Genomic DNA, 138608 nt, shown 5'->3' with positions numbered 1-138608 from the left:
AAAGAGAGATAGATTGAAAAACGGCCCTTTTCAGGGCCACCACAGTGTTCGGAAGTTGAAAAGTGCGAAAGAGTCTGTGTTGCTGGTTTTTCTTTTCCTTTTTAGTCTACTTGGCCTTTTAGTTTTGTTTGGAGTTTTTTTTGACGTGGTGTGCGGTGCGGTTGGGAGGGAAGGAAGCGTGCCCTTGCGTTGTGTGAGCTCCTTCCTTCCTTCCTTCCTTCCCCTCCCTCTTTGCTTGTATGCTTCTTGTCGGTGGATGGGCTGTGTGTTGCGGCGCGGCTGAGCGCCGAGGGGTTATTTTTGAGGTGTGTTGTTGTGCGCCACGTGTGCTGGTTAATGGTCGCGAGACTGTGCGTGCGTGGAGTTGAGTGGAGGAGGTGGCCAAGTACGTGTGTACAAGATGGCGGCGCCTGTGTGTGTAAGAAGGAAAAAAAAACCGTACACAGAGAGAGAGAGAGAGAGAGAGAGAGAGAGAGAGAGAGAGAGAAAAGTGGTGCGACGAACGACTGGAATTCTGCTTTGGACGTAGGTTTGTGTGGTGGCCCTGAAAAGGGCCGATTGTGTTTTGTTTTTTGAGCCGAGGCGGCAAATGGCGCGCTGCGTGCCAAGGGAGCACGCGGCGGTTGCCGATTGCGCTGTCTCTCTTTTAGGCCTTCTTCTCGGTCTTCTTTGGCAGCAGGACGGCCTGGATGTTGGGCAGGACACCTCCCTGTGCGATGGTGACGCCCGACAAGAGCTTGTTGAGCTCCTCGTCGTTGCGTATGGCGAGCTGCAGGTGGCGCGGGATGATGCGCGTCTTCTTGTTGTCGCGGGCCGCGTTTCCGGCCAGCTCGAGCACCTCAGCCGCGAGGTACTCCATGACGGCGGCGAGGTAGACGGGCGCCCCGGCGCCGACGCGCTCGGCGTAGTTTCCCTTGCGCAGGAGGCGGTGGATTCTGCCGACCGGGAACTGGAGCCCAGCCCTGCTTGAGCGGGACTTTGACTTGCCCTTGACTTTGCCTCCCTTTCCGCGTCCGGACATGGCGATGGGCTAGTTTGGAAAGAAGCGAGAAAGAAAAAGCACAACGCCCCAAACGGTGCGAGCCGCAGCGAGTCGAGCAGCGGAGTGCGTGCCGGCGCCGGCGGGGTGGGGGTCCTTTATGGGCTCGGGTGCGGCGGCCGGTTGCGCGCGCGCCCCATTGGTCGGCGGCCGCAGCAGGGCGAGCTGGTAAAGGTGCGGCGGCGGCGTGCGGCGGGTGCCACTGTGTGGGGAGACGCTGACTGGAGCGGAGCGCCTGACTGACTGACTGACTGCGCGTGCCTGCCTGCCTGCCTGCCTGCCTGCCTGCCTGCCTTGTTCGTGATGCCGCCCAAGACTAGCGGGAAAGCCGCCAAGAAGGCTGGCAAGGCGCAGAAGAACATTTCGAAGGGCGACAAGAAGAAGAAGCGCAAGAGGAAGGAGAGCTATGCCATCTACATCTACAAGGTGCTGAAGCAGGTGCACCCTGACACGGGCATCTCTTCGAAGGCGATGAGCATCATGAACAGCTTCGTGAACGACATTTTCGAGCGCATTGCGGCCGAGGCTTCTCGCCTGGCGCACTACAACAAGCGCTCGACCATCACGTCCCGCGAGATCCAGACCGCTGTGCGGCTCTTGCTGCCTGGCGAGCTGGCCAAGCACGCGGTGAGCGAGGGCACGAAGGCGGTGACCAAGTACACGAGCTCCAAGTAAGGAGGTGGCTCTTGGAAATAGGAGGCTCGTCCGCGGCGCGGCGAAGAAAAGAAAAAACGGCCCTTTTCAGGGCCACCAAAATGCCTTTGCGGGAAGGGCGGAATTGTTGTTGTTGTTGTTGTTGTTGTTGTGAGCGGGTGGACGGGCGGCACAGCTGTAGCTGTAGCTTGTGGTGTGGTGTGGTGCGGCGCCGGCGCCTTTGGTTTTGGTGTGACGTTGGGATACGCACTTTAGGCCACAGCCGGGTCGTGGGCGTGGGTGTTTCGAGACGTGTTGGTGTTAGGGGGGCGGATCGCTGGAGTTGGCTTGTTTGATATATATATTTTTTTTTTTTTTTTTGTCCCCTTTGTATGGTATGGCCGGAGGTGTGGAACGGAAAGCAAACCGCGATTGTCGGATGTCACACCGTTGGTGGCGAGGGTGAGAAACACGTTGCCGCCTACAGCTGCTTCTACGCCGAGCGGGTGGGTTAAGTTAGTAGTTGGTTGGTTGGGCGACGTAAAAGTGGAGCGTGGAGGTGTGTGTGAACGTGAGGAGACACGCATTGCATTGTATTTGTACGCGCGAGGTGAGTTAGGAGACCACGCGCCACGACGTACGGTGCCCTCTTTCGACCTGACGTCTGACGTCTGGAGGCGGTGTCGTCATTCTGGATGTACGTGTATTTTCCGCTCAGTTGAGTGAGGTGACGCGAGACGACGGCGTCGGTGGTGTTTTTGTTTTGTTGTTGGCGCCCCGGGGATGAAGAGGGGCACCCGACGGTAACGAGAGGTTGCACTTTGTGATCGGTCGAATGTCCGGGGAGCGAGGAATAGGGTGGGGGGTTGAAAAGAAACGCCAGTGTAGGGCAACGGGACGGTGAACGTTCCCGTGGTGTCGGAGGTGTGCAGTGGGGGGGAGGAAAAAAAAAAAGCGCGTAACGGCGCGGCTGCCGTGGTGGAAACGTTCTCTCCAACTGTGGTGGTGTCCCCTGTGTGTTTTGTTGTTCTCTATATCGTGTGTCCCCTCGCACAAGACGCTCTCTGGGCGGGTTTGATTCATTCATTTTTGCATAGTCACGTAGCGTAGAATGGAATGCGCAAGAGTTGAGTGAGACTGGCGACGGTATATGGTCTGAGCAGCGTCAGCTGCACTGCACTCCCCGGAAAAGAATCTTGGATGCCGTGCTAACTGAAATTTGGTGGACGGGGTTCTCAAGGCTGTTTTGCTATTTTCTTGTTTGTTTGTCTCTAGTTAAGATGGTGAAATGACGTCGAAGAAGCAGTATTGCAAATACTGTTATGGAAATGCCCTAGTTTGATGAAAGGAAATGTGTGTTGAATATACAGGATGGTAAAGACCAAGTGCGTTGAAAGAAACGTTGTGAAGGAACGAACGTTCCCTGAATTGGTTTCTTTTTGTTCCCGAGTTGTGTACAATGGACGACGGTTGTGCCATATCGCAGCATTGCATCATCCCCAGGTTTGATTTCAATTGAGCGATAAAAAAAGGAAAAAGAGAAGAACAAGAACACTATCGAAATGGTCTATGGTGTGTGACCCACAATTGTTGTCTTTAAATCACTTACCCAACCATGTCGTAAAAATATTTTTTTTTTTTTTTTTTTTTTTTTTTTTTTTTTTTACAGTGGCTGCCGAATGACCTAGATGTAACAGAGAGAGAGAGAAACACATGGCGTGTCAGATGTTTGTTTTCTTTTCCCCCCCCCCCCCCCCCTCTCGTCAAGTGGCAAATGCGAACACCGTCAGCTGTAATTGACGATCGACACTAGTATGGCGCGAAAAGGGGGTGCGACCTGTGCAGTTGTGGGTGAAACTTTGGGTGATGGGCTGTCATGCGGCATCGCGTGCGTTCATTACCCCTCGGCGGCGGCGGCGGCGGCGGCGGCGGCGCCGCAGCTCCGTCCAGCTCGCGCTCTCGGAAACAACCCTCTCGTAATGCCGCGTCTCCTCCGTCACTGCAATTTTCAAAGGGAAACCTGTGTGGCCGGTGGGGGTGTGTCAACCGTTGGCCCTCAAGCTCCGCCGACAAAAAGTGTTGAGTGTATCCAGTGTGAGAGAGGTTGACGCTTTTCGTGGTGTGTGTGTGTGTGTGTGTGTGTGTGTGTGTGGCAATGTTTTGAAAAGTTTGCAACGTACGTTAAGAAGTGTTGACGCTGAAACTTGCGGGCTGTGTGGCCCTGGTGGTTGGCTGGCTGGAGACGCGGGCGTGTCCAGTCGGTCGGTTGTTGTGGCTGAAAGGTACGTATACGGTTCCGCCGTCCCGTCGGAACTGCGTCTGTCTGGAAGGTATGACGTGACGTGCAGTTTTTATTAGGTCAGCCCTTGTTGTGTATTGTTCCATTTGTTGCTCACTCGTCACCCGTATTTGGTGTGGCGATGTATGTGGACGTACTGCTGGATCAGTGTCAGGGTTTCCGTGGGAGGTGTTGGTTGGGTTGGATTTGCCTGACACGGCTGAGTCCGCAATTGGCCTGCCGTTCGTTGATGCGATATGTGGGTTCTGAGGAAGAATGTGTACGAGATAGTTGCCCCTGCCCTGCCCTTTCTTTCGCGTTCGTGTGTGCCCCCCTTGTTGTGTAGTGTGGGTTGAACATGGTTCTTTACCGAGTGGGGGGGAATGGGATGGACGGATCCGTTGCTGTTGCTGTCACCGTCAAGACAACGCACGCACGCACGCACGCACCCCTGTCCTACGAGAAGGTGTGTCAACCGGGGTTTCGGTAGTCGTGTGTGTAGGGGACGGGGAGAAGCAAAGTGGAGAGTGCGGCACGGGCAGAGAGTGGAATTGGGGCGCGTTGATGTTGGGAAACATGCCCCAAGGGTTGCGGGATGATGTGGCGGTGAGAGCGGGGGGCGGGGGAGAAAAGAAAAGCGAAAAAGAACTAAGGAAGAGGAGGAGGCGTGCGTGTGCGCAGTGGCGGGGCCCCAAAGACCTGTCGTGTGGTGTCGGCCGAACGCGAGCGCGAACGCGAACGCGAACGCGTGTGCGGGGCAGCGTCGGCACGGAGAAGCGAGGAGGAGAGAGAGAGAGAGAGCTGGTCTGATGGGTATTTTTTACCCCCTGTACTCGAAGGACCGGATCTGTCCTTGATCCCTGCCTTCTGTCTGATTATGTTGGGTAACAAAATGATGGGATGATAGGGTCTCTTGGGTGTGTGTAGATGTTTGTTTGTTTGAGTGAGTGTTATGGTGTTTGTATTTTATTTTTGTTTATCATGGTATGTTGTAGTTTGTGGTGTTTTGTCGTGATGGGAAATGTCGTTCTTGGGTCGGGTGGATTTTGGTCCCAGATTTCTGATGAGTGGGTGGTTCGAATCCGTGGTTTGGTGGAAAAAAAACAAAAAAAAAAAAAAAAAAAAACTTTATGGATTTTTCTTTGGATGATTTCCGGGATTTTGATTGAGTATGTTATGGTTTGTGTATATGTCTCGGTTTGTCTGGTACCGGCCGGCATCAGCAGTAATTCTGAAGTATTTGTTCTGCACCCTTTTTTACTCTTGTTATGTTTGGTGTCTGCGGCCATTGACGAGATTTTTCAGAGCCGTAAGTGATGGCTGGTTCCTATGACGGTTTTGAAGATTTTCTTTTTGGCGCGCATATTTATTCTGTTTCCTTTGATGATTGGGTACAGTCTGAATATTGCTGCTGCAGCCTTGTTACAAACGTGTGTAACATGGTCTCTAAATGTCAACCTCTTGTCCAGCTTGATGCCTAGATACTTTATTGTGCCTGACCATGGAAGATTGTTATTTCTGAGGCGTATATGCAGGTTAGGAGGTATTCTTTTTGAATGTGAATCGTATTGTATTGCTTGGGTTTTCTCCGCGTTTATTGTTTTTTTGGTTAGCCCATTTCTGGATGGATTGTAGGTGTTGCTCTATTTTTGTGACTCTATATTGCAGGTTAGAACTGCTGCGGTAGACTGCAGTGTCGTCTGCAAATAGTGACAAGTGTCCTCCCAGCTGTTTGTTTGTGTATATTGAGTAGAGAATGGGCCCCAGCACTGAGCCTTGCGGGACTCCAGCCTCTATGGATCTAGTGTTACTTGCCGCTCCTGGTACATGGACATAGAATGCTCTGTTGCGGAGAAAAGAAGCAATAATGTGGATGGGGCAGTTGTACTGGTGGAGCTTGTAGATAAGGCGTTATCCGAATGCTTTTCCAATGTCAAGCAGGACTGCTCCAGTACTGTGTCTAATGTTTCTGGCCTGACATATGTGCTCGACTAGTCTGGTCACCTGGTGGGTGGTGCTGTGTTCTTCGCGGAATCGGAATTGTTGTGGGATGATTATGTTGTTATCCTTTAAGAATTGAATTTCTTCAGTTCAGTTTGAATGAGCTTTCCGAGAACCTTTCCAAGGAAGTTGGCCTATAGTTTTGCGGAAATAATAAGTCCTTGTTTGGCTTTGGTAATGTGATGACTCGGGCCTGTTTCCAAGTAGTTTAGTCTGAAGCAAGCATTATATATTGATGTTAGATAGATAATTGATAGTTGCTGGAGGTAGGTGATGTAGTAGTTGCGGTTTGATGGAATCTGGGCCTGATGCCTTCTTAGGATGTGTGTATGTTTGTGATGTGATAAGATACGGGGTTTCTGCGTTTATTGGATTGTGAAAGATGTTCTGATCGGGGCACTTAGGATGCGGTTTTACCCTTCTGAGTACCATTTCCTGGTGGTCATCAGTTTCGTCATCTACCGCTTCTGGTGCTTGGAATTGCCTTTCTAGTGAATCCGCCAGTGCTTCAGCTCGGTCTGTGGGGTCGTTCCTTCCCCATGTAGATGTAGATGTTTCGTGTCTAGTTTACGAGTTTTAAGAAATTTCCAGAATTTTTCCTGGTCCCTTCCTGCTTCTCGTAACGTTTCCTCCCACGCCTCGCTACGGTGGTTTTCGGAGCTCTCTTTTTGATCCTCCCGGCCAATTGCTCTGATTTTCGTCGGTCGGCTGGGTCCCTGTAGTTTTGCCATCTCTTTCTGGCGCGCGCGGGCTGCGGTTGGCGCCTTTGGTGGCAACGGCCGGGGCAAGCAGCGGTGTGTGGTGTGGTGCGGGGCGGGCAGGGGCAGTGGTGGTTGACGGATGGCCTGGGGGCCGAAAAACGGGCCGGCCGGCGGACGGATGTTGAGAGAGGCGGCGCGCACGCGTCTCGCGCGGACACAGGCGCCACAGCGTTGATGATTGGAAGGAGGTGCGGTGCGGGGATGGGCCCAGGAAAAAAGACGGTCGTGGCCCCTGTCTTGGGTGCGTGTCGACGTCAGCACCGTCGGTGTGGTGTGGTGTGGTGTGGTGTGGTGTGGTGTGGTGTGGTGTGGTGTGGGCAGGGAGGGGGGAAAAGCGGGCTGCGGGCTGCGGGCTGCGGGCTGCGGGCTGCGGAGGGAATGGTGGTGGGGAGTAGGCACACATGTGGGCGGGCGCAAAATCGGCCGGTGCCCGTAAACCGCGGCGGGATATTGGGTGGAAAAGAGGGAAATTGTAGAAAGGAAAACAAGCGGAGGGGGCGAATGTGGTGGGGTGGGGGGACGGGCGGGGGCGAGGCGACAGCTTGCTTTTTCTTTTTCATTTTATTTTATTTTGTTGTAGTGTTTTTGTTTTTTTTTGTTTTTTTGCGTGTGTGTGGCCTTGGAGAGGCTGGTCTTGTCTGGCTTACGCTTTGGGTGCGTGTGTTGGTACTTTTTCGTTTTTTCTTGTTCTGCAGAGCAGGGGCGGGGCGGTGGGAACGGCTGGCTGGCTGTGCCCAGAGGAGGAGGAGACGCTGGCGGCGGGCCCGGCTCCTGGGGCTGCTGTTGCATGCGCTGTGCAAAGAAAGGAAGAGTGGGTTTGTTTGGCTGGTGAAGTGCATTATTTAAGTGTGGGCTTGCCGGCCTGGCTCCGATGCGCAGGTAGATAGATGCCGGCGGCGACCGCAGGCAGGCGCGTTGTGTGTACAGAGGGACGAGCCATGTGTTTTGCAAGCAGGACGTGGCGTGCCGAGTGGAGAGGAGGCGGCGGCTCGGCTCGGTTCGGCCCGGTCCGGCGGTGCCGCGCTGTTGTCGCGGACGTGAGCGCCCCCTGGCGGGCGGGTGGTTGGCGGCGGCGTGGTGGACGCGTGTGGCAGTTGTGTGCACGGGTTGCTTGGGCGAGTGAGCAGTGGCTGGCGGTGTTGGCGCGTCGTCGGGGAGGTATGTGTTGCGGCCGCGTCTGCTGCGCGCTGCGTCGTTGTGTCGACTGTGTGTGGGCGTGGGCACGTGTGCTCTGGCGAGGGCGTCGTAAAAAAGTGGGTCGCGGTGTGCGTGCGTAGCCCGTGATGATGTATTGTGCGTCGCGTCGTTGTGTGCGAAACGGATGCCGAGAGGTGTGTGGTGAGTGCGAAGCGCGAATGTGCGGCGTTTGGCGGTTTCGGTGTGTTTTCTGTTTTTGCGGCGTGAGAGTGGGGCTGGCTGGCTGGCTGGCTGGCTGGCTGTTTGTTGTTGGTGTTGCCTTGTGTGTGTAGGTTGATGGCGCGACGCGGAGGGGACGCCGTTTGCTGCGTGCCTTGCCTCGCGTGTGTTGGCGCGCCGTGCATGTGTTTGGGTCGTGGGGGCGGTGTTTTTGTTTGTATTTGGATTTTCATTTTTTGGCGTGTTGTGTCGTGTATGGCAAGGGCGAGAGGAGTAGTGCGGTAGTGTCGTTGCGGCACGGGCGTCTGGTGGGGCTGTGCGTCGTGGCGGGGAAGGTGTGTAGGTTGCGGCGATGCGGCGAGCCCAGCCCGTCGTTTGACGGTGTGCCGGGTGAGTTGCGCTGCGAATCGAGTGTGGCGGGAAGGGAGCTGCGTGGCGCCTGCGTCCGTTGGCAGCAGGGGCTGTGCCTTTTGAGAGTTTGTTTGATTTCGGGACGACGACGACGACGACGACTGGTTGGTTGGTGGGTGGGGTGGCGTGCACGTTTGTCGTACTGGGCGAGTCGATTGCCTGCCGGCTGGCGAAAGGTGCGCCGCCGCCCGTCTCTCGCGCTCTGTGTTGTTTTTTTTTTTTTTCTGTGTGTGTCGGCTGCGTTTTTGTTTGCGGTGCGCGCGAAGACGGTGGTGCCGAAAGTGTGCCGGCGTGGCGTTGCGACCGCGACGAGCCGCGGGCGCGCCATTTGGCTGGTGTTGCGTGAAGAGCGGCTGTGTACGGGTAGTGGCTGTAGCCGTACGTGTACGTGCACGTGCATCCGGCCCGGCCGCCAGCCCAGCCCAGCCCAGCCCAGCCCAGCCCAGCCGAGTCGGGTGAGCGGAGGCCGACACGTGGTGGTGCTGTGCTCTCTCGGCTCGGGGGGGTTTGTGTGTGTGTGTGTGTGTGTGCGTGCGTGCGTGTGTGTCTCGTTCGCTCTCCGGAATCTGCTCGTTCTGCTGATCCCCGCCTGTCGGCGTCGTTTATTTTTACTTATTTATTTTTTACCTGTTGTTTGTTTTTCGACGTCGTCTTGCAGTTTTGTCCTTTGCGGCGTGCCGACGACCCGCCGCGCGACCTTATGAAACCCCAAAGCGTGGCGTGGCGTGGCGTGGCGTGGCCGAGCCGCAGCAGCTAAGGGGGTGCGGCCGCCTCGACGCCTTAACCTCCTAAACTTCTTTAAGCCGTTAACGCAGCCACCTAAACTAACGTAACCTAACGTAAGCCCTTAGGCCAACCCCCAAGTCGCCTTAACCTAACGTACGTGACCGCAACCTTAGCTTAACGCCTACGTTAAGACGTGACGTCACGTCAACGCTTAACCTAACCCTGACGCCTTCTTAGCCTAACCTGACGTAACCTAAGGTAAGGTAACCGTTGAAAGAAAGAAACCACCTTTGTTTTGACGTTGAGGCGTGTAAGGTCGGCTGTGAGGGCAGATTCGGTGTGTCTGTAGTTGGGGCTGGCTGGTAATTTATTTTGTTTGTTTGTTTATCGTTGTCTTGTTTTCGCCTGTGGCGGGGGGGTTGGCGCTCCGTCGGCCGGTGCCATGTTGCGCAGGCGGCGATCGTAAAAAAGTAGAAAAAAAAAAAGAAAAAAGAAAAAAAAAATGTGTTGGAAGGGCTGTGGGTGTTGGCGGGCGAGGCGAGAGGAGGAGGACGGCCCGCGGCCGTGGCCCGACGGCTGCGGGCCGATCGGGAAAACGGCGGAAGGCGATGGGGCGGCGGAGGTGCGTTTGTGCACGGCCGTCATCGCCGCACGACTCGGCTCGTGTGGCTGTGGCGCCGGCCGCGGTGGCCGGGCTGCCGCGGCGACGGTGTGGGAGTTTTGACGAAGGTTTGGCCATTGTGGCGGGTCGTCGGCTGGGGCTGTGGGGGCGGCATTTGGGCGGGGGCGGCGATTCTCGGCGGGCCGACCCAGGCTGTGGCGCGCGGTGGCTGCAGTTTGGCCGTGGTTTGCGGCGCCGCCGCGGCGACTGGTTGGCGACCGTGGTGTCGGTGTGTGTAGCCCCATCCTCGGTGGTTTGAATGGCGCGGGTGGTTGCGGCGCAGGTTGGGGGCTGCTCCGCGCAGGCTGTCGGACGTTGGGCGGTAGCAAGCGCGGGAGGCGCGGCGCGGCGGCGCGGCGGCGCGCCGAGTGGCGGCCGCTCTCTCGGCCGTCCGCGCCCGCCCGCGACACTGGCTGGGCCAGGCGCGTGCGGGACGCAAACGACGCCCGAAGAAGCATCAGGAGCAGCAGTGCTTCAAGTGCCAGAAGTTGGGGCACATCGCGAAAGCCTGCAGGGGCACGGTAGCGTGCCTGAAGTGTGCTGAGGCGCACGACACACGTGCGTGCACCAAGCCACGTGGCGCGGCTGCCAAGTGCGCGAACTGCGGCGGCACGCACGCCGCAAACGCGCGCAGCTGCGCCTACCTAAAGGACTGCAGAGGCAAGAAGGCTGCTCAACAGGTAGAAGCGGCCCCCGGTAACAGGACGGCCGTCCCGCCCCCCCGCCCCGGCGGGGACGGTGGGCCGTGGCGAACTGAAGCCGAGACAGACAACGCACTGGCGTCTTTCCGTGCTGCCATCGCGGCCGAGAGGGCCGCCACGAAGGAGGAGCTCGTGGCAGTACACCGCCAGCTGCAACAGCTGCGCGAGGAGCTGCGAGTCCTGAAGAAGATGTCTGCACCCACCGCCGTTTCCACAGCGAGACGTCCGGCGGGGGTGGACGCGTCCACCCAAACGGAGCCCGCCGCGCCGCCTGCCAACGTGCCGGACTTCGCGGCGTCTCCTATGGACGTGGAGTCGCCTGCTCTCCCTCCTGACGGGGAGGACAAGATGCTGGCGCAGGACGAAGGGGCGCACAACGAGACTCCTCCAACTCCCGCGGCAACGACAGCATGCTTACCGCTTCCCATGGAGCAAAGTGTGCAACCTGTGCTGCGGAAGATCGCTGCGTCCCTTCGAGACGGGTCCTACCCGCACATGGACAACCCCTACCCCTTCACACCTCCCGATAGGCCGAAACCTTCCCTTCCCCACCAGCCATACGGACCAGTGAGGCAAAACCAGGTCCTCAGGAGGCTGGTATCAAAGAAGGACCTATATGTCATCAACAAGTACCCCGTCTTCACGCCCTCTGACTGGGAACACATTTTTGTGGTCTCAGGCGGGGGCGCGGAGACGGAGTCTTCGGCGGGTCGCGAATCACCACCGCGAGACCCGACTGAGGCCGAGGAAACAATCCCACGATCACCTTTACTCTCTCCGGAAATAATAACATTCCTGAGACAACAACCACCCATCAATTTCGATTTACGAGCCTAAACCACTCGTAACCCCATAGGATGCAATGCATCCGAGAGGACGGTTCATCAAGATAGGACTCTCCGTTTTCAGAAAACCATTTTATCAGCAGGAATAGCGCTAGATCGCTTATACTGCCAACACTCGAGCATAGGACTGCTCGATAGTTATAGCGAGCGAGCGAGCGTGCGCGGCTATTCTCTGCTGCGCGCCCCTCGCTGTTGTGCGTCGTCGAAGGAGAGAAGGAAGCGAAAGCAAGGGGAAAAAAGAAAAGAGAACAGGCAAAAGATGGCAGACCAGGCGGCTACGAACGAGACTGCCGCGGCACCCGCCGCCACCGGCACTACGAAGAAGGCCAAGTCTGCGTCGTCTGCGAAGAAGCCGCGCGCCAAGCCTGCGCACCCGCGCACCTCTGAGATGGTGACGGCCGCCATCAAGAGTCTGAAGGAGCGCGGCGGGTCGTCGCTGCAGGCGATCAAGAAGTACATTGCCGCGCACTACAAGCTGGACGCGGAGAAGCTGGCGCCCTTTATCAAGAAGTACCTCAAGTCGGCCGTCGTGGCTGGCGAGCTGGTGCAGACGAAGGGGAAGGGCGCGTCGGGCTCTTTCAAGCTTGCCGGCGCCGGCGGCGGGGCGGCCGAGGGCGGCAAGGCTCGTGGTGGCGGCGGTGGTGCGAAGAAGAAGCGCGCCGCTCCGGCCAGCAAGGAGAAGAAGGGGGCCCGTGCGGCCGGCGCAAAGAAGGCTGGCGGCGTGAAGGCGGCGACCGGTCGGAAGGCGGGCGCCGCCAAGAAGGCGTCTGCGGCGTCGGCCGCTCCCGCGGGTGCGAAGAAGGCGGCTGCGGCCAAGCCGGCCAAGGCCAAGTCGCCGTCGAAGGCGAAGAAGGCCGCCAAGGTTCCGACGAAGAAGCCGAAGGCGCCGCGCCCGAAGAAGGCGACGGCGACGCCGTCTAAGGCGAAGGCTTCGCCCAAGAAGAAGAAGTAAAAAGGGCAGGGAAGGGTTGGCGGTTGACACCGTCGCCTGGAGGCCGGCGCGCAACCAGAGGCTGTCGCGCGGTCCCGGACAAAAACAAAAACGGCCCTTCTCAGGGCCATCAAAGCACGTCGGGAAGGTGTTGATTGTCGTGTCGTGTCGTGGTCGGTCGGTTGCCTTGTTGTCTGTCTGTCTGTCTTGCTTGCTGGCGTTTGTTTGTTTCATGTGTGGATGGTGGTTGGATTGTGGGGTCGTTGGCGGGCGTGGGCGGCGGCGCCGCGGTTGGTGTTACACAAAGTGTATTTTACTTTTATTATTTTTTACCTATTTATTTTGCGCCGCGTTTGTTTGTTTGTTTGTCTTGGTGGTGGTTTTGGAATAGTCTTTTTTGCTTTGCTTTGCTTTCCGGGCGTCACGTTTTGTGCCGTGGCCTGTGTGGGTGGCGCTATTGACGCTTGCGACTTGGTTCGGCCGGTGCGGTGCTTTTTTCTTTTTTTTGGAAACGGCGGCGCCGGGCCGGGCCGGGGGTGGGACGACTGGACTGGAGAGTGAGTGGGGAACTAGTCGTTGCGACCGACAAAGTTTTGCTCGCGACGGAGAGACGTTAGTGGCCCTGAAAAGGGCCGTTTTGTTTGTTTGGCGGTGTGCGGGTTTAGGCGCGCTCGCCGCGGATGCGGCGCGCGAGCTGGATGTCCTTGGGCATGATGGTGACTCGCTTGGCGTGGATTGCGCACAGGTTGGTGTCTTCGAAGAGGCCGACGAGGTAGGCCTCGCTGGCCTCCTGCAGGGCCATGACTGCGGAGCTCTGGAAGCGCAGGTCGGTCTTGAAGTCCTGGGCGATCTCGCGCACTAGGCGCTGGAATGGCAGCTTGCGGATGAGCAGCTCTGTGCTCTTCTGGTAGCGCCTGATTTCTCGCAGGGCGACGGTGCCCGGCCTGTAGCGGTGGGGCTTCTTGACGCCGCCGGTGGCGGGCGCGCTCTTCCTCGCCGCCTTGGTGGCGAGCTGTTTGCGCGGCGCCTTTCCGCCGGTGGACTTGCGGGCCGTTTGCTTTGTCCGGGCCATGGCTACTGCGGATGCGGATGCGGCGTGGAGGATATGCGTGCGCGACGGCGTCCGGTGCTGCCTTGACAACGGGCCCGCGCGCCCCGGGTGCTGCGCTTATATGCCCTCGGTGCGCGGTGGTGGGGGGAGGGGAGGGCGGGCCGCGGGGCCCCAGAGTCTATATAGGGGGGCGGCGCGCGCGCTGGGCGCCACAACCGTAGCCGACTCGCTAGCGCCGGGTGAGGAGCTTGCCTTGCTTTCTGTTTTTTATATTATTGTGGTTGAGACGCTTGAAGAAGAAGAATGACAGGCCGCGGCAAGGGAGGAAAGGGGCTCGGCAAGGGTGGCGCCAAGCGGCACCGCAAGGTGTTGCGCGACAACATCCAGGGCATCACGAAGCCCGCGATCCGCCGCCTGGCGCGCAGGGGCGGCGTGAAGCGCATCTCTGGTCTGATCTACGAGGAGACGCGCGGAGTGCTGAAGGTGTTCCTGGAGAACGTGATCCGCGACGCGGTGACGTACACTGAGCACGCCAAGCGCAAGACTGTGACGGCCATGGACGTGGTGTACGCCCTGAAGAGGCAGGGGCGCACCCTGTACGGTTTCGGCGGTTAGGCGGTGTGAGACCGAAGGAAGGAAAGAGAGATAGATTGAAAAACGGCCCTTTTCAGGGCCACCACAGTGTTCGGAAGTTGAAAAGTGCGAAAGAGTCTGTGTTGCTGGTTTTTCTTTTCCTTTTTAGTCTACTTGGCCTTTTAGTTTTGTTTGGAGTTTTTTTTGACGTGGTGTGCGGTGCGGTTGGGAGGGAAGGAAGCGTGCCCTTGCGTTGTGTGAGCTCCTTCCTTCCTTCCTTCCTTCCCCTCCCTCTTTGCTTGTATGCTTCTTGTCGGTGGATGGGCTGTGTGTTGCGGCGCGGCTGAGCGCCGAGGGGTTATTTTTGAGGTGTGTTGTTGTGCGCCACGTGTGCTGGTTAATGGTCGCGAGACTGTGCGTGCGTGGAGTTGAGTGGAGGAGGTGGCCAAGTACGTGTGTACAAGATGGCGGCGCCTGTGTGTGTAAGAAGGAAAAAAAAACCGTACACAGAGAGAGAGAGAGAGAGAGAGAGAGAGAGAGAGAGAGAGAGAAAAGTGGTGCGACGAACGACTGGAATTCTGCTTTGGACGTAGGTTTGTGTGGTGGCCCTGAAAAGGGCCGATTGTGTTTTGTTTTTTGAGCCGAGGCGGCAAATGGCGCGCTGCGTGCCAAGGGAGCACGCGGCGGTTGCCGATTGCGCTGTCTCTCTTTTAGGCCTTCTTCTCGGTCTTCTTTGGCAGCAGGACGGCCTGGATGTTGGGCAGGACACCTCCCTGTGCGATGGTGACGCCCGACAAGAGCTTGTTGAGCTCCTCGTCGTTGCGTATGGCGAGCTGCAGGTGGCGCGGGATGATGCGCGTCTTCTTGTTGTCGCGGGCCGCGTTTCCGGCCAGCTCGAGCACCTCAGCCGCGAGGTACTCCATGACGGCGGCGAGGTAGACGGGCGCCCCGGCGCCGACGCGCTCGGCGTAGTTTCCCTTGCGCAGGAGGCGGTGGATTCTGCCGACCGGGAACTGGAGCCCAGCCCTGCTTGAGCGGGACTTTGACTTGCCCTTGACTTTGCCTCCCTTTCCGCGTCCGGACATGGCGATGGGCTAGTTTGGAAAGAAGCGAGAAAGAAAAAGCACAACGCCCCAAACGGTGCGAGCCGCAGCGAGTCGAGCAGCGGAGTGCGTGCCGGCGCCGGCGGGGTGGGGGTCCTTTATGGGCTCGGGTGCGGCGGCCGGTTGCGCGCGCGCCCCATTGGTCGGCGGCCGCAGCAGGGCGAGCTGGTAAAGGTGCGGCGGCGGCGTGCGGCGGGTGCCACTGTGTGGGGAGACGCTGACTGGAGCGGAGCGCCTGACTGACTGACTGACTGCGCGTGCCTGCCTGCCTGCCTGCCTGCCTGCCTGTTTGTTCGTGATGCCGCCCAAGACTAGCGGGAAAGCCGCCAAGAAGGCTGGCAAGGCGCAGAAGAACATTTCGAAGGGCGACAAGAAGAAGAAGCGCAAGAGGAAGGAGAGCTATGCCATCTACATCTACAAGGTGCTGAAGCAGGTGCACCCTGACACGGGCATCTCTTCGAAGGCGATGAGCATCATGAACAGCTTCGTGAACGACATTTTCGAGCGCATTGCGGCCGAGGCTTCTCGCCTGGCGCACTACAACAAGCGCTCGACCATCACGTCCCGCGAGATCCAGACCGCTGTGCGGCTCTTGCTGCCTGGCGAGCTGGCCAAGCACGCGGTGAGCGAGGGCACGAAGGCGGTGACCAAGTACACGAGCTCCAAGTAAGGAGGTGGCTCTTGGAAATAGGAGGCTCGTCCGCGGCGCGGCGAAGAAAAGAAAAAACGGCCCTTTTCAGGGCCACCAAAATGCCTTTGCGGGAAGGGCGGAATTGTTGTTGTTGTTGTTGTTGTTGTTGTGAGCGGGTGGACGGGCGGCACAGCTGTAGCTGTAGCTTGTGGTGTGGTGTGGTGCGGCGCCGGCGCCTTTGGTTTTGGTGTGACGTTGGGATACGCACTTTAGGCCACAGCCGGGTCGTGGGCGTGGGTGTTTCGAGACGTGTTGGTGTTAGGGGGGCGGATCGCTGGAGTTGGCTTGTTTGATATATATATTTTTTTTTTTTTTTTGTCCCCTTTGTATGGTATGGCCGGAGGTGTGGAACGGAAAGCAAACCGCGATTGTCGGATGTCACACCGTTGGTGGCGAGGGTGAGAAACACGTTGCCGCCTACAGCTGCTTCTACGCCGAGCGGGTGGGTTAAGTTAGTAGTTGGTTGGTTGGGCGACGTAAAAGTGGAGCGTGGAGGTGTGTGTGAACGTGAGGAGACACGCATTGCATTGTATTTGTACGCGCGAGGTGAGTTAGGAGACCACGCGCCACGACGTACGGTGCCCTCTTTCGACCTGACGTCTGACGTCTGGAGGCGGTGTCGTCATTCTGGATGTACGTGTATTTTCCGCTCAGTTGAGTGAGGTGACGCGAGACGACGGCGTCGGTGGTGTTTTTGTTTTGTTGTTGGCGCCCCGGGGATGAAGAGGGGCACCCGACGGTAACGAGAGGTTGCACTTTGTGATCGGTCGAATGTCCGGGGAGCGAGGAATAGGGTGGGGGGTTGAAAAGAAACGCCAGTGTAGGGCAACGGGACGGTGAACGTTCCCGTGGTGTCGGAGGTGTGCAGTGGGGGGGAGGAAAAAAAAAAAGCGCGTAACGGCGCGGCTGCCGTGGTGGAAACGTTCTCTCCAACTGTGGTGGTGTCCCCTGTGTGTTTTGTTGTTCTCTATATCGTGTGTCCCCTCGCACAAGACGCTCTCTGGGCGGGTTTGATTCATTCATTTTTGCATAGTCACGTAGCGTAGAATGGAATGCGCAAGAGTTGAGTGAGACTGGCGACGGTATATGGTCTGAGCAGCGTCAGCTGCACTGCACTCCCCGGAAAAGAATCTTGGATGCCGTGCTAACTGAAATTTGGTGGACGGGGTTCTCAAGGCTGTTTTGCTATTTTCTTGTTTGTTTGTCTCTAGTTAAGATGGTGAAATGACGTCGAAGAAGCAGTATTGCAAATACTGTTATGGAAATGCCCTAGTTTGATGAAAGGAAATGTGTGTTGAATATACAGGATGGTAAAGACCAAGTGCGTTGAAAGAAACGTTGTGAAGGAACGAACGTTCCCTGAATTGGTTTCTTTTTGTTCCCGAGTTGTGTACAATGGACGACGGTTGTGCCATATCGCAGCATTGCATCATCCCCAGGTTTGATTTCAATTGAGCGATAAAAAAAGGAAAAAGAGAAGAACAAGAACACTATCGAAATGGTCTATGGTGTGTGACCCACAATTGTTGTCTTTAAATCACTTACCCAACCATGTCGTAAAAATATTTTTTTTTTTTTTTTTTTTTTTTTTTTTTTTTTTTTTTACAGTGGCTGCCGAATGACCTAGATGTAACAGAGAGAGAGAGAAACACATGGCGTGTCAGATGTTTGTTTTCTTTTCCCCCCCCCCCCCCCCTCTCGTCAAGTGGCAAATGCGAACACCGTCAGCTGTAATTGACGATCGACACTAGTATGGCGCGAAAAGGGGGTGCGACCTGTGCAGTTGTGGGTGAAACTTTGGGTGATGGGCTGTCATGCGGCATCGCGTGCGTTCATTACCCCTCGGCGGCGGCGGCGGCGGCGGCGGCGGCGCCGCAGCTCCGTCCAGCTCGCGCTCTCGGAAACAACCCTCTCGTAATGCCGCGTCTCCTCCGTCACTGCAATTTTCAAAGGGAAACCTGTGTGGCCGGTGGGGGTGTGTCAACCGTTGGCCCTCAAGCTCCGCCGACAAAAAGTGTTGAGTGTATCCAGTGTGAGAGAGGTTGACGCTTTTCGTGGTGTGTGTGTGTGTGTGTGTGTGTGTGTGTGTGGCAATGTTTTGAAAAGTTTGCAACGTACGTTAAGAAGTGTTGACGCTGAAACTTGCGGGCTGTGTGGCCCTGGTGGTTGGCTGGCTGGAGACGCGGGCGTGTCCAGTCGGTCGGTTGTTGTGGCTGAAAGGTACGTATACGGTTCCGCCGTCCCGTCGGAACTGCGTCTGTCTGGAAGGTATGACGTGACGTGCAGTTTTTATTAGGTCAGCCCTTGTTGTGTATTGTTCCATTTGTTGCTCACTCGTCACCCGTATTTGGTGTGGCGATGTATGTGGACGTACTGCTGGATCAGTGTCAGGGTTTCCGTGGGAGGTGTTGGTTGGGTTGGATTTGCCTGACACGGCTGAGTCCGCAATTGGCCTGCCGTTCGTTGATGCGATATGTGGGTTCTGAGGAAGAATGTGTACGAGATAGTTGCCCCTGCCCTGCCCTTTCTTTCGCGTTCGTGTGTGCCCCCCTTGTTGTGTAGTGTGGGTTGAACATGGTTCTTTACCGAGTGGGGGGGAATGGGATGGACGGATCCGTTGCTGTTGCTGTCACCGTCAAGACAACGCACGCACGCACGCACGCACCCCTGTCCTACGAGAAGGTGTGTCAACCGGGGTTTCGGTAGTCGTGTGTGTAGGGGACGGGGAGAAGCAAAGTGGAGAGTGCGGCACGGGCAGAGAGTGGAATTGGGGCGCGTTGATGTTGGGAAACATGCCCCAAGGGTTGCGGGATGATGTGGCGGTGAGAGCGGGGGGCGGGGGAGAAAAGAAAAGCGAAAAAGAACTAAGGAAGAGGAGGAGGCGTGCGTGTGCGCAGTGGCGGGGCCCCAAAGACCTGTCGTGTGGTGTCGGCCGAACGCGAGCGCGAACGCGAACGCGAACGCGTGTGCGGGGCAGCGTCGGCACGGAGAAGCGAGGAGGAGAGAGAGAGAGAGAGCTGGTCTGATGGGTATTTTTTACCCCCTGTACTCGAAGGACCGGATCTGTCCTTGATCCCTGCCTTCTGTCTGATTATGTTGGGTAACAAAATGATGGGATGATAGGGTCTCTTGGGTGTGTGTAGATGTTTGTTTGTTTGAGTGAGTGTTATGGTGTTTGTATTTTATTTTTGTTTATCATGGTATGTTGTAGTTTGTGGTGTTTTGTCGTGATGGGAAATGTCGTTCTTGGGTCGGGTGGATTTTGGTCCCAGATTTCTGATGAGTGGGTGGTTCGAATCCGTGGTTTGGTGGAAAAAAAACAAAAAAAAAAAAAAAAAAAAACTTTATGGATTTTTCTTTGGATGATTTCCGGGATTTTGATTGAGTATGTTATGGTTTGTGTATATGTCTCGGTTTGTCTGGTACCGGCCGGCATCAGCAGTAATTCTGAAGTATTTGTTCTGCACCCTTTTTTACTCTTGTTATGTTTGGTGTCTGCGGCCATTGACGAGATTTTTCAGAGCCGTAAGTGATGGCTGGTTCCTATGACGGTTTTGAAGATTTTCTTTTTGGCGCGCATATTTATTCTGTTTCCTTTGATGATTGGGTACAGTCTGAATATTGCTGCTGCAGCCTTGTTACAAACGTGTGTAACATGGTCTCTAAATGTCAACCTCTTGTCCAGCTTGATGCCTAGATACTTTATTGTGCCTGACCATGGAAGATTGTTATTTCTGAGGCGTATATGCAGGTTAGGAGGTATTCTTTTTGAATGTGAATCGTATTGTATTGCTTGGGTTTTCTCCGCGTTTATTGTTTTTTTGGTTAGCCCATTTCTGGATGGATTGTAGGTGTTGCTCTATTTTTGTGACTCTATATTGCAGGTTAGAACTGCTGCGGTAGACTGCAGTGTCGTCTGCAAATAGTGACAAGTGTCCTCCCAGCTGTTTGTTTGTGTATATTGAGTAGAGAATGGGCCCCAGCACTGAGCCTTGCGGGACTCCAGCCTCTATGGATCTAGTGTTACTTGCCGCTCCTGGTACATGGACATAGAATGCTCTGTTGCGGAGAAAAGAAGCAATAATGTGGATGGGGCAGTTGTACTGGTGGAGCTTGTAGATAAGGCGTTATCCGAATGCTTTTCCAATGTCAAGCAGGACTGCTCCAGTACTGTGTCTAATGTTTCTGGCCTGACATATGTGCTCGACTAGTCTGGTCACCTGGTGGGTGGTGCTGTGTTCTTCGCGGAATCGGAATTGTTGTGGGATGATTATGTTGTTATCCTTTAAGAATTGAATTTCTTCAGTTCAGTTTGAATGAGCTTTCCGAGAACCTTTCCAAGGAAGTTGGCCTATAGTTTTGCGGAAATAATAAGTCCTTGTTTGGCTTTGGTAATGTGATGACTCGGGCCTGTTTCCAAGTAGTTTAGTCTGAAGCAAGCATTATATATTGATGTTAGATAGATAATTGATAGTTGCTGGAGGTAGGTGATGTAGTAGTTGCGGTTTGATGGAATCTGGGCCTGATGCCTTCTTAGGATGTGTGTATGTTTGTGATGTGATAAGATACGGGGTTTCTGCGTTTATTGGATTGTGAAAGATGTTCTGATCGGGGCACTTAGGATGCGGTTTTACCCTTCTGAGTACCATTTCCTGGTGGTCATCAGTTTCGTCATCTACCGCTTCTGGTGCTTGGAATTGCCTTTCTAGTGAATCCGCCAGTGCTTCAGCTCGGTCTGTGGGGTCGTTCCTTCCCCATGTAGATGTAGATGTTTCGTGTCTAGTTTACGAGTTTTAAGAAATTTCCAGAATTTTTCCTGGTCCCTTCCTGCTTCTCGTAACGTTTCCTCCCACGCCTCGCTACGGTGGTTTTCGGAGCTCTCTTTTTGATCCTCCCGGCCAATTGCTCTGATTTTCGTCGGTCGGCTGGGTCCCTGTAGTTTTGCCATCTCTTTCTGGCGCGCGCGGGCTGCGGTTGGCGCCTTTGGTGGCAACGGCCGGGGCAAGCAGCGGTGTGTGGTGTGGTGCGGGGCGGGCAGGGGCAGTGGTGGTTGACGGATGGCCTGGGGGCCGAAAAACGGGCCGGCCGGCGGACGGATGTTGAGAGAGGCGGCGCGCACGCGTCTCGCGCGGACACAGGCGCCACAGCGTTGATGATTGGAAGGAGGTGCGGTGCGGGGATGGGCCCAGGAAAAAAGACGGTCGTGGCCCCTGTCTTGGGTGCGTGTCGACGTCAGCACCGTCGGTGTGGTGTGGTGTGGTGTGGTGTGGTGTGGTGTGGTGTGGTGTGGTGTGGGCAGGGAGGGGGGAAAAGCGGGCTGCGGGCTGCGGGCTGCGGGCTGCGGGCTGCGGAGGGAATGGTGGTGGGGAGTAGGCACACATGTGGGCGGGCGCAAAATCGGCCGGTGCCCGTAAACCGCGGCGGGATATTGGGTGGAAAAGAGGGAAATTGTAGAAAGGAAAACAAGCGGAGGGGGCGAATGTGGTGGGGTGGGGGGACGGGCGGGGGCGAGGCGACAGCTTGCTTTTTCTTTTTCATTTTATTTTATTTTGTTGTAGTGTTTTTGTTTTTTTTTGTTTTTTTGCGTGTGTGTGGCCTTGGAGAGGCTGGTCTTGTCTGGCTTACGCTTTGGGTGCGTGTGTTGGTACTTTTTCGTTTTTTCTTGTTCTGCAGAGCAGGGGCGGGGCGGTGGGAACGGCTGGCTGGCTGTGCCCAGAGGAGGAGGAGACGCTGGCGGCGGGCCCGGCTCCTGGGGCTGCTGTTGCATGCGCTGTGCAAAGAAAGGAAGAGTGGGTTTGTTTGGCTGGTGAAGTGCATTATTTAAGTGTGGGCTTGCCGGCCTGGCTCCGATGCGCAGGTAGATAGATGCCGGCGGCGACCGCAGGCAGGCGCGTTGTGTGTACAGAGGGACGAGCCATGTGTTTTGCAAGCAGGACGTGGCGTGCCGAGTGGAGAGGAGGCGGCGGCTCGGCTCGGTTCGGCCCGGTCCGGCGGTGCCGCGCTGTTGTCGCGGACGTGAGCGCCCCCTGGCGGGCGGGTGGTTGGCGGCGGCGTGGTGGACGCGTGTGGCAGTTGTGTGCACGGGTTGCTTGGGCGAGTGAGCAGTGGCTGGCGGTGTTGGCGCGTCGTCGGGGAGGTATGTGTTGCGGCCGCGTCTGCTGCGCGCTGCGTCGTTGTGTCGACTGTGTGTGGGCGTGGGCACGTGTGCTCTGGCGAGGGCGTCGTAAAAAAGTGGGTCGCGGTGTGCGTGCGTAGCCCGTGATGATGTATTGTGCGTCGCGTCGTTGTGTGCGAAACGGATGCCGAGAGGTGTGTGGTGAGTGCGAAGCGCGAATGTGCGGCGTTTGGCGGTTTCGGTGTGTTTTCTGTTTTTGCGGCGTGAGAGTGGGGCTGGCTGGCTGGCTGGCTGGCTGGCTGTTTGTTGTTGGTGTTGCCTTGTGTGTGTAGGTTGATGGCGCGACGCGGAGGGGACGCCGTTTGCTGCGTGCCTTGCCTCGCGTGTGTTGGCGCGCCGTGCATGTGTTTGGGTCGTGGGGGCGGTGTTTTTGTTTGTATTTGGATTTTCATTTTTTGGCGTGTTGTGTCGTGTATGGCAAGGGCGAGAGGAGTAGTGCGGTAGTGTCGTTGCGGCACGGGCGTCTGGTGGGGCTGTGCGTCGTGGCGGGGAAGGTGTGTAGGTTGCGGCGATGCGGCGAGCCCAGCCCGTCGTTTGACGGTGTGCCGGGTGAGTTGCGCTGCGAATCGAGTGTGGCGGGAAGGGAGCTGCGTGGCGCCTGCGTCCGTTGGCAGCAGGGGCTGTGCCTTTTGAGAGTTTGTTTGATTTCGGGACGACGACGACGACGACGACTGGTTGGTTGGTGGGTGGGGTGGCGTGCACGTTTGTCGTACTGGGCGAGTCGATTGCCTGCCGGCTGGCGAAAGGTGCGCCGCCGCCCGTCTCTCGCGCTCTGTGTTGTTTTTTTTTTTTTTCTGTGTGTGTCGGCTGCGTTTTTGTTTGCGGTGCGCGCGAAGACGGTGGTGCCGAAAGTGTGCCGGCGTGGCGTTGCGACCGCGACGAGCCGCGGGCGCGCCATTTGGCTGGTGTTGCGTGAAGAGCGGCTGTGTACGGGTAGTGGCTGTAGCCGTACGTGTACGTGCACGTGCATCCGGCCCGGCCGCCAGCCCAGCCCAGCCCAGCCCAGCCCAGCCCAGCCGAGTCGGGTGAGCGGAGGCCGACACGTGGTGGTGCTGTGCTCTCTCGGCTCGGGGGGGTTTGTGTGTGTGTGTGTGTGTGTGCGTGCGTGCGTGTGTGTCTCGTTCGCTCTCCGGAATCTGCTCGTTCTGCTGATCCCCGCCTGTCGGCGTCGTTTATTTTTACTTATTTATTTTTTACCTGTTGTTTGTTTTTCGACGTCGTCTTGCAGTTTTGTCCTTTGCGGCGTGCCGACGACCCGCCGCGCGACCTTATGAAACCCCAAAGCGTGGCGTGGCGTGGCGTGGCGTGGCCGAGCCGCAGCAGCTAAGGGGGTGCGGCCGCCTCGACGCCTTAACCTCCTAAACTTCTTTAAGCCGTTAACGCAGCCACCTAAACTAACGTAACCTAACGTAAGCCCTTAGGCCAACCCCCAAGTCGCCTTAACCTAACGTACGTGACCGCAACCTTAGCTTAACGCCTACGTTAAGACGTGACGTCACGTCAACGCTTAACCTAACCCTGACGCCTTCTTAGCCTAACCTGACGTAACCTAAGGTAAGGTAACCGTTGAAAGAAAGAAACCACCTTTGTTTTGACGTTGAGGCGTGTAAGGTCGGCTGTGAGGGCAGATTCGGTGTGTCTGTAGTTGGGGCTGGCTGGTAATTTATTTTGTTTGTTTGTTTATCGTTGTCTTGTTTTCGCCTGTGGCGGGGGGGTTGGCGCTCCGTCGGCCGGTGCCATGTTGCGCAGGCGGCGATCGTAAAAAAGTAGAAAAAAAAAAAGAAAAAAGAAAAAAAAAATGTGTTGGAAGGGCTGTGGGTGTTGGCGGGCGAGGCGAGAGGAGGAGGACGGCCCGCGGCCGTGGCCCGACGGCTGCGGGCCGATCGGGAAAACGGCGGAAGGCGATGGGGCGGCGGAGGTGCGTTTGTGCACGGCCGTCATCGCCGCACGACTCGGCTCGTGTGGCTGTGGCGCCGGCCGCGGTGGCCGGGCTGCCGCGGCGACGGTGTGGGAGTTTTGACGAAGGTTTGGCCATTGTGGCGGGTCGTCGGCTGGGGCTGTGGGGGCGGCATTTGGGCGGGGGCGGCGATTCTCGGCGGGCCGACCCAGGCTGTGGCGCGCGGTGGCTGCAGTTTGGCCGTGGTTTGCGGCGCCGCCGCGGCGACTGGTTGGCGACCGTGGTGTCGGTGTGTGTAGCCCCATCCTCGGTGGTTTGAATGGCGCGGGTGGTTGCGGCGCAGGTTGGGGGCTGCTCCGCGCAGGCTGTCGGACGTTGGGCGGTAGCAAGCGCGGGAGGCGCGGCGCGGCGGCGCGGCGGCGCGCCGAGTGGCGGCCGCTCTCTCGGCCGTCCGCGCCCGCCCGCGACACTGGCTGGGCCAGGCGCGTGCGCGGCTATTCTCTGCTGCGCGCCCCTCGCTGTTGTGCGTCGTCGAAGGAGAGAAGGAAGCGAAAGCAAGGGGAAAAAAGAAAAGAGAACAGGCAAAAGATGGCAGACCAGGCGGCTACGAACGAGACTGCCGCGGCACCCGCCGCCACCGGCACTACGAAGAAGGCCAAGTCTGCGTCGTCTGCGAAGAAGCCGCGCGCCAAGCCTGCGCACCCGCGCACCTCTGAGATGGTGACGGCCGCCATCAAGAGTCTGAAGGAGCGCGGCGGGTCGTCGCTGCAGGCGATCAAGAAGTACATTGCCGCGCACTACAAGCTGGACGCGGAGAAGCTGGCGCCCTTTATCAAGAAGTACCTCAAGTCGGCCGTCGTGGCTGGCGAGCTGGTGCAGACGAAGGGGAAGGGCGCGTCGGGCTCTTTCAAGCTTGCCGGCGCCGGCGGCGGGGCGGCCGAGGGCGGCAAGGCTCGTGGTGGCGGCGGTGGTGCGAAGAAGAAGCGCGCCGCTCCGGCCAGCAAGGAGAAGAAGGGGGCCCGTGCGGCCGGCGCAAAGAAGGCTGGCGGCGTGAAGGCGGCGACCGGTCGGAAGGCGGGCGCCGCCAAGAAGGCGTCTGCGGCGTCGGCCGCTCCCGCGGGTGCGAAGAAGGCGGCTGCGGCCAAGCCGGCCAAGGCCAAGTCGCCGTCGAAGGCGAAGAAGGCCGCCAAGGTTCCGACGAAGAAGCCGAAGGCGCCGCGCCCGAAGAAGGCGACGGCGACGCCGTCTAAGGCGAAGGCTTCGCCCAAGAAGAAGAAGTAAAAAGGGCAGGGAAGGGTTGGCGGTTGACACCGTCGCCTGGAGGCCGGCGCGCAACCAGAGGCTGTCGCGCGGTCCCGGACAAAAACAAAAACGGCCCTTCTCAGGGCCATCAAAGCACGTCGGGAAGGTGTTGATTGTCGTGTCGTGTCGTGGTCGGTCGGTTGCCTTGTTGTCTGTCTGTCTGTCTTGCTTGCTGGCGTTTGTTTGTTTCATGTGTGGATGGTGGTTGGATTGTGGGGTCGTTGGCGGGCGTGGGCGGCGGCGCCGCGGTTGGTGTTACACAAAGTGTATTTTACTTTTATTATTTTTTACCTATTTATTTTGCGCCGCGTTTGTTTGTTTGTTTGTCTTGGTGGTGGTTTTGGAATAGTCTTTTTTGCTTTGCTTTGCTTTCCGGGCGTCACGTTTTGTGCCGTGGCCTGTGTGGGTGGCGCTATTGACGCTTGCGACTTGGTTCGGCCGGTGCGGTGCTTTTTTCTTTTTTTTGGAAACGGCGGCGCCGGGCCGGGCCGGGGGTGGGACGACTGGACTGGAGAGTGAGTGGGGAACTAGTCGTTGCGACCGACAAAGTTTTGCTCGCGACGGAGAGACGTTAGTGGCCCTGAAAAGGGCCGTTTTGTTTGTTTGGCGGTGTGCGGGTTTAGGCGCGCTCGCCGCGGATGCGGCGCGCGAGCTGGATGTCCTTGGGCATGATGGTGACTCGCTTGGCGTGGATTGCGCACAGGTTGGTGTCTTCGAAGAGGCCGACGAGGTAGGCCTCGCTGGCCTCCTGCAGGGCCATGACTGCGGAGCTCTGGAAGCGCAGGTCGGTCTTGAAGTCCTGGGCGATCTCGCGCACTAGGCGCTGGAATGGCAGCTTGCGGATGAGCAGCTCTGTGCTCTTCTGGTAGCGCCTGATTTCTCGCAGGGCGACGGTGCCCGGCCTGTAGCGGTGGGGCTTCTTGACGCCGCCGGTGGCGGGCGCGCTCTTCCTCGCCGCCTTGGTGGCGAGCTGTTTGCGCGGCGCCTTTCCGCCGGTGGACTTGCGGGCCGTTTGCTTTGTCCGGGCCATGGCTACTGCGGATGCGGATGCGGCGTGGAGGATATGCGTGCGCGACGGCGTCCGGTGCTGCCTTGACAACGGGCCCGCGCGCCCCGGGTGCTGCGCTTATATGCCCTCGGTGCGCGGTGGTGGGGGGAGGGGAGGGCGGGCCGCGGGGCCCCAGAGTCTATATAGGGGGGCGGCGCGCGCGCTGGGCGCTCAGGGACACACCGAGACGGGACGCCGTGGAGAGAGGACCTGCTAGCGGAGCGCAGCCAGCCTTCCCCGCCTTCCCCTCCACGCCGCGCAGCGCCGACGCGGGCCAGCCAGCCTGCCCCGCCACCCCCTCCACGCCCCTCCGCGCCGACACCGGCGGAGTACAGCGCAGCGCCTGCAGTCGCCGGGCAGCAGCCGTGGCGTGCGGACCTCGCCCAGCGCGCCGTCACCCGCCACACAACGCAGCAGCGAGACAGGAGCAGCACAGCGCACCGACCGCAGTTGACGGTCAGCGACCGTAGCGCGCGGCCAGCACTGGCCCAGCAGCCCATCAAAGCAAAGCAACGACGCGGCCGACACAGAGTGGAGCGGGCCACTACCTCCGATCGGGGGAGACAGACAGAGCGCTGATTCCTCTCACAACTTTTCGACACGGCGGTGGCACACAGGGATAAGCAAAGTTGTCAAATCACAAAAAAAGCTATGTCGTGTTTACCCACATTGCGCCACTGCCGTCAGCACCCCTCACCAGGAGGTGCTCTACCATAACTTGTCGACCGAGCAGACGCCGCCGAGTAAGCACTCGCCACACTCCGGGATCATCACTGAGTTCTGCCTCAGTCACAGCACCAAACAGTGTCGCATCCCCCCCACAGCAGCTAGGGAAGTTTCCGCACCAGGGCCCGGTTGCCCGCCCCCTCGAGCAGAATTGAGCTGAGGCGGCTGGCACCCGTCTCCCGCGCGCGAGGAGACACTTTAGGAGACCCTCTCACCCGTGGAGATCCTCGATCCCACACGGATCACAGGAGGTGCCAACGAAGCGGGTGAAGGTCCACCACAATCGAGTGCGACCACACACACACACCTGAATACCAATCCTTCACCACCAGTATGCCGAAATATCAATCCCGGCAGACCAAGGAAGGTAACGACCCCCCGGCCAGGAACATGGACAGTCCAGCAAACGCAACCACGACCTGCCCAACACCGTCCACATCATCCGAAACCCGTAGGCTATCCCTCACCCTTGACCTTGATCCCTCCCTCCAGTTTGAAACCGACACCACACATGAAGTGCATCGCCCAGAAGAAGAAGAGGAAGGTTGGCAGGTTGTTCAACGGAAGAAAAAGTTCATCCGAAAGCACACCTCCCTTGAGAACATTTCCCAGAATCCATCGTCCCCTCCCAACATAAACACAAATCGGGAAGACCCCAGGCTGCGACGAAACAGCCTCCCTAACCCCCCCTCCTCTCCTATTGCCCTCCGCCCCTACCACCTCCTCAACACAGCACAATCCCCCACCCACTCATCCAACCAGGAACCCACCGACTCCCCAGCTCCCTCCACCTACTTCCTAAAGAACCTACCTGAAAACTCGACAAACAAATCGTTATCCTTCACCCTCAGGGAACACCTTCCTTCATTCCGTAACTTTAATGGTTCGCTCAACGTCTTCAGAGATGGCAGAACAGCCAAACTAATATCCTACAAAGACGTTGACCCGAACCAACTACAGCAAGAGTTGAGGAAGCTGCTCCTCTCCAGGGTGACAGTGGAGAGGAAAAGCCCCAGGGTGACTCCAGCCCCCCCTCACCAACCCAAACCCCCAACAGTCAGCGTAGTCATTAAGGACGTCGGCTTTGATGTTCTCCCTGAGGAAGTCAAGGCCGAACTCCAACGTCAAGGAATCCTAATACTGAATGCCTGGAGAATCAAATCGCGGAAAACAGGCAACTACGGCCCCATGATCAGGGTCATCTCAAACAATCAAAGAGATGTGGACTTCATGCTAGAACATGGAGTTCACATATTTTTGTCACACCATAGGGTGGAACCATCCAACCCCCCCAACCCTCTCCCCATACAATGCCAAAGATGCCAGCAGTTCAGTCATAGAACAGAACACTGCACTTCACCACCCAAATGCAGCCGCTGTGGCAAGAACCATCCCCTCTCAGCCTGTGAGCTGGACCCCTCCGTTCCCCCCACCTGCGCCAACTGCGGTGGCCCTCATTCCTCTCGCTCCTTCAAATGCAAGTCCCGCCCCCAGCAAGCAAAGAACGACAGCCTCCAAGCCCCCCTTCACCTTGCCGACACCCCGTCCACCCAAGGTCAACCCCTCTTTATCGACGACTTCCTCAAAGTCATTACTTTCTCACTTGCCTCCCTCTTCCAGGGCAGACGTAACGAGATCATACATACCCTTCGACAGGTGGCCCAAAAATTTTTCCTAAAAGATATAAAATATAACCAAACTGGAAATAGCGTCACAACGACAGTCACAAAAACACCATACGCACATATTCTGAGGACATAGAACACAGAAGACCGCACCCACCCCCCCCCCCCCACTCACCCTCGTCATGGCAGCACACCCCATCAGTAGACCCACCAACCTCCTATTTGTTAACATAGAAGGCCTCCACTCCCGCAAGGCCCTCCTTACTGACTGTCTAGACAGAAACAACATAGACATCCTTGGACTAACAGAGACCTGGACCCGACCTAACGCCAACATGAGACTAAATCGCGACTATGACTGCTTCACCAAGCACCGACCTGACGGCAGGGGCGGAGTTGCCATATATACAAAAACAGCCCTGGCCACACAAGAAGTTCCACTACCACCTCAATTCCAACATTTAGAAGCAGTAATGATATCCATTCCCCGCCCCAGACGCAGACCCCTCATAATAGCTTGCCTATACATCCCACCAAACACGGCACTCCCCAGACCCTTCCTCCGCTACCTTACAACATTCAAAGAATACTTCCTACTAACTGACCTTAACGCAAGACATGAACTACTTGGAGACACCACTCACAATCGCAACGGAACCGACCTACTTGACTTCCTTACCACAGAAAATATGACACGCATCCCAATCAATACATTCACCTTTATAGGCCACAACGGCAGCTCCCTACCTGATCACATCCTACACAGCCCCTCCCTCTCCGACACCATCACACATTACTCAGTAGGTGACACCCTAACCAGCCCCCACCTTCCCATCCTTTTCAGTACCTCTGCCATCAATCCCCCCCCTCAAGCTCCTACGACCCGTACAATAAAGCTCTACAACAAAGCCGACTGGACAAAATACAGTGAAACCATCAACAACAACCTACTTGCCCCGCTAACCATCACGGACACGGACGACCTTAACCGCATCAACGACAAAATAGTGGACACACTCAAGACAGCCATTGACCTAGCCATACCCACCAAAACCATCCCCTTCTTCAAACCTCACCTACCTCCCGAAATCCTCAGACTTATCCGTGAAAAAAGAAAACTCTACCGCGAGATCAACAGAGACAGAAACCCCGACCTTAAAACACTCTGGAACAGACTAAACAATGAAATAAAACGACTCACCTCCGAACACAGACAAAAACAATGGGACGAAACCTGCTCCAAACTTGACTACAGACAAGGACGGAAATTTTGGAACAAATTCAAGACTCTCACCGGACAAAACACAGACAGGACCTACAAACTAGACAAAGACAACTCCCCTACAACCGACCCACAACTCATAGCAGAGGCCTTCAAAACTGTACTAGAAGACTCCCACAGATTCCCTCAGGATCCCCTCTTCAACGAAACCTTCAAACAAACAGTCGCTACAGAACTCCCTCTACTACTTGTCTCCCCCACGGCTCCGACCGAGGAAGACACAAAACTGCACAGGGAAATCACAGAAATAGAAGTGGAAAATGCCATCTTCTCGGGCAGGAATTCAGCCCCTGGCGAGAATGGCATACAGCGCCTACACCTCCGCAACTGCCCCCTCAACACAATCATCCCTCTTCTCACCCTCCTCTTCAACTTCTGCCTCACCCACAACACCATCCCCACAGCATGGAAATCCTCCAAAGTCATCATGATCCCCAAACCTGGTAAACCTAAATCCGATCCTAAATCCTACCGCCCCATATCCCTTCTTGACGTCCTGCGCAAGACCTTCGAAAGAATCATCACAGACAGACTTACTTACTACACCGACAAACTTCAACTCATCCCACACCTCCAATCCGGCTTCCGCAAACTCCACTCAACCAATGACCCTCTCCTACGACTCACCTCTGACATCACTAGACACCAAAATATTGGGCAATGCACGCTCGCTGTCTTCCTCGACATCGAGCGTGCATTTGACAAAATTTGGCATGACGGACTACTATACAAACTGTTAAAAACTGGTTTCCCACCCCAGACAGTACGACTAATTAAAACTCTACTACAAGACAGACGCTGCCAAATTCATATCAATCAAACCGCATCCTCTCCCTTCTCCCCTGAAGCAGGTGTTGCTCAGGGTGGGATTATCTCACCCCTACTCTACTCCCTATACACCACCGATGTCCCTACCCCGACAAGACCAACAGAACAACTCCAACTTTACGCAGACGACACAGCATACTGGACTTCTGGACCCTCGACTAACTCTATCAACAACCAGACAGCGACCTTCCTGACAAAACTAGAACTCTGGATGCGACAATGGCGCATTAAACCCAACCCAACCAAAACCCAACTCATCCTCTTTAAGCACCGCAACATCCACAACAAATCCGTCCAAAACCCTAACCACATCTCCCTCATGCTGTGGGGCATCCCACTCACCCTATCCTCCCAAGCCAAATACCTTGGTGTCCAGCTCGATAAACACCTTAACCTGAGCAACCACATCAAAGAAACCTTAAACAAGGTCCGACAACGACAATCACTTATCAGACGTGTCCAAGGCAAATTCTCTGGCTGTAGCGACAAGACTGCCATTCACACCTACAAAACATTCGTCCGCCCACTCTTCGAGTACGCAGCAGCCCCCCTCGCCTGCCTCTCAAAGTCTCAAGCCGAAAGGATCTACCGCGCAGAGAGACGGATTATTCGCAGCATCCTCCGGCTCCCCCCCACTACCCCCAGACAAGAAGCCTACGAAGAGGCCAAATTAGTTCCCCTCCAAACACGGCTTGCAAATCTCAGAGCCCGATACGGCAAAAGCACACTCACCTCCCGACCCGACCTACACACAATATACACACACAGACCCCGACACATAAACAGACCGAAACACAAATACACCTACCCACCCAGAACAATTCTAAACAACACTTTACACACTTTTCCAGAGATAATACACCAACACGAACACACTAGACAGCTACACATAATGAACAACGACACTCCCACTCCCCCTCACCTACAAGCACTAAATCCAGACCGTCCCCCACCGTAAAACCGCCCCAATAATAATAATAATGATTGAAACAAGCAACAATGCACCTCCTCCACCGCTGTCACCCTGGAAACGGAAACTGAAACTGGAACTTGAAATGGTACAACCATACCAAAAAACTGACGCCAGTAAAAATATATAACGCAGAAAAATCAACAAATACCACAAAATAAGAACATTACAAACTGTTAGTGATTAAAGAATGAATAATGTATGACCAAAACTTAAACCAAAATAAGTAACACTGTATCTATTGTATTTAGTCCATAAGTTAGTTTTAAGTATACCTGAAATAAAGAATATAAGCAATGTAAATCACCCAAACCTTTGGCCCCAATAGAGCGAAAGCTCTCCAGCGGCCCACCCGTATCCCTTCAGGAGCGGGAATGAAGAGTATAAAAAAAAAAAAAATAAAAAAAAAAAAAATAAAAAAAAAAAAAAAAAAAAATAAAAAAAAAAAAAAAAAAATAAAAAAAAAATAAAAAAAAAAAAAAATAAAAAAAAAATAAAAAAAAAAAAAAAAAAAAGCTGGGCGCCACAACCGTAGCCGACTCGCTAGCGCCGGGTGAGGAGCTTGCCTTGCTTTCTGTTTTTTATATTATTGTGGTTGAGACGCTTGAAGAAGAAGAATGACAGGCCGCGGCAAGGGAGGAAAGGGGCTCGGCAAGGGTGGCGCCAAGCGGCACCGCAAGGTGTTGCGCGACAACATCCAGGGCATCACGAAGCCCGCGATCCGCCGCCTGGCGCGCAGGGGCGGCGTGAAGCGCATCTCTGGTCTGATCTACGAGGAGACGCGCGGAGTGCTGAAGGTGTTCCTGGAGAACGTGATCCGCGACGCGGTGACGTACACTGAGCACGCCAAGCGCAAGACTGTGACGGCCATGGACGTGGTGTACGCCCTGAAGAGGCAGGGGCGCACCCTGTACGGTTTCGGCGGTTAGGCGGTGTGAGACCGAAGGAAGGAAAGAGAGATAGATTGAAAAACGGCCCTTTTCAGGGCCACCACAGTGTTCGGAAGTTGAAAAGTGCGAAAGAGTCTGTGTTGCTGGTTTTTCTTTTCCTTTTTAGTCTACTTGGCCTTTTAGTTTTGTTTGGAGTTTTTTTTGACGTGGTGTGCGGTGCGGTTGGGAGGGAAGGAAGCGTGCCCTTGCGTTGTGTGAGCTCCTTCCTTCCTTCCTTCCTTCCCCTCCCTCTTTGCTTGTATGCTTCTTGTCGGTGGATGGGCTGTGTGTTGCGGCGCGGCTGAGCGCCGAGGGGTTATTTTTGAGGTGTGTTGTTGTGCGCCACGTGTGCTGGTTAATGGTCGCGAGACTGTGCGTGCGTGGAGTTGAGTGGAGGAGGTGGCCAAGTACGTGTGTACAAGATGGCGGCGCCTGTGTGTGTAAGAAGGAAAAAAAAACCGTACACAGAGAGAGAGAGAGAGAGAGAGAGAGAGAGAGAGAGAGAGAGAAAAGTGGTGCGACGAACGACTGGAATTCTGCTTTGGACGTAGGTTTGTGTGGTGGCCCTGAAAAGGGCCGATTGTGTTTTGTTTTTTGAGCCGAGGCGGCAAATGGCGCGCTGCGTGCCAAGGGAGCACGCGGCGGTTGCCGATTGCGCTGTCTCTCTTTTAGGCCTTCTTCTCGGTCTTCTTTGGCAGCAGGACGGCCTGGATGTTGGGCAGGACACCTCCCTGTGCGATGGTGACGCCCGACAAGAGCTTGTTGAGCTCCTCGTCGTTGCGTATGGCGAGCTGCAGGTGGCGCGGGATGATGCGCGTCTTCTTGTTGTCGCGGGCCGCGTTTCCGGCCAGCTCGAGCACCTCAGCCGCGAGGTACTCCATGACGGCGGCGAGGTAGACGGGCGCCCCGGCGCCGACGCGCTCGGCGTAGTTTCCCTTGCGCAGGAGGCGGTGGATTCTGCCGACCGGGAACTGGAGCCCAGCCCTGCTTGAGCGGGACTTTGACTTGCCCTTGACTTTGCCTCCCTTTCCGCGTCCGGACATGGCGATGGGCTAGTTTGGAAAGAAGCGAGAAAGAAAAAGCACAACGCCCCAAACGGTGCGAGCCGCAGCGAGTCGAGCAGCGGAGTGCGTGCCGGCGCCGGCGGGGTGGGGGTCCTTTATGGGCTCGGGTGCGGCGGCCGGTTGCGCGCGCGCCCCATTGGTCGGCGGCCGCAGCAGGGCGAGCTGGTAAAGGTGCGGCGGCGGCGTGCGGCGGGTGCCACTGTGTGGGGAGACGCTGACTGGAGCGGAGCGCCTGACTGACTGACTGACTGCGCGTGCCTGCCTGCCTGCCTGCCTGCCTGCCTGTTTGTTCGTGATGCCGCCCAAGACTAGCGGGAAAGCCGCCAAGAAGGCTGGCAAGGCGCAGAAGAACATTTCGAAGGGCGACAAGAAGAAGAAGCGCAAGAGGAAGGAGAGCTATGCCATCTACATCTACAAGGTGCTGAAGCAGGTGCACCCTGACACGGGCATCTCTTCGAAGGCGATGAGCATCATGAACAGCTTCGTGAACGACATTTTCGAGCGCATTGCGGCCGAGGCTTCTCGCCTGGCGCACTACAACAAGCGCTCGACCATCACGTCCCGCGAGATCCAGACCGCTGTGCGGCTCTTGCTGCCTGGCGAGCTGGCCAAGCACGCGGTGAGCGAGGGCACGAAGGCGGTGACCAAGTACACGAGCTCCAAGTAAGGAGGTGGCTCTTGGAAATAGGAGGCTCGTCCGCGGCGCGGCGAAGAAAAGAAAAAACGGCCCTTTTCAGGGCCACCAAAATGCCTTTGCGGGAAGGGCGGAATTGTTGTTGTTGTTGTTGTTGTTGTTGTGAGCGGGTGGACGGGCGGCACAGCTGTAGCTGTAGCTTGTGGTGTGGTGTGGTGCGGCGCCGGCGCCTTTGGTTTTGGTGTGACGTTGGGATACGCACTTTAGGCCACAGCCGGGTCGTGGGCGTGGGTGTTTCGAGACGTGTTGGTGTTAGGGGGGCGGATCGCTGGAGTTGGCTTGTTTGATATATATATTTTTTTTTTTTTTTTTGTCCCCTTTGTATGGTATGGCCGGAGGTGTGGAACGGAAAGCAAACCGCGATTGTCGGATGTCACACCGTTGGTGGCGAGGGTGAGAAACACGTTGCCGCCTACAGCTGCTTCTACGCCGAGCGGGTGGGTTAAGTTAGTAGTTGGTTGGTTGGGCGACGTAAAAGTGGAGCGTGGAGGTGTGTGTGAACGTGAGGAGACACGCATTGCATTGTATTTGTACGCGCGAGGTGAGTTAGGAGACCACGCGCCACGACGTACGGTGCCCTCTTTCGACCTGACGTCTGACGTCTGGAGGCGGTGTCGTCATTCTGGATGTACGTGTATTTTCCGCTCAGTTGAGTGAGGTGACGCGAGACGACGGCGTCGGTGGTGTTTTTGTTTTGTTGTTGGCGCCCCGGGGATGAAGAGGGGCACCCGACGGTAACGAGAGGTTGCACTTTGTGATCGGTCGAATGTCCGGGGAGCGAGGAATAGGGTGGGGGGTTGAAAAGAAACGCCAGTGTAGGGCAACGGGACGGTGAACGTTCCCGTGGTGTCGGAGGTGTGCAGTGGGGGGGAGGAAAAAAAAAAAGCGCGTAACGGCGCGGCTGCCGTGGTGGAAACGTTCTCTCCAACTGTGGTGGTGTCCCCTGTGTGTTTTGTTGTTCTCTATATCGTGTGTCCCCTCGCACAAGACGCTCTCTGGGCGGGTTTGATTCATTCATTTTTGCATAGTCACGTAGCGTAGAATGGAATGCGCAAGAGTTGAGTGAGACTGGCGACGGTATATGGTCTGAGCAGCGTCAGCTGCACTGCACTCCCCGGAAAAGAATCTTGGATGCCGTGCTAACTGAAATTTGGTGGACGGGGTTCTCAAGGCTGTTTTGCTATTTTCTTGTTTGTTTGTCTCTAGTTAAGATGGTGAAATGACGTCGAAGAAGCAGTATTGCAAATACTGTTATGGAAATGCCCTAGTTTGATGAAAGGAAATGTGTGTTGAATATACAGGATGGTAAAGACCAAGTGCGTTGAAAGAAACGTTGTGAAGGAACGAACGTTCCCTGAATTGGTTTCTTTTTGTTCCCGAGTTGTGTACAATGGACGACGGTTGTGCCATATCGCAGCATTGCATCATCCCCAGGTTTGATTTCAATTGAGCGATAAAAAAAGGAAAAAGAGAAGAACAAGAACACTATCGAAATGGTCTATGGTGTGTGACCCACAATTGTTGTCTTTAAATCACTTACCCAACCATGTCGTAAAAATATTTTTTTTTTTTTTTTTTTTTTTTTTTTTTTTTTTACAGTGGCTGCCGAATGACCTAGATGTAACAGAGAGAGAGAGAAACACATGGCGTGTCAGATGTTTGTTTTCTTTTCCCCCCCCCCCCCCCCCTCTCGTCAAGTGGCAAATGCGAACACCGTCAGCTGTAATTGACGATCGACACTAGTATGGCGCGAAAAGGGGGTGCGACCTGTGCAGTTGTGGGTGAAACTTTGGGTGATGGGCTGTCATGCGGCATCGCGTGCGTTCATTACCCCTCGGCGGCGGCGGCGGCGGCGGCGGCGGCGCCGCAGCTCCGTCCAGCTCGCGCTCTCGGAAACAACCCTCTCGTAATGCCGCGTCTCCTCCGTCACTGCAATTTTCAAAGGGAAACCTGTGTGGCCGGTGGGGGTGTGTCAACCGTTGGCCCTCAAGCTCCGCCGACAAAAAGTGTTGAGTGTATCCAGTGTGAGAGAGGTTGACGCTTTTCGTGGTGTGTGTGTGTGTGTGTGTGTGTGTGTGTGTGGCAATGTTTTGAAAAGTTTGCAACGTACGTTAAGAAGTGTTGACGCTGAAACTTGCGGGCTGTGTGGCCCTGGTGGTTGGCTGGCTGGAGACGCGGGCGTGTCCAGTCGGTCGGTTGTTGTGGCTGAAAGGTACGTATACGGTTCCGCCGTCCCGTCGGAACTGCGTCTGTCTGGAAGGTATGACGTGACGTGCAGTTTTTATTAGGTCAGCCCTTGTTGTGTATTGTTCCATTTGTTGCTCACTCGTCACCCGTATTTGGTGTGGCGATGTATGTGGACGTACTGCTGGATCAGTGTCAGGGTTTCCGTGGGAGGTGTTGGTTGGGTTGGATTTGCCTGACACGGCTGAGTCCGCAATTGGCCTGCCGTTCGTTGATGCGATATGTGGGTTCTGAGGAAGAATGTGTACGAGATAGTTGCCCCTGCCCTGCCCTTTCTTTCGCGTTCGTGTGTGCCCCCCTTGTTGTGTAGTGTGGGTTGAACATGGTTCTTTACCGAGTGGGGGGGAATGGGATGGACGGATCCGTTGCTGTTGCTGTCACCGTCAAGACAACGCACGCACGCACGCACGCACCCCTGTCCTACGAGAAGGTGTGTCAACCGGGGTTTCGGTAGTCGTGTGTGTAGGGGACGGGGAGAAGCAAAGTGGAGAGTGCGGCACGGGCAGAGAGTGGAATTGGGGCGCGTTGATGTTGGGAAACATGCCCCAAGGGTTGCGGGATGATGTGGCGGTGAGAGCGGGGGGCGGGGGAGAAAAGAAAAGCGAAAAAGAACTAAGGAAGAGGAGGAGGCGTGCGTGTGCGCAGTGGCGGGGCCCCAAAGACCTGTCGTGTGGTGTCGGCCGAACGCGAGCGCGAACGCGAACGCGAACGCGTGTGCGGGGCAGCGTCGGCACGGAGAAGCGAGGAGGAGAGAGAGAGAGAGAGCTGGTCTGATGGGTATTTTTTACCCCCTGTACTCGAAGGACCGGATCTGTCCTTGATCCCTGCCTTCTGTCTGATTATGTTGGGTAACAAAATGATGGGATGATAGGGTCTCTTGGGTGTGTGTAGATGTTTGTTTGTTTGAGTGAGTGTTATGGTGTTTGTATTTTATTTTTGTTTATCATGGTATGTTGTAGTTTGTGGTGTTTTGTCGTGATGGGAAATGTCGTTCTTGGGTCGGGTGGATTTTGGTCCCAGATTTCTGATGAGTGGGTGGTTCGAATCCGTGGTTTGGTGGAAAAAAAACAAAAAAAAAAAAAAAAAAAAACTTTATGGATTTTTCTTTGGATGATTTCCGGGATTTTGATTGAGTATGTTATGGTTTGTGTATATGTCTCGGTTTGTCTGGTACCGGCCGGCATCAGCAGTAATTCTGAAGTATTTGTTCTGCACCCTTTTTTACTCTTGTTATGTTTGGTGTCTGCGGCCATTGACGAGATTTTTCAGAGCCGTAAGTGATGGCTGGTTCCTATGACGGTTTTGAAGATTTTCTTTTTGGCGCGCATATTTATTCTGTTTCCTTTGATGATTGGGTACAGTCTGAATATTGCTGCTGCAGCCTTGTTACAAACGTGTGTAACATGGTCTCTAAATGTCAACCTCTTGTCCAGCTTGATGCCTAGATACTTTATTGTGCCTGACCATGGAAGATTGTTATTTCTGAGGCGTATATGCAGGTTAGGAGGTATTCTTTTTGAATGTGAATCGTATTGTATTGCTTGGGTTTTCTCCGCGTTTATTGTTTTTTTGGTTAGCCCATTTCTGGATGGATTGTAGGTGTTGCTCTATTTTTGTGACTCTATATTGCAGGTTAGAACTGCTGCGGTAGACTGCAGTGTCGTCTGCAAATAGTGACAAGTGTCCTCCCAGCTGTTTGTTTGTGTATATTGAGTAGAGAATGGGCCCCAGCACTGAGCCTTGCGGGACTCCAGCCTCTATGGATCTAGTGTTACTTGCCGCTCCTGGTACATGGACATAGAATGCTCTGTTGCGGAGAAAAGAAGCAATAATGTGGATGGGGCAGTTGTACTGGTGGAGCTTGTAGATAAGGCGTTATCCGAATGCTTTTCCAATGTCAAGCAGGACTGCTCCAGTACTGTGTCTAATGTTTCTGGCCTGACATATGTGCTCGACTAGTCTGGTCACCTGGTGGGTGGTGCTGTGTTCTTCGCGGAATCGGAATTGTTGTGGGATGATTATGTTGTTATCCTTTAAGAATTGAATTTCTTCAGTTCAGTTTGAATGAGCTTTCCGAGAACCTTTCCAAGGAAGTTGGCCTATAGTTTTGCGGAAATAATAAGTCCTTGTTTGGCTTTGGTAATGTGATGACTCGGGCCTGTTTCCAAGTAGTTTAGTCTGAAGCAAGCATTATATATTGATGTTAGATAGATAATTGATAGTTGCTGGAGGTAGGTGATGTAGTAGTTGCGGTTTGATGGAATCTGGGCCTGATGCCTTCTTAGGATGTGTGTATGTTTGTGATGTGATAAGATACGGGGTTTCTGCGTTTATTGGATTGTGAAAGATGTTCTGATCGGGGCACTTAGGATGCGGTTTTACCCTTCTGAGTACCATTTCCTGGTGGTCATCAGTTTCGTCATCTACCGCTTCTGGTGCTTGGAATTGCCTTTCTAGTGAATCCGCCAGTGCTTCAGCTCGGTCTGTGGGGTCGTTCCTTCCCCATGTAGATGTAGATGTTTCGTGTCTAGTTTACGAGTTTTAAGAAATTTCCAGAATTTTTCCTGGTCCCTTCCTGCTTCTCGTAACGTTTCCTCCCACGCCTCGCTACGGTGGTTTTCGGAGCTCTCTTTTTGATCCTCCCGGCCAATTGCTCTGATTTTCGTCGGTCGGCTGGGTCCCTGTAGTTTTGCCATCTCTTTCTGGCGCGCGCGGGCTGCGGTTGGCGCCTTTGGTGGCAACGGCCGGGGCAAGCAGCGGTGTGTGGTGTGGTGCGGGGCGGGCAGGGGCAGTGGTGGTTGACGGATGGCCTGGGGGCCGAAAAACGGGCCGGCCGGCGGACGGATGTTGAGAGAGGCGGCGCGCACGCGTCTCGCGCGGACACAGGCGCCACAGCGTTGATGATTGGAAGGAGGTGCGGTGCGGGGATGGGCCCAGGAAAAAAGACGGTCGTGGCCCCTGTCTTGGGTGCGTGTCGACGTCAGCACCGTCGGTGTGGTGTGGTGTGGTGTGGTGTGGTGTGGTGTGGTGTGGTGTGGTGTGGGCAGGGAGGGGGGAAAAGCGGGCTGCGGGCTGCGGGCTGCGGGCTGCGGGCTGCGGAGGGAATGGTGGTGGGGAGTAGGCACACATGTGGGCGGGCGCAAAATCGGCCGGTGCCCGTAAACCGCGGCGGGATATTGGGTGGAAAAGAGGGAAATTGTAGAAAGGAAAACAAGCGGAGGGGGCGAATGTGGTGGGGTGGGGGGACGGGCGGGGGCGAGGCGACAGCTTGCTTTTTCTTTTTCATTTTATTTTATTTTGTTGTAGTGTTTTTGTTTTTTTTTGTTTTTTTGCGTGTGTGTGGCCTTGGAGAGGCTGGTCTTGTCTGGCTTACGCTTTGGGTGCGTGTGTTGGTACTTTTTCGTTTTTTCTTGTTCTGCAGAGCAGGGGCGGGGCGGTGGGAACGGCTGGCTGGCTGTGCCCAGAGGAGGAGGAGACGCTGGCGGCGGGCCCGGCTCCTGGGGCTGCTGTTGCATGCGCTGTGCAAAGAAAGGAAGAGTGGGTTTGTTTGGCTGGTGAAGTGCATTATTTAAGTGTGGGCTTGCCGGCCTGGCTCCGATGCGCAGGTAGATAGATGCCGGCGGCGACCGCAGGCAGGCGCGTTGTGTGTACAGAGGGACGAGCCATGTGTTTTGCAAGCAGGACGTGGCGTGCCGAGTGGAGAGGAGGCGGCGGCTCGGCTCGGTTCGGCCCGGTCCGGCGGTGCCGCGCTGTTGTCGCGGACGTGAGCGCCCCCTGGCGGGCGGGTGGTTGGCGGCGGCGTGGTGGACGCGTGTGGCAGTTGTGTGCACGGGTTGCTTGGGCGAGTGAGCAGTGGCTGGCGGTGTTGGCGCGTCGTCGGGGAGGTATGTGTTGCGGCCGCGTCTGCTGCGCGCTGCGTCGTTGTGTCGACTGTGTGTGGGCGTGGGCACGTGTGCTCTGGCGAGGGCGTCGTAAAAAAGTGGGTCGCGGTGTGCGTGCGTAGCCCGTGATGATGTATTGTGCGTCGCGTCGTTGTGTGCGAAACGGATGCCGAGAGGTGTGTGGTGAGTGCGAAGCGCGAATGTGCGGCGTTTGGCGGTTTCGGTGTGTTTTCTGTTTTTGCGGCGTGAGAGTGGGGCTGGCTGGCTGGCTGGCTGGCTGGCTGTTTGTTGTTGGTGTTGCCTTGTGTGTGTAGGTTGATGGCGCGACGCGGAGGGGACGCCGTTTGCTGCGTGCCTTGCCTCGCGTGTGTTGGCGCGCCGTGCATGTGTTTGGGTCGTGGGGGCGGTGTTTTTGTTTGTATTTGGATTTTCATTTTTTGGCGTGTTGTGTCGTGTATGGCAAGGGCGAGAGGAGTAGTGCGGTAGTGTCGTTGCGGCACGGGCGTCTGGTGGGGCTGTGCGTCGTGGCGGGGAAGGTGTGTAGGTTGCGGCGATGCGGCGAGCCCAGCCCGTCGTTTGACGGTGTGCCGGGTGAGTTGCGCTGCGAATCGAGTGTGGCGGGAAGGGAGCTGCGTGGCGCCTGCGTCCGTTGGCAGCAGGGGCTGTGCCTTTTGAGAGTTTGTTTGATTTCGGGACGACGACGACGACGACGACTGGTTGGTTGGTGGGTGGGGTGGCGTGCACGTTTGTCGTACTGGGCGAGTCGATTGCCTGCCGGCTGGCGAAAGGTGCGCCGCCGCCCGTCTCTCGCGCTCTGTGTTGTTTTTTTTTTTTTTCTGTGTGTGTCGGCTGCGTTTTTGTTTGCGGTGCGCGCGAAGACGGTGGTGCCGAAAGTGTGCCGGCGTGGCGTTGCGACCGCGACGAGCCGCGGGCGCGCCATTTGGCTGGTGTTGCGTGAAGAGCGGCTGTGTACGGGTAGTGGCTGTAGCCGTACGTGTACGTGCACGTGCATCCGGCCCGGCCGCCAGCCCAGCCCAGCCCAGCCCAGCCCAGCCCAGCCGAGTCGGGTGAGCGGAGGCCGACACGTGGTGGTGCTGTGCTCTCTCGGCTCGGGGGGGTTTGTGTGTGTGTGTGTGTGTGTGCGTGCGTGCGTGTGTGTCTCGTTCGCTCTCCGGAATCTGCTCGTTCTGCTGATCCCCGCCTGTCGGCGTCGTTTATTTTTACTTATTTATTTTTTACCTGTTGTTTGTTTTTCGACGTCGTCTTGCAGTTTTGTCCTTTGCGGCGTGCCGACGACCCGCCGCGCGACCTTATGAAACCCCAAAGCGTGGCGTGGCGTGGCGTGGCGTGGCCGAGCCGCAGCAGCTAAGGGGGTGCGGCCGCCTCGACGCCTTAACCTCCTAAACTTCTTTAAGCCGTTAACGCAGCCACCTAAACTAACGTAACCTAACGTAAGCCCTTAGGCCAACCCCCAAGTCGCCTTAACCTAACGTACGTGACCGCAACCTTAGCTTAACGCCTACGTTAAGACGTGACGTCACGTCAACGCTTAACCTAACCCTGACGCCTTCTTAGCCTAACCTGACGTAACCTAAGGTAAGGTAACCGTTGAAAGAAAGAAACCACCTTTGTTTTGACGTTGAGGCGTGTAAGGTCGGCTGTGAGGGCAGATTCGGTGTGTCTGTAGTTGGGGCTGGCTGGTAATTTATTTTGTTTGTTTGTTTATCGTTGTCTTGTTTTCGCCTGTGGCGGGGGGGTTGGCGCTCCGTCGGCCGGTGCCATGTTGCGCAGGCGGCGATCGTAAAAAAGTAGAAAAAAAAAAAGAAAAAAGAAAAAAAAAATGTGTTGGAAGGGCTGTGGGTGTTGGCGGGCGAGGCGAGAGGAGGAGGACGGCCCGCGGCCGTGGCCCGACGGCTGCGGGCCGATCGGGAAAACGGCGGAAGGCGATGGGGCGGCGGAGGTGCGTTTGTGCACGGCCGTCATCGCCGCACGACTCGGCTCGTGTGGCTGTGGCGCCGGCCGCGGTGGCCGGGCTGCCGCGGCGACGGTGTGGGAGTTTTGACGAAGGTTTGGCCATTGTGGCGGGTCGTCGGCTGGGGCTGTGGGGGCGGCATTTGGGCGGGGGCGGCGATTCTCGGCGGGCCGACCCAGGCTGTGGCGCGCGGTGGCTGCAGTTTGGCCGTGGTTTGCGGCGCCGCCGCGGCGACTGGTTGGCGACCGTGGTGTCGGTGTGTGTAGCCCCATCCTCGGTGGTTTGAATGGCGCGGGTGGTTGCGGCGCAGGTTGGGGGCTGCTCCGGGCAGGCTGTCGGACGTTGGGCGGTAGCAAGCGCGGGAGGCGCGGCGCGGCGGCGCGGCGGCGCGCCGAGTGGCGGCCGCTCTCTCGGCCGTCCGCGCCCGCCCGCGACACTGGCTGGGCCAGGCGCGTGCGCGGCTATTCTCTGCTGCGCGCCCCTCGCTGTTGTGCGTCGTCGAAGGAGAGAAGGAAGCGAAAGCAAGGGGAAAAAAGAAAAGAGAACAGGCAAAAGATGGCAGACCAGGCGGCTACGAACGAGACTGCCGCGGCACCCGCCGCCACCGGCACTACGAAGAAGGCCAAGTCTGCGTCGTCTGCGAAGAAGCCGCGCGCCAAGCCTGCGCACCCGCGCACCTCTGAGATGGTGACGGCCGCCATCAAGAGTCTGAAGGAGCGCGGCGGGTCGTCGCTGCAGGCGATCAAGAAGTACATTGCCGCGCACTACAAGCTGGACGCGGAGAAGCTGGCGCCCTTTATCAAGAAGTACCTCAAGTCGGCCGTCGTGGCTGGCGAGCTGGTGCAGACGAAGGGGAAGGGCGCGTCGGGCTCTTTCAAGCTTGCCGGCGCCGGCGGCGGGGCGGCCGAGGGCGGCAAGGCTCGTGGTGGCGGCGGTGGTGCGAAGAAGAAGCGCGCCGCTCCGGCCAGCAAGGAGAAGAAGGGGGCCCGTGCGGCCGGCGCAAAGAAGGCTGGCGGCGTGAAGGCGGCGACCGGTCGGAAGGCGGGCGCCGCCAAGAAGGCGTCTGCGGCGTCGGCCGCTCCCGCGGGTGCGAAGAAGGCGGCTGCGGCCAAGCCGGCCAAGGCCAAGTCGCCGTCGAAGGCGAAGAAGGCCGCCAAGGTTCCGACGAAGAAGCCGAAGGCGCCGCGCCCGAAGAAGGCGACGGCGACGCCGTCTAAGGCGAAGGCTTCGCCCAAGAAGAAGAAGTAAAAAGGGCAGGGAAGGGTTGGCGGTTGACACCGTCGCCTGGAGGCCGGCGCGCAACCAGAGGCTGTCGCGCGGTCCCGGACAAAAACAAAAACGGCCCTTCTCAGGGCCATCAAAGCACGTCGGGAAGGTGTTGATTGTCGTGTCGTGTCGTGGTCGGTCGGTTGCCTTGTTGTCTGTCTGTCTGTCTTGCTTGCTGGCGTTTGTTTGTTTCATGTGTGGATGGTGGTTGGATTGTGGGGTCGTTGGCGGGCGTGGGCGGCGGCGCCGCGGTTGGTGTTACACAAAGTGTATTTTACTTTTATTATTTTTTACCTATTTATTTTGCGCCGCGTTTGTTTGTTTGTTTGTCTTGGTGGTGGTTTTGGAATAGTCTTTTTTGCTTTGCTTTGCTTTCCGGGCGTCACGTTTTGTGCCGTGGCCTGTGTGGGTGGCGCTATTGACGCTTGCGACTTGGTTCGGCCGGTGCGGTGCTTTTTTCTTTTTTTTGGAAACGGCGGCGCCGGGCCGGGCCGGGGGTGGGACGACTGGACTGGAGAGTGAGTGGGGAACTAGTCGTTGCGACCGACAAAGTTTTGCTCGCGACGGAGAGACGTTAGTGGCCCTGAAAAGGGCCGTTTTGTTTGTTTGGCGGTGTGCGGGTTTAGGCGCGCTCGCCGCGGATGCGGCGCGCGAGCTGGATGTCCTTGGGCATGATGGTGACTCGCTTGGCGTGGATTGCGCACAGGTTGGTGTCTTCGAAGAGGCCGACGAGGTAGGCCTCGCTGGCCTCCTGCAGGGCCATGACTGCGGAGCTCTGGAAGCGCAGGTCGGTCTTGAAGTCCTGGGCGATCTCGCGCACTAGGCGCTGGAATGGCAGCTTGCGGATGAGCAGCTCTGTGCTCTTCTGGTAGCGCCTGATTTCTCGCAGGGCGACGGTGCCCGGCCTGTAGCGGTGGGGCTTCTTGACGCCGCCGGTGGCGGGCGCGCTCTTCCTCGCCGCCTTGGTGGCGAGCTGTTTGCGCGGCGCCTTTCCGCCGGTGGACTTGCGGGCCGTTTGCTTTGTCCGGGCCATGGCTACTGCGGATGCGGATGCGGCGTGGAGGATATGCGTGCGCGACGGCGTCCGGTGCTGCCTTGACAACGGGCCCGCGCGCCCCGGGTGCTGCGCTTATATGCCCTCGGTGCGCGGTGGTGGGGGGAGGGGAGGGCGGGCCGCGGGGCCCCAGAGTCTATATAGGGGGGCGGCGCGCGCGCTGGGCGCCACAACCGTAGCCGACTCGCTAGCGCCGGGTGAGGAGCTTGCCTTGCTTTCTGTTTTTTATATTATTGTGGTTGAGACGCTTGAAGAAGAAGAATGACAGGCCGCGGCAAGGGAGGAAAGGGGCTCGGCAAGGGTGGCGCCAAGCGGCACCGCAAGGTGTTGCGCGACAACATCCAGGGCATCACGAAGCCCGCGATCCGCCGCCTGGCGCGCAGGGGCGGCGTGAAGCGCATCTCTGGTCTGATCTACGAGGAGACGCGCGGAGTGCTGAAGGTGTTCCTGGAGAACGTGATCCGCGACGCGGTGACGTACACTGAGCACGCCAAGCGCAAGACTGTGACGGCCATGGACGTGGTGTACGCCCTGAAGAGGCAGGGGCGCACCCTGTACGGTTTCGGCGGTTAGGCGGTGTGAGACCGAAGGAAGGAAAGAGAGATAGATTGAAAAACGGCCCTTTTCAGGGCCACCACAGTGTTCGGAAGTTGAAAAGTGCGAAAGAGTCTGTGTTGCTGGTTTTTCTTTTCCTTTTTAGTCTACTTGGCCTTTTAGTTTTGTTTGGAGTTTTTTTTGACGTGGTGTGCGGTGCGGTTGGGAGGGAAGGAAGCGTGCCCTTGCGTTGTGTGAGCTCCTTCCTTCCTTCCTTCCTTCCCCTCCCTCTTTGCTTGTATGCTTCTTGTCGGTGGATGGGCTGTGTGTTGCGGCGCGGCTGAGCGCCGAGGGGTTATTTTTGAGGTGTGTTGTTGTGCGCCACGTGTGCTGGTTAATGGTCGCGAGACTGTGCGTGCGTGGAGTTGAGTGGAGGAGGTGGCCAAGTACGTGTGTACAAGATGGCGGCGCCTGTGTGTGTAAGAAGGAAAAAAAAACCGTACACAGAGAGAGAGAGAGAGAGAGAGAGAGAGAGAGAGAGAGAGAGAAAAGTGGTGCGACGAACGACTGGAATTCTGCTTTGGACGTAGGTTTGTGTGGTGGCCCTGAAAAGGGCCGATTGTGTTTTGTTTTTTGAGCCGAGGCGGCAAATGGCGCGCTGCGTGCCAAGGGAGCACGCGGCGGTTGCCGATTGCGCTGTCTCTCTTTTAGGCCTTCTTCTCGGTCTTCTTTGGCAGCAGGACGGCCTGGATGTTGGGCAGGACACCTCCCTGTGCGATGGTGACGCCCGACAAGAGCTTGTTGAGCTCCTCGTCGTTGCGTATGGCGAGCTGCAGGTGGCGCGGGATGATGCGCGTCTTCTTGTTGTCGCGGGCCGCGTTTCCGGCCAGCTCGAGCACCTCAGCCGCGAGGTACTCCATGACGGCGGCGAGGTAGACGGGCGCCCCGGCGCCGACGCGCTCGGCGTAGTTTCCCTTGCGCAGGAGGCGGTGGATTCTGCCGACCGGGAACTGGAGCCCAGCCCTGCTTGAGCGGGACTTTGACTTGCCCTTGACTTTGCCTCCCTTTCCGCGTCCGGACATGGCGATGGGCTAGTTTGGAAAGAAGCGAGAAAGAAAAAGCACAACGCCCCAAACGGTGCGAGCCGCAGCGAGTCGAGCAGCGGAGTGCGTGCCGGCGCCGGCGGGGTGGGGGTCCTTTATGGGCTCGGGTGCGGCGGCCGGTTGCGCGCGCGCCCCATTGGTCGGCGGCCGCAGCAGGGCGAGCTGGTAAAGGTGCGGCGGCGGCGTGCGGCGGGTGCCACTGTGTGGGGAGACGCTGACTGGAGCGGAGCGCCTGACTGACTGACTGACTGCGCGTGCCTGCCTGCCTGCCTGCCTGCCTGCCTGTTTGTTCGTGATGCCGCCCAAGACTAGCGGGAAAGCCGCCAAGAAGGCTGGCAAGGCGCAGAAGAACATTTCGAAGGGCGACAAGAAGAAGAAGCGCAAGAGGAAGGAGAGCTATGCCATCTACATCTACAAGGTGCTGAAGCAGGTGCACCCTGACACGGGCATCTCTTCGAAGGCGATGAGCATCATGAACAGCTTCGTGAACGACATTTTCGAGCGCATTGCGGCCGAGGCTTCTCGCCTGGCGCACTACAACAAGCGCTCGACCATCACGTCCCGCGAGATCCAGACCGCTGTGCGGCTCTTGCTGCCTGGCGAGCTGGCCAAGCACGCGGTGAGCGAGGGCACGAAGGCGGTGACCAAGTACACGAGCTCCAAGTAAGGAGGTGGCTCTTGGAAATAGGAGGCTCGTCCGCGGCGCGGCGAAGAAAAGAAAAAACGGCCCTTTTCAGGGCCACCAAAATGCCTTTGCGGGAAGGGCGGAATTGTTGTTGTTGTTGTTGTTGTTGTTGTGAGCGGGTGGACGGGCGGCACAGCTGTAGCTGTAGCTTGTGGTGTGGTGTGGTGCGGCGCCGGCGCCTTTGGTTTTGGTGTGACGTTGGGATACGCACTTTAGGCCACAGCCGGGTCGTGGGCGTGGGTGTTTCGAGACGTGTTGGTGTTAGGGGGGCGGATCGCTGGAGTTGGCTTGTTTGATATATATATTTTTTTTTTTTTTTTTGTCCCCTTTGTATGGTATGGCCGGAGGTGTGGAACGGAAAGCAAACCGCGATTGTCGGATGTCACACCGTTGGTGGCGAGGGTGAGAAACACGTTGCCGCCTACAGCTGCTTCTACGCCGAGCGGGTGGGTTAAGTTAGTAGTTGGTTGGTTGGGCGACGTAAAAGTGGAGCGTGGAGGTGTGTGTGAACGTGAGGAGACACGCATTGCATTGTATTTGTACGCGCGAGGTGAGTTAGGAGACCACGCGCCACGACGTACGGTGCCCTCTTTCGACCTGACGTCTGACGTCTGGAGGCGGTGTCGTCATTCTGGATGTACGTGTATTTTCCGCTCAGTTGAGTGAGGTGACGCGAGACGACGGCGTCGGTGGTGTTTTTGTTTTGTTGTTGGCGCCCCGGGGATGAAGAGGGGCACCCGACGGTAACGAGAGGTTGCACTTTGTGATCGGTCGAATGTCCGGGGAGCGAGGAATAGGGTGGGGGGTTGAAAAGAAACGCCAGTGTAGGGCAACGGGACGGTGAACGTTCCCGTGGTGTCGGAGGTGTGCAGTGGGGGGGAGGAAAAAAAAAAAGCGCGTAACGGCGCGGCTGCCGTGGTGGAAACGTTCTCTCCAACTGTGGTGGTGTCCCCTGTGTGTTTTGTTGTTCTCTATATCGTGTGTCCCCTCGCACAAGACGCTCTCTGGGCGGGTTTGATTCATTCATTTTTGCATAGTCACGTAGCGTAGAATGGAATGCGCAAGAGTTGAGTGAGACTGGCGACGGTATATGGTCTGAGCAGCGTCAGCTGCACTGCACTCCCCGGAAAAGAATCTTGGATGCCGTGCTAACTGAAATTTGGTGGACGGGGTTCTCAAGGCTGTTTTGCTATTTTCTTGTTTGTTTGTCTCTAGTTAAGATGGTGAAATGACGTCGAAGAAGCAGTATTGCAAATACTGTTATGGAAATGCCCTAGTTTGATGAAAGGAAATGTGTGTTGAATATACAGGATGGTAAAGACCAAGTGCGTTGAAAGAAACGTTGTGAAGGAACGAACGTTCCCTGAATTGGTTTCTTTTTGTTCCCGAGTTGTGTACAATGGACGACGGTTGTGCCATATCGCAGCATTGCATCATCCCCAGGTTTGATTTCAATTGAGCGATAAAAAAAGGAAAAAGAGAAGAACAAGAACACTATCGAAATGGTCTATGGTGTGTGACCCACAATTGTTGTCTTTAAATCACTTACCCAACCATGTCGTAAAAATATTTTTTTTTTTTTTTTTTTTTTTTTTTTTTTTTTTTTTTACAGTGGCTGCCGAATGACCTAGATGTAACAGAGAGAGAGAGAAACACATGGCGTGTCAGATGTTTGTTTTCTTTTCCCCCCCCCCCCCCCCCTCTCGTCAAGTGGCAAATGCGAACACCGTCAGCTGTAATTGACGATCGACACTAGTATGGCGCGAAAAGGGGGTGCGACCTGTGCAGTTGTGGGTGAAACTTTGGGTGATGGGCTGTCATGCGGCATCGCGTGCGTTCATTACCCCTCGGCGGCGGCGGCGGCGGCGGCGGCGGCGCCGCAGCTCCGTCCAGCTCGCGCTCTCGGAAACAACCCTCTCGTAATGCCGCGTCTCCTCCGTCACTGCAATTTTCAAAGGGAAACCTGTGTGGCCGGTGGGGGTGTGTCAACCGTTGGCCCTCAAGCTCCGCCGACAAAAAGTGTTGAGTGTATCCAGTGTGAGAGAGGTTGACGCTTTTCGTGGTGTGTGTGTGTGTGTGTGTGTGTGTGTGTGTGGCAATGTTTTGAAAAGTTTGCAACGTACGTTAAGAAGTGTTGACGCTGAAACTTGCGGGCTGTGTGGCCCTGGTGGTTGGCTGGCTGGAGACGCGGGCGTGTCCAGTCGGTCGGTTGTTGTGGCTGAAAGGTACGTATACGGTTCCGCCGTCCCGTCGGAACTGCGTCTGTCTGGAAGGTATGACGTGACGTGCAGTTTTTATTAGGTCAGCCCTTGTTGTGTATTGTTCCATTTGTTGCTCACTCGTCACCCGTATTTGGTGTGGCGATGTATGTGGACGTACTGCTGGATCAGTGTCAGGGTTTCCGTGGGAGGTGTTGGTTGGGTTGGATTTGCCTGACACGGCTGAGTCCGCAATTGGCCTGCCGTTCGTTGATGCGATATGTGGGTTCTGAGGAAGAATGTGTACGAGATAGTTGCCCCTGCCCTGCCCTTTCTTTCGCGTTCGTGTGTGCCCCCCTTGTTGTGTAGTGTGGGTTGAACATGGTTCTTTACCGAGTGGGGGGGAATGGGATGGACGGATCCGTTGCTGTTGCTGTCACCGTCAAGACAACGCACGCACGCACGCACGCACCCCTGTCCTACGAGAAGGTGTGTCAACCGGGGTTTCGGTAGTCGTGTGTGTAGGGGACGGGGAGAAGCAAAGTGGAGAGTGCGGCACGGGCAGAGAGTGGAATTGGGGCGCGTTGATGTTGGGAAACATGCCCCAAGGGTTGCGGGATGATGTGGCGGTGAGAGCGGGGGGCGGGGGAGAAAAGAAAAGCGAAAAAGAACTAAGGAAGAGGAGGAGGCGTGCGTGTGCGCAGTGGCGGGGCCCCAAAGACCTGTCGTGTGGTGTCGGCCGAACGCGAGCGCGAACGCAACACGCGATCTAGTGTGGGCAGCGTCGGCACGGAGAAGCGAGGAGGAGAGAGAGAGAGAGAGCTGGTCTGATGGGTATTTTTTACCCCCTGTACTCGAAGGACCGGATCTGTCCTTGATCCCTGCCTTCTGTCTGATTATGTTGGGTAACAAAATGATGGGATGATAGGGTCTCTTGGGTGTGTGTAGATGTTTGTTTGTTTGAGTGAGTGTTATGGTGTTTGTATTTTATTTTTGTTTATCATGGTATGTTGTAGTTTGTGGTGTTTTGTCGTGATGGGAAATGTCGTTCTTGGGTCGGGTGGATTTTGGTCCCAGATTTCTGATGAGTGGGTGGTTCGAATCCGTGGTTTGGTGGAAAAAAAACAAAAAAAAAAAAAAAAAAAAACTTTATGGATTTTTCTTTGGATGATTTCCGGGATTTTGATTGAGTATGTTATGGTTTGTGTATATGTCTCGGTTTGTCTGGTACCGGCCGGCATCAGCAGTAATTCTGAAGTATTTGTTCTGCACCCTTTTTTACTCTTGTTATGTTTGGTGTCTGCGGCCATTGACGAGATTTTTCAGAGCCGTAAGTGATGGCTGGTTCCTATGACGGTTTTGAAGATTTTCTTTTTGGCGCGCATATTTATTCTGTTTCCTTTGATGATTGGGTACAGTCTGAATATTGCTGCTGCAGCCTTGTTACAAACGTGTGTAACATGGTCTCTAAATGTCAACCTCTTGTCCAGCTTGATGCCTAGATACTTTATTGTGCCTGACCATGGAAGATTGTTATTTCTGAGGCGTATATGCAGGTTAGGAGGTATTCTTTTTGAATGTGAATCGTATTGTATTGCTTGGGTTTTCTCCGCGTTTATTGTTTTTTTGGTTAGCCCATTTCTGGATGGATTGTAGGTGTTGCTCTATTTTTGTGACTCTATATTGCAGGTTAGAACTGCTGCGGTAGACTGCAGTGTCGTCTGCAAATAGTGACAAGTGTCCTCCCAGCTGTTTGTTTGTGTATATTGAGTAGAGAATGGGCCCCAGCACTGAGCCTTGCGGGACTCCAGCCTCTATGGATCTAGTGTTACTTGCCGCTCCTGGTACATGGACATAGAATGCTCTGTTGCGGAGAAAAGAAGCAATAATGTGGATGGGGCAGTTGTACTGGTGGAGCTTGTAGATAAGGCGTTATCCGAATGCTTTTCCAATGTCAAGCAGGACTGCTCCAGTACTGTGTCTAATGTTTCTGGCCTGACATATGTGCTCGACTAGTCTGGTCACCTGGTGGGTGGTGCTGTGTTCTTCGCGGAATCGGAATTGTTGTGGGATGATTATGTTGTTATCCTTTAAGAATTGAATTTCTTCAGTTCAGTTTGAATGAGCTTTCCGAGAACCTTTCCAAGGAAGTTGGCCTATAGTTTTGCGGAAATAATAAGTCCTTGTTTGGCTTTGGTAATGTGATGACTCGGGCCTGTTTCCAAGTAGTTTAGTCTGAAGCAAGCATTATATATTGATGTTAGATAGATAATTGATAGTTGCTGGAGGTAGGTGATGTAGTAGTTGCGGTTTGATGGAATCTGGGCCTGATGCCTTCTTAGGATGTGTGTATGTTTGTGATGTGATAAGATACGGGGTTTCTGCGTTTATTGGATTGTGAAAGATGTTCTGATCGGGGCACTTAGGATGCGGTTTTACCCTTCTGAGTACCATTTCCTGGTGGTCATCAGTTTCGTCATCTACCGCTTCTGGTGCTTGGAATTGCCTTTCTAGTGAATCCGCCAGTGCTTCAGCTCGGTCTGTGGGGTCGTTCCTTCCCCATGTAGATGTAGATGTTTCGTGTCTAGTTTACGAGTTTTAAGAAATTTCCAGAATTTTTCCTGGTCCCTTCCTGCTTCTCGTAACGTTTCCTCCCACGCCTCGCTACGGTGGTTTTCGGAGCTCTCTTTTTGATCCTCCCGGCCAATTGCTCTGATTTTCGTCGGTCGGCTGGGTCCCTGTAGTTTTGCCATCTCTTTCTGGCGCGCGCGGGCTGCGGTTGGCGCCTTTGGTGGCAACGGCCGGGGCAAGCAGCGGTGTGTGGTGTGGTGCGGGGCGGGCAGGGGCAGTGGTGGTTGACGGATGGCCTGGGGGCCGAAAAACGGGCCGGCCGGCGGACGGATGTTGAGAGAGGCGGCGCGCACGCGTCTCGCGCGGACACAGGCGCCACAGCGTTGATGATTGGAAGGAGGTGCGGTGCGGGGATGGGCCCAGGAAAAAAGACGGTCGTGGCCCCTGTCTTGGGTGCGTGTCGACGTCAGCACCGTCGGTGTGGTGTGGTGTGGTGTGGTGTGGTGTGGTGTGGTGTGGTGTGGTGTGGGCAGGGAGGGGGGAAAAGCGGGCTGCGGGCTGCGGGCTGCGGGCTGCGGGCTGCGGAGGGAATGGTGGTGGGGAGTAGGCACACATGTGGGCGGGCGCAAAATCGGCCGGTGCCCGTAAACCGCGGCGGGATATTGGGTGGAAAAGAGGGAAATTGTAGAAAGGAAAACAAGCGGAGGGGGCGAATGTGGTGGGGTGGGGGGACGGGCGGGGGCGAGGCGACAGCTTGCTTTTTCTTTTTCATTTTATTTTATTTTGTTGTAGTGTTTTTGTTTTTTTTTGTTTTTTTGCGTGTGTGTGGCCTTGGAGAGGCTGGTCTTGTCTGGCTTACGCTTTGGGTGCGTGTGTTGGTACTTTTTCGTTTTTTCTTGTTCTGCAGAGCAGGGGCGGGGCGGTGGGAACGGCTGGCTGGCTGTGCCCAGAGGAGGAGGAGACGCTGGCGGCGGGCCCGGCTCCTGGGGCTGCTGTTGCATGCGCTGTGCAAAGAAAGGAAGAGTGGGTTTGTTTGGCTGGTGAAGTGCATTATTTAAGTGTGGGCTTGCCGGCCTGGCTCCGATGCGCAGGTAGATAGATGCCGGCGGCGACCGCAGGCAGGCGCGTTGTGTGTACAGAGGGACGAGCCATGTGTTTTGCAAGCAGGACGTGGCGTGCCGAGTGGAGAGGAGGCGGCGGCTCGGCTCGGTTCGGCCCGGTCCGGCGGTGCCGCGCTGTTGTCGCGGACGTGAGCGCCCCCTGGCGGGCGGGTGGTTGGCGGCGGCGTGGTGGACGCGTGTGGCAGTTGTGTGCACGGGTTGCTTGGGCGAGTGAGCAGTGGCTGGCGGTGTTGGCGCGTCGTCGGGGAGGTATGTGTTGCGGCCGCGTCTGCTGCGCGCTGCGTCGTTGTGTCGACTGTGTGTGGGCGTGGGCACGTGTGCTCTGGCGAGGGCGTCGTAAAAAAGTGGGTCGCGGTGTGCGTGCGTAGCCCGTGATGATGTATTGTGCGTCGCGTCGTTGTGTGCGAAACGGATGCCGAGAGGTGTGTGGTGAGTGCGAAGCGCGAATGTGCGGCGTTTGGCGGTTTCGGTGTGTTTTCTGTTTTTGCGGCGTGAGAGTGGGGCTGGCTGGCTGGCTGGCTGGCTGGCTGTTTGTTGTTGGTGTTGCCTTGTGTGTGTAGGTTGATGGCGCGACGCGGAGGGGACGCCGTTTGCTGCGTGCCTTGCCTCGCGTGTGTTGGCGCGCCGTGCATGTGTTTGGGTCGTGGGGGCGGTGTTTTTGTTTGTATTTGGATTTTCATTTTTTGGCGTGTTGTGTCGTGTATGGCAAGGGCGAGAGGAGTAGTGCGGTAGTGTCGTTGCGGCACGGGCGTCTGGTGGGGCTGTGCGTCGTGGCGGGGAAGGTGTGTAGGTTGCGGCGATGCGGCGAGCCCAGCCCGTCGTTTGACGGTGTGCCGGGTGAGTTGCGCTGCGAATCGAGTGTGGCGGGAAGGGAGCTGCGTGGCGCCTGCGTCCGTTGGCAGCAGGGGCTGTGCCTTTTGAGAGTTTGTTTGATTTCGGGACGACGACGACGACGACGACTGGTTGGTTGGTGGGTGGGGTGGCGTGCACGTTTGTCGTACTGGGCGAGTCGATTGCCTGCCGGCTGGCGAAAGGTGCGCCGCCGCCCGTCTCTCGCGCTCTGTGTTGTTTTTTTTTTTTTTCTGTGTGTGTCGGCTGCGTTTTTGTTTGCGGTGCGCGCGAAGACGGTGGTGCCGAAAGTGTGCCGGCGTGGCGTTGCGACCGCGACGAGCCGCGGGCGCGCCATTTGGCTGGTGTTGCGTGAAGAGCGGCTGTGTACGGGTAGTGGCTGTAGCCGTACGTGTACGTGCACGTGCATCCGGCCCGGCCGCCAGCCCAGCCCAGCCCAGCCCAGCCCAGCCCAGCCGAGTCGGGTGAGCGGAGGCCGACACGTGGTGGTGCTGTGCTCTCTCGGCTCGGGGGGGTTTGTGTGTGTGTGTGTGTGTGTGTGCGTGCGTGCGTGTGTGTCTCGTTCGCTCTCCGGAATCTGCTCGTTCTGCTGATCCCCGCCTGTCGGCGTCGTTTATTTTTACTTATTTATTTTTTACCTGTTGTTTGTTTTTCGACGTCGTCTTGCAGTTTTGTCCTTTGCGGCGTGCCGACGACCCGCCGCGCGACCTTATGAAACCCCAAAGCGTGGCGTGGCGTGGCGTGGCGTGGCCGAGCCGCAGCAGCTAAGGGGGTGCGGCCGCCTCGACGCCTTAACCTCCTAAACTTCTTTAAGCCGTTAACGCAGCCACCTAAACTAACGTAACCTAACGTAAGCCCTTAGGCCAACCCCCAAGTCGCCTTAACCTAACGTACGTGACCGCAACCTTAGCTTAACGCCTACGTTAAGACGTGACGTCACGTCAACGCTTAACCTAACCCTGACGCCTTCTTAGCCTAACCTGACGTAACCTAAGGTAAGGTAACCGTTGAAAGAAAGAAACCACCTTTGTTTTGACGTTGAGGCGTGTAAGGTCGGCTGTGAGGGCAGATTCGGTGTGTCTGTAGTTGGGGCTGGCTGGTAATTTATTTTGTTTGTTTGTTTATCGTTGTCTTGTTTTCGCCTGTGGCGGGGGGGTTGGCGCTCCGTCGGCCGGTGCCATGTTGCGCAGGCGGCGATCGTAAAAAAGTAGAAAAAAAAAAAGAAAAAAGAAAAAAAAAATGTGTTGGAAGGGCTGTGGGTGTTGGCGGGCGAGGCGAGAGGAGGAGGACGGCCCGCGGCCGTGGCCCGACGGCTGCGGGCCGATCGGGAAAACGGCGGAAGGCGATGGGGCGGCGGAGGTGCGTTTGTGCACGGCCGTCATCGCCGCACGACTCGGCTCGTGTGGCTGTGGCGCCGGCCGCGGTGGCCGGGCTGCCGCGGCGACGGTGTGGGAGTTTTGACGAAGGTTTGGCCATTGTGGCGGGTCGTCGGCTGGGGCTGTGGGGGCGGCATTTGGGCGGGGGCGGCGATTCTCGGCGGGCCGACCCAGGCTGTGGCGCGCGGTGGCTGCAGTTTGGCCGTGGTTTGCGGCGCCGCCGCGGCGACTGGTTGGCGACCGTGGTGTCGGTGTGTGTAGCCCCATCCTCGGTGGTTTGAATGGCGCGGGTGGTTGCGGCGCAGGTTGGGGGCTGCTCCGCGCAGGCTGTCGGACGTTGGGCGGTAGCAAGCGCGGGAGGCGCGGCGCGGCGGCGCGGCGGCGCGCCGAGTGGCGGCCGCTCTCTCGGCCGTCCGCGCCCGCCCGCGACACTGGCTGGGCCAGGCGCGTGCGCGGCTATTCTCTGCTGCGCGCCCCTCGCTGTTGTGCGTCGTCGAAGGAGAGAAGGAAGCGAAAGCAAGGGGAAAAAAGAAAAGAGAACAGGCAAAAGATGGCAGACCAGGCGGCTACGAACGAGACTGCCGCGGCACCCGCCGCCACCGGCACTACGAAGAAGGCCAAGTCTGCGTCGTCTGCGAAGAAGCCGCGCGCCAAGCCTGCGCACCCGCGCACCTCTGAGATGGTGACGGCCGCCATCAAGAGTCTGAAGGAGCGCGGCGGGTCGTCGCTGCAGGCGATCAAGAAGTACATTGCCGCGCACTACAAGCTGGACGCGGAGAAGCTGGCGCCCTTTATCAAGAAGTACCTCAAGTCGGCCGTCGTGGCTGGCGAGCTGGTGCAGACGAAGGGGAAGGGCGCGTCGGGCTCTTTCAAGCTTGCCGGCGCCGGCGGCGGGGCGGCCGAGGGCGGCAAGGCTCGTGGTGGCGGCGGTGGTGCGAAGAAGAAGCGCGCCGCTCCGGCCAGCAAGGAGAAGAAGGGGGCCCGTGCGGCCGGCGCAAAGAAGGCTGGCGGCGTGAAGGCGGCGACCGGTCGGAAGGCGGGCGCCGCCAAGAAGGCGTCTGCGGCGTCGGCCGCTCCCGCGGGTGCGAAGAAGGCGGCTGCGGCCAAGCCGGCCAAGGCCAAGTCGCCGTCGAAGGCGAAGAAGGCCGCCAAGGTTCCGACGAAGAAGCCGAAGGCGCCGCGCCCGAAGAAGGTGACGGCGACGCCGTCTAAGGCGAAGGCTTCGCCCAAGAAGAAGAAGTAAAAAGGGCAGGGAAGGGTTGGCGGTTGACACCGTCGCCTGGAGGCCGGCGCGCAACCAGAGGCTGTCGCGCGGTCCCGGACAAAAACAAAAACGGCCCTTCTCAGGGCCATCAAAGCACGTCGGGAAGGTGTTGATTGTCGTGTCGTGTCGTGGTCGGTCGGTTGCCTTGTTGTCTGTCTGTCTGTCTTGCTTGCTGGCGTTTGTTTGTTTCATGTGTGGATGGTGGTTGGATTGTGGGGTCGTTGGCGGGCGTGGGCGGCGGCGCCGCGGTTGGTGTTACACAAAGTGTATTTTACTTTTATTATTTTTTACCTATTTATTTTGCGCCGCGTTTGTTTGTTTGTTTGTCTTGGTGGTGGTTTTGGAATAGTCTTTTTTGCTTTGCTTTGCTTTCCGGGCGTCACGTTTTGTGCCGTGGCCTGTGTGGGTGGCGCTATTGACGCTTGCGACTTGGTTCGGCCGGTGCGGTGCTTTTTTCTTTTTTTTGGAAACGGCGGCGCCGGGCCGGGCCGGGGGTGGGACGACTGGACTGGAGAGTGAGTGGGGAACTAGTCGTTGCGACCGACAAAGTTTTGCTCGCGACGGAGAGACGTTAGTGGCCCTGAAAAGGGCCGTTTTGTTTGTTTGGCGGTGTGCGGGTTTAGGCGCGCTCGCCGCGGATGCGGCGCGCGAGCTGGATGTCCTTGGGCATGATGGTGACTCGCTTGGCGTGGATTGCGCACAGGTTGGTGTCTTCGAAGAGGCCGACGAGGTAGGCCTCGCTGGCCTCCTGCAGGGCCATGACTGCGGAGCTCTGGAAGCGCAGGTCGGTCTTGAAGTCCTGGGCGATCTCGCGCACTAGGCGCTGGAATGGCAGCTTGCGGATGAGCAGCTCTGTGCTCTTCTGGTAGCGCCTGATTTCTCGCAGGGCGACGGTGCCCGGCCTGTAGCGGTGGGGCTTCTTGACGCCGCCGGTGGCGGGCGCGCTCTTCCTCGCCGCCTTGGTGGCGAGCTGTTTGCGCGGCGCCTTTCCGCCGGTGGACTTGCGGGCCGTTTGCTTTGTCCGGGCCATGGCTACTGCGGATGCGGATGCGGCGTGGAGGATATGCGTGCGCGACGGCGTCCGGTGCTGCCTTGACAACGGGCCCGCGCGCCCCGGGTGCTGCGCTTATATGCCCTCGGTGCGCGGTGGTGGGGGGAGGGGAGGGCGGGCCGCGGGGCCCCAGAGTCTATATAGGGGGGCGGCGCGCGCGCTGGGCGCCACAACCGTAGCCGACTCGCTAGCGCCGGGTGAGGAGCTTGCCTTGCTTTCTGTTTTTTATATTATTGTGGTTGAGACGCTTGAAGAAGAAGAATGACAGGCCGCGGCAAGGGAGGAAAGGGGCTCGGCAAGGGTGGCGCCAAGCGGCACCGCAAGGTGTTGCGCGACAACATCCAGGGCATCACGAAGCCCGCGATCCGCCGCCTGGCGCGCAGGGGCGGCGTGAAGCGCATCTCTGGTCTGATCTACGAGGAGACGCGCGGAGTGCTGAAGGTGTTCCTGGAGAACGTGATCCGCGACGCGGTGACGTACACTGAGCACGCCAAGCGCAAGACTGTGACGGCCATGGACGTGGTGTACGCCCTGAAGAGGCAGGGGCGCACCCTGTACGGTTTCGGCGGTTAGGCGGTGTGAGACCGAAGGAAGGAAAGAGAGATAGATTGAAAAACGGCCCTTTTCAGGGCCACCACAGTGTTCGGAAGTTGAAAAGTGCGAAAGAGTCTGTGTTGCTGGTTTTTCTTTTCCTTTTTAGTCTACTTGGCCTTTTAGTTTTGTTTGGAGTTTTTTTTGACGTGGTGTGCGGTGCGGTTGGGAGGGAAGGAAGCGTGCCCTTGCGTTGTGTGAGCTCCTTCCTTCCTTCCTTCCTTCCCCTCCCTCTTTGCTTGTATGCTTCTTGTCGGTGGATGGGCTGTGTGTTGCGGCGCGGCTGAGCGCCGAGGGGTTATTTTTGAGGTGTGTTGTTGTGCGCCACGTGTGCTGGTTAATGGTCGCGAGACTGTGCGTGCGTGGAGTTGAGTGGAGGAGGTGGCCAAGTACGTGTGTACAAGATGGCGGCGCCTGTGTGTGTAAGAAGGAAAAAAAAACCGTACACAGAGAGAGAGAGAGAGAGAGAGAGAGAGAGAGAGAGAGAGAGAAAAGTGGTGCGACGAACGACTGGAATTCTGCTTTGGACGTAGGTTTGTGTGGTGGCCCTGAAAAGGGCCGATTGTGTTTTGTTTTTTGAGCCGAGGCGGCAAATGGCGCGCTGCGTGCCAAGGGAGCACGCGGCGGTTGCCGATTGCGCTGTCTCTCTTTTAGGCCTTCTTCTCGGTCTTCTTTGGCAGCAGGACGGCCTGGATGTTGGGCAGGACACCTCCCTGTGCGATGGTGACGCCCGACAAGAGCTTGTTGAGCTCCTCGTCGTTGCGTATGGCGAGCTGCAGGTGGCGCGGGATGATGCGCGTCTTCTTGTTGTCGCGGGCCGCGTTTCCGGCCAGCTCGAGCACCTCAGCCGCGAGGTACTCCATGACGGCGGCGAGGTAGACGGGCGCCCCGGCGCCGACGCGCTCGGCGTAGTTTCCCTTGCGCAGGAGGCGGTGGATTCTGCCGACCGGGAACTGGAGCCCAGCCCTGCTTGAGCGGGACTTTGACTTGCCCTTGACTTTGCCTCCCTTTCCGCGTCCGGACATGGCGATGGGCTAGTTTGGAAAGAAGCGAGAAAGAAAAAGCACAACGCCCCAAACGGTGCGAGCCGCAGCGAGTCGAGCAGCGGAGTGCGTGCCGGCGCCACTGCCACTGCCAATTACCTTACGAGTCTGCCCTGACTCGTGGGGTTGCAGGCTAAGCATTCGTTGCTATTCCTGCGTTAACCTAGTTATTTGGGAAATGGCTTCCTCTCTTTGTGAATGGGCCTCAGGTTGATAGCTGGGGATGATGTCCTGGCTCTGTTGCGGGGTTTTACACCCGCAAAAGGTCAGGCCAGCGCGTTGTTGGCCTGTGGTGAATAGGGTGGCCCAGGTTCCTAATGAGCCGGTTGTTGGACCGTTCGGCCCGCTCGTAGAACAACCGCGCCGACTGTCTGATTCGGTCGCGGAGGAGGGGGATTCCTGTCTGCTCGTGTAGACGAGCAGTCGAGTACCGCCTCGGCAGGCGCAGGGCAAGCTTGAGCGCCCGGTTCTGCACCCTCTGCAGCCTGTTGATGTGAGTGTCGGCTGCATTGCCCCACACCACGGCCGCGTATTCCAGCACTGGACGTACCAGTGCCAGGTACAGCGTGATGCCGTGATGGGGAGGCAGGGCAGACGACGGATTGAGCAGAGGGTACAGAACGCGTAGGCGCCCTATTGCTCTGCCCCTGACGTCCTCTATATGTGGCTTCCATGTCATCTTTCGGTCTAGGGTGACTCCCAGGTAGCGGCCAGTCTTACTCCATGGGACGGGGCTTCCCATGATGATCACTGGTGGTAGATCAGGTGGCAGTGGTCTTCGTGTGAACACCACTGCCTGGCTCTTCGCAGCATTCTGCTTAAGGCGCCACTTGGTCGACCATGCACCAAGGGCCTCACAGCCTCGCTGGAGCTGCCGACGCATCTGCACCGCATTCATGCTCCGCACGAAGAGCGCAGTGTCGTCGGCGTATAGTGCCAACTTCACCGGCGCCACGCGCGGAGCATCGGCGGTGAAAATGGAGTACAGCAGGGGGCCAAGAACGGACCCCTGCGGCACCCCAGCACGGATGGGTCGATGTGTGGAGGTTCCATCGTCCAGTCGGACGTGGAAAGTCCTGTCTGCCAGGTACGACCGGAGGAGGACCCCGTGTGACGTCGGTACCCCCGTGCACAAAGAGTTTGTACACGAGGCCGTCGTGCCACACGGAGTCGAACGCTCTGGAGACGTCAAGGAACACCGCCCCGAGGAATTCCCGCGTCTCCAGGGCGCGCATGGCCTCTTCCACTAGCCGCATCAGCTGGTGAACTGTGGAATGTCCCCTCCTAAAACCGAACTGTTCATCCGGGATTATTCCCTCCGCCGTTACGTGGCGAAGCAGGCGCCTGGCGTAGAGGCGCTCAAACACCTTGGAAAGTGCTGGCAGCAGACTGATGGGTCTGTAGTTGGCGGCTTCTCGTGGGTCCTTGTTTGCCTTGGGGATAGCCACCACCTCTGCATGTTTCCATACAGAGGGGTAGACCCCAGAGCGTAGGACCTGGTTGAAGATGCCTGCCAGGAGCAGATGAGCCCCCTCTGGCAGGTTCTTCAATAGATGGTTGGTGACGCCATCAGCCCCACCAGCCTTCCTGGTGTTGAGCACCTTCAGCTGTGCGGCCACTTCCTCCTCTGAGATGGGGTCAATTTCGTCCCTTTCGTCTCTGGCTTCCAGGAACACTGGGAGCTGTTCTTCAACCTGGTGGAGGTGATTCTCGTCTGGGTTGTCATCCACCGGGGTGAATGACGCCTCGAAATGGTCCGCCAGGGCGCCTGCTTTACCGTCGGGGCTGGAGATGACGTCTTGCCCGACCGTGAGCGGTGGCATGCGTTGTCGTCTGCGCAGGAATGTTTTTACAGTGCGCCAGATACTGCCGTCCTCTGGGTTCAGGGAGGCGACGAAGTCCGACCAGACGCGGTTCCTGTGCGCTTCCGCCGCAGCTTTGATTTCTCTCCGCATGCGGTTTAGGCGCTTCTTCGTCGCGGGTTGGCGGGTTAGCTGCCACTCCCGGAACAGTCTGTTCTTCTCCCTGATTGCCTCTCGGATGGGAGGTGGTAGACTGCGGGAGAGGTCCCTGGGCCCTTGTGGCTGGGGAGGGGAGGCTGCATCTGCTGCTTCCAGCAGCTGGCGCGAGAAGACCCGCAGGGCCTCATCTGCTCCCACTGTATTAGGGTCAGGGGAGTCTGTGATCGATTCCAGGATGGTATCCCGAAACCGGTCACAGTCCATGCGTCGGTATGTTTGACGGCGTGGTGGCAGCGTGGCTCCGGCGACGTCTATTCCGAAGACCGCCGGTAGATGGTCGGACGACAGCGCACACCTTGTGGATGCGGTCGTGTGGTGCCCGATGCCCTTGATGACGGCGACATCGAGCACGTCCGACCGTCCCCTGGCCGGATATATGGTGTGTTCACGTGGTCCCAGGACTAGGGCGTCGTTCCGCTGGGCGGCGCGGAGAAGTCGACGGCCACTGACGTTCGTGAGGCGGGAGTTCCATTCCGGGTGCTTCGCATTGAAGTCACCCGCAATGAAGACCCTCCCCCCAACCGCCAGCAGCGCGTCAACGTCCGCCTCCAGGAGATTTCCTCTGGGTGGCCTGTACACAGCCACGAAAGTGATCTGCCCAGCTGCTGAGGTGACAGTGACTCCGGTGGCTTCCATGGTGGCCAGGTCTGGGAGTTGTACCTGGTGGTGCCGAAGTGAGGAGCGCACATATATGGCGGTGCCCCCACCAGCTGTTGGCCTGTCGTTTCGGTAGCAAACATAGTTTGCTACTTTGACGTGGACCCCCGGCTTCAGGTGAGTTTCACAGACCAGGCACAGGTCGATGGCCTCGTCCTGCATGAACTGCCGAAACTCTCCCTGCTGGGGGAACAGGCTGTTTGCATTGAACTCGCAAACGGTCAACCCGTGGATGTGCGGATTATCCATGGAGTGGACTATTGGCGACGGTAGCGGCCTGGAGGGCCCCCGTTACTGCCGTGACGAGCACTGGCAGTTGCTGAAGCAGGGCAGAGAGGGAGCTCAACAGGGCTCCCAGGTCTGCAGCTTCTGTTCCTGAGGGAGGTGAGGGTGCCGCCATGGGTGCAGGTGCGTGTGCGGGGGCGGCAGGGCGCGGCGTTGCGACCGCATCCGTTCGCCAGGCCACACGCCCAGCTAGCTGGGGCATGGGAGTGGTGGGGGGACGGGCAGTTTGTCGTCGTTCCTTGTGGTGGTCGGCCTGGGTGTCAGCCTGATCGGCCGGCGGGGCAGGCGCAACGATGGCAGGCGTGGACTCGGTCGAGTCCTTGTGCGGAGGTGTTGGAAAGGCCACTTGTCGTTCCTTGTTGGCGCTAGCTGCCTCTCCCTTGGTGGCAGAGACGTAGCTGGTGCCAGGTTGCACCTTCCTTGCTGGTGCTGCGCGGCCTTGTTGCCGAGGGCGTCTTCTGAATGCACTGCAGCCTCTGTAGCTCGCCACATGTGGCTCGCTACAGTTGCAGCATTTAGGTGCCTCCTCTCGTTTCTTAGTGCAGTCCCGGCTCTGGTGGGAGTCGGCGCACTTGACGCATCGCGGCGGCATGGAGCAATAGCGCGCCACGTGGTCAAGGCCTTGGCAGGAGAAGCACTGGGCGCGCCTCCCCTTGGCCTTGAGTGGCTCCACTTCCACCCCAATCCGTGCCACCATCTGAAGTTGGAATATCTTCCTATTTTGGAAGTTGTCCGGGAGGACAACTAGGAAGAGTGGCATGTCTCGTCGCGTTCTGGGTGACTTCATAATTGTGACGGAGCTGGCCATGTAGCCGAGCCCCGCCAGCTCGTCTTTCAGATGAGAAGTCTCCATTCGCAGCGGGAGGTGGCGGAAGACCACCTTCAGCTGCTTCACTGGCTCCGCGTTGTGCGTGAAGCAGTGGAGCTTCTCAGTCTCTATAATCTTCATTGCTGCCCTGTATTCCTCCATTGTGCCGATCGAGACCCGGTAAAGGTCTCGCCCGACACACCTGACCTTGGCAGCGGTCGCTACTGACTCGAACTTGTTGAGGAAGGACTTGTAGGTTTCCTTCCATGAGACAGTAATCGGTGGGGGGGCGGGTGCCCGCCTTTTAGGTGGTTCAGTGGCCTCCATGTCCTCTGCTTCGTCGGCGTCGACGAACGAGTTTGTCGTGGGAAGCGGCTGCACTGTCTCGAGCCGTTTGGCCCGAGCAGTGTGTCGCCGCTTCGGGACGACAAACCCATCCTCTGTCGCCTGGTCTGCTTCTGTGGGGGCAGGATCGTCTGCCATCTTCTTCTTCAGGCTCCCCCTGTGAAAGGACTGAGAAGAGGTGGAGGGGTCATCCTCCTCCGTGGCCGCAGGCCTCTTTCGTGAGGGGTGAGATGTATCCATCGCTTCCAGTAGATCGCCAAGATTGGCTTCTACAATGTCCTCTTCCCTGTGGGTGCCGGCGTCGACCGGCAGGACAGTGACAACTTCTTTCATCACGCCTGGCGGGACAGTGTCCGTTGCTGTAGTGGCCTCTTGCTCGGAAGAGACCGGAGGGGCAACCAGCAGTGCAGCAGTTTCTTCAATAACTGCGACTGGTGGCGCATCACCCATCGGGGCCGCCCCTGGCAGGACAGTGTCGTCTTCTATCGACACGCCTGGCGGGGCTCCCGGCGGCACTCTCACGTCTTCTCTGGCCACGCAGCCGATAGAAACGAGGTGCATCTGCATTCTGCGTTCCGCTCGCTCGTCGGCAGCGCGTCCTGGATAGTCGTGAGGCGACATCAGACGCTTCATGAATTTGTACACCTGCTCGGGTGTGAGATTCTCGGCTGTGAGCGGGGCCGCTCGAACCGGTCCCGCCGCATCCGACGCTGCGTTTTCTACTTCCATCACGAGGTGGGAAATAGGGGAAGAAATACTAGTCGAGTGAGCGCGGACTGGTCCCACGTGAAGGGGGTCCTGACTCACGGCTTGCCCTAGCGGTCCCTAGGCGCGGCACAAATCGATTACTGAATCGATTTGATTCGCAGCCGAGATAACACACAATTCTGCCGCTAACCGCACTCGCAAGCGAGTCGTTAGCTGCAGTTCTTGCCACGTGGCCGCCGTCGACCCGCGTGCCTTGACAAAGGCGCGCGTGAACAAAGGCGCGGGCGAGACAATGCGCAGCGCAGAGCCAGAGCGTCCTCTCGCTACGGCGGCTCAGCGCGCTGTCGCGTGTGTGCCGGCGCCGGCGGGGTGGGGGTCCTTTATGGGCTCGGGTGCGGCGGCCGGTTGCGCGCGCGCCCCATTGGTCGGCGGCCGCAGCAGGGCGAGCTGGTAAAGGTGCGGCGGCGGCGTGCGGCGGGTGCCTCGCCATTCCGAGGTGGGACTGCTAAGCGGACGGACGTGCGTCTACCTGTGCTCCGCGCCGCTATTGTGCTCCCAGCCCTGGAAATACCCACCGCGCGCTCTCGCCGCCTTTGTGCAGAGCTCGCCTCGTTGCTTGCTTCTCGTGTGCTTGGTCGCCGCCTTGCGTGCTCGCGCAATAGCTTCGTGCTTGGTCGTATCGTCGGTGCTGGCGGTCCGCGCTGTGTTCTGGATTTCCGGACGTGGTCGGGTGTGCGTTATCGGTAAAAAGCAAAATTGTCGTTTCTGAGAAGCAAAAGTCGTCTTGCACACTCGGCGCGGACGGGGCTCTAGACCACGTGGGCGCTCGCTCTGACATGGGATAGACCGTGAAGAAAGAGGAACATCACGCCTCGAGTAGGTGAATATAAATAGTCGAAATTGTTCGAGAATTTCTGTGCCATAGGTGTTAGGGAAGCTGCAGTCCAGGGACCCGCCGAGCCACATAGTCAAACAGACTGACTGCGAGGCCCTTGGTGGTATCCCGCGCCTGCTAGGTGTAGGGAAATTTTTTCCACTGGCGCGGAAATTGTCGAAATATAGGCTTCCCTATCTGAAACCTTATAACATCGAGTAGGTGCCCGCCATGGCGGACACACGTGATCCAACCTCTGTCAGCGTCCCTCATGGAGTGCAGCCACACGACAGTTCACTTCCACCATCGTCATCATCACATTCACATACTTCAATTCATCCCCCCTCATCACCTTCCTCGTCAGACACTAGCTGTGACTCTGACCAGCTTGTCATAGCCACAGACAGCGACTCGGGCTCGGTCTCCTCATTGACCGACCCTGAAGTCAGACGTAGCGAAAGGCTACGTAAGATCAACTCTGGGCAGCCCCCGCAACCCGCAGCCGCGGAGAAACTCCGGGCGCGCGAAAACCAGAGCGTGGTTTCAAATGCGCAAGACGCAAAAGTACGACAACCACCACTAGACCAGCAGAAGCAACATCAACAAAAGCAGGTGGATCACTCAACTGCGACCGCAGATGCGTCCAATAATCAAAAGCAAAATCAAATTGCAGGCGTCGGAACGGTGCAAGGCGCTCAAAACACAACGGTGCCCCCAGCAATGACACAAACTCAGCGCCAGCCCAGAGGCAGAAGGGTGCCCCCGATAACGGTTTTTGAGACCAAAGGGTACACTACCCTAATCGGTCAGATACAAGGGAAGCTGAAAGGAGCACTAAGCACATCCTACAAGGGTGACAGCATCGTATACCAGGCAACAAATCCCGAGGACTTCCATTTCCTCAAAGAAGAATTTCGAAAACGGAAGATTGAATTCTTCACATACAGTGACGACCCGAAGGGGACACTTAAGGTCGTCATTAAAAAGCTCACTCCATACTGGACCACAGACGATGTCAAAAACGCCCTAATTGAGAAAGGGTTTCAAGTGCAGGACGTGTTTCAGCAAACGAAACCGCAGACCATTGTAAACGAATACGGCGAAACAGTCTCGGCTCCCAGAATAAAAACGGCCAATTTTCAAGTGAATCTCCTGAACACTGCTGAGGCTCGCAAAATATTCAAAGTTACACATCTGCTACACATGCAGGTCACGGTGGAGCTATACAAAAGACCAAACGGTCCGACGCAATGTTATCTGTGTCAACGCTTTGGGCATGGGGCGTCTCAGTGTGAACTTAGACCCCGCTGCGTGAAATGCGCCGGGCCACACCTTTCTGGGGCCTGCACTAAAAAGCCCGACGCGCCAGCAACGTGCGCAAACTGCGGGGGCAACCATCCAGCCTCCTTCAGGGGCTGCTCAGAGCGAGAGCGGATCGTCCAGGCCTGGGAACGAAGACGAGCACCCCCAACCAGCAGACATGTCCCACCAACCACCACACCGCGAACAGCAGCGGCAACAAAACCACCCCCGCCACCACCTGCGGATACACCACACTCCTCCCCTCCACCAAAACAAACTCAGGTGGGAACAAATACATTAGAAACTCCCTCAACACCACAGGAAGCAGTTGCACCCTGTTCCCCACCACCGGAGCGATCTCCGCCCCAAGCACAGCCCACGCTCGCCGAAATAGTGAGAACAGGGCGCACCCCACCAAACTCCCCTAAAACAAAGCCCACAATCCCGAAACAACAACCTGGCAGAATCCTGCCCTCCAAGGTGACTCTACATCCGCCGCTAACCGCACCTCCCCCCAGCACCTGTGTTCTAAAGGAACAGACAAGTGCGACACCTCTCCCCTCAACCTCTGCAGCGACTGAGGCTGCCCCCCCACTAGCCAGTCATTCAATGGCAACCGCCACAGAGCCCCCAACTGCTCCTGCGGTGACAATTCAAACCAACATCGCCAGTGACAACACCACTGCCCAGCAAAGCATCACAGAGGACTCACAGGTACAAACACCTCAAATTTTATCACAAATCTGGCAGTTTGTCAAAAACCTTCTCCCTCAAAATTTTGTTACCAAAATCACACAGATTATCAATCAGTTCTTAGCAGCCCCAGATCTTCTCAGTAAAGTGACACTAATTATCACAAACATCTTGCCCCTGCTCCTAAATGGCAAATGAAAACCAGCACATCACTATCGCCATCTGGAACGCTGACGGTGTTTCCCACGATCGATTCGAGCTCGAGATGTTCCTCGATGACCATGGGGTGGATGTGGCACTCCTAAACGAGACCCACCTAACCCCTGATGAGAGCTTTCGAGTCCGAAATTATGTGTTGGCCAGAAATGACCGCCCTAACAGACCAGGTGGCGGTACAGCCATTCTCATTAAAAATCGAATATGCCACAGGGTAATACAAACGCCACCACTCATAAACACAGAGGCAACAGCAGTCGAAGTTATTCTTAACAACCACCCCACACTTCTGGTGGCGGCATACCACCCACCCCAAGCCAGACTGTTTCCCAGTGACCTGGACGATCTCTTGGACATAAACCACAGAACCATAATAGGAGGGGACCTGAATGCCAAGCACAGGGCATGGGGATGTCGTACTACAAACACAAGTGGCAACAAACTACTGAGATACCTTGATAACCATCCAGCAGTAAGGGTTGTCTCAACTGATGAGCCTACTCATGTTCCCTATGACTCCAGGTGCCTGCCTGACAAATTGGACATATTCCTCTTAAAAAACGTTAACCTCAACACAACGACAGAGGTAATCAACAGCCTAAATTCAGACCATAGCCCTGTTATTCTAAGATTTCAGGGTGACCAAGACATTCCAAGTAACAGAATAATTACAACTTACAACACAAATTGGGCGAGGTACAAGGAACTGGTCACTCTACACATACCTGACCAGGCTCCTGACATGCAGACCCCAGAAGAAATCGACCAGGCTATAGCAGAATTAACCCAAATCATCACGACGTGTGGGGAAGCATCAACCATCAAAATAACGCACAACAGCGGACGGAGCAACCTGCCCCCAGACCTTGCGCAACTAATTACGGACAAGAACAGAACGCGCAAGAGATGGCAAACTTTTCGTGACCCCCAAGACAGGAGACGCATGTTTAGGATGGCCAGGGAAATCCAGACCAGACTTAAACTGCTACGAAGTGCTAGATGGGAACAAAGCCTGCAAACAGCAGAGCAAAATCCCGAAAAATTCTGGGGAATCATCAGATCCAGACGACAACCCCAAAAAGCCAGCAGACCACTTCATGGGCAAAACGGTTTAGTCTATACCCCACACGACAAAGCAACCGCCATGGCAAACACGCTCGAGCTGCAGTTCCAAGAGAATATAATCGATGAAGACGAGGAAGAAGCAGAAGCCCTGGAGCGCAGAGTTGAGCGTCACCTACATCGAACACTTCGTGCCAGACCAGTCACCAACTTTGTGCCGACCACTGAACGTGCAGTCTCTGTTCTCATCAGGCGAATCGGCAATGCAAAAGCCCCCGGTCCCGATAACATCAAACCCCCCTTTCTTAGAAACCTTCCTCAACCTGCTATCTCTCACCTTACAGCCATCCTAAACAGTTGCCTCTCCATACAATACTTCCCTTCAGCCTGGAAGGTTGCAAAAGTTATTTCCATTCCAAAGCCCAATAAAGATCAGTTATTCCCGCAAAACCACCGCCCTATCTCCCTACTATGTCATCTCTCCAAACTTCTCGAAATTCTTATACAAAACTCCCTACTCCAGTTTCTATCCATAAACAACATCATCATCCCTGAACAATTTGGTTTTCGTGCTGGACATAGCACTGTACAGCAAGCCATTCGCCTGGTGGAGCATGTCTGCACGGAGAAGAGCCAGGGCAACAGCACCGCAGCTATTTTCTTGGATATTGAAAAGGCTTTTGATCGTGTTTGGCATGACGGCTTGCTATATAAGATCTCCAAACTCAACTGCCCTCTCCACCTGCTGAAAATCATTCAGTCTTTCCTCTCTGACAGGAAATTTTACTCATACATAGAAAAGGCAAAAAGTGGCATGAAACTCATAGAAGCAGGTGTCCCACAGGGATCTGTGCTTGGCCCCCTCCTATATCTTCTGTATACAAATGACATCCCGAAAGAGCCGGGTGGCAACATAGCCTTATATGCTGATGACACAGCACTCTATCTCAGTGGCAGAAACATTAATTACCTAGCCTACAGCCTACAACGACATCTCAACAAAGTTGCAAACTGGTGCAACATCTGGAAAATAAAAATAAATGCTGACAAATGTCAAACAATCCTATTTTCTCATAAAATCAAGAAACCCATAATAAACATCACTTACAATGAACAAATACTCCCATGGAAAAATGAAATCACATACTTAGGACTAAAATTGGACAAAAACCTAACATTCAAGCATCACATAAGAGAGGCTAGGAACAAAGGCTCCGCCCGGCTCTACCAACTATACCCATTATTAAAGGGAATGGGATTGTCCATATCAGCAAAGCTCAGAATCTGGAAAACAATAGTCCTGCCTGTCATCCTCTACGGCTCTGAAGTGTGGAGCATGGCAGCAGACACTAATCTAGCCCAATTGGAGGTCGTCCAAAATAAAACCCTAAGAATTATTGCAGACGTACCAAGACTGACTAGCAATGAGGAAATCAGGGCAATGCTAGGGCAACCCTCTTTCTATCACATAATCAAACAAAAATCACAAACATTCTACGAATCATCTCATTCATCACCGTACCAGCTCATCAATACACTGGGACGGAACCCTCACCCTCAACTCAGAGCTCCTATCAACACACTCCATCGCCACTACAGGCGGTAACCATCTTCTCATCCTCATGAAACAGGATACTCATCTCCACTTCTATCAACATCATCATCACTAACGCCATCCACCCGGGGGGAAAATCCCCAAGCCATTACTGCACACAAGCCACATACGAACCCACAGGATCATTTCGTGAGACAGAGCGTTGAAAGAACGCTGGCTCTCCAGAACTAGCATGGGTGCAAACCCAGCCATCTCATGTCCGGCGGGTGCCACTGTGTGGGGAGACGCTGACTGGAGCGGAGCGCCTGACTGACTGACTGACTGCGCGTGCCTGCCTGCCTGCCTGCCTGCCTGCCTGTTTGTTCGTGATGCCGCCCAAGACTAGCGGGAAAGCCGCCAAGAAGGCTGGCAAGGCGCAGAAGAACATTTCGAAGGGCGACAAGAAGAAGAAGCGCAAGAGGAAGGAGAGCTATGCCATCTACATCTACAAGGTGCTGAAGCAGGTGCACCCTGACACGGGCATCTCTTCGAAGGCGATGAGCATCATGAACAGCTTCGTGAACGACATTTTCGAGCGCATTGCGGCCGAGGCTTCTCGCCTGGCGCACTACAACAAGCGCTCGACCATCACGTCCCGCGAGATCCAGACCGCTGTGCGGCTCTTGCTGCCTGGCGAGCTGGCCAAGCACGCGGTGAGCGAGGGCACGAAGGCGGTGACCAAGTACACGAGCTCCAAGTAAGGAGGTGGCTCTTGGAAATAGGAGGCTCGTCCGCGGCGCGGCGAAGAAAAGAAAAAACGGCCCTTTTCAGGGCCACCAAAATGCCTTTGCGGGAAGGGCGGAATTGTTGTTGTTGTTGTTGTTGTTGTTGTGAGCGGGTGGACGGGCGGCACAGCTGTAGCTTGTGGTGTGGTGTGGTGCGGCGCCGGCGCCTTTGGTTTTGGTGTGACGTTGGGATACGCACTTTAGGCCACAGCCGGGTCGTGGGCGTGGGTGTTTCGAGACGTGTTGGTGTTAGGGGGGCGGATCGCTGGAGTTGGCTTGTTTGATATATATATTTTTTTTTTTTTTTTTGTCCCCTTTGTATGGTATGGCCGGAGGTGTGGAACGGAAAGCAAACCGCGATTGTCGGATGTCACACCGTTGGTGGCGAGGGTGAGAAACACGTTGCCGCCTACAGCTGCTTCTACGCCGAGCGGGTGGGTTAAGTTAGTAGTTGGTTGGTTGGGCGACGTAAAAGTGGAGCGTGGAGGTGTGTGTGAACGTGAGGAGACACGCATTGCATTGTATTTGTACGCGCGAGGTGAGTTAGGAGACCACGCGCCACGACGTACGGTGCCCTCTTTCGACCTGACGTCTGACGTCTGGAGGCGGTGTCGTCATTCTGGATGTACGTGTATTTTCCGCTCAGTTGAGTGAGGTGACGCGAGACGACGGCGTCGGTGGTGTTTTTGTTTTGTTGTTGGCGCCCCGGGGATGAAGAGGGGCACCCGACGGTAACGAGAGGTTGCACTTTGTGATCGGTCGAATGTCCGGGGAGCGAGGAATAGGGTGGGGGGTTGAAAAGAAACGCCAGTGTAGGGCAACGGGACGGTGAACGTTCCCGTGGTGTCGGAGGTGTGCAGTGGGGGGGAGGAAAAAAAAAAAGCGCGTAACGGCGCGGCTGCCGTGGTGGAAACGTTCTCTCCAACTGTGGTGGTGTCCCCTGTGTGTTTTGTTGTTCTCTATATCGTGTGTCCCCTCGCACAAGACGCTCTCTGGGCGGGTTTGATTCATTCATTTTTGCATAGTCACGTAGCGTAGAATGGAATGCGCAAGAGTTGAGTGAGACTGGCGACGGTATATGGTCTGAGCAGCGTCAGCTGCACTGCACTCCCCGGAAAAGAATCTTGGATGCCGTGCTAACTGAAATTTGGTGGACGGGGTTCTCAAGGCTGTTTTGCTATTTTCTTGTTTGTTTGTCTCTAGTTAAGATGGTGAAATGACGTCGAAGAAGCAGTATTGCAAATACTGTTATGGAAATGCCCTAGTTTGATGAAAGGAAATGTGTGTTGAATATACAGGATGGTAAAGACCAAGTGCGTTGAAAGAAACGTTGTGAAGGAACGAACGTTCCCTGAATTGGTTTCTTTTTGTTCCCGAGTTGTGTACAATGGACGACGGTTGTGCCATATCGCAGCATTGCATCATCCCCAGGTTTGATTTCAATTGAGCGATAAAAAAAGGAAAAAGAGAAGAACAAGAACACTATCGAAATGGTCTATGGTGTGTGACCCACAATTGTTGTCTTTAAATCACTTACCCAACCATGTCGTAAAAATATTTTTTTTTTTTTTTTTTTTTTTTTTTTTTTTTACAGTGGCTGCCGAATGACCTAGATGTAACAGAGAGAGAGAGAAACACATGGCGTGTCAGATGTTTGTTTTCTTTTCCCCCCCCCCCCCCCCCCTCTCGTCAAGTGGCAAATGCGAACACCGTCAGCTGTAATTGACGATCGACACTAGTATGGCGCGAAAAGGGGGTGCGACCTGTGCAGTTGTGGGTGAAACTTTGGGTGATGGGCTGTCATGCGGCATCGCGTGCGTTCATTACCCCTCGGCGGCGGCGGCGGCGGCGGCGGCGGCGCCGCAGCTCCGTCCAGCTCGCGCTCTCGGAAACAACCCTCTCGTAATGCCGCGTCTCCTCCGTCACTGCAATTTTCAAAGGGAAACCTGTGTGGCCGGTGGGGGTGTGTCAACCGTTGGCCCTCAAGCTCCGCCGACAAAAAGTGTTGAGTGTATCCAGTGTGAGAGAGGTTGACGCTTTTCGTGGTGTGTGTGTGTGTGTGTGTGTGTGTGTGTGTGGCAATGTTTTGAAAAGTTTGCAACGTACGTTAAGAAGTGTTGACGCTGAAACTTGCGGGCTGTGTGGCCCTGGTGGTTGGCTGGCTGGAGACGCGGGCGTGTCCAGTCGGTCGGTTGTTGTGGCTGAAAGGTACGTATACGGTTCCGCCGTCCCGTCGGAACTGCGTCTGTCTGGAAGGTATGACGTGACGTGCAGTTTTTATTAGGTCAGCCCTTGTTGTGTATTGTTCCATTTGTTGCTCACTCGTCACCCGTATTTGGTGTGGCGATGTATGTGGACGTACTGCTGGATCAGTGTCAGGGTTTCCGTGGGAGGTGTTGGTTGGGTTGGATTTGCCTGACACGGCTGAGTCCGCAATTGGCCTGCCGTTCGTTGATGCGATATGTGGGTTCTGAGGAAGAATGTGTACGAGATAGTTGCCCCTGCCCTGCCCTTTCTTTCGCGTTCGTGTGTGCCCCCCTTGTTGTGTAGTGTGGGTTGAACATGGTTCTTTACCGAGTGGGGGGGAATGGGATGGACGGATCCGTTGCTGTTGCTGTCACCGTCAAGACAACGCACGCACGCACGCACGCACCCCTGTCCTACGAGAAGGTGTGTCAACCGGGGTTTCGGTAGTCGTGTGTGTAGGGGACGGGGAGAAGCAAAGTGGAGAGTGCGGCACGGGCAGAGAGTGGAATTGGGGCGCGTTGATGTTGGGAAACATGCCCCAAGGGTTGCGGGATGATGTGGCGGTGAGAGCGGGGGGCGGGGGAGAAAAGAAAAGCGAAAAAGAACTAAGGAAGAGGAGGAGGCGTGCGTGTGCGCAGTGGCGGGGCCCCAAAGACCTGTCGTGTGGTGTCGGCCGAACGCGAGCGCGAACGCGAACGCGAACGCGTGTGCGGGGCAGCGTCGGCACGGAGAAGCGAGGAGGAGAGAGAGAGAGAGAGCTGGTCTGATGGGTATTTTTTACCCCCTGTACTCGAAGGACCGGATCTGTCCTTGATCCCTGCCTTCTGTCTGATTATGTTGGGTAACAAAATGATGGGATGATAGGGTCTCTTGGGTGTGTGTAGATGTTTGTTTGTTTGAGTGAGTGTTATGGTGTTTGTATTTTATTTTTGTTTATCATGGTATGTTGTAGTTTGTGGTGTTTTGTCGTGATGGGAAATGTCGTTCTTGGGTCGGGTGGATTTTGGTCCCAGATTTCTGATGAGTGGGTGGTTCGAATCCGTGGTTTGGTGGAAAAAAAACAAAAAAAAAAAAAAAAAAAAACTTTATGGATTTTTCTTTGGATGATTTCCGGGATTTTGATTGAGTATGTTATGGTTTGTGTATATGTCTCGGTTTGTCTGGTACCGGCCGGCATCAGCAGTAATTCTGAAGTATTTGTTCTGCACCCTTTTTTACTCTTGTTATGTTTGGTGTCTGCGGCCATTGACGAGATTTTTCAGAGCCGTAAGTGATGGCTGGTTCCTATGACGGTTTTGAAGATTTTCTTTTTGGCGCGCATATTTATTCTGTTTCCTTTGATGATTGGGTACAGTCTGAATATTGCTGCTGCAGCCTTGTTACAAACGTGTGTAACATGGTCTCTAAATGTCAACCTCTTGTCCAGCTTGATGCCTAGATACTTTATTGTGCCTGACCATGGAAGATTGTTATTTCTGAGGCGTATATGCAGGTTAGGAGGTATTCTTTTTGAATGTGAATCGTATTGTATTGCTTGGGTTTTCTCCGCGTTTATTGTTTTTTTGGTTAGCCCATTTCTGGATGGATTGTAGGTGTTGCTCTATTTTTGTGACTCTATATTGCAGGTTAGAACTGCTGCGGTAGACTGCAGTGTCGTCTGCAAATAGTGACAAGTGTCCTCCCAGCTGTTTGTTTGTGTATATTGAGTAGAGAATGGGCCCCAGCACTGAGCCTTGCGGGACTCCAGCCTCTATGGATCTAGTGTTACTTGCCGCTCCTGGTACATGGACATAGAATGCTCTGTTGCGGAGAAAAGAAGCAATAATGTGGATGGGGCAGTTGTACTGGTGGAGCTTGTAGATAAGGCGTTATCCGAATGCTTTTCCAATGTCAAGCAGGACTGCTCCAGTACTGTGTCTAATGTTTCTGGCCTGACATATGTGCTCGACTAGTCTGGTCACCTGGTGGGTGGTGCTGTGTTCTTCGCGGAATCGGAATTGTTGTGGGATGATTATGTTGTTATCCTTTAAGAATTGAATTTCTTCAGTTCAGTTTGAATGAGCTTTCCGAGAACCTTTCCAAGGAAGTTGGCCTATAGTTTTGCGGAAATAATAAGTCCTTGTTTGGCTTTGGTAATGTGATGACTCGGGCCTGTTTCCAAGTAGTTTAGTCTGAAGCAAGCATTATATATTGATGTTAGATAGATAATTGATAGTTGCTGGAGGTAGGTGATGTAGTAGTTGCGGTTTGATGGAATCTGGGCCTGATGCCTTCTTAGGATGTGTGTATGTTTGTGATGTGATAAGATACGGGGTTTCTGCGTTTATTGGATTGTGAAAGATGTTCTGATCGGGGCACTTAGGATGCGGTTTTACCCTTCTGAGTACCATTTCCTGGTGGTCATCAGTTTCGTCATCTACCGCTTCTGGTGCTTGGAATTGCCTTTCTAGTGAATCCGCCAGTGCTTCAGCTCGGTCTGTGGGGTCGTTCCTTCCCCATGTAGATGTAGATGTTTCGTGTCTAGTTTACGAGTTTTAAGAAATTTCCAGAATTTTTCCTGGTCCCTTCCTGCTTCTCGTAACGTTTCCTCCCACGCCTCGCTACGGTGGTTTTCGGAGCTCTCTTTTTGATCCTCCCGGCCAATTGCTCTGATTTTCGTCGGTCGGCTGGGTCCCTGTAGTTTTGCCATCTCTTTCTGGCGCGCGCGGGCTGCGGTTGGCGCCTTTGGTGGCAACGGCCGGGGCAAGCAGCGGTGTGTGGTGTGGTGCGGGGCGGGCAGGGGCAGTGGTGGTTGACGGATGGCCTGGGGGCCGAAAAACGGGCCGGCCGGCGGACGGATGTTGAGAGAGGCGGCGCGCACGCGTCTCGCGCGGACACAGGCGCCACAGCGTTGATGATTGGAAGGAGGTGCGGTGCGGGGATGGGCCCAGGAAAAAAGACGGTCGTGGCCCCTGTCTTGGGTGCGTGTCGACGTCAGCACCGTCGGTGTGGTGTGGTGTGGTGTGGTGTGGTGTGGTGTGGTGTGGTGTGGTGTGGGCAGGGAGGGGGGAAAAGCGGGCTGCGGGCTGCGGGCTGCGGGCTGCGGGCTGCGGAGGGAATGGTGGTGGGGAGTAGGCACACATGTGGGCGGGCGCAAAATCGGCCGGTGCCCGTAAACCGCGGCGGGATATTGGGTGGAAAAGAGGGAAATTGTAGAAAGGAAAACAAGCGGAGGGGGCGAATGTGGTGGGGTGGGGGGACGGGCGGGGGCGAGGCGACAGCTTGCTTTTTCTTTTTCATTTTATTTTATTTTGTTGTAGTGTTTTTGTTTTTTTTTGTTTTTTTGCGTGTGTGTGGCCTTGGAGAGGCTGGTCTTGTCTGGCTTACGCTTTGGGTGCGTGTGTTGGTACTTTTTCGTTTTTTCTTGTTCTGCAGAGCAGGGGCGGGGCGGTGGGAACGGCTGGCTGGCTGTGCCCAGAGGAGGAGGAGACGCTGGCGGCGGGCCCGGCTCCTGGGGCTGCTGTTGCATGCGCTGTGCAAAGAAAGGAAGAGTGGGTTTGTTTGGCTGGTGAAGTGCATTATTTAAGTGTGGGCTTGCCGGCCTGGCTCCGATGCGCAGGTAGATAGATGCCGGCGGCGACCGCAGGCAGGCGCGTTGTGTGTACAGAGGGACGAGCCATGTGTTTTGCAAGCAGGACGTGGCGTGCCGAGTGGAGAGGAGGCGGCGGCTCGGCTCGGTTCGGCCCGGTCCGGCGGTGCCGCGCTGTTGTCGCGGACGTGAGCGCCCCCTGGCGGGCGGGTGGTTGGCGGCGGCGTGGTGGACGCGTGTGGCAGTTGTGTGCACGGGTTGCTTGGGCGAGTGAGCAGTGGCTGGCGGTGTTGGCGCGTCGTCGGGGAGGTATGTGTTGCGGCCGCGTCTGCTGCGCGCTGCGTCGTTGTGTCGACTGTGTGTGGGCGTGGGCACGTGTGCTCTGGCGAGGGCGTCGTAAAAAAGTGGGTCGCGGTGTGCGTGCGTAGCCCGTGATGATGTATTGTGCGTCGCGTCGTTGTGTGCGAAACGGATGCCGAGAGGTGTGTGGTGAGTGCGAAGCGCGAATGTGCGGCGTTTGGCGGTTTCGGTGTGTTTTCTGTTTTTGCGGCGTGAGAGTGGGGCTGGCTGGCTGGCTGGCTGGCTGGCTGTTTGTTGTTGGTGTTGCCTTGTGTGTGTAGGTTGATGGCGCGACGCGGAGGGGACGCCGTTTGCTGCGTGCCTTGCCTCGCGTGTGTTGGCGCGCCGTGCATGTGTTTGGGTCGTGGGGGCGGTGTTTTTGTTTGTATTTGGATTTTCATTTTTTGGCGTGTTGTGTCGTGTATGGCAAGGGCGAGAGGAGTAGTGCGGTAGTGTCGTTGCGGCACGGGCGTCTGGTGGGGCTGTGCGTCGTGGCGGGGAAGGTGTGTAGGTTGCGGCGATGCGGCGAGCCCAGCCCGTCGTTTGACGGTGTGCCGGGTGAGTTGCGCTGCGAATCGAGTGTGGCGGGAAGGGAGCTGCGTGGCGCCTGCGTCCGTTGGCAGCAGGGGCTGTGCCTTTTGAGAGTTTGTTTGATTTCGGGACGACGACGACGACGACTGGTTGGTTGGTGGGTGGGGTGGCGTGCACGTTTGTCGTACTGGGCGAGTCGATTGCCTGCCGGCTGGCGAAAGGTGCGCCGCCGCCCGTCTCTCGCGCTCTGTGTTGTTTTTTTTTTTTTTCTGTGTGTGTCGGCTGCGTTTTTGTTTGCGGTGCGCGCGAAGACGGTGGTGCCGAAAGTGTGCCGGCGTGGCGTTGCGACCGCGACGAGCCGCGGGCGCGCCATTTGGCTGGTGTTGCGTGAAGAGCGGCTGTGTACGGGTAGTGGCTGTAGCCGTACGTGTACGTGCACGTGCATCCGGCCCGGCCGCCAGCCCAGCCCAGCCCAGCCCAGCCCAGCCCAGCCCAGCCCAGCCCAGCCCAGCCCAGCCGAGTCGGGTGAGCGGAGGCCGACACGTGGTGGTGCTGTGCTCTCTCGGCTCGGGGGGGTTTGTGTGTGTGTGTGTGTGTGTGCGTGCGTGCGTGTGTGTCTCGTTCGCTCTCCGGAATCTGCTCGTTCTGCTGATCCCCGCCTGTCGGCGTCGTTTATTTTTACTTATTTATTTTTTACCTGTTGTTTGTTTTTCGACGTCGTCTTGCAGTTTTGTCCTTTGCGGCGTGCCGACGACCCGCCGCGCGACCTTATGAAACCCCAAAGCGTGGCGTGGCGTGGCGTGGCGTGGCCGAGCCGCAGCAGCTAAGGGGGTGCGGCCGCCTCGACGCCTTAACCTCCTAAACTTCTTTAAGCCGTTAACGCAGCCACCTAAACTAACGTAACCTAACGTAAGCCCTTAGGCCAACCCCCAAGTCGCCTTAACCTAACGTACGTGACCGCAACCTTAGCTTAACGCCTACGTTAAGACGTGACGTCACGTCAACGCTTAACCTAACCCTGACGCCTTCTTAGCCTAACCTGACGTAACCTAAGGTAAGGTAACCGTTGAAAGAAAGAAACCACCTTTGTTTTGACGTTGAGGCGTGTAAGGTCGGCTGTGAGGGCAGATTCGGTGTGTCTGTAGTTGGGGCTGGCTGGTAATTTATTTTGTTTGTTTGTTTATCGTTGTCTTGTTTTCGCCTGTGGCGGGGGGGTTGGCGCTCCGTCGGCCGGTGCCATGTTGCGCAGGCGGCGATCGTAAAAAAGTAGAAAAAAAAAAAGAAAAAAGAAAAAAAAAAATGTGTTGGAAGGGCTGTGGGTGTTGGCGGGCGAGGCGAGAGGAGGAGGACGGCCCGCGGCCGTGGCCCGACGGCTGCGGGCCGATCGGGAAAACGGCGGAAGGCGATGGGGCGGCGGAGGTGCGTTTGTGCACGGCCGTCATCGCCGCACGACTCGGCTCGTGTGGCTGTGGCGCCGGCCGCGGTGGCCGGGCTGCCGCGGCGACGGTGTGGGAGTTTTGACGAAGGTTTGGCCATTGTGGCGGGTCGTCGGCTGGGGCTGTGGGGGCGGCATTTGGGCGGGGGCGGCGATTCTCGGCGGGCCGACCCAGGCTGTGGCGCGCGGTGGCTGCAGTTTGGCCGTGGTTTGCGGCGCCGCCGCGGCGACTGGTTGGCGACCGTGGTGTCGGTGTGTGTAGCCCCATCCTCGGTGGTTTGAATGGCGCGGGTGGTTGCGGCGCAGGTTGGGGGCTGCTCCGCGCAGGCTGTCGGACGTTGGGCGGTAGCAAGCGCGGGAGGCGCGGCGCGGCGGCGCGGCGGCGCGCCGAGTGGCGGCCGCTCTCTCGGCCGTCCGCGCCCGCCCGCGACACTGGCTGGGCCAGGCGCGTGCGCGGCTATTCTCTGCTGCGCGCCCCTCGCTGTTGTGCGTCGTCGAAGGAGAGAAGGAAGCGAAAGCAAGGGGAAAAAAGAAAAGAGAACAGGCAAAAGATGGCAGACCAGGCGGCTACGAACGAGACTGCCGCGGCACCCGCCGCCACCGGCACTACGAAGAAGGCCAAGTCTGCGTCGTCTGCGAAGAAGCCGCGCGCCAAGCCTGCGCACCCGCGCACCTCTGAGATGGTGACGGCCGCCATCAAGAGTCTGAAGGAGCGCGGCGGGTCGTCGCTGCAGGCGATCAAGAAGTACATTGCCGCGCACTACAAGCTGGACGCGGAGAAGCTGGCGCCCTTTATCAAGAAGTACCTCAAGTCGGCCGTCGTGGCTGGCGAGCTGGTGCAGACGAAGGGGAAGGGCGCGTCGGGCTCTTTCAAGCTTGCCGGCGCCGGCGGCGGGGCGGCCGAGGGCGGCAAGGCTCGTGGTGGCGGCGGTGGTGCGAAGAAGAAGCGCGCCGCTCCGGCCAGCAAGGAGAAGAAGGGGGCCCGTGCGGCCGGCGCAAAGAAGGCTGGCGGCGTGAAGGCGGCGACCGGTCGGAAGGCGGGCGCCGCCAAGAAGGCGTCTGCGGCGTCGGCCGCTCCCGCGGGTGCGAAGAAGGCGGCTGCGGCCAAGCCGGCCAAGGCCAAGTCGCCGTCGAAGGCGAAGAAGGCCGCCAAGGTTCCGACGAAGAAGCCGAAGGCGCCGCGCCCGAAGAAGGCGACGGCGACGCCGTCTAAGGCGAAGGCTTCGCCCAAGAAGAAGAAGTAAAAAGGGCAGGGAAGGGTTGGCGGTTGACACCGTCGCCTGGTGGCCGGCGCGCAACCAGAGGCTGTCGCGCGGTCCCGGACAAAAACAAAAACGGCCCTTCTCAGGGCCATCAAAGCACGTCGGGAAGGTGTTGATTGTCGTGTCGTGTCGTGGTCGGTCGGTTGCCTTGTTGTCTGTCTGTCTTGCTTGCTGGCGTTTGTTTGTTTCATGTGTGGATGGTGGTTGGATTGTGGGGTCGTTGGCGGGCGTGGGCGGCGGCGCCGCGGTTGGTGTTACATAAAGTGTATTTTACTTTTATTATTTCTACCTATTTATTTTGCGCCGCGTTTGTTTGTTTGTCTTGGTGGTGGTTTTGGAATAGTCTTTTTTGGCTTTGCTTTCCGGGCGTCACGTTTTGTGCCGTGGCCTGTGTGGGTGGCGCTATTGACGCTTGCGACTTGGCTCGGCCGGTGCGGTGCTTTTTTTTTTCTTTTGGAAACGGCGGCGCCGGGCCGGGCCGGGGGTGGGACGACTGGACTGGAGAGTGAGTGGGGAACTAGTCGTTGCGACCGACAAAGTTTTGCTCGCGACGGAGAGACGTTAGTGGCCCTGAAAAGGGCCGTTTTGTTTGTTTGGCGGTGTGCGGGTTTAGGCGCGCTCGCCGCGGATGCGGCGCGCGAGCTGGATGTCCTTGGGCATGATGGTGACTCGCTTGGCGTGGATTGCGCACAGGTTGGTGTCTTCGAAGAGGCCGACGAGGTAGGCCTCGCTGGCCTCCTGCAGGGCCATGACTGCGGAGCTCTGGAAGCGCAGGTCGGTCTTGAAGTCCTGGGCGATCTCGCGCACTAGGCGCTGGAATGGCAGCTTGCGGATGAGCAGCTCTGTGCTCTTCTGGTAGCGCCTGATTTCTCGCAGGGCGACGGTGCCCGGCCTGTAGCGGTGGGGCTTCTTGACGCCGCCGGTGGCGGGCGCGCTCTTCCTCGCCGCCTTGGTGGCGAGCTGTTTGCGCGGCGCCTTTCCGCCGGTGGACTTGCGGGCCGTTTGCTTTGTCCGGGCCATGGCTACTGCGGATGCGGATGCGGATGCGGATGCGGCGTGGAGGATATGCGTGCGCGACGGCGTCCGGTGCTGCCTTGACAACGGGCCCGCGCGCCCCGGGTGCTGCGCTTATATGCCCTCGGTGCGCGGTGGTGGGGGGAGGGGAGGGCGGGCCGCGGGGCCCCAGAGTCTATATAGGGGGGCGGCGCGCGCGCTGGGCGCCACAACCGTAGCCGACTCGCTAGCGCCGGGTGAGGAGCTTGCCTTGCTTTCTGTTTTTTATATTATTGTGGTTGAGACGCTTGAAGAAGAAGAATGACAGGCCGCGGCAAGGGAGGAAAGGGGCTCGGCAAGGGTGGCGCCAAGCGGCACCGCAAGGTGTTGCGCGACAACATCCAGGGCATCACGAAGCCCGCGATCCGCCGCCTGGCGCGCAGGGGCGGCGTGAAGCGCATCTCTGGTCTGATCTACGAGGAGACGCGCGGAGTGCTGAAGGTGTTCCTGGAGAACGTGATCCGCGACGCGGTGACGTACACTGAGCACGCCAAGCGCAAGACTGTGACGGCCATGGACGTGGTGTACGCCCTGAAGAGGCAGGGGCGCACCCTGTACGGTTTCGGCGGTTAGGCGGTGTGAGACCGAAGGAAGGAAAGAGAGATAGATTGAAAAACGGCCCTTTTCAGGGCCACCACAGTGTTCGGAAGTTGAAAAGTGCGAAAGAGTCTGTGTTGCTGGTTTTTCTTTTCCTTTTTAGTCTACTTGGCCTTTTAGTTTTGTTTGGAGTTTTTTTTGACGTGGTGTGCGGTGCGGTTGGGAGGGAAGGAAGCGTGCCCTTGCGTTGTGTGAGCTCCTTCCTTCCTTCCTTCCCCTCCCTCTTTGCTTGTATGCTTCTTGTCGGTGGATGGGCTGTGTGTTGCGGCGCGGCTGAGCGCCGAGGGGTTATTTTTGAGGTGTGTTGTTGTGCGCCACGTGTGCTGGTTAATGGTCGCGAGACTGTGCGTGCGTGGAGTTGAGTGGAGGAGGTGGCCAAGTACGTGTGTACAAGATGGCGGCGCCTGTGTGTGTAAGAAGGAAAAAAAAACCGTACACAGAGAGAGAGAGAGAGAGAGAGAGAGAGAGAGAGAGAGAGAAAAGTGGTGCGACGAACGACTGGAATTCTGCTTTGGACGTAGGTTTGTGTGGTGGCCCTGAAAAGGGCCGATTGTGTTTTGTTTTTTGAGCCGAGGCGGCAAATGGCGCGCTGCGTGCCAAGGGAGCACGCGGCGGTTGCCGATTGCGCTGTCTCTCTTTTAGGCCTTCTTCTCGGTCTTCTTTGGCAGCAGGACGGCCTGGATGTTGGGCAGGACACCTCCCTGTGCGATGGTGACGCCCGACAAGAGCTTGTTGAGCTCCTCGTCGTTGCGTATGGCGAGCTGCAGGTGGCGCGGGATGATGCGCGTCTTCTTGTTGTCGCGGGCCGCGTTTCCGGCCAGCTCGAGCACCTCAGCCGCGAGGTACTCCATGACGGCGGCGAGGTAGACGGGCGCTCCGGCGCCGACGCGCTCGGCGTAGTTTCCCTTGCGCAGGAGGCGGTGGATTCTGCCGACCGGGAACTGGAGCCCAGCCCTGCTTGAGCGGGACTTTGACTTGCCCTTGACTTTGCCTCCCTTTCCGCGTCCGGACATGGCGATGGGCTAGTTTGGAAAGAAGCGAGAAAGAAAAAGCACAACGCCCCAAACGGTGCGAGCCGCAGCGAGTCGAGCAGCGGAGTGCGTGCCGGCGCCGGCGGGGTGGGGGTCCTTTATGGGCTCGGGTGCGGCGGCCGGTTGCGCGCGCGCCCCATTGGTCGGCGGCCGCAGCAGGGCGAGCTGGTAAAGGTGCGGCGGCGGCGTGCGGCGGGTGCCACTGTGTGGGGAGACGCTGACTGGAGCGGAGCGCCTGACTGACTGACTGACTGCGCGTGCCTGCCTGCCTGCCTGCCTGCCTGCCTGTTTGTTCGTGATGCCGCCCAAGACTAGCGGGAAAGCCGCCAAGAAGGCTGGCAAGGCGCAGAAGAACATTTCGAAGGGCGACAAGAAGAAGAAGCGCAAGAGGAAGGAGAGCTATGCCATCTACATCTACAAGGTGCTGAAGCAGGTGCACCCTGACACGGGCATCTCTTCGAAGGCGATGAGCATCATGAACAGCTTCGTGAACGACATTTTCGAGCGCATTGCGGCCGAGGCTTCTCGCCTGGCGCACTACAACAAGCGCTCGACCATCACGTCCCGCGAGATCCAGACCGCTGTGCGGCTCTTGCTGCCTGGCGAGCTGGCCAAGCACGCGGTGAGCGAGGGCACGAAGGCGGTGACCAAGTACACGAGCTCCAAGTAAGGAGGTGGCTCTTGGAAATAGGAGGCTCGTCCGCGGCGCGGCGAAGAAAAGAAAAAACGGCCCTTTTCAGGGCCACCAAAATGCCTTTGCGGGAAGGGCGGAATTGTTGTTGTTGTTGTTGTTGTTGTTGTGAGCGGGTGGACGGGCGGCACAGCTGTAGCTGTAGCTTGTGGTGTGGTGTGGTGCGGCGCCGGCGCCTTTGGTTTTGGTGTGACGTTGGGATACGCACTTTAGGCCACAGCCGGGTCGTGGGCGTGGGTGTTTCGAGACGTGTTGGTGTTAGGGGGGCGGATCGCTGGAGTTGGCTTGTTTGATATATATATTTTTTTTTTTTTTTTTGTCCCCTTTGTATGGTATGGCCGGAGGTGTGGAACGGAAAGCAAACCGCGATTGTCGGATGTCACACCGTTGGTGGCGAGGGTGAGAAACACGTTGCCGCCTACAGCTGCTTCTACGCCGAGCGGGTGGGTTAAGTTAGTAGTTGGTTGGTTGGGCGACGTAAAAGTGGAGCGTGGAGGTGTGTGTGAACGTGAGGAGACACGCATTGCATTGTATTTGTACGCGCGAGGTGAGTTAGGAGACCACGCGCCACGACGTACGGTGCCCTCTTTCGACCTGACGTCTGACGTCTGGAGGCGGTGTCGTCATTCTGGATGTACGTGTATTTTCCGCTCAGTTGAGTGAGGTGACGCGAGACGACGGCGTCGGTGGTGTTTTTGTTTTGTTGTTGGCGCCCCGGGGATGAAGAGGGGCACCCGACGGTAACGAGAGGTTGCACTTTGTGATCGGTCGAATGTCCGGGGAGCGAGGAATAGGGTGGGGGGTTGAAAAGAAACGCCAGTGTAGGGCAACGGGACGGTGAACGTTCCCGTGGTGTCGGAGGTGTGCAGTGGGGGGGAGGAAAAAAAAAAAGCGCGTAACGGCGCGGCTGCCGTGGTGGAAACGTTCTCTCCAACTGTGGTGGTGTCCCCTGTGTGTTTTGTTGTTCTCTATATCGTGTGTCCCCTCGCACAAGACGCTCTCTGGGCGGGTTTGATTCATTCATTTTTGCATAGTCACGTAGCGTAGAATGGAATGCGCAAGAGTTGAGTGAGACTGGCGACGGTATATGGTCTGAGCAGCGTCAGCTGCACTGCACTCCCCGGAAAAGAATCTTGGATGCCGTGCTAACTGAAATTTGGTGGACGGGGTTCTCAAGGCTGTTTTGCTATTTTCTTGTTTGTTTGTCTCTAGTTAAGATGGTGAAATGACGTCGAAGAAGCAGTATTGCAAATACTGTTATGGAAATGCCCTAGTTTGATGAAAGGAAATGTGTGTTGAATATACAGGATGGTAAAGACCAAGTGCGTTGAAAGAAACGTTGTGAAGGAACGAACGTTCCCTGAATTGGTTTCTTTTTGTTCCCGAGTTGTGTACAATGGACGACGGTTGTGCCATATCGCAGCATTGCATCATCCCCAGGTTTGATTTCAATTGAGCGATAAAAAAAGGAAAAAGAGAAGAACAAGAACACTATCGAAATGGTCTATGGTGTGTGACCCACAATTGTTGTCTTTAAATCACTTACCCAACCATGTCGTAAAAATATTTTTTTTTTTTTTTTTTTTTTTTTTTTTTTTTTACAGTGGCTGCCGAATGACCTAGATGTAACAGAGAGAGAGAGAAACACATGGCGTGTCAGATGTTTGTTTTCTTTTCCCCCCCCCCCCCCCCTCTCGTCAAGTGGCAAATGCGAACACCGTCAGCTGTAATTGACGATCGACACTAGTATGGCGCGAAAAGGGGGTGCGACCTGTGCAGTTGTGGGTGAAACTTTGGGTGATGGGCTGTCATGCGGCATCGCGTGCGTTCATTACCCCTCGGCGGCGGCGGCGGCGGCGGCGGCGGCGCCGCAGCTCCGTCCAGCTCGCGCTCTCGGAAACAACCCTCTCGTAATGCCGCGTCTCCTCCGTCACTGCAATTTTCAAAGGGAAACCTGTGTGGCCGGTGGGGGTGTGTCAACCGTTGGCCCTCAAGCTCCGCCGACAAAAAGTGTTGAGTGTATCCAGTGTGGTGTTGAGTGTATCCAGTGTGAGAGAGGTTGACGCTTTTCGTGGTGTGTGTGTGTGTGTGTGTGTGTGTGTGTGTGGCAATGTTTTGAAAAGTTTGCAACGTACGTTAAGAAGTGTTGACGCTGAAACTTGCGGGCTGTGTGGCCCTGGTGGTTGGCTGGCTGGAGACGCGGGCGTGTCCAGTCGGTCGGTTGTTGTGGCTGAAAGGTACGTATACGGTTCCGCCGTCCCGTCGGAACTGCGTCTGTCTGGAAGGTATGACGTGACGTGCAGTTTTTATTAGGTCAGCCCTTGTTGTGTATTGTTCCATTTGTTGCTCACTCGTCACCCGTATTTGGTGTGGCGATGTATGTGGACGTACTGCTGGATCAGTGTCAGGGTTTCCGTGGGAGGTGTTGGTTGGGTTGGATTTGCCTGACACGGCTGAGTCCGCAATTGGCCTGCCGTTCGTTGATGCGATATGTGGGTTCTGAGGAAGAATGTGTACGAGATAGTTGCCCCTGCCCTGCCCTTTCTTTCGCGTTCGTGTGTGCCCCCCTTGTTGTGTAGTGTGGGTTGAACATGGTTCTTTACCGAGTGGGGGGGAATGGGATGGACGGATCCGTTGCTGTTGCTGTCACCGTCAAGACAACGCACGCACGCACGCACGCACCCCTGTCCTACGAGAAGGTGTGTCAACCGGGGTTTCGGTAGTCGTGTGTGTAGGGGACGGGGAGAAGCAAAGTGGAGAGTGCGGCACGGGCAGAGAGTGGAATTGGGGCGCGTTGATGTTGGGAAACATGCCCCAAGGGTTGCGGGATGATGTGGCGGTGAGAGCGGGGGGCGGGGGAGAAAAGAAAAGCGAAAAAGAACTAAGGAAGAGGAGGAGGCGTGCGTGTGCGCAGTGGCGGGGCCCCAAAGACCTGTCGTGTGGTGTCGGCCGAACGCGAGCGCGAACGCGAACGCGAACGCGTGTGCGGGGCAGCGTCGGCACGGAGAAGCGAGGAGGAGAGAGAGAGAGAGAGCTGGTCTGATGGGTATTTTTTACCCCCTGTACTCGAAGGACCGGATCTGTCCTTGATCCCTGCCTTCTGTCTGATTATGTTGGGTAACAAAATGATGGGATGATAGGGTCTCTTGGGTGTGTGTAGATGTTTGTTTGTTTGAGTGAGTGTTATGGTGTTTGTATTTTATTTTTGTTTATCATGGTATGTTGTAGTTTGTGGTGTTTTGTCGTGATGGGAAATGTCGTTCTTGGGTCGGGTGGATTTTGGTCCCAGATTTCTGATGAGTGGGTGGTTCGAATCCGTGGTTTGGTGGAAAAAAAACAAAAAAAAAAAAAAAAAAAAACTTTATGGATTTTTCTTTGGATGATTTCCGGGATTTTGATTGAGTATGTTATGGTTTGTGTATATGTCTCGGTTTGTCTGGTACCGGCCGGCATCAGCAGTAATTCTGAAGTATTTGTTCTGCACCCTTTTTTACTCTTGTTATGTTTGGTGTCTGCGGCCATTGACGAGATTTTTCAGAGCCGTAAGTGATGGCTGGTTCCTATGACGGTTTTGAAGATTTTCTTTTTGGCGCGCATATTTATTCTGTTTCCTTTGATGATTGGGTACAGTCTGAATATTGCTGCTGCAGCCTTGTTACAAACGTGTGTAACATGGTCTCTAAATGTCAACCTCTTGTCCAGCTTGATGCCTAGATACTTTATTGTGCCTGACCATGGAAGATTGTTATTTCTGAGGCGTATATGCAGGTTAGGAGGTATTCTTTTTGAATGTGAATCGTATTGTATTGCTTGGGTTTTCTCCGCGTTTATTGTTTTTTTGGTTAGCCCATTTCTGGATGGATTGTAGGTGTTGCTCTATTTTTGTGACTCTATATTGCAGGTTAGAACTGCTGCGGTAGACTGCAGTGTCGTCTGCAAATAGTGACAAGTGTCCTCCCAGCTGTTTGTTTGTGTATATTGAGTAGAGAATGGGCCCCAGCACTGAGCCTTGCGGGACTCCAGCCTCTATGGATCTAGTGTTACTTGCCGCTCCTGGTACATGGACATAGAATGCTCTGTTGCGGAGAAAAGAAGCAATAATGTGGATGGGGCAGTTGTACTGGTGGAGCTTGTAGATAAGGCGTTATCCGAATGCTTTTCCAATGTCAAGCAGGACTGCTCCAGTACTGTGTCTAATGTTTCTGGCCTGACATATGTGCTCGACTAGTCTGGTCACCTGGTGGGTGGTGCTGTGTTCTTCGCGGAATCGGAATTGTTGTGGGATGATTATGTTGTTATCCTTTAAGAATTGAATTTCTTCAGTTCAGTTTGAATGAGCTTTCCGAGAACCTTTCCAAGGAAGTTGGCCTATAGTTTTGCGGAAATAATAAGTCCTTGTTTGGCTTTGGTAATGTGATGACTCGGGCCTGTTTCCAAGTAGTTTAGTCTGAAGCAAGCATTATATATTGATGTTAGATAGATAATTGATAGTTGCTGGAGGTAGGTGATGTAGTAGTTGCGGTTTGATGGAATCTGGGCCTGATGCCTTCTTAGGATGTGTGTATGTTTGTGATGTGATAAGATACGGGGTTTCTGCGTTTATTGGATTGTGAAAGATGTTCTGATCGGGGCACTTAGGATGCGGTTTTACCCTTCTGAGTACCATTTCCTGGTGGTCATCAGTTTCGTCATCTACCGCTTCTGGTGCTTGGAATTGCCTTTCTAGTGAATCCGCCAGTGCTTCAGCTCGGTCTGTGGGGTCGTTCCTTCCCCATGTAGATGTAGATGTTTCGTGTCTAGTTTACGAGTTTTAAGAAATTTCCAGAATTTTTCCTGGTCCCTTCCTGCTTCTCGTAACGTTTCCTCCCACGCCTCGCTACGGTGGTTTTCGGAGCTCTCTTTTTGATCCTCCCGGCCAATTGCTCTGATTTTCGTCGGTCGGCTGGGTCCCTGTAGTTTTGCCATCTCTTTCTGGCGCGCGCGGGCTGCGGTTGGCGCCTTTGGTGGCAACGGCCGGGGCAAGCAGCGGTGTGTGGTGTGGTGCGGGGCGGGCAGGGGCAGTGGTGGTTGACGGATGGCCTGGGGGCCGAAAAACGGGCCGGCCGGCGGACGGATGTTGAGAGAGGCGGCGCGCACGCGTCTCGCGCGGACACAGGCGCCACAGCGTTGATGATTGGAAGGAGGTGCGGTGCGGGGATGGGCCCAGGAAAAAAGACGGTCGTGGCCCCTGTCTTGGGTGCGTGTCGACGTCAGCACCGTCGGTGTGGTGTGGTGTGGTGTGGTGTGGTGTGGTGTGGTGTGGTGTGGTGTGGTGTGGTGTGGGCAGGGAGGGGGGAAAAGCGGGCTGCGGGCTGCGGGCTGCGGGCTGCGGGCTGCGGAGGGAATGGTGGTGGGGAGTAGGCACACATGTGGGCGGGCGCAAAATCGGCCGGTGCCCGTAAACCGCGGCGGGATATTGGGTGGAAAAGAGGGAAATTGTAGAAAGGAAAACAAGCGGAGGGGGCGAATGTGGTGGGGTGGGGGGACGGGCGGGGGCGAGGCGACAGCTTGCTTTTTCTTTTTCATTTTATTTTATTTTGTTGTAGTGTTTTTGTTTTTTTTTGTTTTTTTGCGTGTGTGTGGCCTTGGAGAGGCTGGTCTTGTCTGGCTTACGCTTTGGGTGCGTGTGTTGGTACTTTTTCGTTTTTTCTTGTTCTGCAGAGCAGGGGCGGGGCGGTGGGAACGGCTGGCTGGCTGTGCCCAGAGGAGGAGGAGACGCTGGCGGCGGGCCCGGCTCCTGGGGCTGCTGTTGCATGCGCTGTGCAAAGAAAGGAAGAGTGGGTTTGTTTGGCTGGTGAAGTGCATTATTTAAGTGTGGGCTTGCCGGCCTGGCTCCGATGCGCAGGTAGATAGATGCCGGCGGCGACCGCAGGCAGGCGCGTTGTGTGTACAGAGGGACGAGCCATGTGTTTTGCAAGCAGGACGTGGCGTGCCGAGTGGAGAGGAGGCGGCGGCTCGGCTCGGTTCGGCCCGGTCCGGCGGTGCCGCGCTGTTGTCGCGGACGTGAGCGCCCCCTGGCGGGCGGGTGGTTGGCGGCGGCGTGGTGGACGCGTGTGGCAGTTGTGTGCACGGGTTGCTTGGGCGAGTGAGCAGTGGCTGGCGGTGTTGGCGCGTCGTCGGGGAGGTATGTGTTGCGGCCGCGTCTGCTGCGCGCTGCGTCGTTGTGTCGACTGTGTGTGGGCGTGGGCACGTGTGCTCTGGCGAGGGCGTCGTAAAAAAGTGGGTCGCGGTGTGCGTGCGTAGCCCGTGATGATGTATTGTGCGTCGCGTCGTTGTGTGCGAAACGGATGCCGAGAGGTGTGTGGTGAGTGCGAAGCGCGAATGTGCGGCGTTTGGCGGTTTCGGTGTGTTTTCTGTTTTTGCGGCGTGAGAGTGGGGCTGGCTGGCTGGCTGGCTGGCTGGCTGTTTGTTGTTGGTGTTGCCTTGTGTGTGTAGGTTGATGGCGCGACGCGGAGGGGACGCCGTTTGCTGCGTGCCTTGCCTCGCGTGTGTTGGCGCGCCGTGCATGTGTTTGGGTCGTGGGGGCGGTGTTTTTGTTTGTATTTGGATTTTCATTTTTTGGCGTGTTGTGTCGTGTATGGCAAGGGCGAGAGGAGTAGTGCGGTAGTGTCGTTGCGGCACGGGCGTCTGGTGGGGCTGTGCGTCGTGGCGGGGAAGGTGTGTAGGTTGCGGCGATGCGGCGAGCCCAGCCCGTCGTTTGACGGTGTGCCGGGTGAGTTGCGCTGCGAATCGAGTGTGGCGGGAAGGGAGCTGCGTGGCGCCTGCGTCCGTTGGCAGCAGGGGCTGTGCCTTTTGAGAGTTTGTTTGATTTCGGGACGACGACGACGACGACGACTGGTTGGTTGGTGGGTGGGGTGGCGTGCACGTTTGTCGTACTGGGCGAGTCGATTGCCTGCCGGCTGGCGAAAGGTGCGCCGCCGCCCGTCTCTCGCGCTCTGTGTTGTTTTTTTTTTTTTTCTGTGTGTGTCGGCTGCGTTTTTGTTTGCGGTGCGCGCGAAGACGGTGGTGCCGAAAGTGTGCCGGCGTGGCGTTGCGACCGCGACGAGCCGCGGGCGCGCCATTTGGCTGGTGTTGCGTGAAGAGCGGCTGTGTACGGGTAGTGGCTGTAGCCGTACGTGTACGTGCACGTGCATCCGGCCCGGCCGCCAGCCCAGCCCAGCCCAGCCCAGCCCAGCCCAGCCGAGTCGGGTGAGCGGAGGCCGACACGTGGTGGTGCTGTGCTCTCTCGGCTCGGGGGGGTTTGTGTGTGTGTGTGTGTGTGTGCGTGCGTGCGTGTGTGTCTCGTTCGCTCTCCGGAATCTGCTCGTTCTGCTGATCCCCGCCTGTCGGCGTCGTTTATTTTTACTTATTTATTTTTTACCTGTTGTTTGTTTTTCGACGTCGTCTTGCAGTTTTGTCCTTTGCGGCGTGCCGACGACCCGCCGCGCGACCTTATGAAACCCCAAAGCGTGGCGTGGCGTGGCGTGGCGTGGCCGAGCCGCAGCAGCTAAGGGGGTGCGGCCGCCTCGACGCCTTAACCTCCTAAACTTCTTTAAGCCGTTAACGCAGCCACCTAAACTAACGTAACCTAACGTAAGCCCTTAGGCCAACCCCCAAGTCGCCTTAACCTAACGTACGTGACCGCAACCTTAGCTTAACGCCTACGTTAAGACGTGACGTCACGTCAACGCTTAACCTAACCCTGACGCCTTCTTAGCCTAACCTGACGTAACCTAAGGTAAGGTAACCGTTGAAAGAAAGAAACCACCTTTGTTTTGACGTTGAGGCGTGTAAGGTCGGCTGTGAGGGCAGATTCGGTGTGTCTGTAGTTGGGGCTGGCTGGTAATTTATTTTGTTTGTTTGTTTATCGTTGTCTTGTTTTCGCCTGTGGCGGGGGGGTTGGCGCTCCGTCGGCCGGTGCCATGTTGCGCAGGCGGCGATCGTAAAAAAGTAGAAAAAAAAAAAGAAAAAAGAAAAAAAAAATGTGTTGGAAGGGCTGTGGGTGTTGGCGGGCGAGGCGAGAGGAGGAGGACGGCCCGCGGCCGTGGCCCGACGGCTGCGGGCCGATCGGGAAAACGGCGGAAGGCGATGGGGCGGCGGAGGTGCGTTTGTGCACGGCCGTCATCGCCGCACGACTCGGCTCGTGTGGCTGTGGCGCCGGCCGCGGTGGCCGGGCTGCCGCGGCGACGGTGTGGGAGTTTTGACGAAGGTTTGGCCATTGTGGCGGGTCGTCGGCTGGGGCTGTGGGGGCGGCATTTGGGCGGGGGCGGCGATTCTCGGCGGGCCGACCCAGGCTGTGGCGCGCGGTGGCTGCAGTTTGGCCGTGGTTTGCGGCGCCGCCGCGGCGACTGGTTGGCGACCGTGGTGTCGGTGTGTGTAGCCCCATCCTCGGTGGTTTGAATGGCGCGGGTGGTTGCGGCGCAGGTTGGGGGCTGCTCCGCGCAGGCTGTCGGACGTTGGGCGGTAGCAAGCGCGGGAGGCGCGGCGCGGCGGCGCGGCGGCGCGCCGAGTGGCGGCCGCTCTCTCGGCCGTCCGCGCCCGCCCGCGACACTGGCTGGGCCAGGCGCGTGCGCGGCTATTCTCTGCTGCGCGCCCCTCGCTGTTGTGCGTCGTCGAAGGAGAGAAGGAAGCGAAAGCAAGGGGAAAAAAGAAAAGAGAACAGGCAAAAGATGGCAGACCAGGCGGCTACGAACGAGACTGCCGCGGCACCCGCCGCCACCGGCACTACGAAGAAGGCCAAGTCTGCGTCGTCTGCGAAGAAGCCGCGCGCCAAGCCTGCGCACCCGCGCACCTCTGAGATGGTGACGGCCGCCATCAAGAGTCTGAAGGAGCGCGGCGGGTCGTCGCTGCAGGCGATCAAGAAGTACATTGCCGCGCACTACAAGCTGGACGCGGAGAAGCTGGCGCCCTTTATCAAGAAGTACCTCAAGTCGGCCGTCGTGGCTGGCGAGCTGGTGCAGACGAAGGGGAAGGGCGCGTCGGGCTCTTTCAAGCTTGCCGGCGCCGGCGGCGGGGCGGCCGAGGGCGGCAAGGCTCGTGGTGGCGGCGGTGGTGCGAAGAAGAAGCGCGCCGCTCCGGCCAGCAAGGAGAAGAAGGGGGCCCGTGCGGCCGGCGCAAAGAAGGCTGGCGGCGTGAAGGCGGCGACCGGTCGGAAGGCGGGCGCCGCCAAGAAGGCGTCTGCGGCGTCGGCCGCTCCCGCGGGTGCGAAGAAGGCGGCTGCGGCCAAGCCGGCCAAGGCCAAGTCGCCGTCGAAGGCGAAGAAGGCCGCCAAGGTTCCGACGAAGAAGCCGAAGGCGCCGCGCCCGAAGAAGGCGACGGCGACGCCGTCTAAGGCGAAGGCTTCGCCCAAGAAGAAGAAGTAAAAAGGGCAGGGAAGGGTTGGCGGTTGACACCGTCGCCTGGAGGCCGGCGCGCAACCAGAGGCTGTCGCGCGGTCCCGGACAAAAACAAAAACGGCCCTTCTCAGGGCCATCAAAGCACGTCGGGAAGGTGTTGATTGTCGTGTCGTGTCGTGGTCGGTCGGTTGCCTTGTTGTCTGTCTGTCTGTCTTGCTTGCTGGCGTTTGTTTGTTTCATGTGTGGATGGTGGTTGGATTGTGGGGTCGTTGGCGGGCGTGGGCGGCGGCGCCGCGGTTGGTGTTACACAAAGTGTATTTTACTTTTATTATTTTTTACCTATTTATTTTGCGCCGCGTTTGTTTGTTTGTTTGTCTTGGTGGTGGTTTTGGAATAGTCTTTTTTGCTTTGCTTTGCTTTCCGGGCGTCACGTTTTGTGCCGTGGCCTGTGTGGGTGGCGCTATTGACGCTTGCGACTTGGTTCGGCCGGTGCGGTGCTTTTTTCTTTTTTTTGGAAACGGCGGCGCCGGGCCGGGCCGGGGGTGGGACGACTGGACTGGAGAGTGAGTGGGGAACTAGTCGTTGCGACCGACAAAGTTTTGCTCGCGACGGAGAGACGTTAGTGGCCCTGAAAAGGGCCGTTTTGTTTGTTTGGCGGTGTGCGGGTTTAGGCGCGCTCGCCGCGGATGCGGCGCGCGAGCTGGATGTCCTTGGGCATGATGGTGACTCGCTTGGCGTGGATTGCGCACAGGTTGGTGTCTTCGAAGAGGCCGACGAGGTAGGCCTCGCTGGCCTCCTGCAGGGCCATGACTGCGGAGCTCTGGAAGCGCAGGTCGGTCTTGAAGTCCTGGGCGATCTCGCGCACTAGGCGCTGGAATGGCAGCTTGCGGATGAGCAGCTCTGTGCTCTTCTGGTAGCGCCTGATTTCTCGCAGGGCGACGGTGCCCGGCCTGTAGCGGTGGGGCTTCTTGACGCCGCCGGTGGCGGGCGCGCTCTTCCTCGCCGCCTTGGTGGCGAGCTGTTTGCGCGGCGCCTTTCCGCCGGTGGACTTGCGGGCCGTTTGCTTTGTCCGGGCCATGGCTACTGCGGATGCGGATGCGGCGTGGAGGATATGCGTGCGCGACGGCGTCCGGTGCTGCCTTGACAACGGGCCCGCGCGCCCCGGGTGCTGCGCTTATATGCCCTCGGTGCGCGGTGGTGGGGGGAGGGGAGGGCGGGCCGCGGGGCCCCAGAGTCTATATAGGGGGGCGGCGCGCGCGCTGGGCGCCACAACCGTAGCCGACTCGCTAGCGCCGGGTGAGGAGCTTGCCTTGCTTTCTGTTTTTTATATTATTGTGGTTGAGACGCTTGAAGAAGAAGAATGACAGGCCGCGGCAAGGGAGGAAAGGGGCTCGGCAAGGGTGGCGCCAAGCGGCACCGCAAGGTGTTGCGCGACAACATCCAGGGCATCACGAAGCCCGCGATCCGCCGCCTGGCGCGCAGGGGCGGCGTGAAGCGCATCTCTGGTCTGATCTACGAGGAGACGCGCGGAGTGCTGAAGGTGTTCCTGGAGAACGTGATCCGCGACGCGGTGACGTACACTGAGCACGCCAAGCGCAAGACTGTGACGGCCATGGACGTGGTGTACGCCCTGAAGAGGCAGGGGCGCACCCTGTACGGTTTCGGCGGTTAGGCGGTGTGAGACCGAAGGAAGGAAAGAGAGATAGATTGAAAAACGGCCCTTTTCAGGGCCACCACAGTGTTCGGAAGTTGAAAAGTGCGAAAGAGTCTGTGTTGCTGGTTTTTCTTTTCCTTTTTAGTCTACTTGGCCTTTTAGTTTTGTTTGGAGTTTTTTTTGACGTGGTGTGCGGTGCGGTTGGGAGGGAAGGAAGCGTGCCCTTGCGTTGTGTGAGCTCCTTCCTTCCTTCCTTCCTTCCCCTCCCTCTTTGCTTGTATGCTTCTTGTCGGTGGATGGGCTGTGTGTTGCGGCGCGGCTGAGCGCCGAGGGGTTATTTTTGAGGTGTGTTGTTGTGCGCCACGTGTGCTGGTTAATGGTCGCGAGACTGTGCGTGCGTGGAGTTGAGTGGAGGAGGTGGCCAAGTACGTGTGTACAAGATGGCGGCGCCTGTGTGTGTAAGAAGGAAAAAAAAACCGTACACAGAGAGAGAGAGAGAGAGAGAGAGAGAGAGAGAGAGAGAGAGAAAAGTGGTGCGACGAACGACTGGAATTCTGCTTTGGACGTAGGTTTGTGTGGTGGCCCTGAAAAGGGCCGATTGTGTTTTGTTTTTTGAGCCGAGGCGGCAAATGGCGCGCTGCGTGCCAAGGGAGCACGCGGCGGTTGCCGATTGCGCTGTCTCTCTTTTAGGCCTTCTTCTCGGTCTTCTTTGGCAGCAGGACGGCCTGGATGTTGGGCAGGACACCTCCCTGTGCGATGGTGACGCCCGACAAGAGCTTGTTGAGCTCCTCGTCGTTGCGTATGGCGAGCTGCAGGTGGCGCGGGATGATGCGCGTCTTCTTGTTGTCGCGGGCCGCGTTTCCGGCCAGCTCGAGCACCTCAGCCGCGAGGTACTCCATGACGGCGGCGAGGTAGACGGGCGCCCCGGCGCCGACGCGCTCGGCGTAGTTTCCCTTGCGCAGGAGGCGGTGGATTCTGCCGACCGGGAACTGGAGCCCAGCCCTGCTTGAGCGGGACTTTGACTTGCCCTTGACTTTGCCTCCCTTTCCGCGTCCGGACATGGCGATGGGCTAGTTTGGAAAGAAGCGAGAAAGAAAAAGCACAACGCCCCAAACGGTGCGAGCCGCAGCGAGTCGAGCAGCGGAGTGCGTGCCGGCGCCGGCGGGGTGGGGGTCCTTTATGGGCTCGGGTGCGGCGGCCGGTTGCGCGCGCGCCCCATTGGTCGGCGGCCGCAGCAGGGCGAGCTGGTAAAGGTGCGGCGGCGGCGTGCGGCGGGTGCCACTGTGTGGGGAGACGCTGACTGGAGCGGAGCGCTTGACTGTGTTACGCGATAGTGCAGTGTGATTTCCGCGCGTTTCTGTTTAATCGGCGTAGTGGGACGATCGTTTCCTGCGTTGTTCCGCGTCGTCGTTTAGTCGAGGCGTTTACTTCCTGCGTTGCTGTTGGCCGTCGCGCCCGTTGATTTCGTCGTTCGCGGCGGAGTCAAAGGCCACGATGGCCTCTTCCTCTGCCGGTTCTCGAGGCTTGTTTGCTTCGTCCGGCACAAATATTATGTCTTGTGCTGCGTTGCTGTCGTACTCATCAGAATCATGTCCACCTTCTTCTCGTTCAGTTCACCGTCGACTGTCGGATCCAACCATCCAGATGACTAAAGAAAATTTCACTCACGCCATTCAGACGAAAGATCAGATGCAGCAGGGCAGCGTTGAGCTGGATTCCCCCGAGATCAGGGAAATATCCGGCCCAGGGCCCGCGGCACCGCCCGGTGACCCGCGGCCGAGTAGCATAGGGCCAGGCTCCGGCGGGAAACCTAACGGTGACAACGATGCCGTCCTGGCTGCCCCTCCACCCAGCTCCGCTGTCACTGCAGCTCCTGCTACGCGTCGAAAGTCGACGAAATTATCAACGAAGGCGCGGGATGCTCCGTACTCGCATGCTTCACGTAAGCATGCACATCCCCCTTCGCATACCGACTCAGAATCAACAGAAACGAGGGCGCCTGACAGGAAGAAACTGTCCACTGACCGTCAGGATCCTGTTCCGTCTCATGACGCCTCCGCTACCCATGCGGCGACCGACTCCGGTCTGGTCGACATGGCAGACGCCTATGAGGTCACAGTCCCGACGTCGAATAGGTTTGAAAGTTTAGCTGAGGTCACACCAGCCGATCAAGACTTCTCAAACAACCCGCCGGCTCCTCCACCAGTCAAGGGCCCCAAGGTGCCACCTATAATCGTCCATGACACGATCAACTACCTCGATCGAGTCAAGGAGCTGAAGGGGCACCTGAAGGGCTCCTTTTCATGTCAATATAAAAGAGGAAGCATCCGCTACGAATTTGAAAACCCGTCGGATTACCGATACATGATTGAATATCTCAAGGCTCGTGCCATACAATACCACACATACGATCTCGACCCGCTCAAAATTTTGAAGGTCGTCGTGAGGCACCTTGAACCCACCACCCCTCCCGCTGACGTCAAGGAGGCGCTGGAGGAGTTGGGCTTCACTGTGCAGTCTGTCACTGTTATGCACCAGCAAGTGCCAGACGCACAGGGCAAGCTCACCGATGTCAAGTGGCCTCTATTCGTCGTTGTACTTCTTTGCACACCAAATGTATACGACGTCTATAAAATCAAATTCCTCCTCCACATGAAGGTTGACGTCGAATCTTACCGAAACGAGTCTGGCTTGACGCAATGCTTCAATTGCCAGCGTTTCGGTCACGGCTCCCGCAACTGCGGCCGTCTGCCGCGTTGCGTCAAATGTGCCGGTGACCATCTCACCCGACTCTGCCAAAAAAAGCCCACGGATCCGCCTAAATGCTGTAATTGCGGACAGGCTCATCCAGCCAACTATCGCAAATGCTCCGCATACCAGAAAGCACTGGAGAACTCCCGCAATTCTTCTACTCCCTCAGCTTCGGCGCCCTCGACGCCAGCTGCTCCACCAACTGATGCCTCAAATTTTCCGCGCCTGCGAACACGCCGTGCCCATCCACCGCCTCCTTCTTCTGCTACCAGCTCGGGGCCTTTGCCACAGCGTAGTCCTGCTTCGCGCCCATCGACGACATCCTCCTCAGCCTGGGGAACTGCAAACCCTTCCCCAGAGCCCTCTGCACCCCCGCCCCCTACCTTCTCCTTCCCCTTTTCAAACCATCTTTCTGATCTTGCTGCCTTGTTGCAGCAATTCAACATTCGTAAAATCATTTCTATTGTCCGTTCCACTATCAACCAACTCAATTCAGCTTCTGATCCATTCAGTAAACTTATGATAATCCTATCAGCTTTCATCTCTTATTTCTCTGATGGACCCTAATCTCAGTCGCCCCTTTCGTATTGTCAGTTGGAACGCTGATGGTGTTCTTCGCCAACGTCATTCCCTTGAGGGCTTTCTCGATGATAGGGGGATCGACATAGCCCTTATTTCAGAGACGCACTTAAAGCCACATCACCAGTTTACTGTCCCCAACTATTATGTACATCGATCCGACCGCGCGGATCGGCCACATGGCGGAACTCTTGTCTTAGTCAAGCAGTGCCTTACGCACCGACTTCGACAGATACCGCACCTGGACCACCTGGAGGCTACGGCCATAGATATACAGCTCTACGGACAACCATTGACGCTTGCGGCGGCCTACAACTCCCCTGCTCGCGCTATACTCCCAGCTGACTTGGATGTCCTCTTCCACCTGAGCCCCAAGGTCCTAGTGGGGGGGGACTTCAACTCCAAGCATGGGACATGGGGATGCCGTTCCACCAACGCTAATGGACGTCGGCTATTCCAATATCTTGACCACAATGCCGCTATCCGTGTCATTGCCCCAGATTCTCCAACGCATTTTCACAAGACAGCTCTCTACCGTCCTGACATTCTCGACATCTTCTTGGCTCGGGATATCCCGTGGGTCCACCGGATTTCTGTGGTCTCGGAACTTGATTCCGATCACAATCCGGTGATCCTCGAATTCCTCGACGCCCGCCCTCAGGACCAGCTCCGTCCAGCCTATGTGATTAACACCGACTGGGAGCGCTACCAACAACTTGTAGACATACACGTACTTGAACTGCCACCTATTACCCGCCGCAGCCACATCGATCCGTCGGCGGACCGTTTTGCAAAGATTCTCACCGAATGCTACCGCACCTCTTCTAGGCGAGTCCTCCAGCCCCCTCGTCGCCTGGACCTTCCGCCAGACGTCCAGGAACTGATTCGCACCAAACGTCGGTTTCGTCGCCGGTGGCAACGCCTCCGCGACCCAATCGACAAACGCATCTGGCAATCACTGGCTCAAGAACTTCGAATACGTCTCCAAGAAGTCCACGATCAGGCATGGAATCAACGCCTTCGCGAGGCCGCAAACCGTCCTGACCGTCTGTGGCGCATAGTCAAGGAGACTACATCCACTCCTCTTCCCTCTCAGCCCCTTCACGGTCCCCAAGGCCTGGTCTACTCGCCTCAGGACAAGGCGGAGGCCCTCGCACACAGTCTTGAGCGGCAATTTCGCCTCAACGACGTCAACGACGACGAGGCTGACGCCCATGAGACCCGCGTCCATCGTCGGGTCCGTCGGCTCCTTCGCCGTCGTACCGACTCCTCCTTTCCACCGGTCACTCTCCCAGTATTGGCGACTTATATCAGTAACATTCCATCCAGTAAGGCCCCGGGTCCCGACGGCATCCGGCCGGCCCTTCTTCACCACCTCTCTCCTGCTGCACTTACCTACCTGGTTACCCTTTACAACAGCTGCCTCTCCTATAATTACTTCCCTCCGGTTTGGAAGCTGGCCCGTGTCATTGCCCTCCCGAAACCCCGCAAGGATCCACTCTTCCCACAGAACTACCGCCCCATTTCCCTCCTCAACTTCCTTGGCAAGATCCTAGAACGCATCATCCTCTCCCACCTTCAATCCTTCCTTGATGCTCACTCCATCCTCATCCCCCAACAGTTCGGGTTTCGGGCTGGCCATGGCACGGTCCACCAGCTGATCCGCCTCCACGATACTATCCGCAGGGCGCAGCTTGAGCGTCAAAGTACAGGCATGGTATTATTAGACATTGAGAAGGCCTTTGACCGGGTGTGGCATGAGGGCTTACTCTATAAGCTTGCTGACTATGGTTGCCCTCTCCACATCATCCACATCCTCCGACGCTTTTTAACAGGGCGATCATTTTACGTAATACAGGGCCGAGACCGTAGTTCGATTCGAACCGTGGAAGCAGGTGTGCCCCAGGGGTCTCTCCTCTCCCCGGTACTATACGCAATATACACCAATGACATCCCATCCCGTGCCTCCAACCAACTGGCCCTCTACGCGGATGATACTGTTGTCTTCACCTCCCACCGCAACCTACAATTCATTGCTATGAATCTCACACGCCACCTCGAACAGATCACCCAGTGGAGCAATAAATGGAAAATAAAAATCAATGCGGATAAGACTCAGGCCATCCTCTTTACAAACAAACGAGCTCCGCCGGCTCGCCTGGTGGAACTTGAAGGTCGTCGCATTGCATGGTCACAAACAGTCACCTATCTCGGCCTCACGTTAGACACCCGCCTCACGTGGAAACCCCACATTGATGGTGCCTGTCAAAAAGCATACGTAATGCTACACAAACTCTACCCATTGTTGAAGGGCCCAGGCCTTTCGATCCACTCCAAGCTGCTCATCTGGACGTCCTGCGTCCTGTCACTCCTGCTATACGGGTGCGAGCTGTGGGGCCTAGCAGCTGACACCCATGTTCTCCAGGCCCAGGTGGTGCAAAGTAAATCACTCAGGATCATATTAAATGCTCCCCGTTACGTCTCCAACAATGACATCCGCCGTATTCTCCGTATTCCGCCGCTGGTGCAACAACTCCGACTTCGCGCCTCGAACACACTTACCTTCCTCCAAAACTCACCTCATGATCACCTTACAGCTCTTTGTCATGCTGTTGGAGACGTACCTTACCCTCATCCAACGCTGATACTTCAGCGCCGGTATCGCCCCAACTGACGGTCTCACCGCAGCTGGGTTTCTGCTAATGTTTTGATCGCTCAACTTTACTATTATACCGTCCTTGTCGCATAAAAACGCCATTTCGAACCAAATATTCACTCTGAAGGCAGGCCCAGAGCGATCCTTCAATAAGTCAGGGGACGTAAGTCCCGTCAAGTTTGCGGGTGGTGGTGGTGGGTGGTGCGGCGGGTGCCACTGTGTGGGGAGACGCTGACTGGAGCGGAGCGCCTGACTGACTGACTGACTGCGCGTGCCTGCCTGCCTGCCTGCCTGCCTGCCTGCCTGCCTGCCTGTTTGTTCGTGATGCCGCCCAAGACTAGCGGGAAAGCCGCCAAGAAGGCTGGCAAGGCGCAGAAGAACATTTCGAAGGGCGACAAGAAGAAGAAGCGCAAGAGGAAGGAGAGCTATGCCATCTACATCTACAAGGTGCTGAAGCAGGTGCACCCTGACACGGGCATCTCTTCGAAGGCGATGAGCATCATGAACAGCTTCGTGAACGACATTTTCGAGCGCATTGCGGCCGAGGCTTCTCGCCTGGCGCACTACAACAAGCGCTCGACCATCACGTCCCGCGAGATCCAGACCGCTGTGCGGCTCTTGCTGCCTGGCGAGCTGGCCAAGCACGCGGTGAGCGAGGGCACGAAGGCGGTGACCAAGTACACGAGCTCCAAGTAAGGAGGTGGCTCTTGGAAATAGGAGGCTCGTCCGCGGCGCGGCGAAGAAAAGAAAAAACGGCCCTTTTCAGGGCCACCAAAATGCCTTTGCGGGAAGGGCGGAATTGTTGTTGTTGTTGTTGTTGTTGTTGTGAGCGGGTGGACGGGCGGCACAGCTGTAGCTGTAGCTTGTGGTGTGGTGTGGTGCGGCGCCGGCGCCTTTGGTTTTGGTGTGACGTTGGGATACGCACTTTAGGCCACAGCCGGGTCGTGGGCGTGGGTGTTTCGAGACGTGTTGGTGTTAGGGGGGCGGATCGCTGGAGTTGGCTTGTTTGATATATATATTTTTTTTTTTTTTTTTGTCCCCTTTGTATGGTATGGCCGGAGGTGTGGAACGGAAAGCAAACCGCGATTGTCGGATGTCACACCGTTGGTGGCGAGGGTGAGAAACACGTTGCCGCCTACAGCTGCTTCTACGCCGAGCGGGTGGGTTAAGTTAGTAGTTGGTTGGTTGGGCGACGTAAAAGTGGAGCGTGGAGGTGTGTGTGAACGTGAGGAGACACGCATTGCATTGTATTTGTACGCGCGAGGTGAGTTAGGAGACCACGCGCCACGACGTACGGTGCCCTCTTTCGACCTGACGTCTGACGTCTGGAGGCGGTGTCGTCATTCTGGATGTACGTGTATTTTCCGCTCAGTTGAGTGAGGTGACGCGAGACGACGGCGTCGGTGGTGTTTTTGTTTTGTTGTTGGCGCCCCGGGGATGAAGAGGGGCACCCGACGGTAACGAGAGGTTGCACTTTGTGATCGGTCGAATGTCCGGGGAGCGAGGAATAGGGTGGGGGGTTGAAAAGAAACGCCAGTGTAGGGCAACGGGACGGTGAACGTTCCCGTGGTGTCGGAGGTGTGCAGTGGGGGGGAGGAAAAAAAAAAAGCGCGTAACGGCGCGGCTGCCGTGGTGGAAACGTTCTCTCCAACTGTGGTGGTGTCCCCTGTGTGTTTTGTTGTTCTCTATATCGTGTGTCCCCTCGCACAAGACGCTCTCTGGGCGGGTTTGATTCATTCATTTTTGCATAGTCACGTAGCGTAGAATGGAATGCGCAAGAGTTGAGTGAGACTGGCGACGGTATATGGTCTGAGCAGCGTCAGCTGCACTGCACTCCCCGGAAAAGAATCTTGGATGCCGTGCTAACTGAAATTTGGTGGACGGGGTTCTCAAGGCTGTTTTGCTATTTTCTTGTTTGTTTGTCTCTAGTTAAGATGGTGAAATGACGTCGAAGAAGCAGTATTGCAAATACTGTTATGGAAATGCCCTAGTTTGATGAAAGGAAATGTGTGTTGAATATACAGGATGGTAAAGACCAAGTGCGTTGAAAGAAACGTTGTGAAGGAACGAACGTTCCCTGAATTGGTTTCTTTTTGTTCCCGAGTTGTGTACAATGGACGACGGTTGTGCCATATCGCAGCATTGCATCATCCCCAGGTTTGATTTCAATTGAGCGATAAAAAAAGGAAAAAGAGAAGAACAAGAACACTATCGAAATGGTCTATGGTGTGTGACCCACAATTGTTGTCTTTAAATCACTTACCCAACCATGTCGTAAAAATATTTTTTTTTTTTTTTTTTTTTTTTTTTTTTTTTTTTACAGTGGCTGCCGAATGACCTAGATGTAACAGAGAGAGAGAGAAACACATGGCGTGTCAGATGTTTGTTTTCTTTTCCCCCCCCCCCCCCCCCCCCTCTCGTCAAGTGGCAAATGCGAACACCGTCAGCTGTAATTGACGATCGACACTAGTATGGCGCGAAAAGGGGGTGCGACCTGTGCAGTTGTGGGTGAAACTTTGGGTGATGGGCTGTCATGCGGCATCGCGTGCGTTCATTACCCCTCGGCGGCGGCGGCGGCGGCGGCGGCGGCGCCGCAGCTCCGTCCAGCTCGCGCTCTCGGAAACAACCCTCTCGTAATGCCGCGTCTCCTCCGTCACTGCAATTTTCAAAGGGAAACCTGTGTGGCCGGTGGGGGTGTGTCAACCGTTGGCCCTCAAGCTCCGCCGACAAAAAGTGTTGAGTGTATCCAGTGTGAGAGAGGTTGACGCTTTTCGTGGTGTGTGTGTGTGTGTGTGTGTGTGTGTGTGTGGCAATGTTTTGAAAAGTTTGCAACGTACGTTAAGAAGTGTTGACGCTGAAACTTGCGGGCTGTGTGGCCCTGGTGGTTGGCTGGCTGGAGACGCGGGCGTGTCCAGTCGGTCGGTTGTTGTGGCTGAAAGGTACGTATACGGTTCCGCCGTCCCGTCGGAACTGCGTCTGTCTGGAAGGTATGACGTGACGTGCAGTTTTTATTAGGTCAGCCCTTGTTGTGTATTGTTCCATTTGTTGCTCACTCGTCACCCGTATTTGGTGTGGCGATGTATGTGGACGTACTGCTGGATCAGTGTCAGGGTTTCCGTGGGAGGTGTTGGTTGGGTTGGATTTGCCTGACACGGCTGAGTCCGCAATTGGCCTGCCGTTCGTTGATGCGATATGTGGGTTCTGAGGAAGAATGTGTACGAGATAGTTGCCCCTGCCCTGCCCTTTCTTTCGCGTTCGTGTGTGCCCCCCTTGTTGTGTAGTGTGGGTTGAACATGGTTCTTTACCGAGTGGGGGGGAATGGGATGGACGGATCCGTTGCTGTTGCTGTCACCGTCAAGACAACGCACGCACGCACGCACGCACCCCTGTCCTACGAGAAGGTGTGTCAACCGGGGTTTCGGTAGTCGTGTGTGTAGGGGACGGGGAGAAGCAAAGTGGAGAGTGCGGCACGGGCAGAGAGTGGAATTGGGGCGCGTTGATGTTGGGAAACATGCCCCAAGGGTTGCGGGATGATGTGGCGGTGAGAGCGGGGGGCGGGGGAGAAAAGAAAAGCGAAAAAGAACTAAGGAAGAGGAGGAGGCGTGCGTGTGCGCAGTGGCGGGGCCCCAAAGACCTGTCGTGTGGTGTCGGCCGAACGCGAGCGCGAACGCGAACGCGAACGCGTGTGCGGGGCAGCGTCGGCACGGAGAAGCGAGGAGGAGAGAGAGAGAGAGAGCTGGTCTGATGGGTATTTTTTACCCCCTGTACTCGAAGGACCGGATCTGTCCTTGATCCCTGCCTTCTGTCTGATTATGTTGGGTAACAAAATGATGGGATGATAGGGTCTCTTGGGTGTGTGTAGATGTTTGTTTGTTTGAGTGAGTGTTATGGTGTTTGTATTTTATTTTTGTTTATCATGGTATGTTGTAGTTTGTGGTGTTTTGTCGTGATGGGAAATGTCGTTCTTGGGTCGGGTGGATTTTGGTCCCAGATTTCTGATGAGTGGGTGGTTCGAATCCGTGGTTTGGTGGAAAAAAAACAAAAAAAAAAAAAAAAAAAAAACTTTATGGATTTTTCTTTGGATGATTTCCGGGATTTTGATTGAGTATGTTATGGTTTGTGTATATGTCTCGGTTTGTCTGGTACCGGCCGGCATCAGCAGTAATTCTGAAGTATTTGTTCTGCACCCTTTTTTACTCTTGTTATGTTTGGTGTCTGCGGCCATTGACGAGATTTTTCAGAGCCGTAAGTGATGGCTGGTTCCTATGACGGTTTTGAAGATTTTCTTTTTGGCGCGCATATTTATTCTGTTTCCTTTGATGATTGGGTACAGTCTGAATATTGCTGCTGCAGCCTTGTTACAAACGTGTGTAACATGGTCTCTAAATGTCAACCTCTTGTCCAGCTTGATGCCTAGATACTTTATTGTGCCTGACCATGGAAGATTGTTATTTCTGAGGCGTATATGCAGGTTAGGAGGTATTCTTTTTGAATGTGAATCGTATTGTATTGCTTGGGTTTTCTCCGCGTTTATTGTTTTTTTGGTTAGCCCATTTCTGGATGGATTGTAGGTGTTGCTCTATTTTTGTGACTCTATATTGCAGGTTAGAACTGCTGCGGTAGACTGCAGTGTCGTCTGCAAATAGTGACAAGTGTCCTCCCAGCTGTTTGTTTGTGTATATTGAGTAGAGAATGGGCCCCAGCACTGAGCCTTGCGGGACTCCAGCCTCTATGGATCTAGTGTTACTTGCCGCTCCTGGTACATGGACATAGAATGCTCTGTTGCGGAGAAAAGAAGCAATAATGTGGATGGGGCAGTTGTACTGGTGGAGCTTGTAGATAAGGCGTTATCCGAATGCTTTTCCAATGTCAAGCAGGACTGCTCCAGTACTGTGTCTAATGTTTCTGGCCTGACATATGTGCTCGACTAGTCTGGTCACCTGGTGGGTGGTGCTGTGTTCTTCGCGGAATCGGAATTGTTGTGGGATGATTATGTTGTTATCCTTTAAGAATTGAATTTCTTCAGTTCAGTTTGAATGAGCTTTCCGAGAACCTTTCCAAGGAAGTTGGCCTATAGTTTTGCGGAAATAATAAGTCCTTGTTTGGCTTTGGTAATGTGATGACTCGGGCCTGTTTCCAAGTAGTTTAGTCTGAAGCAAGCATTATATATTGATGTTAGATAGATAATTGATAGTTGCTGGAGGTAGGTGATGTAGTAGTTGCGGTTTGATGGAATCTGGGCCTGATGCCTTCTTAGGATGTGTGTATGTTTGTGATGTGATAAGATACGGGGTTTCTGCGTTTATTGGATTGTGAAAGATGTTCTGATCGGGGCACTTAGGATGCGGTTTTACCCTTCTGAGTACCATTTCCTGGTGGTCATCAGTTTCGTCATCTACCGCTTCTGGTGCTTGGAATTGCCTTTCTAGTGAATCCGCCAGTGCTTCAGCTCGGTCTGTGGGGTCGTTCCTTCCCCATGTAGATGTAGATGTTTCGTGTCTAGTTTACGAGTTTTAAGAAATTTCCAGAATTTTTCCTGGTCCCTTCCTGCTTCTCGTAACGTTTCCTCCCACGCCTCGCTACGGTGGTTTTCGGAGCTCTCTTTTTGATCCTCCCGGCCAATTGCTCTGATTTTCGTCGGTCGGCTGGGTCCCTGTAGTTTTGCCATCTCTTTCTGGCGCGCGCGGGCTGCGGTTGGCGCCTTTGGTGGCAACGGCCGGGGCAAGCAGCGGTGTGTGGTGTGGTGCGGGGCGGGCAGGGGCAGTGGTGGTTGACGGATGGCCTGGGGGCCGAAAAACGGGCCGGCCGGCGGACGGATGTTGAGAGAGGCGGCGCGCACGCGTCTCGCGCGGACACAGGCGCCACAGCGTTGATGATTGGAAGGAGGTGCGGTGCGGGGATGGGCCCAGGAAAAAAGACGGTCGTGGCCCCTGTCTTGGGTGCGTGTCGACGTCAGCACCGTCGGTGTGGTGTGGTGTGGTGTGGTGTGGTGTGGTGTGGTGTGGTGTGGTGTGGTGTGGTGTGGGCAGGGAGGGGGGAAAAGCGGGCTGCGGGCTGCGGGCTGCGGGCTGCGGGCTGCGGAGGGAATGGTGGTGGGGAGTAGGCACACATGTGGGCGGGCGCAAAATCGGCCGGTGCCCGTAAACCGCGGCGGGATATTGGGTGGAAAAGAGGGAAATTGTAGAAAGGAAAACAAGCGGAGGGGGCGAATGTGGTGGGGTGGGGGGACGGGCGGGGGCGAGGCGACAGCTTGCTTTTTCTTTTTCATTTTATTTTATTTTGTTGTAGTGTTTTTGTTTTTTTTTGTTTTTTTGCGTGTGTGTGGCCTTGGAGAGGCTGGTCTTGTCTGGCTTACGCTTTGGGTGCGTGTGTTGGTACTTTTTCGTTTTTTCTTGTTCTGCAGAGCAGGGGCGGGGCGGTGGGAACGGCTGGCTGGCTGTGCCCAGAGGAGGAGGAGACGCTGGCGGCGGGCCCGGCTCCTGGGGCTGCTGTTGCATGCGCTGTGCAAAGAAAGGAAGAGTGGGTTTGTTTGGCTGGTGAAGTGCATTATTTAAGTGTGGGCTTGCCGGCCTGGCTCCGATGCGCAGGTAGATAGATGCCGGCGGCGACCGCAGGCAGGCGCGTTGTGTGTACAGAGGGACGAGCCATGTGTTTTGCAAGCAGGACGTGGCGTGCCGAGTGGAGAGGAGGCGGCGGCTCGGCTCGGTTCGGCCCGGTCCGGCGGTGCCGCGCTGTTGTCGCGGACGTGAGCGCCCCCTGGCGGGCGGGTGGTTGGCGGCGGCGTGGTGGACGCGTGTGGCAGTTGTGTGCACGGGTTGCTTGGGCGAGTGAGCAGTGGCTGGCGGTGTTGGCGCGTCGTCGGGGAGGTATGTGTTGCGGCCGCGTCTGCTGCGCGCTGCGTCGTTGTGTCGACTGTGTGTGGGCGTGGGCACGTGTGCTCTGGCGAGGGCGTCGTAAAAAAGTGGGTCGCGGTGTGCGTGCGTAGCCCGTGATGATGTATTGTGCGTCGCGTCGTTGTGTGCGAAACGGATGCCGAGAGGTGTGTGGTGAGTGCGAAGCGCGAATGTGCGGCGTTTGGCGGTTTCGGTGTGTTTTCTGTTTTTGCGGCGTGAGAGTGGGGCTGGCTGGCTGGCTGGCTGGCTGGCTGTTTGTTGTTGGTGTTGCCTTGTGTGTGTAGGTTGATGGCGCGACGCGGAGGGGACGCCGTTTGCTGCGTGCCTTGCCTCGCGTGTGTTGGCGCGCCGTGCATGTGTTTGGGTCGTGGGGGCGGTGTTTTTGTTTGTATTTGGATTTTCATTTTTTGGCGTGTTGTGTCGTGTATGGCAAGGGCGAGAGGAGTAGTGCGGTAGTGTCGTTGCGGCACGGGCGTCTGGTGGGGCTGTGCGTCGTGGCGGGGAAGGTGTGTAGGTTGCGGCGATGCGGCGAGCCCAGCCCGTCGTTTGACGGTGTGCCGGGTGAGTTGCGCTGCGAATCGAGTGTGGCGGGAAGGGAGCTGCGTGGCGCCTGCGTCCGTTGGCAGCAGGGGCTGTGCCTTTTGAGAGTTTGTTTGATTTCGGGACGACGACGACGACGACGACTGGTTGGTTGGTGGGTGGGGTGGCGTGCACGTTTGTCGTACTGGGCGAGTCGATTGCCTGCCGGCTGGCGAAAGGTGCGCCGCCGCCCGTCTCTCGCGCTCTGTGTTGTTTTTTTTTTTTTTCTGTGTGTGTCGGCTGCGTTTTTGTTTGCGGTGCGCGCGAAGACGGTGGTGCCGAAAGTGTGCCGGCGTGGCGTTGCGACCGCGACGAGCCGCGGGCGCGCCATTTGGCTGGTGTTGCGTGAAGAGCGGCTGTGTACGGGTAGTGGCTGTAGCCGTACGTGTACGTGCACGTGCATCCGGCCCGGCCGCCAGCCCAGCCCAGCCCAGCCCAGCCCAGCCCAGCCGAGTCGGGTGAGCGGAGGCCGACACGTGGTGGTGCTGTGCTCTCTCGGCTCGGGGGGGTTTGTGTGTGTGTGTGTGTGTGTGCGTGCGTGCGTGTGTGTCTCGTTCGCTCTCCGGAATCTGCTCGTTCTGCTGATCCCCGCCTGTCGGCGTCGTTTATTTTTACTTATTTATTTTTTACCTGTTGTTTGTTTTTCGACGTCGTCTTGCAGTTTTGTCCTTTGCGGCGTGCCGACGACCCGCCGCGCGACCTTATGAAACCCCAAAGCGTGGCGTGGCGTGGCGTGGCGTGGCCGAGCCGCAGCAGCTAAGGGGGTGCGGCCGCCTCGACGCCTTAACCTCCTAAACTTCTTTAAGCCGTTAACGCAGCCACCTAAACTAACGTAACCTAACGTAAGCCCTTAGGCCAACCCCCAAGTCGCCTTAACCTAACGTACGTGACCGCAACCTTAGCTTAACGCCTACGTTAAGACGTGACGTCACGTCAACGCTTAACCTAACCCTGACGCCTTCTTAGCCTAACCTGACGTAACCTAAGGTAAGGTAACCGTTGAAAGAAAGAAACCACCTTTGTTTTGACGTTGAGGCGTGTAAGGTCGGCTGTGAGGGCAGATTCGGTGTGTCTGTAGTTGGGGCTGGCTGGTAATTTATTTTGTTTGTTTGTTTATCGTTGTCTTGTTTTCGCCTGTGGCGGGGGGGTTGGCGCTCCGTCGGCCGGTGCCATGTTGCGCAGGCGGCGATCGTAAAAAAGTAGAAAAAAAAAAAGAAAAAAGAAAAAAAAAATGTGTTGGAAGGGCTGTGGGTGTTGGCGGGCGAGGCGAGAGGAGGAGGACGGCCCGCGGCCGTGGCCCGACGGCTGCGGGCCGATCGGGAAAACGGCGGAAGGCGATGGGGCGGCGGAGGTGCGTTTGTGCACGGCCGTCATCGCCGCACGACTCGGCTCGTGTGGCTGTGGCGCCGGCCGCGGTGGCCGGGCTGCCGCGGCGACGGTGTGGGAGTTTTGACGAAGGTTTGGCCATTGTGGCGGGTCGTCGGCTGGGGCTGTGGGGGCGGCATTTGGGCGGGGGCGGCGATTCTCGGCGGGCCGACCCAGGCTGTGGCGCGCGGTGGCTGCAGTTTGGCCGTGGTTTGCGGCGCCGCCGCGGCGACTGGTTGGCGACCGTGGTGTCGGTGTGTGTAGCCCCATCCTCGGTGGTTTGAATGGCGCGGGTGGTTGCGGCGCAGGTTGGGGGCTGCTCCGCGCAGGCTGTCGGACGTTGGGCGGTAGCAAGCGCGGGAGGCGCGGCGCGGCGGCGCGGCGGCGCGCCGAGTGGCGGCCGCTCTCTCGGCCGTCCGCGCCCGCCCGCGACACTGGCTGGGCCAGGCGCGTGCGCGGCTATTCTCTGCTGCGCGCCCCTCGCTGTTGTGCGTCGTCGAAGGAGAGAAGGAAGCGAAAGCAAGGGGAAAAAAGAAAAGAGAACAGGCAAAAGATGGCAGACCAGGCGGCTACGAACGAGACTGCCGCGGCACCCGCCGCCACCGGCACTACGAAGAAGGCCAAGTCTGCGTCGTCTGCGAAGAAGCCGCGCGCCAAGCCTGCGCACCCGCGCACCTCTGAGATGGTGACGGCCGCCATCAAGAGTCTGAAGGAGCGCGGCGGGTCGTCGCTGCAGGCGATCAAGAAGTACATTGCCGCGCACTACAAGCTGGACGCGGAGAAGCTGGCGCCCTTTATCAAGAAGTACCTCAAGTCGGCCGTCGTGGCTGGCGAGCTGGTGCAGACGAAGGGGAAGGGCGCGTCGGGCTCTTTCAAGCTTGCCGGCGCCGGCGGCGGGGCGGCCGAGGGCGGCAAGGCTCGTGGTGGCGGCGGTGGTGCGAAGAAGAAGCGCGCCGCTCCGGCCAGCAAGGAGAAGAAGGGGGCCCGTGCGGCCGGCGCAAAGAAGGCTGGCGGCGTGAAGGCGGCGACCGGTCGGAAGGCGGGCGCCGCCAAGAAGGCGTCTGCGGCGTCGGCCGCTCCCGCGGGTGCGAAGAAGGCGGCTGCGGCCAAGCCGGCCAAGGCCAAGTCGCCGTCGAAGGCGAAGAAGGCCGCCAAGGTTCCGACGAAGAAGCCGAAGGCGCCGCGCCCGAAGAAGGCGACGGCGACGCCGTCTAAGGCGAAGGCTTCGCCCAAGAAGAAGAAGTAAAAAGGGCAGGGAAGGGTTGGCGGTTGACACCGTCGCCTGGAGGCCGGCGCGCAACCAGAGGCTGTCGCGCGGTCCCGGACAAAAACAAAAACGGCCCTTCTCAGGGCCATCAAAGCACGTCGGGAAGGTGTTGATTGTCGTGTCGTGTCGTGGTCGGTCGGTTGCCTTGTTGTCTGTCTGTCTGTCTTGCTTGCTGGCGTTTGTTTGTTTCATGTGTGGATGGTGGTTGGATTGTGGGGTCGTTGGCGGGCGTGGGCGGCGGCGCCGCGGTTGGTGTTACACAAAGTGTATTTTACTTTTATTATTTTTTACCTATTTATTTTGCGCCGCGTTTGTTTGTTTGTTTGTCTTGGTGGTGGTTTTGGAATAGTCTTTTTTGCTTTGCTTTGCTTTCCGGGCGTCACGTTTTGTGCCGTGGCCTGTGTGGGTGGCGCTATTGACGCTTGCGACTTGGTTCGGCCGGTGCGGTGCTTTTTTCTTTTTTTTGGAAACGGCGGCGCCGGGCCGGGCCGGGGGTGGGACGACTGGACTGGAGAGTGAGTGGGGAACTAGTCGTTGCGACCGACAAAGTTTTGCTCGCGACGGAGAGACGTTAGTGGCCCTGAAAAGGGCCGTTTTGTTTGTTTGGCGGTGTGCGGGTTTAGGCGCGCTCGCCGCGGATGCGGCGCGCGAGCTGGATGTCCTTGGGCATGATGGTGACTCGCTTGGCGTGGATTGCGCACAGGTTGGTGTCTTCGAAGAGGCCGACGAGGTAGGCCTCGCTGGCCTCCTGCAGGGCCATGACTGCGGAGCTCTGGAAGCGCAGGTCGGTCTTGAAGTCCTGGGCGATCTCGCGCACTAGGCGCTGGAATGGCAGCTTGCGGATGAGCAGCTCTGTGCTCTTCTGGTAGCGCCTGATTTCTCGCAGGGCGACGGTGCCCGGCCTGTAGCGGTGGGGCTTCTTGACGCCGCCGGTGGCGGGCGCGCTCTTCCTCGCCGCCTTGGTGGCGAGCTGTTTGCGCGGCGCCTTTCCGCCGGTGGACTTGCGGGCCGTTTGCTTTGTCCGGGCCATGGCTACTGCGGATGCGGATGCGGCGTGGAGGATATGCGTGCGCGACGGCGTCCGGTGCTGCCTTGACAACGGGCCCGCGCGCCCCGGGTGCTGCGCTTATATGCCCTCGGTGCGCGGTGGTGGGGGGAGGGGAGGGCGGGCCGCGGGGCCCCAGAGTCTATATAGGGGGGCGGCGCGCGCGCTGGGCGCCACAACCGTAGCCGACTCGCTAGCGCCGGGTGAGGAGCTTGCCTTGCTTTCTGTTTTTTATATTATTGTGGTTGAGACGCTTGAAGAAGAAGAATGACAGGCCGCGGCAAGGGAGGAAAGGGGCTCGGCAAGGGTGGCGCCAAGCGGCACCGCAAGGTGTTGCGCGACAACATCCAGGGCATCACGAAGCCCGCGATCCGCCGCCTGGCGCGCAGGGGCGGCGTGAAGCGCATCTCTGGTCTGATCTACGAGGAGACGCGCGGAGTGCTGAAGGTGTTCCTGGAGAACGTGATCCGCGACGCGGTGACGTACACTGAGCACGCCAAGCGCAAGACTGTGACGGCCATGGACGTGGTGTACGCCCTGAAGAGGCAGGGGCGCACCCTGTACGGTTTCGGCGGTTAGGCGGTGTGAGACCGAAGGAAGGAAAGAGAGATAGATTGAAAAACGGCCCTTTTCAGGGCCACCACAGTGTTCGGAAGTTGAAAAGTGCGAAAGAGTCTGTGTTGCTGGTTTTTCTTTTCCTTTTTAGTCTACTTGGCCTTTTAGTTTTGTTTGGAGTTTTTTTTGACGTGGTGTGCGGTGCGGTTGGGAGGGAAGGAAGCGTGCCCTTGCGTTGTGTGAGCTCCTTCCTTCCTTCCTTCCTTCCCCTCCCTCTTTGCTTGTATGCTTCTTGTCGGTGGATGGGCTGTGTGTTGCGGCGCGGCTGAGCGCCGAGGGGTTATTTTTGAGGTGTGTTGTTGTGCGCCACGTGTGCTGGTTAATGGTCGCGAGACTGTGCGTGCGTGGAGTTGAGTGGAGGAGGTGGCCAAGTACGTGTGTACAAGATGGCGGCGCCTGTGTGTGTAAGAAGGAAAAAAAAACCGTACACAGAGAGAGAGAGAGAGAGAGAGAGAGAGAGAGAGAGAGAGAGAAAAGTGGTGCGACGAACGACTGGAATTCTGCTTTGGACGTAGGTTTGTGTGGTGGCCCTGAAAAGGGCCGATTGTGTTTTGTTTTTTGAGCCGAGGCGGCAAATGGCGCGCTGCGTGCCAAGGGAGCACGCGGCGGTTGCCGATTGCGCTGTCTCTCTTTTAGGCCTTCTTCTCGGTCTTCTTTGGCAGCAGGACGGCCTGGATGTTGGGCAGGACACCTCCCTGTGCGATGGTGACGCCCGACAAGAGCTTGTTGAGCTCCTCGTCGTTGCGTATGGCGAGCTGCAGGTGGCGCGGGATGATGCGCGTCTTCTTGTTGTCGCGGGCCGCGTTTCCGGCCAGCTCGAGCACCTCAGCCGCGAGGTACTCCATGACGGCGGCGAGGTAGACGGGCGCCCCGGCGCCGACGCGCTCGGCGTAGTTTCCCTTGCGCAGGAGGCGGTGGATTCTGCCGACCGGGAACTGGAGCCCAGCCCTGCTTGAGCGGGACTTTGACTTGCCCTTGACTTTGCCTCCCTTTCCGCGTCCGGACATGGCGATGGGCTAGTTTGGAAAGAAGCGAGAAAGAAAAAGCACAACGCCCCAAACGGTGCGAGCCGCAGCGAGTCGAGCAGCGGAGTGCGTGCCGGCGCCGGCGGGGTGGGGGTCCTTTATGGGCTCGGGTGCGGCGGCCGGTTGCGCGCGCGCCCCATTGGTCGGCGGCCGCAGCAGGGCGAGCTGGTAAAGGTGCGGCGGCGGCGTGCGGCGGGTGCCACTGTGTGGGGAGACGCTGACTGGAGCGGAGCGCCTGACTGACTGACTGACTGCGCGTGCCTGCCTGCCTGCCTGCCTGCCTGCCTGCCTGCCTGTTTGTTCGTGATGCCGCCCAAGACTAGCGGGAAAGCCGCCAAGAAGGCTGGCAAGGCGCAGAGAACATTTCGAAGGGCGACAAGAAGAAGAAGCGCAAGAGGAAGGAGAGCTATGCCATCTACATCTACAAGGTGCTGAAGCAGGTGCACCCTGACACGGGCATCTCTTCGAAGGCGATGAGCATCATGAACAGCTTCGTGAACGACATTTTCGAGCGCATTGCGGCCGAGGCTTCTCGCCTGGCGCACTACAACAAGCGCTCGACCATCACGTCCCGCGAGATCCAGACCGCTGTGCGGCTCTTGCTGCCTGGCGAGCTGGCCAAGCACGCGGTGAGCGAGGGCACGAAGGCGGTGACCAAGTACACGAGCTCCAAGTAAGGAGGTGGCTCTTGGAAATAGGAGGCTCGTCCGCGGCGCGGCGAAGAAAAGAAAAAACGGCCCTTTTCAGGGCCACCAAAATGCCTTTGCGGGAAGGGCGGAATTGTTGTTGTTGTTGTTGTTGTTGTTGTGAGCGGGTGGACGGGCGGCACAGCTGTAGCTGTAGCTTGTGGTGTGGTGTGGTGCGGCGCCGGCGCCTTTGGTTTTGGTGTGACGTTGGGATACGCACTTTAGGCCACAGCCGGGTCGTGGGCGTGGGTGTTTCGAGACGTGTTGGTGTTAGGGGGGCGGATCGCTGGAGTTGGCTTGTTTGATATATATATTTTTTTTTTTTTTTTTGTCCCCTTTGTATGGTATGGCCGGAGGTGTGGAACGGAAAGCAAACCGCGATTGTCGGATGTCACACCGTTGGTGGCGAGGGTGAGAAACACGTTGCCGCCTACAGCTGCTTCTACGCCGAGCGGGTGGGTTAAGTTAGTAGTTGGTTGGTTGGGCGACGTAAAAGTGGAGCGTGGAGGTGTGTGTGAACGTGAGGAGACACGCATTGCATTGTATTTGTACGCGCGAGGTGAGTTAGGAGACCACGCGCCACGACGTACGGTGCCCTCTTTCGACCTGACGTCTGACGTCTGGAGGCGGTGTCGTCATTCTGGATGTACGTGTATTTTCCGCTCAGTTGAGTGAGGTGACGCGAGACGACGGCGTCGGTGGTGTTTTTGTTTTGTTGTTGGCGCCCCGGGGATGAAGAGGGGCACCCGACGGTAACGAGAGGTTGCACTTTGTGATCGGTCGAATGTCCGGGGAGCGAGGAATAGGGTGGGGGGTTGAAAAGAAACGCCAGTGTAGGGCAACGGGACGGTGAACGTTCCCGTGGTGTCGGAGGTGTGCAGTGGGGGGGAGGAAAAAAAAAAAGCGCGTAACGGCGCGGCTGCCGTGGTGGAAACGTTCTCTCCAACTGTGGTGGTGTCCCCTGTGTGTTTTGTTGTTCTCTATATCGTGTGTCCCCTCGCACAAGACGCTCTCTGGGCGGGTTTGATTCATTCATTTTTGCATAGTCACGTAGCGTAGAATGGAATGCGCAAGAGTTGAGTGAGACTGGCGACGGTATATGGTCTGAGCAGCGTCAGCTGCACTGCACTCCCCGGAAAAGAATCTTGGATGCCGTGCTAACTGAAATTTGGTGGACGGGGTTCTCAAGGCTGTTTTGCTATTTTCTTGTTTGTTTGTCTCTAGTTAAGATGGTGAAATGACGTCGAAGAAGCAGTATTGCAAATACTGTTATGGAAATGCCCTAGTTTGATGAAAGGAAATGTGTGTTGAATATACAGGATGGTAAAGACCAAGTGCGTTGAAAGAAACGTTGTGAAGGAACGAACGTTCCCTGAATTGGTTTCTTTTTGTTCCCGAGTTGTGTACAATGGACGACGGTTGTGCCATATCGCAGCATTGCATCATCCCCAGGTTTGATTTCAATTGAGCGATAAAAAAAGGAAAAAGAGAAGAACAAGAACACTATCGAAATGGTCTATGGTGTGTGACCCACAATTGTTGTCTTTAAATCACTTACCCAACCATGTCGTAAAAATATTTTTTTTTTTTTTTTTTTTTTTTTTTTTTTTTTTTTTTTTACAGTGGCTGCCGAATGACCTAGATGTAACAGAGAGAGAGAGAAACACATGGCGTGTCAGATGTTTGTTTTCTTTTCCCCCCCCCCCCCCCCCCCCCTCGTCAAGTGGCAAATGCGAACACCGTCAGCTGTAATTGACGATCGACACTAGTATGGCGCGAAAAGGGGGTGCGACCTGTGCAGTTGTGGGTGAAACTTTGGGTGATGGGCTGTCATGCGGCATCGCGTGCGTTCATTACCCCTCGGCGGCGGCGGCGGCGGCGGCGGCGGCGCCGCAGCTCCGTCCAGCTCGCGCTCTCGGAAACAACCCTCTCGTAATGCCGCGTCTCCTCCGTCACTGCAATTTTCAAAGGGAAACCTGTGTGGCCGGTGGGGGTGTGTCAACCGTTGGCCCTCAAGCTCCGCCGACAAAAAGTGTTGAGTGTATCCAGTGTGAGAGAGGTTGACGCTTTTCGTGGTGTGTGTGTGTGTGTGTGTGTGTGTGTGTGTGGCAATGTTTTGAAAAGTTTGCAACGTACGTTAAGAAGTGTTGACGCTGAAACTTGCGGGCTGTGTGGCCCTGGTGGTTGGCTGGCTGGAGACGCGGGCGTGTCCAGTCGGTCGGTTGTTGTGGCTGAAAGGTACGTATACGGTTCCGCCGTCCCGTCGGAACTGCGTCTGTCTGGAAGGTATGACGTGACGTGCAGTTTTTATTAGGTCAGCCCTTGTTGTGTATTGTTCCATTTGTTGCTCACTCGTCACCCGTATTTGGTGTGGCGATGTATGTGGACGTACTGCTGGATCAGTGTCAGGGTTTCCGTGGGAGGTGTTGGTTGGGTTGGATTTGCCTGACACGGCTGAGTCCGCAATTGGCCTGCCGTTCGTTGATGCGATATGTGGGTTCTGAGGAAGAATGTGTACGAGATAGTTGCCCCTGCCCTGCCCTTTCTTTCGCGTTCGTGTGTGCCCCCCTTGTTGTGTAGTGTGGGTTGAACATGGTTCTTTACCGAGTGGGGGGGAATGGGATGGACGGATCCGTTGCTGTTGCTGTCACCGTCAAGACAACGCACGCACGCACGCACGCACCCCTGTCCTACGAGAAGGTGTGTCAACCGGGGTTTCGGTAGTCGTGTGTGTAGGGGACGGGGAGAAGCAAAGTGGAGAGTGCGGCACGGGCAGAGAGTGGAATTGGGGCGCGTTGATGTTGGGAAACATGCCCCAAGGGTTGCGGGATGATGTGGCGGTGAGAGCGGGGGGCGGGGGAGAAAAGAAAAGCGAAAAAGAACTAAGGAAGAGGAGGAGGCGTGCGTGTGCGCAGTGGCGGGGCCCCAAAGACCTGTCGTGTGGTGTCGGCCGAACGCGAGCGCGAACGCGAACGCGAACGCGTGTGCGGGGCAGCGTCGGCACGGAGAAGCGAGGAGGAGAGAGAGAGAGAGAGCTGGTCTGATGGGTATTTTTTACCCCCTGTACTCGAAGGACCGGATCTGTCCTTGATCCCTGCCTTCTGTCTGATTATGTTGGGTAACAAAATGATGGGATGATAGGGTCTCTTGGGTGTGTGTAGATGTTTGTTTGTTTGAGTGAGTGTTATGGTGTTTGTATTTTATTTTTGTTTATCATGGTATGTTGTAGTTTGTGGTGTTTTGTCGTGATGGGAAATGTCGTTCTTGGGTCGGGTGGATTTTGGTCCCAGATTTCTGATGAGTGGGTGGTTCGAATCCGTGGTTTGGTGGAAAAAAAACAAAAAAAAAAAAAAAAAAAAACTTTATGGATTTTTCTTTGGATGATTTCCGGGATTTTGATTGAGTATGTTATGGTTTGTGTATATGTCTCGGTTTGTCTGGTACCGGCCGGCATCAGCAGTAATTCTGAAGTATTTGTTCTGCACCCTTTTTTACTCTTGTTATGTTTGGTGTCTGCGGCCATTGACGAGATTTTTCAGAGCCGTAAGTGATGGCTGGTTCCTATGACGGTTTTGAAGATTTTCTTTTTGGCGCGCATATTTATTCTGTTTCCTTTGATGATTGGGTACAGTCTGAATATTGCTGCTGCAGCCTTGTTACAAACGTGTGTAACATGGTCTCTAAATGTCAACCTCTTGTCCAGCTTGATGCCTAGATACTTTATTGTGCCTGACCATGGAAGATTGTTATTTCTGAGGCGTATATGCAGGTTAGGAGGTATTCTTTTTGAATGTGAATCGTATTGTATTGCTTGGGTTTTCTCCGCGTTTATTGTTTTTTTGGTTAGCCCATTTCTGGATGGATTGTAGGTGTTGCTCTATTTTTGTGACTCTATATTGCAGGTTAGAACTGCTGCGGTAGACTGCAGTGTCGTCTGCAAATAGTGACAAGTGTCCTCCCAGCTGTTTGTTTGTGTATATTGAGTAGAGAATGGGCCCCAGCACTGAGCCTTGCGGGACTCCAGCCTCTATGGATCTAGTGTTACTTGCCGCTCCTGGTACATGGACATAGAATGCTCTGTTGCGGAGAAAAGAAGCAATAATGTGGATGGGGCAGTTGTACTGGTGGAGCTTGTAGATAAGGCGTTATCCGAATGCTTTTCCAATGTCAAGCAGGACTGCTCCAGTACTGTGTCTAATGTTTCTGGCCTGACATATGTGCTCGACTAGTCTGGTCACCTGGTGGGTGGTGCTGTGTTCTTCGCGGAATCGGAATTGTTGTGGGATGATTATGTTGTTATCCTTTAAGAATTGAATTTCTTCAGTTCAGTTTGAATGAGCTTTCCGAGAACCTTTCCAAGGAAGTTGGCCTATAGTTTTGCGGAAATAATAAGTCCTTGTTTGGCTTTGGTAATGTGATGACTCGGGCCTGTTTCCAAGTAGTTTAGTCTGAAGCAAGCATTATATATTGATGTTAGATAGATAATTGATAGTTGCTGGAGGTAGGTGATGTAGTAGTTGCGGTTTGATGGAATCTGGGCCTGATGCCTTCTTAGGATGTGTGTATGTTTGTGATGTGATAAGATACGGGGTTTCTGCGTTTATTGGATTGTGAAAGATGTTCTGATCGGGGCACTTAGGATGCGGTTTTACCCTTCTGAGTACCATTTCCTGGTGGTCATCAGTTTCGTCATCTACCGCTTCTGGTGCTTGGAATTGCCTTTCTAGTGAATCCGCCAGTGCTTCAGCTCGGTCTGTGGGGTCGTTCCTTCCCCATGTAGATGTAGATGTTTCGTGTCTAGTTTACGAGTTTTAAGAAATTTCCAGAATTTTTCCTGGTCCCTTCCTGCTTCTCGTAACGTTTCCTCCCACGCCTCGCTACGGTGGTTTTCGGAGCTCTCTTTTTGATCCTCCCGGCCAATTGCTCTGATTTTCGTCGGTCGGCTGGGTCCCTGTAGTTTTGCCATCTCTTTCTGGCGCGCGCGGGCTGCGGTTGGCGCCTTTGGTGGCAACGGCCGGGGCAAGCAGCGGTGTGTGGTGTGGTGCGGGGCGGGCAGGGGCAGTGGTGGTTGACGGATGGCCTGGGGGCCGAAAAACGGGCCGGCCGGCGGACGGATGTTGAGAGAGGCGGCGCGCACGCGTCTCGCGCGGACACAGGCGCCACAGCGTTGATGATTGGAAGGAGGTGCGGTGCGGGGATGGGCCCAGGAAAAAAGACGGTCGTGGCCCCTGTCTTGGGTGCGTGTCGACGTCAGCACCGTCGGTGTGGTGTGGTGTGGTGTGGTGTGGTGTGGTGTGGTGTGGTGTGGTGTGGTGTGGTGTGGGCAGGGAGGGGGGAAAAGCGGGCTGCGGGCTGCGGGCTGCGGGCTGCGGGCTGCGGAGGGAATGGTGGTGGGGAGTAGGCACACATGTGGGCGGGCGCAAAATCGGCCGGTGCCCGCAAACCGCGGCGGGATATTGGGTGGAAAAGAGGGAAATTGTAGAAAGGAAAACAAGCGGAGGGGGCGAATGTGGTGGGGTGGGGGGACGGGCGGGGGCGAGGCGACAGCTTGCTTTTTCTTTTTCATTTTATTTTATTTTGTTGTAGTGTTTTTGTTTTTTTTTGTTTTTTTGCGTGTGTGTGGCCTTGGAGAGGCTGGTCTTGTCTGGCTTACGCTTTGGGTGCGTGTGTTGGTACTTTTTCGTTTTTTCTTGTTCTGCAGAGCAGGGGCGGGGCGGTGGGAACGGCTGGCTGGCTGTGCCCAGAGGAGGAGGAGACGCTGGCGGCGGGCCCGGCTCCTGGGGCTGCTGTTGCATGCGCTGTGCAAAGAAAGGAAGAGTGGGTTTGTTTGGCTGGTGAAGTGCATTATTTAAGTGTGGGCTTGCCGGCCTGGCTCCGATGCGCAGGTAGATAGATGCCGGCGGCGACCGCAGGCAGGCGCGTTGTGTGTACAGAGGGACGAGCCATGTGTTTTGCAAGCAGGACGTGGCGTGCCGAGTGGAGAGGAGGCGGCGGCTCGGCTCGGTTCGGCCCGGTCCGGCGGTGCCGCGCTGTTGTCGCGGACGTGAGCGCCCCCTGGCGGGCGGGTGGTTGGCGGCGGCGTGGTGGACGCGTGTGGCAGTTGTGTGCACGGGTTGCTTGGGCGAGTGAGCAGTGGCTGGCGGTGTTGGCGCGTCGTCGGGGAGGTATGTGTTGCGGCCGCGTCTGCTGCGCGCTGCGTCGTTGTGTCGACTGTGTGTGGGCGTGGGCACGTGTGCTCTGGCGAGGGCGTCGTAAAAAAGTGGGTCGCGGTGTGCGTGCGTAGCCCGTGATGATGTATTGTGCGTCGCGTCGTTGTGTGCGAAACGGATGCCGAGAGGTGTGTGGTGAGTGCGAAGCGCGAATGTGCGGCGTTTGGCGGTTTCGGTGTGTTTTCTGTTTTTGCGGCGTGAGAGTGGGGCTGGCTGGCTGGCTGGCTGGCTGGCTGTTTGTTGTTGGTGTTGCCTTGTGTGTGTAGGTTGATGGCGCGACGCGGAGGGGACGCCGTTTGCTGCGTGCCTTGCCTCGCGTGTGTTGGCGCGCCGTGCATGTGTTTGGGTCGTGGGGGCGGTGTTTTTGTTTGTATTTGGATTTTCATTTTTTGGCGTGTTGTGTCGTGTATGGCAAGGGCGAGAGGAGTAGTGCGGTAGTGTCGTTGCGGCACGGGCGTCTGGTGGGGCTGTGCGTCGTGGCGGGGAAGGTGTGTAGGTTGCGGCGATGCGGCGAGCCCAGCCCGTCGTTTGACGGTGTGCCGGGTGAGTTGCGCTGCGAATCGAGTGTGGCGGGAAGGGAGCTGCGTGGCGCCTGCGTCCGTTGGCAGCAGGGGCTGTGCCTTTTGAGAGTTTGTTTGATTTCGGGACGACGACGACGACGACGACTGGTTGGTTGGTGGGTGGGGTGGCGTGCACGTTTGTCGTACTGGGCGAGTCGATTGCCTGCCGGCTGGCGAAAGGTGCGCCGCCGCCCGTCTCTCGCGCTCTGTGTTGTTTTTTTTTTTTTTCTGTGTGTGTCGGCTGCGTTTTTGTTTGCGGTGCGCGCGAAGACGGTGGTGCCGAAAGTGTGCCGGCGTGGCGTTGCGACCGCGACGAGCCGCGGGCGCGCCATTTGGCTGGTGTTGCGTGAAGAGCGGCTGTGTACGGGTAGTGGCTGTAGCCGTACGTGTACGTGCACGTGCATCCGGCCCGGCCGCCAGCCCAGCCCAGCCCAGCCGAGTCGGGTGAGCGGAGGCCGACACGTGGTGGTGCTGTGCTCTCTCGGCTCGGGGGGGTTTGTGTGTGTGTGTGTGTGTCTCGTTCGCTCTCCGGAATCTGCTCGTTCTGCTGATCCCCGCCTGTCGGCGTCGTTTATTTTTACTTATTTATTTTTACCTGTTGTTTGTTTTTCGACGTCGTCTTGCAGTTTTGTCCTTTGCGGCGTGCCGACGACACCCCACCCGCGCCCGACCTCACCTATGAAACCCCAAAGCGTGGCGTGGCGTGGCGTGGCGTGGCCGAGCCGCAGCAGCTAAGGGGGTGCGGCCGCCTCGACGCCTTAACCTCCTAAACTTCTTTAAGCCGTTAAGCAGCCACCCTAAACTAACGTAACCTAACGTAAGCCCTTAGGCCAACCCCCAAGTCGCCTTAACCTAACGTACGTGACCGCAACCTTAGCTTAACGCCTACGTTAAGACGTGACGTCACGTCAACGCTTAACCTAACCCTGACGCCTTCTTAGCCTAACCTGACGTAACCTAAGGTAAGGTAACCGTTGAAAGAAAGAAACCACCTTTGTTTTGACGTTGAGGCGTGTAAGGTCGGCTGTGAGGGCAGATTCGGTGTGTCTGTAGTTGGGGCTGGCTGGTAATTTATTTTGTTTGTTTGTTTATCGTTGTCTTGTTTTCGCCTGTGGCGGGGGGGTTGGCGCTCCGTCGGCCGGTGCCATGTTGCGCAGGCGGCGATCGTAAAAAAGTAGAAAAAAAAAAAGAAAAAAGAAAAAAAAAATGTGTTGGAAGGGCTGTGGGTGTTGGCGGGCGAGGCGAGAGGAGGAGGACGGCCCGCGGCCGTGGCCCGACGGCTGCGGGCCGATCGGGAAAACGGCGGAAGGCGATGGGGCGGCGGAGGTGCGTTTGTGCACGGCCGTCATCGCCGCACGACTCGGCTCGTGTGGCTGTGGCGCCGGCCGCGGTGGCCGGGCTGCCGCGGCGACGGTGTGGGAGTTTTGACGAAGGTTTGGCCATTGTGGCGGGTCGTCGGCTGGGGCTGTGGGGGCGGCATTTGGGCGGGGGCGGCGATTCTCGGCGGGCCGACCCAGGCTGTGGCGCGCGGTGGCTGCAGTTTGGCCGTGGTTTGCGGCGCCGCCGCGGCGACTGGTTGGCGACCGTGGTGTCGGTGTGTGTAGCCCCATCCTCGGTGGTTTGAATGGCGCGGGTGGTTGCGGCGCAGGTTGGGGGCTGCTCCGCGCAGGCTGTCGGACGTTGGGCGGTAGCAAGCGCGGGAGGCGCGGCGCGGCGGCGCGGCGGCGCGCCGAGTGGCGGCCGCTCTCTCGGCCGTCCGCGCCCGCCCGCGACACTGGCTGGGCCAGGCGCGTGCGCGGCTATTCTCTGCTGCGCGCCCCTCGCTGTTGTGCGTCGTCGAAGGAGAGAAGGAAGCGAAAGCAAGGGGAAAAAAGAAAAGAGAACAGGCAAAAGATGGCAGACCAGGCGGCTACGAACGAGACTGCCGCGGCACCCGCCGCCACCGGCACTACGAAGAAGGCCAAGTCTGCGTCGTCTGCGAAGAAGCCGCGCGCCAAGCCTGCGCACCCGCGCACCTCTGAGATGGTGACGGCCGCCATCAAGAGTCTGAAGGAGCGCGGCGGGTCGTCGCTGCAGGCGATCAAGAAGTACATTGCCGCGCACTACAAGCTGGACGCGGAGAAGCTGGCGCCCTTTATCAAGAAGTACCTCAAGTCGGCCGTCGTGGCTGGCGAGCTGGTGCAGACGAAGGGGAAGGGCGCGTCGGGCTCTTTCAAGCTTGCCGGCGCCGGCGGCGGGGCGGCCGAGGGCGGCAAGGCTCGTGGTGGCGGCGGTGGTGCGAAGAAGAAGCGCGCCGCTCCGGCCAGCAAGGAGAAGAAGGGGGCCCGTGCGGCCGGCGCAAAGAAGGCTGGCGGCGTGAAGGCGGCGACCGGTCGGAAGGCGGGCGCCGCCAAGAAGGCGTCTGCGGCGTCGGCCGCTCCCGCGGGTGCGAAGAAGGCGGCTGCGGCCAAGCCGGCCAAGGCCAAGTCGCCGTCGAAGGCGAAGAAGGCCGCCAAGGTTCCGACGAAGAAGCCGAAGGCGCCGCGCCCGAAGAAGGCGACGGCGACGCCGTCTAAGGCGAAGGCTTCGCCCAAGAAGAAGAAGTAAAAAGGGCAGGGAAGGGTTGGCGGTTGACACCGTCGCCTGGAGGCCGGCGCGCAACCAGAGGCTGTCGCGCGGTCCCGGACAAAAACAAAAACGGCCCTTCTCAGGGCCATCAAAGCACGTCGGGAAGGTGTTGATTGTCGTGTCGTGTCGTGGTCGGTCGGTTGCCTTGTTGTCTGTCTGTCTGTCTTGCTTGCTGGCGTTTGTTTGTTTCATGTGTGGATGGTGGTTGGATTGTGGGGTCGTTGGCGGGCGTGGGCGGCGGCGCCGCGGTTGGTGTTACACAAAGTGTATTTTACTTTTATTATTTTTTACCTATTTATTTTGCGCCGCGTTTGTTTGTTTGTTTGTCTTGGTGGTGGTTTTGGAATAGTCTTTTTTGCTTTGCTTTGCTTTCCGGGCGTCACGTTTTGTGCCGTGGCCTGTGTGGGTGGCGCTATTGACGCTTGCGACTTGGTTCGGCCGGTGCGGTGCTTTTTTCTTTTTTTTGGAAACGGCGGCGCCGGGCCGGGCCGGGGGTGGGACGACTGGACTGGAGAGTGAGTGGGGAACTAGTCGTTGCGACCGACAAAGTTTTGCTCGCGACGGAGAGACGTTAGTGGCCCTGAAAAGGGCCGTTTTGTTTGTTTGGCGGTGTGCGGGTTTAGGCGCGCTCGCCGCGGATGCGGCGCGCGAGCTGGATGTCCTTGGGCATGATGGTGACTCGCTTGGCGTGGATTGCGCACAGGTTGGTGTCTTCGAAGAGGCCGACGAGGTAGGCCTCGCTGGCCTCCTGCAGGGCCATGACTGCGGAGCTCTGGAAGCGCAGGTCGGTCTTGAAGTCCTGGGCGATCTCGCGCACTAGGCGCTGGAATGGCAGCTTGCGGATGAGCAGCTCTGTGCTCTTCTGGTAGCGCCTGATTTCTCGCAGGGCGACGGTGCCCGGCCTGTAGCGGTGGGGCTTCTTGACGCCGCCGGTGGCGGGCGCGCTCTTCCTCGCCGCCTTGGTGGCGAGCTGTTTGCGCGGCGCCTTTCCGCCGGTGGACTTGCGGGCCGTTTGCTTTGTCCGGGCCATGGCTACTGCGGATGCGGATGCGGCGTGGAGGATATGCGTGCGCGACGGCGTCCGGTGCTGCCTTGACAACGGGCCCGCGCGCCCCGGGTGCTGCGCTTATATGCCCTCGGTGCGCGGTGGTGGGGGGAGGGGAGGGCGGGCCGCGGGGCCCCAGAGTCTATATAGGGGGGCGGCGCGCGCGCTGGGCGCCACAACCGTAGCCGACTCGCTAGCGCCGGGTGAGGAGCTTGCCTTGCTTTCTGTTTTTTATATTATTGTGGTTGAGACGCTTGAAGAAGAAGAATGACAGGCCGCGGCAAGGGAGGAAAGGGGCTCGGCAAGGGTGGCGCCAAGCGGCACCGCAAGGTGTTGCGCGACAACATCCAGGGCATCACGAAGCCCGCGATCCGCCGCCTGGCGCGCAGGGGCGGCGTGAAGCGCATCTCTGGTCTGATCTACGAGGAGACGCGCGGAGTGCTGAAGGTGTTCCTGGAGAACGTGATCCGCGACGCGGTGACGTACACTGAGCACGCCAAGCGCAAGACTGTGACGGCCATGGACGTGGTGTACGCCCTGAAGAGGCAGGGGCGCACCCTGTACGGTTTCGGCGGTTAGGCGGTGTGAGACCGAAGGAAGGAAAGAGAGATAGATTGAAAAACGGCCCTTTTCAGGGCCACCACAGTGTTCGGAAGTTGAAAAGTGCGAAAGAGTCTGTGTTGCTGGTTTTTCTTTTCCTTTTTAGTCTACTTGGCCTTTTAGTTTTGTTTGGAGTTTTTTTTGACGTGGTGTGCGGTGCGGTTGGGAGGGAAGGAAGCGTGCCCTTGCGTTGTGTGAGCTCCTTCCTTCCTTCCTTCCTTCCCCTCCCTCTTTGCTTGTATGCTTCTTGTCGGTGGATGGGCTGTGTGTTGCGGCGCGGCTGAGCGCCGAGGGGTTATTTTTGAGGTGTGTTGTTGTGCGCCACGTGTGCTGGTTAATGGTCGCGAGACTGTGCGTGCGTGGAGTTGAGTGGAGGAGGTGGCCAAGTACGTGTGTACAAGATGGCGGCGCCTGTGTGTGTAAGAAGGAAAAAAAAACCGTACACAGAGAGAGAGAGAGAGAGAGAGAGAGAGAGAGAGAGAGAGAGAAAAGTGGTGCGACGAACGACTGGAATTCTGCTTTGGACGTAGGTTTGTGTGGTGGCCCTGAAAAGGGCCGATTGTGTTTTGTTTTTTGAGCCGAGGCGGCAAATGGCGCGCTGCGTGCCAAGGGAGCACGCGGCGGTTGCCGATTGCGCTGTCTCTCTTTTAGGCCTTCTTCTCGGTCTTCTTTGGCAGCAGGACGGCCTGGATGTTGGGCAGGACACCTCCCTGTGCGATGGTGACGCCCGACAAGAGCTTGTTGAGCTCCTCGTCGTTGCGTATGGCGAGCTGCAGGTGGCGCGGGATGATGCGCGTCTTCTTGTTGTCGCGGGCCGCGTTTCCGGCCAGCTCGAGCACCTCAGCCGCGAGGTACTCCATGACGGCGGCGAGGTAGACGGGCGCCCCGGCGCCGACGCGCTCGGCGTAGTTTCCCTTGCGCAGGAGGCGGTGGATTCTGCCGACCGGGAACTGGAGCCCAGCCCTGCTTGAGCGGGACTTTGACTTGCCCTTGACTTTGCCTCCCTTTCCGCGTCCGGACATGGCGATGGGCTAGTTTGGAAAGAAGCGAGAAAGAAAAAGCACAACGCCCCAAACGGTGCGAGCCGCAGCGAGTCGAGCAGCGGAGTGCGTGCCGGCGCCGGCGGGGTGGGGGTCCTTTATGGGCTCGGGTGCGGCGGCCGGTTGCGCGCGCGCCCCATTGGTCGGCGGCCGCAGCAGGGCGAGCTGGTAAAGGTGCGGCGGCGGCGTGCGGCGGGTGCCACTGTGTGGGGAGACGCTGACTGGAGCGGAGCGCCTGACTGACTGACTGACTGCGCGTGCCTGCCTGCCTGCCTGCCTGCCTGCCTGCCTGCCTGTTTGTTCGTGATGCCGCCCAAGACTAGCGGGAAAGCCGCCAAGAAGGCTGGCAAGGCGCAGAAGAACATTTCGAAGGGCGACAAGAAGAAGAAGCGCAAGAGGAAGGAGAGCTATGCCATCTACATCTACAAGGTGCTGAAGCAGGTGCACCCTGACACGGGCATCTCTTCGAAGGCGATGAGCATCATGAACAGCTTCGTGAACGACATTTTCGAGCGCATTGCGGCCGAGGCTTCTCGCCTGGCGCACTACAACAAGCGCTCGACCATCACGTCCCGCGAGATCCAGACCGCTGTGCGGCTCTTGCTGCCTGGCGAGCTGGCCAAGCACGCGGTGAGCGAGGGCACGAAGGCGGTGACCAAGTACACGAGCTCCAAGTAAGGAGGTGGCTCTTGGAAATAGGAGGCTCGTCCGCGGCGCGGCGAAGAAGAAAGAAAAAACGGCCCTTTTCAGGGCCACCAAAATGCCTTTGCGGGAAGGGCGGAATTGTTGTTGTTGTTGTTGTTGTTGTTGTGAGCGGGTGGACGGGCGGCACAGCTGTAGCTGTAGCTTGTGGTGTGGTGTGGTGCGGCGCCGGCGCCTTTGGTTTTGGTGTGACGTTGGGATACGCACTTTAGGCCACAGCCGGGTCGTGGGCGTGGGTGTTTCGAGACGTGTTGGTGTTAGGGGGGCGGATCGCTGGAGTTGGCTTGTTTGATATATATATTTTTTTTTTTTTTTTTGTCCCCTTTGTATGGTATGGCCGGAGGTGTGGAACGGAAAGCAAACCGCGATTGTCGGATGTCACACCGTTGGTGGCGAGGGTGAGAAACACGTTGCCGCCTACAGCTGCTTCTACGCCGAGCGGGTGGGTTAAGTTAGTAGTTGGTTGGTTGGGCGACGTAAAAGTGGAGCGTGGAGGTGTGTGTGAACGTGAGGAGACACGCATTGCATTGTATTTGTACGCGCGAGGTGAGTTAGGAGACCACGCGCCACGACGTACGGTGCCCTCTTTCGACCTGACGTCTGACGTCTGGAGGCGGTGTCGTCATTCTGGATGTACGTGTATTTTCCGCTCAGTTGAGTGAGGTGACGCGAGACGACGGCGTCGGTGGTGTTTTTGTTTTGTTGTTGGCGCCCCGGGGATGAAGAGGGGCACCCGACGGTAACGAGAGGTTGCACTTTGTGATCGGTCGAATGTCCGGGGAGCGAGGAATAGGGTGGGGGGTTGAAAAGAAACGCCAGTGTAGGGCAACGGGACGGTGAACGTTCCCGTGGTGTCGGAGGTGTGCAGTGGGGGGGAGGAAAAAAAAAAAGCGCGTAACGGCGCGGCTGCCGTGGTGGAAACGTTCTCTCCAACTGTGGTGGTGTCCCCTGTGTGTTTTGTTGTTCTCTATATCGTGTGTCCCCTCGCACAAGACGCTCTCTGGGCGGGTTTGATTCATTCATTTTTGCATAGTCACGTAGCGTAGAATGGAATGCGCAAGAGTTGAGTGAGACTGGCGACGGTATATGGTCTGAGCAGCGTCAGCTGCACTGCACTCCCCGGAAAAGAATCTTGGATGCCGTGCTAACTGAAATTTGGTGGACGGGGTTCTCAAGGCTGTTTTGCTATTTTCTTGTTTGTTTGTCTCTAGTTAAGATGGTGAAATGACGTCGAAGAAGCAGTATTGCAAATACTGTTATGGAAATGCCCTAGTTTGATGAAAGGAAATGTGTGTTGAATATACAGGATGGTAAAGACCAAGTGCGTTGAAAGAAACGTTGTGAAGGAACGAACGTTCCCTGAATTGGTTTCTTTTTGTTCCCGAGTTGTGTACAATGGACGACGGTTGTGCCATATCGCAGCATTGCATCATCCCCAGGTTTGATTTCAATTGAGCGATAAAAAAAGGAAAAAGAGAAGAACAAGAACACTATCGAAATGGTCTATGGTGTGTGACCCACAATTGTTGTCTTTAAATCACTTACCCAACCATGTCGTAAAAATATTTTTTTTTTTTTTTTTTTTTTTTTTTTTTTTTTTTTTACAGTGGCTGCCGAATGACCTAGATGTAACAGAGAGAGAGAGAAACACATGGCGTGTCAGATGTTTGTTTTCTTTTCCCCCCCCCCCCCCCCCCCTCTCGTCAAGTGGCAAATGCGAACACCGTCAGCTGTAATTGACGATCGACACTAGTATGGCGCGAAAAGGGGGTGCGACCTGTGCAGTTGTGGGTGAAACTTTGGGTGATGGGCTGTCATGCGGCATCGCGTGCGTTCATTACCCCTCGGCGGCGGCGGCGGCGGCGGCGGCGGCGCCGCAGCTCCGTCCAGCTCGCGCTCTCGGAAACAACCCTCTCGTAATGCCGCGTCTCCTCCGTCACTGCAATTTTCAAAGGGAAACCTGTGTGGCCGGTGGGGGTGTGTCAACCGTTGGCCCTCAAGCTCCGCCGACAAAAAGTGTTGAGTGTATCCAGTGTGAGAGAGGTTGACGCTTTTCGTGGTGTGTGTGTGTGTGTGTGTGTGTGTGTGTGTGGCAATGTTTTGAAAAGTTTGCAACGTACGTTAAGAAGTGTTGACGCTGAAACTTGCGGGCTGTGTGGCCCTGGTGGTTGGCTGGCTGGAGACGCGGGCGTGTCCAGTCGGTCGGTTGTTGTGGCTGAAAGGTACGTATACGGTTCCGCCGTCCCGTCGGAACTGCGTCTGTCTGGAAGGTATGACGTGACGTGCAGTTTTTATTAGGTCAGCCCTTGTTGTGTATTGTTCCATTTGTTGCTCACTCGTCACCCGTATTTGGTGTGGCGATGTATGTGGACGTACTGCTGGATCAGTGTCAGGGTTTCCGTGGGAGGTGTTGGTTGGGTTGGATTTGCCTGACACGGCTGAGTCCGCAATTGGCCTGCCGTTCGTTGATGCGATATGTGGGTTCTGAGGAAGAATGTGTACGAGATAGTTGCCCCTGCCCTGCCCTTTCTTTCGCGTTCGTGTGTGCCCCCCTTGTTGTGTAGTGTGGGTTGAACATGGTTCTTTACCGAGTGGGGGGGAATGGGATGGACGGATCCGTTGCTGTTGCTGTCACCGTCAAGACAACGCACGCACGCACGCACGCACCCCTGTCCTACGAGAAGGTGTGTCAACCGGGGTTTCGGTAGTCGTGTGTGTAGGGGACGGGGAGAAGCAAAGTGGAGAGTGCGGCACGGGCAGAGAGTGGAATTGGGGCGCGTTGATGTTGGGAAACATGCCCCAAGGGTTGCGGGATGATGTGGCGGTGAGAGCGGGGGGCGGGGGAGAAAAGAAAAGCGAAAAAGAACTAAGGAAGAGGAGGAGGCGTGCGTGTGCGCAGTGGCGGGGCCCCAAAGACCTGTCGTGTGGTGTCGGCCGAACGCGAGCGCGAACGCGAACGCGAACGCGTGTGCGGGGCAGCGTCGGCACGGAGAAGCGAGGAGGAGAGAGAGAGAGAGAGCTGGTCTGATGGGTATTTTTTACCCCCTGTACTCGAAGGACCGGATCTGTCCTTGATCCCTGCCTTCTGTCTGATTATGTTGGGTAACAAAATGATGGGATGATAGGGTCTCTTGGGTGTGTGTAGATGTTTGTTTGTTTGAGTGAGTGTTATGGTGTTTGTATTTTATTTTTGTTTATCATGGTATGTTGTAGTTTGTGGTGTTTTGTCGTGATGGGAAATGTCGTTCTTGGGTCGGGTGGATTTTGGTCCCAGATTTCTGATGAGTGGGTGGTTCGAATCCGTGGTTTGGTGGAAAAAAAACAAAAAAAAAAAAAAAAAAAAACTTTATGGATTTTTCTTTGGATGATTTCCGGGATTTTGATTGAGTATGTTATGGTTTGTGTATATGTCTCGGTTTGTCTGGTACCGGCCGGCATCAGCAGTAATTCTGAAGTATTTGTTCTGCACCCTTTTTTACTCTTGTTATGTTTGGTGTCTGCGGCCATTGACGAGATTTTTCAGAGCCGTAAGTGATGGCTGGTTCCTATGACGGTTTTGAAGATTTTCTTTTTGGCGCGCATATTTATTCTGTTTCCTTTGATGATTGGGTACAGTCTGAATATTGCTGCTGCAGCCTTGTTACAAACGTGTGTAACATGGTCTCTAAATGTCAACCTCTTGTCCAGCTTGATGCCTAGATACTTTATTGTGCCTGACCATGGAAGATTGTTATTTCTGAGGCGTATATGCAGGTTAGGAGGTATTCTTTTTGAATGTGAATCGTATTGTATTGCTTGGGTTTTCTCCGCGTTTATTGTTTTTTTGGTTAGCCCATTTCTGGATGGATTGTAGGTGTTGCTCTATTTTTGTGACTCTATATTGCAGGTTAGAACTGCTGCGGTAGACTGCAGTGTCGTCTGCAAATAGTGACAAGTGTCCTCCCAGCTGTTTGTTTGTGTATATTGAGTAGAGAATGGGCCCCAGCACTGAGCCTTGCGGGACTCCAGCCTCTATGGATCTAGTGTTACTTGCCGCTCCTGGTACATGGACATAGAATGCTCTGTTGCGGAGAAAAGAAGCAATAATGTGGATGGGGCAGTTGTACTGGTGGAGCTTGTAGATAAGGCGTTATCCGAATGCTTTTCCAATGTCAAGCAGGACTGCTCCAGTACTGTGTCTAATGTTTCTGGCCTGACATATGTGCTCGACTAGTCTGGTCACCTGGTGGGTGGTGCTGTGTTCTTCGCGGAATCGGAATTGTTGTGGGATGATTATGTTGTTATCCTTTAAGAATTGAATTTCTTCAGTTCAGTTTGAATGAGCTTTCCGAGAACCTTTCCAAGGAAGTTGGCCTATAGTTTTGCGGAAATAATAAGTCCTTGTTTGGCTTTGGTAATGTGATGACTCGGGCCTGTTTCCAAGTAGTTTAGTCTGAAGCAAGCATTATATATTGATGTTAGATAGATAATTGATAGTTGCTGGAGGTAGGTGATGTAGTAGTTGCGGTTTGATGGAATCTGGGCCTGATGCCTTCTTAGGATGTGTGTATGTTTGTGATGTGATAAGATACGGGGTTTCTGCGTTTATTGGATTGTGAAAGATGTTCTGATCGGGGCACTTAGGATGCGGTTTTACCCTTCTGAGTACCATTTCCTGGTGGTCATCAGTTTCGTCATCTACCGCTTCTGGTGCTTGGAATTGCCTTTCTAGTGAATCCGCCAGTGCTTCAGCTCGGTCTGTGGGGTCGTTCCTTCCCCATGTAGATGTAGATGTTTCGTGTCTAGTTTACGAGTTTTAAGAAATTTCCAGAATTTTTCCTGGTCCCTTCCTGCTTCTCGTAACGTTTCCTCCCACGCCTCGCTACGGTGGTTTTCGGAGCTCTCTTTTTGATCCTCCCGGCCAATTGCTCTGATTTTCGTCGGTCGGCTGGGTCCCTGTAGTTTTGCCATCTCTTTCTGGCGCGCGCGGGCTGCGGTTGGCGCCTTTGGTGGCAACGGCCGGGGCAAGCAGCGGTGTGTGGTGTGGTGCGGGGCGGGCAGGGGCAGTGGTGGTTGACGGATGGCCTGGGGGCCGAAAAACGGGCCGGCCGGCGGACGGATGTTGAGAGAGGCGGCGCGCACGCGTCTCGCGCGGACACAGGCGCCACAGCGTTGATGATTGGAAGGAGGTGCGGTGCGGGGATGGGCCCAGGAAAAAAGACGGTCGTGGCCCCTGTCTTGGGTGCGTGTCGACGTCAGCACCGTCGGTGTGGTGTGGTGTGGTGTGGTGTGGTGTGGTGTGGTGTGGTGTGGTGTGGTGTGGTGTGGGCAGGGAGGGGGGAAAAGCGGGCTGCGGGCTGCGGGCTGCGGGCTGCGGGCTGCGGAGGGAATGGTGGTGGGGAGTAGGCACACATGTGGGCGGGCGCAAAATCGGCCGGTGCCCGTAAACCGCGGCGGGATATTGGGTGGAAAAGAGGGAAATTGTAGAAAGGAAAACAAGCGGAGGGGGCGAATGTGGTGGGGTGGGGGGACGGGCGGGGGCGAGGCGACAGCTTGCTTTTTCTTTTTCATTTTATTTTATTTTGTTGTAGTGTTTTTGTTTTTTTTTGTTTTTTTGCGTGTGTGTGGCCTTGGAGAGGCTGGTCTTGTCTGGCTTACGCTTTGGGTGCGTGTGTTGGTACTTTTTCGTTTTTTCTTGTTCTGCAGAGCAGGGGCGGGGCGGTGGGAACGGCTGGCTGGCTGTGCCCAGAGGAGGAGGAGACGCTGGCGGCGGGCCCGGCTCCTGGGGCTGCTGTTGCATGCGCTGTGCAAAGAAAGGAAGAGTGGGTTTGTTTGGCTGGTGAAGTGCATTATTTAAGTGTGGGCTTGCCGGCCTGGCTCCGATGCGCAGGTAGATAGATGCCGGCGGCGACCGCAGGCAGGCGCGTTGTGTGTACAGAGGGACGAGCCATGTGTTTTGCAAGCAGGACGTGGCGTGCCGAGTGGAGAGGAGGCGGCGGCTCGGCTCGGTTCGGCCCGGTCCGGCGGTGCCGCGCTGTTGTCGCGGACGTGAGCGCCCCCTGGCGGGCGGGTGGTTGGCGGCGGCGTGGTGGACGCGTGTGGCAGTTGTGTGCACGGGTTGCTTGGGCGAGTGAGCAGTGGCTGGCGGTGTTGGCGCGTCGTCGGGGAGGTATGTGTTGCGGCCGCGTCTGCTGCGCGCTGCGTCGTTGTGTCGACTGTGTGTGGGCGTGGGCACGTGTGCTCTGGCGAGGGCGTCGTAAAAAAGTGGGTCGCGGTGTGCGTGCGTAGCCCGTGATGATGTATTGTGCGTCGCGTCGTTGTGTGCGAAACGGATGCCGAGAGGTGTGTGGTGAGTGCGAAGCGCGAATGTGCGGCGTTTGGCGGTTTCGGTGTGTTTTCTGTTTTTGCGGCGTGAGAGTGGGGCTGGCTGGCTGGCTGGCTGGCTGGCTGTTTGTTGTTGGTGTTGCCTTGTGTGTGTAGGTTGATGGCGCGACGCGGAGGGGACGCCGTTTGCTGCGTGCCTTGCCTCGCGTGTGTTGGCGCGCCGTGCATGTGTTTGGGTCGTGGGGGCGGTGTTTTTGTTTGTATTTGGATTTTCATTTTTTGGCGTGTTGTGTCGTGTATGGCAAGGGCGAGAGGAGTAGTGCGGTAGTGTCGTTGCGGCACGGGCGTCTGGTGGGGCTGTGCGTCGTGGCGGGGAAGGTGTGTAGGTTGCGGCGATGCGGCGAGCCCAGCCCGTCGTTTGACGGTGTGCCGGGTGAGTTGCGCTGCGAATCGAGTGTGGCGGGAAGGGAGCTGCGTGGCGCCTGCGTCCGTTGGCAGCAGGGGCTGTGCCTTTTGAGAGTTTGTTTGATTTCGGGACGACGACGACGACGACGACTGGTTGGTTGGTGGGTGGGGTGGCGTGCACGTTTGTCGTACTGGGCGAGTCGATTGCCTGCCGGCTGGCGAAAGGTGCGCCGCCGCCCGTCTCTCGCGCTCTGTGTTGTTTTTTTTTTTTTTCTGTGTGTGTCGGCTGCGTTTTTGTTTGCGGTGCGCGCGAAGACGGTGGTGCCGAAAGTGTGCCGGCGTGGCGTTGCGACCGCGACGAGCCGCGGGCGCGCCATTTGGCTGGTGTTGCGTGAAGAGCGGCTGTGTACGGGTAGTGGCTGTAGCCGTACGTGTACGTGCACGTGCATCCGGCCCGGCCGCCAGCCCAGCCCAGCCCAGCCGAGTCGGGTGAGCGGAGGCCGACACGTGGTGGTGCTGTGCTCTCTCGGCTCGGGGGGGTTTGTGTGTGTGTGTGTGTGTGTGCGTGCGTGCGTGTGTGTCTCGTTCGCTCTCCGGAATCTGCTCGTTCTGCTGATCCCCGCCTGTCGGCGTCGTTTATTTTTACTTATTTATTTTTTACCTGTTGTTTGTTTTTCGACGTCGTCTTGCAGTTTTGTCCTTTGCGGCGTGCCGACGACCCGCCGCGCGACCTTATGAAACCCCAAAGCGTGGCGTGGCGTGGCGTGGCGTGGCCGAGCCGCAGCAGCTAAGGGGGTGCGGCCGCCTCGACGCCTTAACCTCCTAAACTTCTTTAAGCCGTTAACGCAGCCACCTAAACTAACGTAACCTAACGTAAGCCCTTAGGCCAACCCCCAAGTCGCCTTAACCTAACGTACGTGACCGCAACCTTAGCTTAACGCCTACGTTAAGACGTGACGTCACGTCAACGCTTAACCTAACCCTGACGCCTTCTTAGCCTAACCTGACGTAACCTAAGGTAAGGTAACCGTTGAAAGAAAGAAACCACCTTTGTTTTGACGTTGAGGCGTGTAAGGTCGGCTGTGAGGGCAGATTCGGTGTGTCTGTAGTTGGGGCTGGCTGGTAATTTATTTTGTTTGTTTGTTTATCGTTGTCTTGTTTTCGCCTGTGGCGGGGGGGTTGGCGCTCCGTCGGCCGGTGCCATGTTGCGCAGGCGGCGATCGTAAAAAAGTAGAAAAAAAAAAAGAAAAAAGAAAAAAAAAATGTGTTGGAAGGGCTGTGGGTGTTGGCGGGCGAGGCGAGAGGAGGAGGACGGCCCGCGGCCGTGGCCCGACGGCTGCGGGCCGATCGGGAAAACGGCGGAAGGCGATGGGGCGGCGGAGGTGCGTTTGTGCACGGCCGTCATCGCCGCACGACTCGGCTCGTGTGGCTGTGGCGCCGGCCGCGGTGGCCGGGCTGCCGCGGCGACGGTGTGGGAGTTTTGACGAAGGTTTGGCCATTGTGGCGGGTCGTCGGCTGGGGCTGTGGGGGCGGCATTTGGGCGGGGGCGGCGATTCTCGGCGGGCCGACCCAGGCTGTGGCGCGCGGTGGCTGCAGTTTGGCCGTGGTTTGCGGCGCCGCCGCGGCGACTGGTTGGCGACCGTGGTGTCGGTGTGTGTAGCCCCATCCTCGGTGGTTTGAATGGCGCGGGTGGTTGCGGCGCAGGTTGGGGGCTGCTCCGCGCAGGCTGTCGGACGTTGGGCGGTAGCAAGCGCGGGAGGCGCGGCGCGGCGGCGCGGCGGCGCGCCGAGTGGCGGCCGCTCTCTCGGCCGTCCGCGCCCGCCCGCGACACTGGCTGGGCCAGGCGCGTGCGCGGCTATTCTCTGCTGCGCGCCCCTCGCTGTTGTGCGTCGTCGAAGGAGAGAAGGAAGCGAAAGCAAGGGGAAAAAAGAAAAGAGAACAGGCAAAAGATGGCAGACCAGGCGGCTACGAACGAGACTGCCGCGGCACCCGCCGCCACCGGCACTACGAAGAAGGCCAAGTCTGCGTCGTCTGCGAAGAAGCCGCGCGCCAAGCCTGCGCACCCGCGCACCTCTGAGATGGTGACGGCCGCCATCAAGAGTCTGAAGGAGCGCGGCGGGTCGTCGCTGCAGGCGATCAAGAAGTACATTGCCGCGCACTACAAGCTGGACGCGGAGAAGCTGGCGCCCTTTATCAAGAAGTACCTCAAGTCGGCCGTCGTGGCTGGCGAGCTGGTGCAGACGAAGGGGAAGGGCGCGTCGGGCTCTTTCAAGCTTGCCGGCGCCGGCGGCGGGGCGGCCGAGGGCGGCAAGGCTCGTGGTGGCGGCGGTGGTGCGAAGAAGAAGCGCGCCGCTCCGGCCAGCAAGGAGAAGAAGGGGGCCCGTGCGGCCGGCGCAAAGAAGGCTGGCGGCGTGAAGGCGGCGACCGGTCGGAAGGCGGGCGCCGCCAAGAAGGCGTCTGCGGCGTCGGCCGCTCCCGCGGGTGCGAAGAAGGCGGCTGCGGCCAAGCCGGCCAAGGCCAAGTCGCCGTCGAAGGCGAAGAAGGCCGCCAAGGTTCCGACGAAGAAGCCGAAGGCGCCGCGCCCGAAGAAGGCGACGGCGACGCCGTCTAAGGCGAAGGCTTCGCCCAAGAAGAAGAAGTAAAAAGGGCAGGGAAGGGTTGGCGGTTGACACCGTCGCCTGGAGGCCGGCGCGCAACCAGAGGCTGTCGCGCGGTCCCGGACAAAAACAAAAACGGCCCTTCTCAGGGCCATCAAAGCACGTCGGGAAGGTGTTGATTGTCGTGTCGTGTCGTGGTCGGTCGGTTGCCTTGTTGTCTGTCTGTCTGTCTTGCTTGCTGGCGTTTGTTTGTTTCATGTGTGGATGGTGGTTGGATTGTGGGGTCGTTGGCGGGCGTGGGCGGCGGCGCCGCGGTTGGTGTTACACAAAGTGTATTTTACTTTTATTATTTTTTACCTATTTATTTTGCGCCGCGTTTGTTTGTTTGTTTGTCTTGGTGGTGGTTTTGGAATAGTCTTTTTTGCTTTGCTTTGCTTTCCGGGCGTCACGTTTTGTGCCGTGGCCTGTGTGGGTGGCGCTATTGACGCTTGCGACTTGGTTCGGCCGGTGCGGTGCTTTTTTCTTTTTTTTGGAAACGGCGGCGCCGGGCCGGGCCGGGGGTGGGACGACTGGACTGGAGAGTGAGTGGGGAACTAGTCGTTGCGACCGACAAAGTTTTGCTCGCGACGGAGAGACGTTAGTGGCCCTGAAAAGGGCCGTTTTGTTTGTTTGGCGGTGTGCGGGTTTAGGCGCGCTCGCCGCGGATGCGGCGCGCGAGCTGGATGTCCTTGGGCATGATGGTGACTCGCTTGGCGTGGATTGCGCACAGGTTGGTGTCTTCGAAGAGGCCGACGAGGTAGGCCTCGCTGGCCTCCTGCAGGGCCATGACTGCGGAGCTCTGGAAGCGCAGGTCGGTCTTGAAGTCCTGGGCGATCTCGCGCACTAGGCGCTGGAATGGCAGCTTGCGGATGAGCAGCTCTGTGCTCTTCTGGTAGCGCCTGATTTCTCGCAGGGCGACGGTGCCCGGCCTGTAGCGGTGGGGCTTCTTGACGCCGCCGGTGGCGGGCGCGCTCTTCCTCGCCGCCTTGGTGGCGAGCTGTTTGCGCGGCGCCTTTCCGCCGGTGGACTTGCGGGCCGTTTGCTTTGTCCGGGCCATGGCTACTGCGGATGCGGATGCGGCGTGGAGGATATGCGTGCGCGACGGCGTCCGGTGCTGCCTTGACAACGGGCCCGCGCGCCCCGGGTGCTGCGCTTATATGCCCTCGGTGCGCGGTGGTGGGGGGAGGGGAGGGCGGGCCGCGGGGCCCCAGAGTCTATATAGGGGGGCGGCGCGCGCGCTGGGCGCCACAACCGTAGCCGACTCGCTAGCGCCGGGTGAGGAGCTTGCCTTGCTTTCTGTTTTTTATATTATTGTGGTTGAGACGCTTGAAGAAGAAGAATGACAGGCCGCGGCAAGGGAGGAAAGGGGCTCGGCAAGGGTGGCGCCAAGCGGCACCGCAAGGTGTTGCGCGACAACATCCAGGGCATCACGAAGCCCGCGATCCGCCGCCTGGCGCGCAGGGGCGGCGTGAAGCGCATCTCTGGTCTGATCTACGAGGAGACGCGCGGAGTGCTGAAGGTGTTCCTGGAGAACGTGATCCGCGACGCGGTGACGTACACTGAGCACGCCAAGCGCAAGACTGTGACGGCCATGGACGTGGTGTACGCCCTGAAGAGGCAGGGGCGCACCCTGTACGGTTTCGGCGGTTAGGCGGTGTGAGACCGAAGGAAGGAAAGAGAGATAGATTGAAAAACGGCCCTTTTCAGGGCCACCACAGTGTTCGGAAGTTGAAAAGTGCGAAAGAGTCTGTGTTGCTGGTTTTTCTTTTCCTTTTTAGTCTACTTGGCCTTTTAGTTTTGTTTGGAGTTTTTTTTGACGTGGTGTGCGGTGCGGTTGGGAGGGAAGGAAGCGTGCCCTTGCGTTGTGTGAGCTCCTTCCTTCCTTCCTTCCTTCCCCTCCCTCTTTGCTTGTATGCTTCTTGTCGGTGGATGGGCTGTGTGTTGCGGCGCGGCTGAGCGCCGAGGGGTTATTTTTGAGGTGTGTTGTTGTGCGCCACGTGTGCTGGTTAATGGTCGCGAGACTGTGCGTGCGTGGAGTTGAGTGGAGGAGGTGGCCAAGTACGTGTGTACAAGATGGCGGCGCCTGTGTGTGTAAGAAGGAAAAAAAAACCGTACACAGAGAGAGAGAGAGAGAGAGAGAGAGAGAGAGAGAGAGAGAGAAAAGTGGTGCGACGAACGACTGGAATTCTGCTTTGGACGTAGGTTTGTGTGGTGGCCCTGAAAAGGGCCGATTGTGTTTTGTTTTTTGAGCCGAGGCGGCAAATGGCGCGCTGCGTGCCAAGGGAGCACGCGGCGGTTGCCGATTGCGCTGTCTCTCTTTTAGGCCTTCTTCTCGGTCTTCTTTGGCAGCAGGACGGCCTGGATGTTGGGCAGGACACCTCCCTGTGCGATGGTGACGCCCGACAAGAGCTTGTTGAGCTCCTCGTCGTTGCGTATGGCGAGCTGCAGGTGGCGCGGGATGATGCGCGTCTTCTTGTTGTCGCGGGCCGCGTTTCCGGCCAGCTCGAGCACCTCAGCCGCGAGGTACTCCATGACGGCGGCGAGGTAGACGGGCGCCCCGGCGCCGACGCGCTCGGCGTAGTTTCCCTTGCGCAGGAGGCGGTGGATTCTGCCGACCGGGAACTGGAGCCCAGCCCTGCTTGAGCGGGACTTTGACTTGCCCTTGACTTTGCCTCCCTTTCCGCGTCCGGACATGGCGATGGGCTAGTTTGGAAAGAAGCGAGAAAGAAAAAGCACAACGCCCCAAACGGTGCGAGCCGCAGCGAGTCGAGCAGCGGAGTGCGTGCCGGCGCCGGTCGTTTCGCATATTTTGACATGCTCGGACTTTGAGCAGTCTTGTGGTGGAGGTTTGTTGTCCTTTGACATTTTCTCCAAACAAGTATGTT

General features: G+C 56.9%; 1 protein-coding gene across 1 annotated transcript; it reads right to left on the bottom strand.

Moving 5' to 3' along the window:
- Positions 1–30987: 30987 nt before the first annotated feature.
- Positions 30988–63949, bottom strand: LOC126321759 (immunoglobulin A1 protease autotransporter-like). The gene is made up of 4 exons (XM_049994213.1): positions 63078–63949; positions 62078–62543; positions 31377–31389; positions 30988–31061 (listed from the first exon to the last, which is right to left on the bottom strand). The coding sequence occupies exons 1-4, from the start codon at positions 63947–63949 to the stop codon at positions 30988–30990; spliced, it is 1425 nt and encodes a 474-aa protein (XP_049850170.1).
- Between the last annotated feature and the right edge of the window lie 74659 nt (positions 63950–138608).

The sequence above is a fragment of the Schistocerca gregaria genome, unplaced genomic scaffold (genome assembly GCF_023897955.1).
Source record: "Schistocerca gregaria isolate iqSchGreg1 unplaced genomic scaffold, iqSchGreg1.2 ptg000762l, whole genome shotgun sequence".
Lineage (NCBI taxonomy): Eukaryota > Metazoa > Arthropoda > Insecta > Orthoptera > Acrididae > Schistocerca > Schistocerca gregaria.
The sequence above is the reverse complement of the archived record's forward strand: the minus strand, read 5'-3'. Positions and strand labels throughout refer to the sequence as shown.

What these genes read in the sequence shown, in the direction of transcription:
- LOC126321759 (XM_049994213.1), bottom strand. Translation starts at nt 63,949, where the DNA reads ATGGAAGTAGAAAACGCAGCGTCGGATGCGGCGGGACCGGTTCGAGCG. An exon ending in GCGACCGCTGCCAAGGTCAG is followed by an intron (nt 62,544 to 63,077) that starts GTGTGTCGGGCG and finishes GGCGAGCTACAG; the next exon opens with AGGCTGCAGTGCATTCAGAA.